General features: G+C 49.3%; 6 protein-coding genes and 3 long non-coding RNA genes across 21 annotated transcripts in view; 5 read left to right on the plus strand and 4 right to left on the minus strand.

Moving 5' to 3' along the window:
* The first annotated feature begins 2,225 nt into the window (after window positions 1–2,225).
* On the plus strand, window positions 2,226–24,950 carry rapgefl1 (Rap guanine nucleotide exchange factor (GEF)-like 1). The gene is made up of 15 exons (XM_088623148.1): window positions 2,226–3,545; window positions 10,628–10,706; window positions 11,595–11,745; window positions 12,530–12,627; window positions 13,232–13,344; window positions 14,242–14,409; window positions 14,511–14,608; window positions 15,367–15,489; window positions 16,070–16,248; window positions 16,608–16,698; window positions 18,176–18,226; window positions 18,829–18,916; window positions 20,006–20,070; window positions 21,193–21,247; window positions 23,746–24,950. Exons 1-15 carry the CDS (start codon window positions 3,161–3,163, stop codon window positions 23,868–23,870), a joined length of 1,869 nt encoding a protein of 622 aa, XP_088479274.1. The 5' UTR covers window positions 2,226–3,160; the 3' UTR covers window positions 23,871–24,950.
* LOC148638840 (uncharacterized) lies at window positions 21,848–23,156 on the minus strand. The gene is made up of 2 exons (XR_015931009.1): window positions 22,340–23,156; window positions 21,848–22,077 (listed from the first exon to the last, which is right to left on the minus strand). It is a non-coding gene; the product is annotated as an uncharacterized LOC148638840 (long non-coding RNA).
* Window positions 24,951–29,037: 4,087 nt separating the features above from the next.
* On the plus strand, window positions 29,038–48,759 carry wipf2b (WAS/WASL interacting protein family, member 2b). Of its 7 annotated transcripts, none has more exons than XM_088623162.1 (8): window positions 29,038–29,556; window positions 39,328–39,466; window positions 40,025–40,157; window positions 41,188–41,310; window positions 41,433–42,140; window positions 43,255–43,470; window positions 44,143–44,244; window positions 45,597–48,759. In XM_088623162.1, exons 2-8 carry the CDS (start codon window positions 39,401–39,403, stop codon window positions 45,635–45,637), a joined length of 1,389 nt encoding a protein of 462 aa, XP_088479288.1. In that variant the 5' UTR covers window positions 29,038–29,556; window positions 39,328–39,400; the 3' UTR covers window positions 45,638–48,759. The 7 variants fall into 7 exon arrangements, with proteins under 7 accessions (XP_088479288.1, XP_088479293.1, XP_088479294.1 ...); XM_088623167.1 differs by having other exon boundaries at window positions 41,197–41,310; XM_088623168.1 differs by having other exon boundaries at window positions 41,200–41,310.
* Window positions 48,760–50,079: 1,320 nt separating this feature from the next.
* On the plus strand, window positions 50,080–59,024 carry cdc6 (cell division cycle 6 homolog (S. cerevisiae)). Its single transcript, XM_088623154.1, has 12 exons — window positions 50,080–50,215; window positions 51,646–51,796; window positions 54,149–54,496; window positions 54,579–54,778; window positions 55,174–55,343; window positions 55,424–55,530; window positions 55,622–55,761; window positions 55,844–55,944; window positions 56,257–56,315; window positions 56,859–57,028; window positions 58,224–58,364; window positions 58,461–59,024. Exons 2-12 carry the CDS (start codon window positions 51,646–51,648, stop codon window positions 58,548–58,550), a joined length of 1,677 nt encoding a protein of 558 aa, XP_088479280.1. The 5' UTR covers window positions 50,080–50,215; the 3' UTR covers window positions 58,551–59,024.
* Window positions 58,814–69,633, minus strand: LOC148638843 (uncharacterized). Its single transcript, XR_015931008.1, has 3 exons — window positions 68,883–69,633; window positions 61,572–61,763; window positions 58,814–60,727 (listed from the first exon to the last, which is right to left on the minus strand). It is a non-coding gene; the product is annotated as an uncharacterized LOC148638843 (long non-coding RNA).
* On the plus strand, window positions 65,805–81,185 carry LOC148638844 (retinol dehydrogenase 8-like). Of its 2 annotated transcripts, XR_015931007.1 has the most exons (7): window positions 65,805–66,065; window positions 71,647–71,808; window positions 73,891–74,070; window positions 74,895–74,988; window positions 75,219–75,402; window positions 79,652–79,945; window positions 81,038–81,185. XR_015931007.1 is itself a non-coding variant. In XM_088623169.1 (6 exons), the coding sequence occupies exons 1-6, from the start codon at window positions 65,939–65,941 to the stop codon at window positions 79,889–79,891; spliced, it is 987 nt and encodes a 328-aa protein (XP_088479295.1). In that variant the 5' UTR covers window positions 65,805–65,938; the 3' UTR covers window positions 79,892–81,185. The 2 variants fall into 2 exon arrangements, 1 of the variants encoding a protein (XP_088479295.1); XM_088623169.1 differs by having other exon boundaries at window positions 79,652–81,185.
* Window positions 81,186–95,927: 14,742 nt separating this feature from the next.
* On the minus strand, window positions 95,928–138,526 carry LOC148638845 (zinc finger protein Aiolos-like). 6 transcript variants are annotated; one of them, XM_088623157.1, is made up of 8 exons: window positions 138,382–138,526; window positions 131,866–131,934; window positions 130,059–130,193; window positions 120,790–121,044; window positions 120,016–120,183; window positions 115,071–115,187; window positions 109,788–109,904; window positions 95,928–100,781 (listed from the first exon to the last, which is right to left on the minus strand). In XM_088623157.1, exons 1-8 carry the CDS (start codon window positions 138,386–138,388, stop codon window positions 100,036–100,038), a joined length of 1,614 nt encoding a protein of 537 aa, XP_088479283.1. In that variant the 5' UTR covers window positions 138,389–138,526; the 3' UTR covers window positions 95,928–100,035. The 6 variants fall into 6 exon arrangements, with proteins under 6 accessions (XP_088479283.1, XP_088479284.1, XP_088479282.1 ...); XM_088623158.1 differs by having other exon boundaries at window positions 130,059–130,190; window positions 138,382–138,525; XM_088623156.1 differs by lacking the exon at window positions 138,382–138,526 and adding an exon at window positions 137,881–138,107 and having other exon boundaries at window positions 130,059–130,190.
* LOC148638846 (uncharacterized) lies at window positions 124,816–130,991 on the plus strand. The gene is made up of 2 exons (XR_015931011.1): window positions 124,816–125,559; window positions 130,422–130,991. It is a non-coding gene; the product is annotated as an uncharacterized LOC148638846 (long non-coding RNA).
* Window positions 138,527–139,423: 897 nt separating the features above from the next.
* LOC148638847 (brorin) overlaps window positions 139,424–140,861 on the minus strand; it is a 7,405-nt gene continuing 5,967 nt past the window's right edge. The window contains exon 3 of the mRNA XM_088623170.1: window positions 139,424–140,861. This exon is cut by the window's right edge and continues 1,421 nt beyond it. The gene's annotated coding sequence lies outside the window, so the exon portion shown is untranslated.

The raw sequence follows: 140,861 nt of genomic DNA on the forward strand, positions 1-140,861 counted from the left end.
CACACTCCCACTCCATTCTCAATTCATAGCGCTCCCCTCAGGAAGAAGGTACAGGGGACTGGATTCAAATAAAAACATCTATAACAAGTCCCCTCTGCAATAAAACTACTCAATGAGGGTATGTAAATATAGTGCCCTGCTATCTACTTATTTACCCATTTATGTATTTCAGGTGATTTTATGTGACTCTTATGTTTTCCTCCTGCGTTTTGTTCTTCTGTGGGAGAAGCCAAAGACAAATTTCCACAGCAGTGGACAATAAAGTGTCTGTCTCTCTAACCTGAGCGTTTCTGACGCCAACCCCTCGCTGCACCGTGCCAGCAGGGAGGGGGAAACTGAGTATTTTTGGGGGGTGGGGGGGTGGGGGGCTGTACCTGCCCCTCCTTCTCTCGTTTCAAAGAGAGCGACAAACACCTGCGGGACCAGAGCTCTCCGGACCGCTGTGCGGTCAGTCGGTGCCACCCCAAGTCTTCTGCGGGGGACTCGGCAGGGGATCAGATTCTTTAAGGTCAGGCAGGCGAACTGCGGAGGAAAGGAGAGAGACCGGGGTGTTGGAGGGGTGATGAGGTGGGGGTGAAAACGCTGCTGACGTCTGTGCAGGAGCTGGAGGGACAGTTCTGGCTGTGGGGCTGGGCTGGTCAGTCATGTGTGTCTCACAGGACCGGCCTTCTCCCCATGACGCCACGCAGGCCTCCTCCTACCACGTGTGTGTGTGTGTGTGTGTGTGTGTGTGTGTGTGTGTGAGTGTGTGTGTGTGTGGGGAGTCCCCACCGTGACCACAGCCGCACTTGTGACTGCAGGGGATGCAGTTTCAGAAGGAAGTGTTTAAAAAAAGGACCAGAAAGAAAATCGAAGCCACAGAGCAGCGCGGGCCCCAGCTGTGAGAGAGGATTCACACGCGTGTGTGCGTGTGTGCGTGCCTGTGTGCCTGTGTTTGTGTGCAGCCTGGCTGTGGTCTGGCCGTTGTACAGGAGACAGTCAGATTAAGGGTGTGGACAGCACGTTATCTTAGTCCAGCTGTTTGTTGCTGGTTTAGAGAGTTACTTTTCACAGCGAAGCCCCTGAGCTCTGCACAGTTGTGCTGGGTGTGTGGTGGGGGTGGGGACAGCGTTTAGCCCCTTGCTCCTGAATCCACTAATCCATCCAGCATCCGGAGGCCAGTTACTCCAGGGTGAAGGCTGGAGAAACCCAGGTCCGAACCCGGAGGTCTAAGACATGAAGACAACGACGGAGTCAGTTAACCCATTAAGGGAGCAGAGTGATCACAGCAGGCCCTGTGGGTTTGTGCAGGGGCTGAATGGGGTCGCGAGAGACAGGGAGAATTCTGAGCAGCAGCTTTTCAAACGTCACACCTGGACACAAGCGGGTTAACGCCCTTGGCCAGCCCGGATGCCAGCGAGCAACCCAACTCCCAAAGGCAGTCTTGTTATTGTTTTGAAAGTGCCCCGCGACCGCAGATCGGCACGGGCGACAGGTACGGAGGCTCGTTGGGGTCAAAGTCCGCCCAACCCGCCGATAAGCAAAGCCGGTTCCGGGAGTGGAGTGTGCAGGCGGGGGCTGGCCTCTCCCCGAAACTGCCATCTGCGGACCGGGATGTCAGCGTTTCTAGTGAATCCGCCATGAGGTCATCCCTCATGGGCTCATTCCTGAATTCGTAGTAAACGAGGAGGGGTATGCTTTGGAAATGTGTTATACACAGGATGACACAGGAAATCGATTGCCTCAATAAACAAAACATACGTAACTGCGGCCCATTCGAATACTATTACACATACTATATGTGGGGAGCCTGTGAGCTGTAAAACATGACGACATCTTTCTACGTGATTCAAATATTTCGGGATGTTTGGGCTCTAACACTGTGAAATTCCCATGGCACTGTATTTGCCGTAACATCTGTCGTGTGTTCAGATTTATTTCCCTTTATACTAACGACTGAGCATTGCTGTGATCTAACGTCTACCAACTGCTACATTTTTTCGCCAATGTGCCAGCAGAGTTACTCTAAAGCCGTAAAACAAGCGAGCTCCGCGTATAATAAACGAAATTAACCCGCGACCCGATTAAATTAACTAATTCAAAGGCAGCAGGAGACCGTGCTAGTGTAATATGTTGATTTTTGTTTTAAAGACCAGCCTCCCGAGCGCAGCGCCTTCCAGGCAGTAGCGCAATGGTTAACCTGCCACGCGCACACGTGTTTTTTTTTTTGCCTCTCTCTCTCTCCGTCTCTCCTTTTTTTTTTAATAGCTGTGGGAACGAGCAGCTGCAGTCGGAGCTGTTGTACTGTACTGGCAGCAGGCAGCACCGCGCAGCTGCTGGGCCGGGGGAAAAAAGCGCTGCATCCCCACTGCACTCCAGTCGCGCAGGCGGAGGGAGAGGCGGGGAGCGGGCGAGCCCTTCGCCGCCGAGCCGGAGGGGAGGCGCCTGCCCGGGGTTCCGCTCCGCAGACACGACGATCCTCAGAGCCATTGCACTAGCGCGGAGCCAGAGAGCGCGGCGCCCGTCCACCTGGGCAGCGGCGCTATCCTCGGAAGAGAACCTGCGTTGTTTACAATCTGCCTCAGCCTGTTTCGTCTCGGTTTGCCCCCTCCCGTCACATTATTTCGGTTCCTGGGGGGGGGGGTGTTTATTGAAGACTTGATTGTCACCAACAGCAGTAATCGGCGCTATTGACCAGGCTCGTGGAGATCCAGACTTGGTTTGAAAAGCAGAGAGACGACTCCTGATCCTGCCGCACGGCGCAGGTCCCTGTGAAGACGGTCTGCGCCCGAGGCGCTCGGAGAGGCGCTGGGCAGGGAGACGTCAGGAAGCGGGGCTGTTCAGCAGGTTTTCTCTGCTGCTCTATCCAGCAACGTCCAGACCCGTGTGAGAGAGGAGGAGAGGATCTGCCGCCGCGGTGCCACCACACAACTGCCTGCCCTCTTTTTTTTTTTGTTTCAGGACTGATCTTTTTAACCCGCTCAGAATCGGACAGATGGCTCTTGAACCGCGGTGGCCGTGAAAGCTGGTGCAAACTCGAAATATTTCCGAGACTCCTGTTTGTTTTAATCAACACCCATCATTTCTCATCATCACATCGTTTAAAAAGGAGGTTCTGTTTTCTTCCTTTCCGGATATTTGTACTTTTTACGTTATTTTTTTTCCCAACACCCCCCCCAAAATGCCGGCTGGCATGAAGCCGCTGGAAAAGTTTTTGAAGAAGCAGACCACCGCGCTGACCCGGGCCGGAGGGTTCGGGGACAAAGCGGGCGGCAACGGCGCCTCCCGCAGGCGGGCCAGCCTCTCCCGCGTCGTGCCTTTCTTCCGGGAGACCTCGCCGGAGAGCGGCCCGGCTCGGGAGGTCTTCAGCCCGGACTCGGAAGAGCCCCCGTGCTGGCCCCCGGCGGCCGCCGACTTCAGGAGCCCGTCCCTGTCCAGCGACGAGCAGAGCTCGGAGGGCAGCCTGGAGGCGGCCTGGACGCCGCTGCCCGCGGACACACCTGAGAAGCTGGTGCTGACGCTGCTGGACAGTGTGGCGGGCGGCCGCCGGCAGGGCAGCAGCCCAGGTAAGAGGGGTCCTAACCTCATTCTGTCAGCCGGCCGCCGCGTCCACCTGAGTGCGCACCGACGTGCGCCTGGTTTCCACGAGTCTTGAGCAAAAACGTGTCCTTTACTTTGTGCATCATGTATTTCTGTGGAGAACCTGCTCGATCCACTGCACGCCAACGCTTATTTCTGAAGAAAAAAAGGCCTATCACCTATTTCGGAAAAACAAAATAGACTCTTTCGTGGTTTTAGCAAACGTGCATCGGTTGTTCTTCCTATAATTCGGATTTTAAAAGCGGTGCACTATGCGGGACACAGCTGTTTCTCCCAGACAGGTTTTAATTTCGCAAAACGCTATAGAATCCGGGAATCGGGCATGGAAAGGCGATTGGAAATAACAACTGCGGAGGTAGTCGCAGGTAGTGGCAGTAACGTGGGGGGTGTTTCATGTCGTTCCGGGCAATTAGGAAGCGCTTCTGTTTTCGCAGGAAAACAACTTTGACAGCGCGCTAGAAAGCGGCTGTACGGGAATATTCCAGCCGTGCGCTGTAGTTTTCACATGAATTATTTTACGGTTATATTTTGCCCCAGATATTACGGTTATATACAGTTGCTGGCAGAGAATGCTATAGAATTCGCTGTTACATAACAGGTTTTAACCGTGCACTGCGGGGTTAGTCCGGTCGCGATCTTTCCGGGCTGCGGGACACAGCGCCCGGACCCTCCGGAGCGCCACAGAGCGAGACCTGCGCAGAGGGTGTTTTTTGCAGCATCAGCTACGTGTCCCGTCTGTAAAGCGACCTGACATGTCATGCCAGGGCCCGTTTTATTTTATTTTATTTTATTTTTTCCCTGACACAACTCGATACCCCTTCAAACAGCAGCCAGTCCGCATCTGTCCGGCGTGCTCACCTGAGGTCTCGTCTTTCCTTCGCTGGCAAGCGACGCTCTGTATTTACCCCGCGCCAAGCGGGAACTAGAGACTTTCCTTTCGGACGTGTGAATTCATGAATTGGAAATTAGGTCACACCTCGCGTTTGTAAACCCGCTACTGCGCTGCATTGGCAAGATACTGCTGCTGGCTCTGGGGAATGCTGTGAGGAAAACCAGGCCATGTTGTCTTTTCCAGAGTTGTATCCCTCAGAGGTGTGAAACTGCAGCGATGAGAGACCGAGGCTGATCTCTGAAGGAGCTGAGCCTGGCTGTGTTGATTGCTTGTGTGGCCTAGATTGCTTTGTAAATCCCTTATTAGTAAAACAAAAAATAGCACATTGGCCCCCAGAAATGTGGCTTTCAGGAGCTACAACTAGGAGGTGTGACTTTTGCATCAAATGGATGCAGGAGTAGTGTAATTCGCAGTGGTGCCCTGTGTGTCCAGTAGGGAGTGGGGTAACGGCAGTGTTTGGGAGTCCCTGGCTGCTGGGAGGCCTTTGGAGAGTGTTGAACTGGTCCTGGAGATGACAAATCGGGCTGCGTGTCTTAAGGAGTCTTAAGACGAGTCTCTCCCTCCTCTGCAAAGCCTAATGCAGCTCCCTAAGAGAGCAGATCACTTTATTGGCCATTTCAATAAAATACCATTTCTTGCATTAGGAATTTGTCTTTTCGCATACCCCAGCTTGCTCTCCATGAGACACACAGACAGGGAGAGAAGCTGGGGGTCAGAGCGCAGGGTCAGCCATTTATACGGCGCCCCTGGAGCAGTTGGGGTTAAGGGCCTTGCTCAGGGGCCCAACGGAGTAGGATTCCTCTGCCGGCCGCAGTATTCGAACCAGCAACCTTCCAGCCACAGGCGCAGATCCTGAGCCACCGCTCTGCGTCAGACATAGGGGGAGGGGGCCAGTGTCTCCCCCCTCCCCCCAACGCGTAGTGAAGTCTGGTTCTGGACGGGCTCAGTTCTGGAGCCCAGCTGGTGCTGTTGTAATTACTGCGTGTCGGAGGAGTGTTAAAAAAACCCCAGAACTGGTCCGTAGGTACCAAAAGGTTTTTGCTCCTGATTAAGCTGCAGGAGGACAGCCGGCTCGGGACCTACAGGTGGGAGCCCTCCCCAGCCACAGGGAGCTGGGCTTCTTGTGCCAAACGAGCAGTCAGCTGCCTAATGGAGTCAAGCCCTGGCTTAATGAGGGTTAAACCCACAAGTCTGTACAGGTGCGCCTCTCTGTTGCGGGGCTACAGAGCCACAGAGCCAGCCTGCACAAACACGGGCCAGGAAATCGAAAACAGGAGGGTTCTGGCAGCTGGAGCTTAAGGCGGTTTTAGTAAACCAAAGGAGAAGAGCCAGAGAGAAAAACACAGCCATCGCACGCCTCCTGTCCAGGTGCATTATGGGACGGTCTGGTGTTTTGGAAAAACAACCCCGGGCACGCCCACTCTGCGGGAACCTCCCCTCGTCCTGCCCCGTCCTGCCCCGTCCTGCCCCGTCCTGTCCCGTCCTGCCCCGTCCATAGTGCCGGGAGAGGGACATTGCCGAACCTCGCGGTGACCTCGCTGCGGTTGTCAAGTGTTCAGAGATGGGGGGCGGGGGCGTCATGGCCGCCTTCCCGACTGTGGCCCCACGCTCTGTAGCCGAGGCAACCAGCTGAACCAGTGTTTAAAATCCCACTGATGACTGGAGAGTGTCCGACAGCTCGGGATTTGTTTTCTGAAGGGATCCTGGATGGTTCCCCTAAAAATAACCATCCATCTGGAGGAATAGAAACTGACCCCACGGTAAGGCACTGTATGAGGGAGCCCCCCAGCAGAATTAAGAGGGGGGGGAGGGTGTTTCTGGGCTGTGTGGTGGTGGCACTCCTGAAACAGGCGTGGACAGGTGCCAGAGGGAACCAGGGGCTGAGTGTGACTGCGTCCCGCCCCAGCGCGTCGGCCTTCCAGGAAAGTTCCCCCCCCCCAGCAGGAAACCCCCCGCTGGGAAGCACGCTCCGGAGACAGTTGGGGAATCTCGGAGTTTCCAGCTGCAGCTCCGGCAGGGAGCTCGGGAGTCAGTTTCCCTGCACGCTTCGGGGTGCGTGGGAACCGCAGTCGCTGTGCGCCCCTCCCACTCCGGCCCCGGAGAAATTCCCCTTTTCCTCCGTGGCTTTCCATGGTGGGTGTGGCTGTGCGGCACCTGCCCCGGGGCGCTATAGGAAGGGCCAGGACCCTCAGGGCCCGGCAGAGCCCGCGTCGGACAGCACCAGTCCCCTCTCTGTCCCTGCTTTCGGCTCATGTGCTCTGTGGAACCCGAGTGACACCAGAGTAGGGTAGACATCGTTCTGCTAGGCTCTGCCCACTGAATTAAGAAGGGTGGGGGGGCAGCTGTCTTCTCTCCGACGCGAGGAGGTGTGGACGCGACCTGGAGCCGAACCGGGGATGTGCGTGTCCGGTGTGCTCTGGAGCACAGCCGCTCAGCTCAGTCCAGCGGGTGCAGGCCAGCCCGGCTCGCTCAGGTGCCACAGGTGGGCAGAGGCTGACCGCACCGCTGGCGGGGGGGGGGGGGGCTTACCCGTCAAGGGAGGAAGGGGCTCGGCTCGGGCGAGGTCAGCCACAGCCTTCTGTCTGGGCCACCTGGTGCTTCGAGTGAGGAGCGGGAGGGGGCCGGTATTTCAAAATGGATAAATGAAAACAGGCCCGTCAATAATTCCGTGACACCCTCCAGCTGTTTGTCTTGAGCTGCGGTGCGCGCCCTCCGTGGGGCCGGGCTGAACCGTCAACCTGCGGCCGTCGCCACGGGTGAAAAAGAGCCGAGAGGGAAAAGAAAAGGGAGAGACGCCGCGAGCGCCGCGTGGGAGGATGAGGCCATTGTTCTCCGCGGTCCGCGGGGCTGGAAGTGGCGCGGCGCGGGGCACGGGTGACCGCGTTGACCCCACCCGCGCTCGTCCCCCTCTCCAGCGCTCCCACGCCGCCGCCCACGCGCGCGCCTGCCGGGACCGGACCCACTCCGGGCCCCCGCCGCTCGGTGAATCACTGCCGCTGTCGGCGGAGCGAGAGAGCCGGGAACAGCGCAGGTTCACATGGTAACCGCTCTCCGAGGGCGGGGGGGAGGCAGAGAGCCAGTGGCCATATGAAAGCGTTTAGCTACTATGCTAAATGTTGTTTTTTTTTCCCCGTAATTTATTTAATCGTTATGTAAGACATTTGCTGCTAAATGGCTGGCAGACCTGCTCCGCATCTACTGTGCCAAAGCGGACAGGCAGCTCGCACCGGGCGCTCGTGTGTGAGCGTGTGTAAACGGATAACTGCTGTAAAACCGGAGCAATTGCAATCGTATAAGTTAGCATTATATTTCCGAAAGCTGGTGCACGAGGCCAGTCGGCCGCAGTGCTTCCTCACTCCGCTGGACCTGAGGAAGAGGAGGGCTGCTGCTCAAGCCCCTCGCCGCCCGGAGCAGGTCCCCAGGAGGGTGAAGGCTGCGCTGCTGGGGGGGCGGCTGCAGGCTGCAGGGGCTTCAGCTCCTCTCCCTGCCAGGAGGCCTGTGTGTGTGGGAGGGCTTTCTGAAGCGCTGGGCATCTGTGTGTGTGTGTTTGGGATTGCGCGTGTGTGGGTGCAGAAGCCTTCTCAATGCTTTCTGCATTTCTGTGCAGGTGTGCGTGTGTTTGTGTGTGTGTGCAGATGTGGAATGCATGTGTGTGTGCAGGTGTGGTTGTGTGTGTGCAGGTGTGCTTGTGTGTGTGTGTGTTGCGGATGTGTGTGTGTGCAGGTGTGCTTGTGTGTGTGTGTGTTGCGGATGTGTGTGTGTGCAGGTGTGGTTGTGTGTGTGTGTTGTGGATGTGTGTGTGCAGGTGTGGTTGTGTGTGGGTGTGGTTGTGTGTGCAGATGTGGAATGTATGTGTGTGTAGGTGCGTGTGAGCAAGTCCCATGTTCCCTGTGGAGTGGAGGTGTGTGGGTGTATGGGTGTGTATAAGAATGCATGCGTGTGCATGTGTATATAGGAGTGTGTGTGTGTACATGGCAGTTGGGATTGTGTGTATGTGCAGGAGTGTGTGAGTGAATAAGCAGAGGCTGGTGGGGGGAGGAGCTGAGTGATTCCACACACACGTGAACAATGATCCGAGACAACACAGGGAGTGGGAGAGAGACACACACACGCAGCTACAGGGCCTGATCTCGGAGCCCATGGAGCCTGTGATGCAATCCGATTGCACTGCACACGGGCTCTGGGCTCTGTGTGCTGAACTCTGCAGAAAGGGTGGAAACAGAGCAAAGACCGAGGTAGATAAGGGTCAAAAGAACAGCTCCCACGTGTCCCAAACACCTGAGGATGTGTCACAGCTCTGGAGTCCCGGGTTTGATTCCAGCTCAGGGCGTTCCTTTCTGAGTGGGTGTTCATGGTCTCTCCATTTTCACCCGGGGATTCTCTGGGGGGGGTTGGCTGCTCGATGTAGCGATGTCGTCCCCACTCTGTCCTAGCGCTGTGACTGTGGCCCGCGCCTCCGGTGTGTCTCGGATCCGGGATCCTGTAGGGAGCAGAGCTGGGGTGCAGGAATCCAGCCATAACAGGGCAAGGCCAGGGACAGGAGGAGTCCGGGTGCCTCCTGAATGCAGCCTTGCTGCGTGTTGGAACTGAAAAGAATGTCTGGGGGAAAAAAAAGAGAGAGAGAGATCAGCCTTCTGTGTTTCAGCGTTGTTCCTCCTGGCTGTGTTGTGTCTGATCGGTGTCTTTATCGCGTGCGCTGATGCCTGCGAGACAGGAGAGGGAACACAGCGTTACACAAACAGACGGGTCCCCTGGCTCCAGGGGGCGGTCCCGGGGGTGAGGGTGCGAGGGTGAGGGCAGGATTGGCGCCCACAAACGAGGGGGGTGACGTGCCCCCTAGAAAGCTAATTGTTTGGATGGAAGTGTTGCTGGACCCCTGGGTGCTTCTGCTGGAGTTGGGGTGGGTGGGGGAGATGAAGTGGGGGATGGGCAGGGACCCCATTTCGGTGATGCCCCGTAGGTATGGACGACTCCCTGCGGTTTTTAAAACCTGGGAAACGCTGTTGTCTGTCCGTCTGAGCCGGCCTCCTCCTCCTGTGTGCTCGGCCCTGGCACCCAGACCCCCTCCCTCCAGACCTCCCCCCCTCTGTCGAGGACCCCTGTGAAAGCTTAACCCAGACAGGTCTCACCCCATTTCTAGCGTCTTTTCCTCTCTTACCAGAGGAAGCCGCTTGTAAGACTGAAAGCCAAAAGGCACGTCTTTACACAAAGAGTGGTGGGTGTCTGCAACCAAAGACGAATTCTAATACGGCCACTTTAAAATTTCAGCTTTCTCCCTTTTAAAGAGCGTTAGTGCAGAAACACCCTGCCTGTGGAACCGGGAGAGCGAAGCTCAGGTAACCCCCGCCACCCAGCTGGCGCCTCACTCAGGATTCTTCTAAGCTTCAGCAGGAGACACTGCTCCGCTCTGGAAACAAGGCAGAAACAGGACAGGGTTCGGCACGAAGGAGAGGTTCCAGAAAGATTTGCTCGTGCCTGGATCTGCTGGATCAGCGAAGCCAAGCGGTTCAGAACAAGGAGAGAGGGTCAATCGGCCTGTGCTCCAGAACCGTGGGGCTCAGCCCCTGTGCTAAGGAGCAGCTGGGCCCCCAGTGTGCAGTTACCTCATTGACCTGAGCGTTAGCTCCGGAGGCCCTGTTTCAGAATCACCCGCGGGGGACTGGGAGAGCTGTCAGACTGGCGTGACAGGAGCCGGCCTGCAGGAACTCCGAGCTCTGGGAGCCGCTCGGAATGGGGAAGTGGAGCAGCCGAAACTGGCTGAGTACTGAGTGGGGAATGACATCGGAGTTTGGAATTCCGGGCTGGTGCTGCAATTCTGGCCTCGCTTTTGCCAGGAAAGGAGGATCGTTATGATAATTAAGCAGGTCTTTTCCCGAGCTCTATTGATTAGCGCTTTGATTGATTGTTATTTATTGATCGTGATAAGGAATGAGTAATTCTTCATTTCTTCGCATTGCTAAAGTGCCCTGATGATCTCAGGAGGCGGGGCTGCAGGAAGGGCTGAGAGAGGCTTCACCTGGGTGAATATCCTGTCCCAGGCAGGAATCTTGTGTGTCTGGGTGCTGCAGCGCCTTGCGGGTGTCTCTGTGTGTTCTGTCGGCCTGTGGCGCAGGTCCAGGCCTGCCCCAGTGACGCTGCTGCACTCTTGTCTTTCAGAGACCCTGCTGGATGACTTCATGCTCACTCATCCCATCTTCCTCCCTGCGGACAAGTTGCAGCAAGTCCTCCTAGAACAGTATCCTTCCCAGAATGCCACACCCAGGCACCGCTGCCAGAGCATCAGAGTGTGTCGCGGGGGGGGGGGGGGGGTAGTATTTTTCAGGTTGTACATCAGAGCGTTTTATCTGGGAGTGTTGCGTGGTGTTGGTGTGTTTGTGTTAATTGTCCTGGCAAGAGATCCTTTCACAATTTTCCCTCTCCTCCGTTTAATCCAAGATAATTAAACCTTCTGTTGTGGAAACGTGTTCGCTTCCTGCTAGGAATGAAAACAAAGCTACAGCCTCCCCTCCACCACCCTGACAAAAATTCCCCTCTTTACAGCACAGCCTCCTCCTCCTCCCCCTGGCCTGGCACGCGGAGATGCAGAGCTGGAGGGAGTCCAGGTCAGGGCGGCTACCCGCGCTGGCTGTGAGGGGGGGCTGAGTGCCCCCTTTGGGTATCTACAGGTTCAGGGGGTGAGGGTGGGGGTGGGGGTGGTTGGGGGTGGAGATCAGGGCTGGCCTGGGGACCCCAGCACCAGTGTGCTGAGCAGCTGTGTCCATGGCATCCCAGCATTCATGGGAAACCGTCTCAGTGTTTGCTTCCCTTGTCCAGAGGGTGTCGACTGTGCTCCTGCAGGGCCAAGCACACCCTGGCATCTTCGCTCCTCCAGCAGGTTAGCGTTCCCGTACGAGTTCACTCATTCGGCTGCGCGGGCTGGCGAATAACGTTGCCTCAAAGGAAGAGCCCCCCTCTCACCCGAAACTTTCCGTGCACAACAGCGAGCATCTGGTCGTGTCATTACGGCCAAGTGTCTGGTTTTCCCCTTCTGCACTGAGCACTCTGCTTGTGCGTGCGTGCGTGTCTGGAGCGCGTCTGTGAGTTCTCAGCTGCTGCCGGGCTCTCCTTGACCTCCTGACCCCAGGTTCCGCGCCGACAGGAAGCCGAGCGAGGGCTGGCAGGGCTGGGACGGGGCGGACCGGAAGCAGGCGGTCCTGAGCGTGGCGTTCCGCTACCTGGACACCTACCGCGAGCTCCTGCAGGAGGAGGGCGAGCGCTCCCACTGCTTCCCCAAGGTACCGCAGGGCCACGCCGGCCCCTCTCGCCCCCACTAGCCATCGGGGCAGAGGGATTGTCCAGAGGCAGAAGCGTCCAGCAGGTGGCAGACTTCCCTCCTGCGGCTGCCTGCGGGGCATGAGACGGGCTGCGTGTTGAATTTCGTGTTGGCCTTGCCCTTGCGCTAAATAGAATCAGTCATGATACAAGAATTGCAGCTGCAGGCTGGAGAGGTCACGTGAAAAGGCGTGCAGGTGTCTCTGGCCTCTACCGGGCAGAGTGCACCTGCCCTCAGACACATCTTCTTGAACACTTCCCAAGGGGCGCACATCAGGAAGAGGGCTGTCACAAGCTGTGGTGTGTTTCTGCAGCTCTGCTCTGACTTCTGCCCCTCCACTTCACATCAGGGTTATTTTGTTTGGCTCATGCAGCAGCGTGCAGGAGTATTTGATCGAGTTACATACAGTAGGTGTCGTAGTATTGGGCCTGTGGATAATTCCAAGCACTGCTGACCTTGACTGCAGTGTATTAAAAAAACGATTTACAAGGTATTGATGCTCGGCAGACTGTTTATCATCTCCCCTGCATCTGGTCGTAATTGTTGTTTCTGGCAAAGAAAAATGACGTCTTTTAATGAAGGAACTGACTCAGCTGGCTCTTATCTGCAGCCACTGGAAACACTCTGCTTGCTTTTCAAACACAGTTTTCCTTTTCCTTTGACGTACCAGGTGCAAAGCTCACGACAGTGGCTTTCTGAACAAACTCTCTTCCCCTCACCCCACTCTTTCCACTCGGTCCACCCAGGAGCTGTACTTGTGTGCTGCCCAGGAGCTGAGTCGGTACCCTGAGCTGGTGGAGGATGTTCTCAAGTTGCAACGCTGGACTGAGATCCTCCAGAGCCAGTGAGTGACCATGCCAAACACCAGGCACACTGCATACACTGACCACACTAAACACACTGTAGACACTGCACACACTGAGCACACTGCACACAATGAACACACTACACGCACCAACCACGTTGCACACAATGAAGACAATGCACACTGAACACAATGACCACACTGCACACACTACACACACTGCAGACACTGCACACACTGCACAAACCATACACCCTGAAAATCCTGGTCTCACTGCACACACCACATACACTGATCTCACTGCACACACTGCCTAAACTCCACACACACACACTGGTCTCACTGCAAACACTGCACACAAACACTGGTCTCACTGCACTCACTGCACACACACACACTGGTCTCACTGCAAACACTGCACACAAACACTGGTCTCACTGCACTCACTGCACACACACACAGGTCTCAGTGCATACACACTGCACTCACTGCACACACGCAGACACACACACACACACACACACACACACACACACACACACACACACACACAGACACAGGTCTCCCTGCACACACTGGTCTCACCACACACACACACTGCTGCAGGAGGCTGAACTGAGCCCTCTGTTTCTCGCGCGAGCAGGGTGGAGGAGGAGAAAGACAGCAAGAAGAAACAGGTCCGCCCTCTCTTTCGACACTTCCGCCGCATCGACGCCTGCCTGCAGCCCCGGGAAGCGTTCCGCGGCTCGGACGAGAGTGAGTGACCCCCGACCCCCGACCCCCGACCTGCTGCCCCTCAGCACTCGAAATTTGATGCCCCCAAAATTTCTCGAATGGTTATTGAAGACTTAATTAAATAACTCATTGAGTGCTTCTATATAATCCCAAAGGCTGGCAAGGCACTTTACAAACACAATGAGCTGTAACAGTCAGTACACTTGTCTTTAAAAGAGAAGATAATGGACACAGCTGAATCAGGCAGATTGTCTATGCCAGCAGCCTGCAACTCTCAACTGACAACCCACTGGAGCTCAGCAGGTGTGAGCCTGGTCCTGGGAAAAACTAAGGTAGCTGCTGGAAGAGGTGTTAGTAGGACCAGTAGGGGGTGATCACGCTGCAGTCTGTGTGGGACCTAATGCCCCAGTATAGCGATGGGGACACTATACTGTAAAAATGAGCCGTCCTTCCGATGAGACGGAAAACCGAGGTCCTGACTCTCTGTGGTCATTAAAAATCCCAGGGCGTTTCTCAAAAACAGTAGGGGTGTTACCCCAGTGTCCTGGCCAAATTTCCCCCTGGCCTTTACCCATCATGGCCTCCTAATTATCTGGCTTCATCACTCTGCTCTCCTCCCCACTGAGAGCTGGTGTGTGGGGAGAGGACTGGCTCATCATCCAGGTGGGGCTGCACACTGGTGGTGGTGGAGGGGATCCCCATGACCTGTAAATCCCTTTGAGTGGAGTGTCCAGAAAAGCGCTATATAGAATTATTATTGAGATATTGGAAATAAGGCTGCTTTATGGACAGCTCGTGCCCAGAATACTTGTGCAGTAACTGCAGTCTCACAGAGAGGGACCATGGAGAGCGCCGTGTTCGCTGTCCCGCCTGAAGACACTCTGTAACTGACCGCGTGCCTCTCTGCCCCGTGTCCAGTCTTCTGCCGGGTGTACACGCCTGACCACTCGTACGTGACGATCCGCAGCCGCCTGTCCTGCAGCGTGGGGGAGATCCTGTCCCTGGTGCGGGAGAAGCTGCAGTACAGCGAGGAGCAGCCCCCCAGGCAGGGGGCGCTGGTGCTGGTGGCCGTCACGTCCTCTGGGGGTAAGATCGCCGGCCCGCTGCGCCGCGGGGCGGGGGGGGGTTGGCCGCTGCCGCCGCACGAGCCCGCCACTGACTGCGTGCCCCTGTGTCCGTCCGTGCAGAGAAGGCAGTGTTCCGGCCCAGCGACGAGGCGGTCTTCACCACCCTGGGGGTCAACACTCACCTGTTCGCCTGCGAGCCCCACGAGCTGGACGCGCTGGTGAGAGCTGCTGGGAAGACTGGGGTTGGGTGGGTGGGTGGGCGTCTCGGGAAGGGGGAAGCCAGACTGGAGAAGTGCAGAATTCTCCAACGTTTCGATTTCCGTCTTCCGCCGTGGCGATTGGAGGTCCTCGGGGGACAGAGAAAAAACTGGGATGCTCTGTGTGGGCGAATTCACACTGCTGGGATTGCCACCAGCTCTGTCACCCTGCAGCTCCCAGCTGGCAGCCCCCTGGAGCTAAGCAGGTGTGAGCCTGGTCAGTACCTGGATGGGAGACTCCTGGGAAAGCTGAGGTTGCTGCTGGAGGAGGTGTTAGTGGGGCCAGCAGGGGGCACTCACCCTGCAGTCTGTGTGGGTCCTAATGCCCCAGTATAGTGATGGGGACACTAGACTGTAAACAGAGGGTCCTGACTCTCTGTGGTCATTAAACATTCCAGGGCGTTTCTCAAAAAGAGCAGGGGTGTAACCCTGGCGTCCTGACCAAATTTTCCTCACATCGCCTCCTAATAATCCCCATCTCTGAACTGGCTTCATCACTCAGTTCTCCTCCCCACTGAGAGTTGGTATGTGGTGAGCATACTGGTAGGGCTACACACTAGTGGTGATGGAGGGGAGTCCCCATTATCTGTAGAGTGCTTTGAGTGGAGTATTGGAGTGTCTAGAAAAGCACTATATAAGTACAAGGAATTATTGTTATTACTGGGGAGCCCTGATATCAGTCTGCCCCACACCCACACCTCTGCTCTTCCCCCTCTCAGCTGCCCCTGCCTGAAGAAATCCACTGGACACCTGGCGACAGCAAACTCCATGATATGAGCGCGGAGGAGGTGGCCAACCAACTGGTAGCATTCGACTGGGAGCTCTTCAGCTGCGTGCATGAGGTCAGAGCTGGCTGGAGGGGATGGGTTATTGCATGTGTTGGGATTACTGGACACACAGGGCCTGGTTTGTAACAGGTTCCAGTCTGGGACAGTCTTATGGATGTACATACCCCGGCATCCTGGCCAAATTTCCCCATCTGCCTTTATCAATCATGGCCTCCTAACAATCCCCCTCTGTGAATTGGCTTCATTACTCTGCTCTCCTCCCCACTGATACCTGATGTGTGGTGAGCGTTCTGGCGCACTATGGCTGCCGTCGCATCATCCAGGTGGGGCTGCACATTGGTGGTGGGATCCCCATTACCTGTACAGCGCTTTGAGTGGAGTGTCCAGAAAAGCGCTATATAAGTGTAAGCAATTATTAATTATTATTACATATAAAAAAATATAATGCCAGTACTCAGAAGGAGGCGGGGTTTATGCAGAGCGGGAGGAGCTTATGAAACTGAGTGGGAGGGGTTTAAGGAACCGTCAAACTGCAGGCATGGGAGGAGCTTCCACTGCAGAGGAACAGACGCTGATGAGATCTAATTTGCATCATGCTGACCTGCAGTGCTGTGCTGTGCTCTGTCGGCCACAGGTGGAGTTTGTGTGCTACGTGTTTCATGGAGAGCAGGCTCGCTGGCGCCCCCTGAACCTGGAGCTGGTATTGCAGCGGTGCAGCGAGGTGCAGCACTGGGTTGCCACGGAGATCCTACAATGCCAGTCTCTGCCCAAGCGGGTGCAGTTGCTCCGCAAATTCATCAAGATAGCGGCACTGTGAGTAACGCGTATTTATACCTGGTGTGATCCAGGTGTGTTTCTGTCTTGTGTTACAGGGGTATTTATACCTGGTGTGATCCAGGTGTGTTTCTGTCTTGTGTTACAGGTGTATTTATACCTGGTGTGATACAGGTGTGTTTCTGTCTTGTGTTACAGGTGTATTTATACCTGGTGTGATCCAGGTGTGTTTCTGTCTTGTGTTACAGGGGTATTTATACCTGGTGTGATCCAGGTGTGTTTCTGTCTTGTGTTACAGGTGTATTTATACCTGGTGTGATCCAGGTGTGTTTCTGTCTTGTGTTACAGGTGTATTTATACCTGGTGTGATACAGGTGTGTATCTGTCTTGTGTTACAGGTGTAAGCAGCAGCAGGACCTGCTGTCCTTCCTGGCTTTAGTGCTCGGTCTGGACAATCCTGCGGTCAGCCGGCTGCGACTTACCTGGGAGGTACGAGTGGCTGAGACAGCCTGAATCATCGCACCTTGTCTCACTACACCACTCGCCACAGAATCACACCACAGAACCACCACTCACCACAGAATCACAGCCCAGAACCACCACTCACCACAGAATCACACCGCAGAACACCACTCACCAAAGAATCACACCGCAGAGCCACCACTCACCACAGAATCACAGCCCAGAACCACCACTCACCACAGAATCACACCGCAGAACACCACTCACCACAGAATCACACCGCAGAGCCACCACTCACCACAGAATCACAGCCCAGAACCACCACTCACCACAGAATCACACCGCAGAGCCACCACTCACCACAGAATCACACCGCAGAACCACCACTCACCACAGAATCACAGCCCAGAACCACCACTCACCACAGAATCACACCGCAGAACCACCACTCACCACAGAATCACAGCCCAGAACCACCACTCACCACAGAATCACACCGCAGAACCACCACTCACCACAGAATCACACCACAGAGCCACCACTCACCACAGAATCACACCACAGAACCACCACTCACCACAGAATCACACCACACCACACCACAGAATCACACCGCAGAACCACCACTCACCACAGAATCACACTGCAGAGCCACCACTCACCACAGAATCACAGCCCAGAACCACCACTCACCACAGAATCACACCGCAGAACCACCACTCACCACAGAATCACAGCCCAGAACCACCACTCACCACAGAATCACACCGCAGAGCCACCACTCACCACAGAATCACACCACAGAACCACCACTCACCACAGAATCACACCGCAGAACCACCACTCACCACAGAATCACACTGCAGAACCACCACTCACCACAGAATCACAGCCCAGAACCACCACTCACCACAGAATCACACCGCAGAACACCACTCACCACAGAATCACACCGCAGAACACCACTCACCACAGAATCACAGCCCAGAACCACCACTCACCACAGAATCACACCGCAGAACACCACTCACCACAGAATCACACCACAGAACCACCACTCACCACAGAATCACACCACAGAACCACCACTCACCACAGAACCACCACTCACCACAGAATCACACCGCAGAACCACCACTCACCACAGAATCACACCGCAGAACCACCACTCACCACAGAACCACCACTCACCACAGAATCACACCACAGAACCACCACTCACCACAGAATCACACCACAGAGCCACCACTCACCAGAGACCCCACTTCGATGGACAGTGGCCCCAGTGAAGTAATCCAACACATTGCACTCTGAACATGCCTAATGTCTGGGCAAGAGGAGCAGATCCACAGACTGAGACGCCCCCTCCACCTGACCCCCCTCATCTCAGAGCTCCCCACTGTCAGACGATTGCGAGACACCCCTCAAATCCCCCTGGCCCCCCCAGTAAAGCTGCATCCCCACCCTCGCCGTGCTAACCTGCCTGTGTCGTGCTGTGCTGCAGGGCCTGCCGGGGAAGTTCAAGAAGCAGTTCAAGGAGTTCGAGAGCCTGGCGGTGAGTCAACCCCTCGGCCCCGACCCGAAGCCCGCAGGGGCTGCTCTGCGGCTCACTGGACGTCCCCTCGGCCGCGGCATCCTGACATCGTTGTCATAACGACAAGTCAGGACCTGCTTGTCCCTTCCTCTTCTCTTCCGAATCCTTCCGATCAGCTGTCTGATCCACTCCAGGTTTTCCGAGTTGCGGGAATCTGTATTCAGCCGTGCGGAGAGAGTCGTTGTGGCGTCATCAGACCAGGATCAGGCTGACGCACAGGGGCTGTACTGTTACTGTCGCCCCCGGGGGTAACAGGGCTCTATTGTTCTGGTTTTCTCTCCAGTTCCCTGTCTGGAGATGAGAACGTGTCGGATAATAAAAAATACTGGGAAAAGGGGCCATTTCCTGGCTATCAGAGGAGGATCTGTGAAAGAGTCAGGTGCCTGGCGGACGTGCACCAGTGAGAGCTGACAGCCTGCATTTGCAGCCCTGGTGCACAGCCCTGCACCCCTCACCCCCTGCTCCTGCAAGACCATCCTCTCTGTGGGCCGAGCCAGGGAAAGCAGGGCAGACTGGCAAAGCTGTTCTAGCCCTCCCACTGACCCACTTTTGTCTCTCTGCAGGATCCCTCCAGGAACCACAAGTCGTACCGCGACCTCCTCTCCAGTCTCCGCCCCCCCCTCATCCCCTTCACCCCACTGCTGCTGAAAGGTGAGCTGTCAATCACCGGCAGGCCCCTCCCACTGGGGGGAGGTGCTTCCGAGCGCCAGACTGTGAGAATTAAATTGAAGCAGCTTGAGAGGCAAGGGGCCAAGGAGGGGTAGACGGGAGAGCTGCTGCAGTGTTTCTGAAGGCCAGTTTCTTGCTAAGAGCGTCTCTGTCCTGCAGAGGTTTCCTTGCACTGCTGGCATCCAGATGTGCTTCAGAAAACACATTTTTCAAAAATACTCCCCCAGATACCACTGATGTTTTCCAGTCCAGCTGTGAGGCCGGCGGAGTGTCTTTATTAGAGACCTGTGTTAAACCCTTCTGCAATTAACACTCTCCCTTAATCGGCCCAGCCTGTCTGCCACCACCCCCCCCCTCACCAAGCTGCTCTTTAATCTGGAGGCTCGGGCACTGAGATCTGACGAGGCACAGCCTCTCCTGCTGCTCTGGGCAGAGCGACACTCGGGACTGGAGGGTAGGCTGCTCATCTGTCCACTGAAAAGTGTTTCTGGAGGGCTGTGATCTCTCTCGTCGGGGCATGCCAACTGCGTTTTTAGCTCCAGATCAGGGTGAGGGTTATGCTGAGTGAGAAAGACCATGTGGTAGAGGAGAGAGTAGAGTAGTTTACTGCCAATGCTGATCCATCATCAGGTTTCATGTTATAAAGTGCCTTTTCATGCTGGAGACATGCTTAACCAGTCAGTACTAATACAGCAGGGCCCAGGAGAGAGACGTGTGTTTTAACTGGTGTTCACACCCAGCCAGTTGTGCGCCGGTCACCTGGGGAACCAAGTCACACACAACTAGGGACTTCCGTGACCTCACTCAATCCGTCAGTGACCGGAGCTGTCGGAATCCGAGTCTGTAGCAGTTAAGGAACTTAAGTTCTCCATCACACCTGAGGCCCTCAGTCACCTAATCAATACTTCAGTAATCAATCAATAATCGACACTTCGGCTCAGGAGTCAGCCAAACACACGTGACTAACAATAACAGATGCTGGGGCAGCAGGCCTGGGGCTGTCCAGCTGGCCGCAGTGTCTCTCTGACCCCTCGGGGCTCCTCTCTCACCTCCCCCTCTCTCAACCCGCAGACCTGACGTTCCTGCACGAGAGCTGCAAGACTTTCCATGGCAACCTGGTGAATTTTGAGAAAATGGTGAGTGTCCTGTCCTGTCCTGTCCTGCCCCGTGCCGTGCGTCCCCTGCTGGTGAATTTCAGATGACCAGATTCCCAGATCCGCTGTCCTCACTGTCCGGGACTCCGAGACCGTGTCGGCGGGCACGTGTTTTCCAAACTGCAGGAAAGAACAGACTGTTCTCTCTCCGTCTCGGGGCGCAGTCACAACCTCGTCCCCCCTCCCCCCCCGGCTGTTGCCACGCCCAGGCGGGCTGTCGTCATGGCAGCGCTGCGGTTCTGGCACCGGCCCGCCCTGCTGGCAGGCGCCCAGTGGGGAGAGCTCGCCCAGTGCCAGGACTTGGCTTCGGGGGGCACATTGCCAAGACAGTTTCCCCTTCGGGAGCCCCTGCTGTGCCACTGGGTGGGTTATTGGGGGGTGGGGTGAAGAGGGGTGCCTGTCTCCCTAAAGGATGCAGGAGGGATGAGCCCCGTATGAGAACATTGACTTTAATGGAACTCGAGACCCCAAATACTCTGTGGCTCCATCCAAGTGTTTATTAAGGTTCAACACCTCTTGTGACAGAAACAGTTTTATTACCATCACAACACTGCCCCCTACTGCCTGGGTTATGACTCGGAAAAGCCTTCATCTCTTTTTGTTGCTGGTATTTTCAGTTTCTGCTAAATGACTAACCCTTTAGACTGAGCTGCTCAGCACAAGGCAGCAGTGGTGGACAGCGCTGGGGTCCTGGGTTCAATTCCGGACCTGGGGTCCTGTCTGTGTGGAGTTTGTATGTTCTCCCCTGTTTTCACATGGGTTTCCTCCCACAGTCCAAAGACATACTGGTACAGTAGGTTAACTGGTTTCTGGGAAACCTGGCCCTGTTAGTGTGTGTGTGTCCTGTGAGACACTAGCGTCCTGTCCAGGGTGTACCCAGCCGTGCCCCAGTTGCTTGCTGGGATAGGCTCCAGCTGTCCCCCGACAGAAGAAGTGGTCCAAAAAACGGAGACTTGTTCAGCAGGATCAGGATTTGGGAAAGCTTCTGGACAATAAACCGACGGCCAGCTGGGCCAGACCTCGGCCGTGAGATTGACTGGGGCCTTGGCGGGCGCGAGAGGGCACGGGCAGGGCAACGCTGACTCTCGTTCTTTCCCCCCGCAGCACAAAGTGGCGGAGATGGTGCGGACCATCCGGCGGTTCCGGAGCGCGCCCCTGGGTGAGCACACCGCGGGGGGCTCCCCTCGAGCCCCTGTCTGTCTGTTTCGGGGCCGTTTCCCGAGCGGCCGGGGGGAATCTCTGTGTCGCGCGTCTGTGTCTCGGACACGTCGCTCGCTAGAATCTCTTCGCCATGTGCTAGGGAGCAGGGCTGCAGTAAACACAGACGAGCCACAGTAGACACCTTGATTATACACTTAACCCCTCAGTAAACGACCTTATATCACACGCCGAGGTGCGCACTCCTAATATCATTTGCTGTGTGCTGCCGGAAAGTAGCCTCTGCCACAGAGCACGTTACTGTGCCCTTGGCTCTGCAGCAGCAGCACGAGAGTGGATGTACTGCCCAACATGCAAACTCTTTTTCTGCCACTTGCCAGCAGACGCAGACCGCAGCGAGGACAGTGGGCACGCAAGGCTGCACACCGGCAGCACAACACTTACAGTGAGGTGTTGGAGCAGTGGTACTCAACCCTTTTATCAAAATTCATCAATTAATCACTGCTAGGCCTGCCTTATCTGCGTGCATAATAGATATTAGAATATTATTAATAATATATGATTTTGTGTATTAATAGTAATATAATAATAGCTATTAACCATGTGTATAAGATCACTTTATTGGCCATATACAATTACAATGAGACACACAGACAGGGAGAGAAGCTGGGGGTCAGAGCGCAGGGTCAGACATTTATACGGCGCCCCTGGAGCAGCTGGGGTCAAGGGCCTTGCTCAGGGGCCCAACGGAGTAGGATTCCTCTGCCGGCCGCGGGATTTGAACTGGCAACCTTCCAGCCACAGGCACAGCTCCGTAGCCACCTCTCCGCACTACACGTATGTACATAGAAAGAGAGATTGGAAAAGTTCTGGTGTAGTACACAAGGTTTGCTGAGAACCAGGACATTTCGGACAGAAGTCCTTCATCAGCTGTGCAACTTCAGAAGCACTTTGCTTGCACAGCTGATGAAGGACTTCCGTTCGAACCTCTACATTGACTACTGAAGTACACTGCAGTTACTTCCTGGATTTTCTTATATATATAGTATAGTTATATAAACTTAACATTCTTAACTCTGACAGTATAGTTCACATTCACACTCCGTATTCACACATCTGACCCAAATGCAAAGCTGAGCCACATCCCCGATATATGCAGATTCCTCTGCAGCGGAACTCGGAGCAGGAGCAGCGCCTCCTTTAGTCTTTAGCTGTGCTGTCAAATTCTCAGACACTTCTGCAGTTCGTCGAGTGGCTGTGTCATTGCTGGGCTATACGCTTTTTTTACCCTGCGAATTACCTCGCTCTTGGGTCTCAAGTCCTCAAAGAGACATTGTGATTCAAGCAAACAGCTCTTTTCCAGTGCGCCGTCACTGAATGCTTTGCCGTGTTGAGCTCGCGTGATTATCTGCGCGGCGATAGTAGGTTTTTTTTTCGAGATTTATTTATCTTGAGAGACCTGTCCCTTGAACCAGGTGGGGATTGGTTGTCGAGATTCCTGTGAGTAGTATCAAAATGTCTTTTTTTTTTACACTGTACGCTTTGCAAGCGCCAATAATGTGACTACAAAGCAAACAGAAAGGGGGCCCATCTCTGTCAATCGCGGCACATTTGCTCCTCCGGTCTTCCAGAACTTTCCCACCCTCATCGCTGATGCGCTGACTCTGTTTGCACGTTTCCTCGCCTGCGTTTGTTTCCTTGACATTTTCTTGTTTCGCCCCCTTAAAACAAACTTATTCGTTTTTCTTTTTTTTGTTATACGAACGAGCAGGCTGCTAGGCTAGGCAGCCCTGCCGTGAACGGGCTGGTCTTTGCGCTCAGACGATATGAACGTGTGTTCTAGTGACGCGCGTTATAGCCTACGTGCAGCACTTTAATGAAATTAAAGATGGATGAAAATTAATCTGATCACCAGCGAATCTATTCAGAAACGGTTTTACGCGACTAGAAGACACGCTTAGTGGGGCTGCGAGTTCTACCTATTTTTTAATCGCAGGAATCGACTGCAAACAAATGTAATTGATTAAAAAAAGGTGTCGGACTTTGCGGGCCGCAGGTGCAGCACACAGCCGAGCCTTGTGTTTTACCGAGCTGTCTCACAGTGCAGAAATAACGCGCAGCGCACAAGCCCATAATCACTTACCCTCTCGGTTTCCATAGAAACCCCAGGGGAGAGTGGCTGTCTTGGGTGAATCATGCAGAACCCTGAAAGACGGGTCTAAAGCACCATCTAGTGGCCGGCTCCCGCCACTGCACCTCAGCTCCTGTTAATTACGGGCTGGCTGGATCGATTTCATTATTAGTTACCCTGCTGAGTAATGATAGTAATAGAGGTGTAAGACTGTAGAAAGATGTGGAATTCTGGACGTATTGAATTGTTTAAGCCGTAGAGGCACAGTGGGCATCATAGAGTTATATTCCGAGAGGGTGCTGTGTTTTCTGGGCTTCACCTTTGTGTGAAGAAATGGTTCTGACGCTGTCCCTCCTCTCCCTCTCCAGCCCTGGACTCGGAGCCGTCTCCCTCCCACCTGCAGACCAAGGCCTACGTCCGGCAGCTGCAGGTCATCGACAATCAGAACCTCCTGTTCACCATGTCCTGCAAACTGGAGCCCAGGGATGTTTGAGGCCGCCCTGCACCCCACCCTCACCCTGTGACCCCACAGTAGCCCAGCTGCCCAGGCCTGGTCACTGCCCTCTCCCCGGTGTCTCTCTGTATAGGTCAGAGGTCAGAGGTCAGAGGTCAGGCTCCTACCCTGTTCATTGACACTGGGGAAGACGGTCAGAGCAGCTCTAATCACAGATTGGGGATGGGGGTGACGATGTAAATAATGAATAGATTCCCGACAGTGACAGAGCCATGGAACCGAACTGTCAGTCTCCTACTGCTGTGCAAGCTAGGCACAGATCTAATTGAATTATCCTCCTGGAGCACAGAAGTTGCAGGGCCAGTATCTCCTGCGACTACAGCTCCCGGTACTGTGCTGTGCAGGCTGAGCCCACCCCGGCAGCCCAAACGCTGAACCGAGCTGGCTGACTGTCGCCCTCTGCTGCACAGGCACTGCAGTGCTGAGAGGGGCATCTGCTCCAACACTGCACTGTCAGTGCTGGCCAGGGTGACGTAGGGTGGGGGAGTATTCTTCTCCAGAGAGATGCAAAGATCCCAGATCCCAGCTACCTTTTCCTAATTTGAATCAGGCACTTACAATGGACAGCTAATGCGGTAGCCATCAGGGGTCCTAAATCGGGAAGCCTCGTATTCGTCCTGTGATGATCTGTGCACACACACTTCCTGGTGCAACCCCTCTGGCTACCGCGTGCTTTGTATCATAGCAACTGTAAATATGTACATAGCAACAGAGATGGAATCTTTATTTTATGTATGAGCAGAGATGGTATATAAAAGAGATTTTTTTTGTACATGTGGCTTTTGATAAAGTCAGAAATGCTAATGGTTTGTACATTAATATCGTAAAAGCAAGGTGTAGAAATTGAAGACTGTATATCATACAAAAAACTTTTTCTCCTTTTTTTGTAAAGAAGTCAGTGTTTACAATCTTCCCTTTAAGCTCAGTGGTGTAAAACACAGGTAAACATGGAGAAGCTGGCAGATTGTCTTCATGTATAAAACGATGATGACCAAAAACCTGACGGTCTTGAGTGTCTGACACTTCGCTCTGAATAAACTGCGTGTGGCGCATCACAAAGATTGGCTTCTGGCCTTTTTCTGGTTCCCATTTAATTCCTAAACTCTCTGACAGCTGCTAGGGTGCTTTTTATTACAGTGATTTTCAAAGCAGTGTGAGACAGAAGCCACTACAGGTTGAGGCTGTCTGGTCTTGCGCTGAGTAGGTCTGTGTCAGGGATGAGACTGAGGCTACAGGAGCAGCACAGTCAGGGACAGACTGAGGCTACAGCAGCAGCACAGTCAGGGACAGACTGAGGCGACACCAGCAGCACAGTCAGGGACAGACTGAGGCTACACCAGCTTCACAGTCAGGGACAGACTGAGGCTACACCAGCTTCACAGTCAGGGACAGACTGAGGCGACACCTGCAGCACAGTCAGGGACAGACTGAGGCTACACCAGCAGCACAGTCAGGGACAGACTGAGGCTACACCAGCAGCACAGTCAGGGACAGACTGAGGCTACACCAGCAGCACAGTCAGGGACAGACTGAGGTGACACCAGCAGCACAGTCAGGGACAGACTGAGGCGACACCAGCAGCACAGTCAGGGACAGACTGAGGCGACACCAGCAGCACAGTCAGAGACAGACTGAGGTGACACCTGCAGCACAGTCAGAGACAGACTGAGGCTACAGCAGCAGCACAGTCAGAGACAGACTGAGGCGACACCTGCAGCACTGTCAGGGACAGACTGAGGCGACACCTGCAGCACTGTCAGGGACAGACTGAGGCGACACCTGCAGCACTGTCAGGGACAGACTGAGGCGACACCTGCAGCACAGTCAGGGACAGACTGAGGCGACACCTGCAGCACAGTCAGGGACAGACTGAGGCGACACCTGCAGCACAGTCAGGGACAGACTGAGGCGACACCTGCAGCACTGTCAGGGACAGACTGAGGCGACACCTGCAGCACAGTCAGGGACAGACTGAGGCGACACCTGCAGCACAGTCAGGGACAGACTGAGGCGACACCTGCAGCACTGTCAGGGACAGACTGAGGCTACAGCAGCAGCACAGTCAGGGACAGACTGAGGCTACAGCAGCAGCACAGTCAGGGACAGACTGAGGCGACACCTGCAGCACAGTCAGGGACAGACTGAGGCTACAGCAGCAGCACAGTCAGGGACAGACTGAGGCGACACCTGCAGCACAGTCAGAGACAGACTGAGGCTACAGTAGCAGGCTCTGATGGCTGAATGCAAATATCATCTAGCATGAATAAGATCTAAAGTAATGTGAGGGTTGTGAATTTGCATGGGACTGAGGTAACCATTCATTTTTTATTCCCAGTGTGATGTGTAAAATAAACAATCTGTGGCATTGTGATGTCTTATCTTCTGTGCACAGAAAGGAAGACAAAGCTCTGTCTATGCTCGTTATACTTTGGCACATAACTGCATAGATCTGTAGAAGAGTCTTACCAATCACCACTGCACGGGTTTGCATGGATTCACAATCTCTCACCTTTACAAACCTGGTTACTCAAATCAGAAAGCTTTTTGTCCCAAAGGATCCGAAATTGCTTAACACACAGGAGGGGACCCACTTCACCCCAAGACAGAAACCCACTGGTCCCAAAACATCTCTCACAGCAGCGACTTCAGATTACCTTAGAAGTCTCCAATCCAAAGAGAGACCAGGCCCAGCCTTGCTTAGCCTTCTGAGATCTCCAGGTGGGACTCAGCTGACAATGAGGCTGGAGAGTCTCCAGCAGGCTTGTTAGTTGAGTAAACAGAACAGCACCACGGAACAAAGAGCTGCCCTTTCAGCTGGTTTTGCATGGTATGGAAATTCACACAGACAGCTGAAATGCAAGGCGGACCACAGCCCAGTCAGAGTGAAGGACAGGGGGAGTCAGGGAAGAAGAAAGAGAGCAGGAGGGAAATAGGAAGAGAGATATAGCACTGCTAGAGCACCACAACTCAGACCCAACCACTTCACAGCACAGATCAAACAGTAGGCAGTGGGTGGCTCTGTGGCTCAGGATCTGCACCTGTAGCTCGAAGGTTGCTGGTTCGTATCCCGCAGCCGGCAGAGGAATCCTACTCTGTTGGGCCCCTGAGCAAGGCCCTTAACCCCAACTGCTCCAGGGGTGCTGTATAAATGGCTGACCCTGTGCTCTGACCCCCAGCTTCTCTCCCTGTCTGTGTGTCTCATGGAGAGCAAGCTGGGGTCTGCGAAAAGACAAATTCCTAATGCAAGAAATTGTATATGGTCAATAAAGTTATCTTATATCTCACACACTGGGACACAAACACAACACAAACTGGAATTCTACAGAACCCTAAATAGACAATACACACTAGCCAAACATTTAACCAGGATAAATAACAGCAAACAGAAACACACCCTGACGGAGTACAGATTCAGTGACCACAGCCTGGCCATATAAGGACCAGACCTGGCTGCCCAGAGAGGACAGGCTGTGCTCCCACTGCCAGCGGGGAGAAATAGAGACAGAGGTGCACTTCCTACTGCACTGTGACAGATACTCTAGGAGTAGAGAAACATTCTTCCCCAAATTGACACATCTTATCCCAGAATTCCCACACCTCCATTGAACTGGCAGCCCAGTATGTGATCTCCTGTCCCAGCCTGAGGAACAGTGAGCCTGTCTCCCGATAATGCTCCATATGTTTATATGTAAATATCTTATGATTGTGGCTTTATTGTAAATGTCTGTAGGTTTTGGTTTTTGTTAATTTTATTTGTTTTGCTTTGGCAACACTGAGTGTACTCATCAGTCATGCCAATAAAGTACCTTGAATTGAACTGAATTATTGACTGTGTCTGCTGAGGCAACCCTGTAAATTTACCGGTCGTGCCAATAAAGCTGTTTGAATTTGCACGGGGTGGGGCAGGGAAGAAAAGGAAAATGGAAGGAATGAGGGAGGAGAGAGGAACAGGATATGCAGCCGTATCACCCTGCAACTCACAACTGGCAGCCCACTGAAGCTAAGTATGAGCCTGGTCAGTACCTGGATGGGAGACCTGGGAAAAACTAAGGTTGCTGCTGGAAGCGGTGTTAGTGGGGCCAGCAGGGGGCGCTCACCCCGCAGTCTGTGTGGGTCCTAATGCCCCAGAATAGTGACGGGGACTCTATACTGTAAACAGGCACCGTCCTTCGGGTGAGATGTAAAACCGAGGTCCTGACTCTCTGTGGTCATTAAAAATTCCAGGGCGTTTCTTGAAAAGAGTAGGGGTGTAACCCCGGCGTCCTGGCCAAATTTCCCATTGGCCCTTACCAATCATGGCCTCCTAATAATCCCCATCTCTGAACTGGCTTCATCACTCTGCTCTCCTCCCCACTGAGAGCTGGTGTGTGGTGAGCGTTCTGGTGCACTATGGCTGCCGTCGCATCATCCAGGTGGGGCTGCACACTGGTGGTGATGGAGGGGATCCCCATTACCTGTAAAGTGCTTTGAGTGGAGTGTCCAGAAAAGTGCTATATAAGTGTAAGCAGTTATTATTATAACAGGAGGAAGAAGTAAAACAGAGAAGGAGATGCAAGAGGGAGAGAAGGAGACTATGAAGGCGACAGAGTGCGGCACAGAGCCTGACAGTGTCCAGTGGGGGACACTGAGGTGATATAAACCAAAGATCACAACCTCACCTACTGGGAAAAACTGGGCCTCTGCTGGCTTAAAAAATGACAGAACACACTGGCCAAGTGTCTGACCAGTGTCAGAGACAACAAGCAGAAACAGACACTGATGAGTGACCACAGCCCAGACATAGCCTGCCCTGTCTGCCTGTCTCGCTCAGTTCCTGTGCTCCCAGTGCCAGCATGAAGGAACAGCGAGCCAAACACACATTCGGCCGTATTTCAAGATTTCCTCCTGGACTGGAAACACATTATGCTTCAAAACAGCAACTGTACAGAAATGAATGTTATATTTGTAACCATTACATGAATAAAACCAGGATGAAACAAAACCTTCGAGTGACAAAATAATGCAAAATAAAAGAAACCGCTGTCGTTATCGTAAACGCGTGTGTTGTGACCTCACCAACATGGCTGCAGCCCCTCCCCATATGGGCTCGTGTTTTTGCCGTCATCACCGCCCCGCGCAGGCGCTCTCGGCCGCGCCCGGCGTTCGGCGACTCTCGTCAACCTTCGGCTCTCGCCGGGACGGTTCGGTCCCCCCCTCCACCTCCACATATTTATTTGAAATCAGCTCCCTTCCTCCATTTTGTTATGCAGGAGATTCCATTTCCGGGTTTTCCACCGGAGGAGCGACACAGTGTGCGGGAGAGGAGACCGACGGGGCCGCGAAACGCAGGAACGGAGCAGAGGAAGAAAACAGGGCCCGTTGTGAACCGAGCGAGGGGGCAGGGAAACCGGGGACCGACGGCGAGTCACTGAGGCCGCGGCGACCAGCGGCTCCGCAGGCTCAGCTCGGCTCAGCCAGCCCGCGGTCCAGACTCTCAGGCCGAGTGCGGCTCCCCAACCTCACCGGGCCTCCAGCGCGGGGGAGCAGGTGAAATCTTCCCCCCCAGCCCCGGGGCACAATGCCCCTGTGTTAGCCTGCGGGTCTGCGGGCCTCCCGGCGCCCCCCCCTGTCGGTGTGCTTGCGGACAGCGGACGGGAGAGACTCCGCCGCCGAAGCCGCAGGAGAGGTAAGGGAGGCGGGCAGCCGCCGCCGGACTGGGAGGGGGGCAGGCACGGAGGTGCGTGAATCTCCTACCCACGCGTGTGCGAGACACACGGGGGGCGGGTCGCCGTGTCTGTTATACCTGTTCTTGAAGCAGCTCAGGTGGGCAGCTGCGTCAGCATGCGTAGGCTGCAGAGGAGCAAGTCCTAGGTTTATTCCCACCCGAAGAAGGCTCCACGGCCGAAACGTTGTGTTTTCTTTCTTCTTTTATCAGCGTGGAATAAACCTGTTACTTGTTCCTGTACCTGTTTTCTGTTGTTTCCTTGTTCTCTGGGCCACTGCCAGAGCCCAGCCAGCCCCGCTCCCTCTGATGATCAATAAGAGCTGATTGTGAGTAACAGGGTGATCGATACCGGCCACGGCAGGTGTGGCGGCGTGGGTGTTTTTTTTTCCCCCAAAGGAGACGTGAGAAAGCGGGGTCGGTTCGGCCCGGCTCCGGTTCGGCCGGTTCCCCGGGTGTCGGGTCGCTGTTTTTGTGACTACAGCTGCTCGCATTCCTGCTTGTGCAACATCCCGGTGCGTGACTGCAGGCTGAGTCGCGGTAACATATTTCCCTTTTACCTATTTTAATTATCGCTCAGGTGTGAGCAACCAGCCCCCCTTTTCGCTGATCGTGGGTGGTGGGGACCCCCGTGTCACCTCCACTCCGTGTTGGCTTCGCCGTGGGTTTCTGTCCCCGCAGTTATTTCCGTGGTTCAGTAACACGCCAAAGTGCTTTTGCTAAAAAGCTCTCATTTTAATTTGCCTCCGCGGCTATGAACTCCGAGTAGGGGGTTTGGGGGTCCTGCGCTAGAGGAGGAGGGGTGATGGGTAAGTGAACAAGGTGACAGGTTTTGTTACTTCGTGATCGCGGGTGGCCGGGGGCAGTCCGGTTGAGTCACACTCATCAGAGCGCACTGCCCAGCAGGAGGGAGATACTGTCCAAATGAATGTGCCGAGGAGCACAGCGCAGACAGGTGTGTTCGCTGTCATCAGGGTAGGGGACTTGGGGAGAGGCTTGCGTAGGTGGACTGAGGCACACTGAGCACAGATGGCTCCTCGCAGGTGAACAGACAGGGTGACCATATCTCCCCACGACCACTAGGGCACTGAGACGGGATCAGTTTGTTGTTTTTTTTTTACCTGGAAGATTCGATCTGGTTAATAGCCTGTTTGCTGGGGGAGTTTTGGATCTTTCATTGCGGTGTGTGACAAACGGGGAACGCGCTTAATCATGAGGAAGACCTGTGGAAAGGCTGAAAGTCGGAGAGAGGTCATTCTGGACCTCTGAAGTGTTTGGCGGCCTGAAGTTCGTTGAGTCCCAGGGTCTTTTGAGCAACAGCTGGATGAGAACCGGTCCAAGAACAGCTGGGCAGCTTGATCCGCCCCCCCCTGGGTGTACAGTAGAGCCTCCTGTGCTGACTGGAGGATTTCACCCAGCTGTGTCTGGAGAGAAGCCAGTGTATCGGCTTCAACAACACTAACAATCAGCATGTTCCCCGCTCCCACCACCCTCTGCGTAAAGAGCCTCCTGCTCCCTCCCGAGACTGCGGGCTCGTGTTTTGGTGCCGGTGAAGAAGGGCAGAGGGCCGACTTTGGGAGCTTAAGCGCTTTTTCCTGCTGACGATCAGTTTCCCCTGTGACGAGATGCAGAACTGAAACCGCGTTTTAATTCTCGGAAGAAAAATGTTGGTTTCAGCATTCGGGACTGCAGAATGAATCTGTTATCTGTGGTTCCGTGACTGTCACAGTGGCGTCATAGTCTGCTTCTTACCTTCTGGTGGCTGGGGAAATGCGTCACTGGCAGCTTCTCCCCCAGTTGGATGGGATGGAGGGACGAGCTGCCATTCACTGAGAGGCATGCAAAACGCCTTTGTCGCACCACACTGAGGCCTCCAGATTTCGTACAAGTGTGTCACAGTTGAAAGTCTGTCAGTGTGGGGAGCAGGGTGAGGATTGGCGGAGTGTCGTGGTCGCCCTACGCAGAGATGTTCTGTGACGCTCCCAGAATACGTCTCGACTGGTGCCAGGAAAATTGCCCTTCCCTGAGCCACACTGCTGTCCTGCGACGTGCCGGCCTGGTGAGTCTCTAATCTCCTGTGCACCGGTGACGGCCGGCTCTGAGCGAGAACAGATCGAGGCAGCTGTGTTATGTTGTGCCAGGCAGCGGAGAGTGGAATCGTAGATGCCCGATTTTATGTAGGTTTCGGTTATCTCTGCAGGCACAACAAGGCCAAAGGTACCCTCTTCCCCGCAGGGCTCTCTACGGCCATTCCTGCCTTGGTGCTCCCTTTGCTCTCCATTGGGATCAACTGGACTGTCGTTAAAAAAAAGTTTGGCATGATTTGTGTGTACACAATACACAAAAATACACATCCCCTCTGTCCTTGGCGGTTGTGCTTAAAATGTAGTGACTTGACGGTAGGGGTCCTTGCCTCAGGATGCTGAGCGACACTTCGGCCCAGCCTGCGCTGGTTCCGTGGGGCCAGGGTCTATGGAAACGGGATCTGTCTGCGAACACCTGTTTTATGTCTCAAGTGCAACTGCATGCCCTGCGGAAACTGCTGCAGGTCTACTGAAACACCCGCAGTACTATCTGAAAGCACTCCCAAAACAGGCAGCTCCCTTCACAGCTGAGCTCTCTTCCACCCGATAACGAGGAGTGTGACGGACGGTGTCGGGATCGTCCAGGGCTGCTTCCTGCATTAAAATATGGGAACCGATTGCCCTGTTGTATTTCAGTGTCGTGATAGAGCAGCTGGTGTCGTGTGTGGGGCTTTGACTCTCCGGCTGTGCGTGAGTGCTGTTACTGTGGGGAAACAGCAGAGGCTGGAATTTTCCAGGCAGCGTCTTCTCGGAGCGGTCCGGAGACCTCTTGGATGGTATCGGGAGCGCTCGCTGGCACCCTCTTGCTTCTCTCCATCAGCCCTGTTTTCACCCGGGACTTGGTCTCCCTCCCCTCCGGGAGCAGAGAGCAGGGGCCGGCCCACAGGGATGGCGGGGGCTTCGGCAGCCGGCGCCGGTGCTGGAGTTGTCCGCGGGTCGTCGTGCGAGCCCCGCTGCGCCGCCGCGGGACTCTGGGGTCGCTCGCGGGGCGCGGGCAGGGGGCTGAGCTGTAGCTCCTCCGAGGGCCTGGAGAGGGTGGGGCTGCGATCGGGGCCGCGGAGGGGAGACGGGCCCTGTGCCCGCAGGGGGTTCCAGCGCTCCTTGCGCTCCCTGTGGGAAGAGTGGCTCGGATCACAGAATGGGAGAGGCTGGGAGGGAAGGCCTTCTGGAAGAGTATGGGGTTTGGAGGGGGATCTGGCACAGATGACTGGGACTAGTAACTTGGACAGGCATAGTAACTCTCAAGCCCAGGTCCCAGCCCCAGTGCTGCAGGATTTATATCTTACCTCCAAATAATCCATTTCTGGAGGTTTGGAACAATTTAACAGTGATTAATTAAACTGATGGAGTTCTAAGCTTACAGATCATCTGAGACAAAAGAGGATCCTTTCCTGAAGCATTACCCACAGAATCGGTCAGCTGCAGCACCGCAGTGTTGCGCCTCTTTCAATTACAGGTGGTTCAGGGTATCAGGAGAATAACCGGACTGGGATTGGAGACCCCTGCTCGGGGGGGGGGGGGGTCTGCTGAAGAGCGAGGCAGTGGACTCTGTCCCGGGACCCCTGCTCCTGGTCGGCTGCTGTAACTCTTGAGGTGTTATGGGTGGGGTGAAACAGGTGAGAATGGAGGCAGAGTGAGCACACGGGGGGCCTGTCTGTCCAGCCAGGAGCACTGAGCAGAAGTGAAGTGTGTGAGTCTTGGAGAAGACACTGGCAACTCGCAGTGAGCCTTCTGTACAGATTTACTCAAATGTCCAGATGCAGATTACGTCACCTGTGTGTGGATGTTGGTATATTCATTCGTTTATCTGTCAGTATAACACCGATAGGAAAAAATCTCACTCTGGAGGTAATGTGATGCCTTATTTTAAGTTGTGAGAGGCCTGCTGTGGTTTTGTGCTTGTATTGTATTTTTTCTGGGGGTGTTAATCCCTGGACTTTAAGAGTGGACAACTGGAAATCAGAAGTGTGCAGGATGGGGGATGGGGGGGTGTCTGAGTACAGAAGGAGTGATGGAGAGTGACAGGAGAAGAAGCTGTTCTTCCAGTTTCGTTTGTTTGGTTGCAAGGAAGTTAACGAGCTGAAAGGCTACTGTAAACCACCTGTTTGTTGAAACAGCCCCAGAGATCTGCTTCAGCAGCTCGGCTGTGTAGTTTGTCCCAGACTCCCTCAGCTCTGTGGGTTAGCACCTGATATGTTCAGTCCTAAACCCGTGCCCTCGGTTTTTCCCGTGTGCTCCTGGGTCCACATGTCCGTTTTAACTCCGACGTCACCCGCTGCACCTTCTTCGGAAATGTTTCATTATTCGGAGTCTGTGAATAAATCGGTCACTCACTAAGACAAGTCATTTAAAAAAAAATGCAGTTGGAAAGCTTGAGGCTTAGACTTTGTCACTTTGTCATGGCCTGGCAGAGACAGGTGCACTGATGGCCTGAGCCCTGAGACCGACCTGCCAAACTAGTGTATCGGACAGCCTGGGAACAGGCAAGGGAGCAGGACTGCATTCCTAAAATGTGAACCTTACGCGACCTAGCAGAGCAGTGTCCTGGCTAGCTCCCGGATCCTGCCTCTGCCTGAACATGAGAAACATCGCTTGGGGTCCGAGCCTACCGCCTTCTGCGACGAGCGGTCTCTTGGGTGTGCAGAGCCGTCTGGGTTCTGGTCTTGTTGCAGTTGGACCTGGACTGATGGCCAGAGGCAGATGGCCGGCCGGCCGGCGCAGAGGAAGGCTTTTCTATTGTAGCGGAGGGGCTTCCCAAGAGTGTTCTGACTCGCATGGGGGCATAGTGTGCTGAGGTTCTCCTTCCGTTTTCAGTTTTCACAGAGAAATATCACATTGTCGTTGACTCTTTCGAGTGGGGTCGTTTTTTGGGGGATGGTTGTGTTCATGGGGGGGCTTGACACCGGTTCTGCCAGTCTGGAGCCAGCAGAGCAGAGGGCATCTAGACCTCTTCTCTGTGCGCTGGTGCTGTCGCACTGGGCACCCACCCCTGAGGGGAGAGAAGGAAACGTTATTTAACGTGTGAGGGTTTCAATTTCATAAAGGTCAAGAAAATCGCCCCTGGATTTTTGGGGTCCCCCAGTGCCCCTGCAAGCTCTCGGATCGCGTGCAGTGTTTCCAAGACGGCCCCTCAGTTTAACCCCTCTTCTTCTGGAGGTGGCATGGGCCTCTCTGGTGCCCTTTGAACTTGCGACGTGTGTCGCCCGGTCTCGCAGGCTCTCTCTCAGTGGGGGAGCGCTGAGAGGCTCTCGGGTTACACCCTGTAGGGAGAAGCTGGTTCGTATTAAAGTTCTAGGTTTCAGTTTGCGAATGCTCTTTCTTTTCAATCTTTATTATTCCTTTCCCCTGATTCTGATCTCCTGAAGACGAGTATGTCCCGACTGCTCTCTCTCTGGCTGCCTAGCAGGGTGGGTGCTGTCCTGCTGGCTCTCACCTGGGAGTCTCTCTTCCTGGCCACAGCCCTGAGAACTGGGCTCTTGTATCAGCTTGCGTGCAGAGTCCCCAGTCTGACACTGGTCTCCCTTTCACACCAGGAATGAGAGAACCGATTCATTTGCTGATGCTTGCTGTCCTGTTCTGTGGCCAGGAAGAAGAGGGGGGTGGGGGGGAGTGGCGCAGGGGTGTTGGGCTGCTCGCAGTGAGACACTTCATCCTGCATCACGGACCCGAGGGTTCAGCCAGGCTGAGCTCCGGCGCGGGATCTTCGTCTGGGCTGCGAGGGTGACGGACTGCGCTGGGTCCCCACCTCCCCACCTTCTCCAAATGTAGACGGGCGAAAAGACGTTTTCAGTCCCTGCGCTTTCCCAGAAAGAGCCTAGATTCCAGCGTGATCCCAGTTATGTCACCTGCTTTGACGCAGTATTGACATTGCTAGGCACAAACGGAGGATATTCGCTCTATTTTTTGTGCTTGTAGGAACTGGGAGATTTGTGGCATAGCACTGTCTTCTTCTTTAGTTATTTCCTCTTATTCAGTAAGGGCAGTGCCAGTTGTCTTGGATACTAATGAGTAATAAAATGGGCAGAGAGGCCTGCCGCCTGTACTGGGAGAGTACAGCAAGGTGAGCTCAGCTTCGGTTATGTTTCCAGTTTTCACCTGTCTCTGCATGAGAAAATTTAACTTATGACCTTTGGAAGAGTTAGGAACTCTAGTGTACAAGGGCATGGCAGTAAAATTGACGTTTATTGGTGCTGTGTCTTACAACAAAGCCTCTGGAGTCTGTTGACAGCTCAGTAGAAACCTTTCTGTAGCCAGATAGAACAGTTCTTTCTTGTATGTAGAGTGGACATGAGTTTTCATTAAGTTTATGGTGTTTGATAACTTCGCAGTGCTGTGTCAGACATGGTAAAATTCCAGTATAAGTTTCAGTTGTCATTAATCTGCAGGCGTGCTGGGAAGTTGTGGTTACCAGTAGATTATGCTTTTTGCTGTCTCCTGACACGTGAGGATGGAGCCTCTCTCTGCAGGGAGTACCTGTCCAGACTGCAGCAAGCCCACCTTGTACAAGTGTGCTTCTTCCTGCTTACAAACACGCTACAGGCTTTCTCCTTCAGCACACGTAACTTCCTAATTCTCTTGCATGGTCCATGGCAGTAATCAACACAGAACTTTTAAAATGAGTGCCTAAAACAGGTCTGAAGTTCTCTCAACATAACAGTTCAGATTGTGAACAAAAAATACGGCAAGGTGCTGGTACCCACCTGTCAGCGAGCAGACATCTGCGTGGGTGTCACGTGTCAATCAGAACACTGTTACTTTTTAAAGACTAATTGATCCAGAACATGGACCAGTGAATGTGAATCTGATGGTTGTGGGTGCAGGCTTCATTTTAAAACTGCATTCGCCGCAGATGCCAGTGCTGAGGTGTCATTGCAACCACGTCTGCTGGAGGCGCAAGAGCAGATTGAGCTGGCGGGGGGGGGAGGAGGAGCGACCAGATGCAGGGAGGGGGGTGTTCTGCTGCCAGCGGGGTGAATATTTGAGCTAGCCTCTACATGCACACAGCACACCCACTGCTTGAAGAGGAGTAACACATGGCCTGCGTATGGAGTGAATATAGTTAAGCTCGTTGTGGCTATCTGTAAACCCTGTTTTAACCTGACTCTTCCCCTCCTCCAAAAAGTATAACTCACTGCAACAGATGACCAGAGCTCAGTCCCTGCCGTCGGGCCAGGAGGAGCCAGTGTCCCCTGGCTCCCCGCGGCCTGACCTTGACAGGCACACAGGACTTCCCTGTTGGCAGTGTCTTCTGGTTTTCGTTCCAGCGAAGCTCTCAATTTCTTTATTAAACTCATCTCTTAATTGAACTAACAACGCCGCTTTCATTCAGTCAGCCTCAGCCTGCGACAGCTGCGTGTGCCCTGACTGGTAAATGATGGTGCTTGCAGCTCACCTGGCACTGGGACAGAGAGGAAGCGATGGGGAAAGGAGGGAGATTGGAAGAGTGGAAGTGGGCAGGGGTCGAGCAGGAGCGCAGGAGAGGGGCGTGGCCCGTGAGCGCTTGCGTCTCTGGGCTGTGCTACAGGGAAGTGTCGTCTGGTTACTGGCAGCCAGCAAACAAGATCTCCTCAGCTGATTGCGAGAGGTGAGCTGATTCACAGGCGCTTCAGGGTGTGACCGGACAGGAGGGGGTTATTCTGGCAACATCGCAGGTTGCCCCTTGTGGGTGAATCCAGCCCCACAGGTGTGCAGCGTTGGGCAGGTAACAATCTCGGGTCCAATACTGGAGCTCATCTCCCTCACAGAGTTTATTTACGACTTTCTTTTTTTATGTTGTTTGCAGCAGCCTCAGGCTTGGGCCATGGTAGATCTCCAGACAGGTTCTGCTGCGTTTCCACTCTTGTTCTGGACTCGCTGTGCTGCACTCGTCAGTCCGTTCTGCTCTTGTTTTATACTGGCATGATATCGCAGGGGAATAGCGTCACTTAAAGACGTGCAGATCATAACCTTGGCGTTTAAGGCTCCTGATCAGTAAATGAGAGCTTAACTGGGAGGGAGAACTCAGGCACTGAGCTCTTTCTTACTGCGGGGCCGGTATGGAGGGTGTAAGGGGAGAAAGTGTATAATCTGCTGTGTCGGTGAGCATTAGTGCCGATGGTGATGCCCTGTAGGCGGAGAGAGGGAATGGGGCTGTGGAGAGAAGACTCTGCTTCCTCGGGTTACTGTCAATATCCTGTGTGATCTGGGGCTCTGTGGACATGAGCAGCATCAAAGGCCTCGCTCCCCCTCCCTGCTTCCAGCAGAGCCCAGGAGCTGGGGCTGAGTGTTGTAACAGGCAGCGTGCAGGGCAGAGCTGCAGGGATCGGCAGTTCAAGAGCCAGGTTTCTGTTTGCTAGGAGGAGTTTTCAGAGAATTAAGTTGGGAGTTACGCGTTAATAATAATTGCTTACACTTATATAGTGCTTTTTCTGGACACACCACTCAAAGCGCTTTACAGGTAATGGGGATCCCCTCCACCCCCACCAGTGTGCAGCCCCACCTGGATGATGCGCCGGCAGCCATAGTGCGCCAGAACGCTCCCCACACACCAGCTATTAGTGGGGAGGAGAGCAGAGTGATGGAGCCAGTTCAGAGATGGGGGGTTATTAGGAGGCCATGATGGGTAAGGGCCAATGGGAAATTTGGCCAGGATGCTGGGGTGATATTTGGCAGGACGAGTTGATATTCCTTTGTGTATATTGAGGAATATGGACGCATCTGGTAGTGGTCATTGTGGGGTCCTCATCCCTGTTATTTCTTTCACAAGTTTCTTGAACATTGATAATCTAGTTCTTAAGATGAGTGCACTCTCAAAATAGGCCTTAAATGAGTAATTTTTTTCCAAAGGTTTTGCCTGAAGGTCTCCGTCAGATCAATTGGCTCAGATCCATCATGGTTCAAGTTAATCGGTTGTAGCTGATATACAGACCAGTGCATGGGAAAAATGAGCAGTTTCAGGGCTATTTTGCAGGTGCAGTTTTCCTTGCAGTTGGTCTGTTTATGAAGTTTGTTTGCGATTAATCTCCCTGTTTCCTCACTCTTTCTGTGACTGGGGCACCTCCGCCAACGAGCAGCCTACGTGCTGAAGCGTCAGGAGACGCTCTGAGATCTGTCCCCGGTGGCCTGAACATTTTGCGTTTGACTTGGCGTTCTTGCCTGCTTACATTCCGCTCAGTTTTGGAAGCCTTTTGAAGAGGAGACGGGTCCTGTGAGTGCTGGGGGCAGGAGAAGCGAGCCCTGCTGCAGGCCCACCTCTGTCAGTCTGGAGCTCGGCTGTGCCCTGGGGTAGCAGCACTAACAGGCTGATCACGCCCAGCCACCCCTGGGGCTGTCGGTCAGCGATCAGTAGGGTTTTACTCATTGCCTCTTATTTATTTCGTATCGCCTTTCAGCAGGCAGATAACCTTAGTAGGAAGGGATGGGTGGTAGCTGGGAATTTCTTGTTTCTCTGTGGTGAATCTTTATTTGAAAAAAAGGAGCGCACTTTGTATTAATTTCTGAGCCGCGGGGGCTGTGTGAGCAGGGCTGCGAGTCTCCTGTGCCGATCGCTGTCTCTTCACTGAGCCGGGGGAGTGGCTGGGTGCTGGGCTGGGGAGGGGGGGGGCAGAGGTCAGCTGCCAGGACGTGGCCCATGCTGACGGGCCGCCTTTCTCCCTCTCGTGCCGTTTCGCAGGTGCCCGAGGGCGCAGGAGTGTGCGGGCTGCGCACGGGGACGCTGAGAAGGACTGCGCTCGGAGAGGGCCAGGATGCCGATTCCCCCCCCTCCACCCCCGCCCCCCGCGGGACCCCCGCCGCCCCCGACCTTCAGCCAGGTGAGCGGGACCCGCTGGGGACCATGGCAACGCCCCGCCCCTTGCCACGTCACTTCCTGCAGCCAGGAGCCGTGTCACTTCCTCTTTGTCAAGGAGGAGAAGAGCCATGCTCTTCTGTTTCTGCCAGTAGGAGGGAGAGGAATTCAGAGAGAGCTGGAAACTCTTTACTCCCCACACTTGCCGCAGGTCTGTCCAGCAGCAGACATGCTTTGATCCCCTGTGCCTTGAATGTCTAAATGCGTGTGCAACTGGGTGAATGTGAATAAAGGTAAAAGCTACGTATGGTAAAGAAAACAGTGGGAATTAGTGAACCAGAGGAGCTCATCCACAGCTATGACAGTCCATGATGAAAAGAGAGGAAAAGAAACACAACGTTTCAACTGTGGAGCCTTCTTCAGGTGACTTCACACCCGTAGAAGGCTACGAAGCCAAAACATTGTTTCCTTTCCTCTCTTGTCAGCAGGAGTAAAGCTTTTCTTGTCCCTTTGCAACCTGCGCATGCTGACGCAGCTGCCTACCCGAATCGCTGTTAATTGACATTTTTTACCGCCTGGCCAGGCCAACGCCACCCCGCCCAAGCTGAAGCGCGACGAGCAGAAGGGGAGGGGGGCGCTGCTGTCTGACATCTGCAGGGGGGCGCGGCTGAAGAAGGTGGCCGTGGTGAACGACAGGAGCGCGCCCGTCATAGAGAGTAAGGCCACCGCGAGCTCGGCGCCCCGATACAGGGCCCCCCCCACACTCCCCACCACGCTCCCACACTCCACGCTCTCCCCTGAGGGGGTCCCAGCGTCCCGCTGCAGGGTTGACAGGGGGCGCCGGCGTCTTTTCTTGTGTCTTCTGGCTCGGGACTTGCACACCCTGAGGAGCCCAGAGCGTTATTATAATAATAATAATTGCTTACACTTATATAGCGCTTTTCTGGACACTCCACTCAAAGCACTTTACAGGTAATGGGGATCCCCTCCACCACCACCAGTGTGCAGCCCCACCTGGATGATGTGACAGCAGCCATAGTGCGCCAGAACGCTCACCACACATCAGCTCTCAGTAGGGAGGAGAGCAGAGTGATGAAGCCAATTCATAGATGGGGATTATTAGGAGGCCATGATTGGTAAGGGCCAATGGGAAATTTGGCCAGGACACCAGGGTTATACCCCTACTCTTTTCGAGAAACGCCCTGGGATTTTTAATGACAACAGAGAGTCAGGACCTCGGTTTTACGTCTCATCCAGAGGACGGCGCCTGTTTACAGTCTAATGTCCCCGTCACTATACTGGGGCATCAGGACCCACATGGACCTCAGGGTGAGCGCCCCCTGCTGGCTCCACTAACACCTTACCAGTAGCAACCTTAGTTTTTCCCAGGAGTCTCCCATCCAGGTACTGACCAGGCTCAGTGGGCTGCCAGCTGGGAGCTGCAGGCTGACATGGCTGCTGGCTGACCCTGTTCTCTCTCACTCCGGGGTCCCAGTAGCCATGACGACGGGCATCTTTCGTTCTGCCCAGGTCTCTGATTTAGCTCGTTAACGTGTAGCTTGTCAACGTGATGCTGAACTCAAATGGATCTCGCAAGCATCATCTAACAGGAGCTGCATGATCTGAGCCCTGTGTGTGTTGTCCTTTTCCCATTAGGGATGAGGTGAGCTGTCTGAGCCTGTGTCTCGGTGCTGAGGAATCGTGGGAGTGGCTGTGAGGTTGTGTGTTCTGTGTCCTTCTACTCAGAGCCCAAAGGAGGAGGAGGGGGAGGAGGAGGAGGCGGAGGTGGGTTTGGAGGCGGATCAGGGGCTCTCCAGCCGATGGGAGGACTGTTCCAGGGGGGTGTGCCCAAACTCAGGCCAGTCGGAGGTAAGGGCAGCGCGTGTGTGCGGTTGCCGTGGTGTCCCCCCGCCGCAGGACTCGCTGTCCAGCTCGGTTAACAACGAGTCTCCGGTTAATCCTGACGGAGCCGCTCCGGCCTTGTTTTGCAGACGGATCTGTGGGCCGGTCAGCGCTGAACCCTCCCGGCTCCCGGCCCGCCGCTCCCCGGCCCCCCGTGACCCTGGGCCCCGGCCGCAGCGAGGTGGACGCGGCCAGCCAGCGCGCGTCTCCCCCCGAGCCGCCGCGCGCCCACCGGCCCTCCCTCCCGGACCTGTCGCGCCCCAGCACGGCCGGCGGCGGCACCGGGGGCATGAAGCACAGCTCCTCGGCCCCCCCGCCGCCGCCGCCCCTCTCCCGGCACGGCAGCAACGCGCCCCCCACCCCGCAGCAGAAGGGGGGCCACTCCTACAACCGGGAGAAACCCCTGCCGCCCACGCCTGGCCAGAGGGGCTCCCACGGTGCCTCCCGGGATGCAGCCCCACCACCTCCGGTGAAGCCACCCCCTTCCCCGCTCAACACGCCCCGACCGGGCCCGGGGGGGGGCGGCCACAGCGGCTCCTCGCTGGCCCCCCCTCCCCCGCCATACCGCCAGCCGCCGGGGGTCCCCAACGGCCCCTCCAGCCCGGTGAACGAGGCGGCCCCCGAGCTCCCCCAGAGGCACAACTCCCTGCACAAGAAGGTCCCCACCCCCGGTGCGCCCCCTCCCACCCGGGGCCACGCGCCGCCCCCTCCCCCCTCCCTCTCCCCGTCCCCCTCCCCCTCCCCACAGGGCAGCCGACCCCCGCCGCCGGCGCGGAACCCCCCCAGCCGGGGGCCAGGTGAGAGCCCGCGCGCCGCTCGCGTCTGTGCTCGCTCGCTCGCGGGCGCCGCGCCCACCCCGCGCGGGGCAGAACAGAGAGGCGTCTGTTGCAGGGCCGGTGTCGTAACAGGCTTATCCGGGCTCCCTGCCAGGGGCCTTCCGGCTTTTCAGCATTCCTGCAGAGCTGCTCTCTGCTCGGTGACCTGACTGACCAGCTCGGCGCCCTGCTCTCTCCGGGGGCGCCTGCCCCGTGGGGCTCTTCTCGTTTGTACACGGGCGTCATCGGCTCGCTCTGGCCCTTTAAATTCAAAGGGCTGTTTGATTTACATAATCTCCCGCGGTTCGCTATACAAACATTGCAGTGATGTGGACACAGGCCCAGCGCTGAGAAAACGGAGACAGGTCTTTTTCTGGGCATTCTCGGCGACGGAGGGAAATGCCAGTGGTGTTTACCAGGGAGCCAGTCCCTGGCTCATCCCCTCTGTGTAACAGGCAGGTGAGGATGGGCTCCAGGCCTGTGAGACAGGGGCTCCGGCACACACAGGGTGTCACTTTCAGGGGAGGCAGAGTTCAGAGTGCAGCAGGCAGGACCCCTCTACCCCTGGGGTTCTCCTGGCTTTCATACGGAGGCGCAGAAACTAGCCTAACCGAGACAATGGAGGCCAAGGGTACGAACGAGATGAGCCATTCGGCCCGTCCAGCCCATCGGGAAGTTAGAAGCTTCTCGATGAGGATCTCATCCTGCTGTTATGCAGGAAATCAGGTTATTGGCTCCAACAGCATGGCTGGGCAGCTTGTTCCATAACAGGCATCCGTTGTTCCAGTTATCAGAGCGCCTCTCTGTAGATTCCACTTGTCTTCTGGTTCATGTTCATTTTGCAGAGCCGGTCTTGCCAGATTTTGAAGGCTTTTAGCAGATCCCCTCACAAACAGAGGAGACCTGGGCTGTGAAGGTCCTGTCAGTGTGGAACATGCCTGTAAACCTCAGGATCTGCTCTTCCTAGGACAAGGGTTGCCTGATTTTAACATGTACCAAATGTAGAATTTAAATTCTTGTCTTTTAACTCTGTTTACTCTACTCCAGCTCTATGTGTGTCTCTGCTGACCCCCTGTGTGTGTGTGTGTCTCTCCAGCGCCGCCCGTGCCGCCTCCGATGCGCAATGGGGGCCGCGACGCCCCGCCGCCCCCTCCGCCGTACCGGGTGCACAGCAGCTTGTCGCACGCGCCCCCGGAGCACGCCAGCCGGGGCAAGCCCCCGCCGCCCCCCCCCTCCCGGACGCCCGTGGCGCCCCCGCCCCCCCCGCCGCCCATCCGCAACGGACACACCGCGCTCTCCAAGCCCTTCATAGGTGAGTGGGCCTCGGCCCTCCCCGCCGCTGTCCCCTGGCCTGACAGCGGTGAGCTCCCTGGCCGCCTCTGTCCACACCTGTTCCGAATTCGGGGGCCCTTCTCAGTTAAATGGGCTCCATTTCCCCAAGGGGGGTGGCTGTTCAGGAATAGAGCTGACCTGTTCCTGCTCTTTCCTTTTAATGGCAAGAAAGTGAATCGGTTGATGTTTTTCTAAATTGGAAGTCTGGGGTACAGTTTTTTTTTCTCATTGCCACCGTGTTTCTAAAATGGGGTGTCTGTTCTTGGGGAGGGAGAAAATGGAGTTGCTGCCCTGGTGGTCTTTTCTAGGAGGGGGTTCTCCTCTCTCGGGTGTTTGGGGGGTTGTTCAGTGTTTTATATACGTGATTACTGAGAGCCTGTTAAAGAGCCGTGGACCCCAGCACGAGTGTTCAGTATAGCTCTCACCTGGAGATTGTGCATCAGATTGCTGACTTGAGCGTGTGGGATCCCCCACGAGTCTTAGCTCAGTTCTCCGTGGTGTCACCGTGGAGCTGCTGGAAGCTGACTGGGTTACATTCCTCAGCTGTGAGGGACTTCTGTGGAATGAGCAGGCGCTTTAAAAAACCTGCCAGTCGCTCTGGGCCCATGGCTGTGGTGTTGATCTTCAGATGTCCGTCTCCCTCTCTCCGCAGAAGACTTTGAGTCCAAGTACTCCTTCCACCCCATAGAGGACTTCCCACCCCCCGAGGAGTACAGGAATTTCACCAAGATCTACCCCAGCAAAACCAACAGAAGTAAGAGCCCTGCGACTGAAACTGGCGTGTTTGCGGTTGATATACCCATCTCTCCTGCTGGCCACAAAGTGTTCTGGGTTCTCCTCTCGTCAGGATACTTCAGATCTTGTTTGGCTTCTATCAGATCCCGTAAAAATGTGCTGCTGTTTGTTCTTAATATTGTCAAAGCCGGCAGCCTGGCTTCTCTCCGGAGGATAGGACCCTGGGATCCTGTAGCTGCCAGCAGCCGAACGAGCAGGAGAGAATGGCCTATACTTGTGTGGATGTTAACTGCAGGTTGTGTTTTAACTAATTCAGGTTTACAAAAGATGAAGACCCCCCCCGCTGGTTAAATTAGAAACCCGGTTTGTTCATTTGCTTTTCAGACCAGGAACCATTATTCACGACAGTGGATAATATTACTAGAGCTCCTTGCTGAACCAGAGGAGAAGTGGTGAAAGAGTTCTCAGCTACGGTGTATTCAGGATAAAATATTGCAGCAGCTGCATCATTCCAGCTTGAATTTTTACAGATTCTGCAGAACATCCAGAGTGCATAAGTTATAGGGAACAAGACATTAATATCATCCATAGTAGAGAATGTTGAACACTAGGACACTTGTGTGAGGACTCGCTGAGGCCCCCTGGTGGTGCCATTCACAATCTGAGGATGGTGATTTTGACCAGCAGTCTTCTAATTGGGCTGATCCTGAAACAACACTGGCTTTTTTTTTTATTGGTCCCAGTGACTTGACACACAGTATGCACCACTCTTTGCAAAAGAACAGTTGCTTTTTCCAACTTATTTTTACATAGACACTATTTTCACTATTTACATTAATATAATTATATAATTGTAAGGATTAGAGATAAAACAGGATTTCAAGACTAATAAATCAATTAGGTAAGCAGTGTTTATTGTGAGACAAAGACCAGAAGACTCTCTAGGGTTGTCGGGAACCAAGTCTGACACATCCGAATAAATATAATACATCTTACCTAAAAAGTGTAATTGATTGTGAAAATGAGCACTTTTCTTCAGTCTTGAAATCCTGTTTTATCTCAAATGAGCCTTGAATCACATTTATGTGAATTTTCTGCTTAGAGTGTGAAAAATATTGAATAAGCCCAGCAGAGCCAGTGCTTATATCTGTTACATTAGTTATGAGACCAGCTAGAATCCAGACTGGGAGACCTCAGGTTCGTCTTCCTTTGTCAAGGGTGTTTAGGGGCAAAACGCAGTCAAAGACTACAGTATCCCCTGAGCGTAGGGGAGGGTGTTGTGATCATAGCTAGAACATGCGTCGGCTCATGAATGTGCAGTCTGTGATGATCACTAGTCTGAAGTCTAACGGTTGTTTTTCCTTCTTCCAGTGGTAAGAGGGGCACCCCCACTCCCGCCTGTCAGCAGGTGAACACTGTGAGCCAGCCGGTCCTCGCTGGGCAGAAGACGGGGGTCACACACACACACACACACACACACACACACACACACACACACTCTCAGACACACACATGCAGACATGGACCAGCCCGGACAGCAGCACCAACCCGATGGCATTCTTCTCCTCCCCCCGAGCCCAGCACGACAGAACCGAGCCCGTTCTGGACCAGAGCTGTACCCCTGGGCCAGTCCCTCCCCCAGGCGCGGAGGGGTTTGCTGCTGGGGCAGGGGGGGCAGCAGCGAACGAGAACAATGAGAAAGAAACACTATGCATTCTACCGCCTAGTTTGACTTGACAACTAAAGAGTTGGGGAAAAAACCTGCTAAAACTTAGAGAACACTAACAACGGAAACACAGAGGAAGGCCAAGGGATTTTATTTTGCCACATTGTCATGCTAGAAGCCAAGGTCTGCACTTTTAGCCCAGTTGTGCTGCAGCACTTGGAAGCTCCTGCAAAGGGCGCCGTGGAGCCCGCCAGAAGCCCTCAGTGCTTGCAGGGTACGAGGGTGGGGGCACGTGACCTTCCTTCTTCCGTCGATCTCTCGACCTCTGGACACTTAAAAAATAGCCAGCTGTAGTAACTTTACTTGAGGTGTTGGGTTTCATTTTTTATTTTATTTTTTTATATCTATGGCCACTGTCTTTGCACACCCCTCCTCGCCACAGGCCATGATCGCCAGTGGGATCCCGACTGGTTTTTGACCCTGTTCTGTTGAGACCAACAGGCATCACCTGCCAGACTGGCAGGACTCTGCAAGGAACACTCTCGCTGCTGGAGATGTTATTTCACGACAGCAGGATCCGCGATCCTTGAGCTGGGAGCGTCTCGTGGTTCTTCAGCGTCCTGCGGACGGAAGGAGAGGTCCCCCTGGAGCTCCTCCAGAGAGCAGGGGGGCCTGTGGGCCGTGTGCGGTGCTGTGCTGGACCTGACCCGACTGGACCAGTCCCAGCTGGACCCTGCTGCGCCCCTGAGCTTCCACAGCCCGGCCGCACTCAGGAAGGGCGGAGAGACTCCTGCCCCACCCAGTGCCAACGCGCGCTCAGTGCTTCTGCATCCTGCGCCCAGATCTGCGCTGCTGCTTGGCGAACGGCCAGCCAGGTGGCATGTCTGCTTTCCAGTCTTATTCTGAAAGGCTCCCCGTGCAGAAACCTGACCCATCGGCCACTCTCTCTCTGTCTCCCCCCCCTGCTGAGGCAGTGAGAGAGCCCAGCTGGACTGAACAGAACACTCCGGGCCAACCCCGCAGTCTGCTCCGTTTTTCCTTCCCTTCTCCCAGAAGCGCCGGACACAGTTCGCCTAAGGGATGGATCGGCCTCGGTGGAGAGTGTGGAAGATTGGACTCTTTTCATGATGGGCGGCTGTGTGAATCAGTAGCGGTGTTGGATGAGACAAGCTTCAGGAAAAGTGCTTTTGCCTTTGTCAAGCTTGGCCACTTCTGCGTTTCGCTTGGCGGGGGGTGCGGGGCCAGGGCGGAGCTGGGGGTCCGGCTCTGCAGGCTGCCTGCGGAGGCGAGGGGTGGCTCTGGTGTGTCGGGGGGTTGGAAGGGCAGAGGCAGGTACTGGGGGTCTGGGGTACTGCCCGCTGCTTGGTGTGGTTTGACCTCTGTCAGAGTTCAGGCATATGCATTCATTCCGAGATGTTTTTGAAACGGTTTACCGCTCAGGTCTAAAGGTAAATTGTGAAGCTCTCCTTGATATCTAAGGACATCACTAATGGACTAAATTCTCTTAACAGTTTGCAGATTGAGGCTGGTTCTGCAGTCGGTCACTCCTGGGAGTTGTGCAGGCACCAGCCTTCAGCAGAAGTCATAGACCTTAAGGCTGGTCTTGCAGCAAGTGCATCATTACTGAATCATTATTGCAGTGTTAGTGTACCTTATAGGTGACTGTAGCCTTTCAAAAGGGTTGGTTTATCAGCTTCCCTGTGTCCGGACTGTCAGCATGCCAGTGTTCATCATACATCATACAGTAGGCCATTCTGTGCTGTAGGTTCTTGCTCCTGTCAGTGTCCTATAGCTGTGCAGACATGGTAGGGTGGATGTTTGCACAGCCACCTTTAATGTGCAGCCTCTCAGTTGCACAGATCAGTGCTGATTTGTTTAGGTACTTTAGTTGCAAAGGAGACACAAGTTGTCCATCCTGAGAGGGCACTGGAGCAGGTGAATGCATGTACTCTGGGACAGCTGGAGCGTAATGCATGGAAATGGGGTGTGCTTGAGGTACCCCAACTCGCCTCACCTCTGCAGGGTTGTGTGTGTTGGGGGTGGGGGGTCACTCATTCCTGGCTGTTGGCTGCTAGTTCTGCTTCCACGCCTGCTGCCCCAGGTAAACTGGTCATCTTCTCAAGAAACCCGCCGATCGCCCTCCCACGTGACCTGAACTCTCCAAGCTCGCGGCGCCCAGGGGCGGCGATGCGTCTTCCCGGACTGGATGCTATGCAATGGGGTGGGGGGGGGGGAATTGGGGTGGCTGGTGTCAGTGGGGTCTTGTTTCGGACACTAACCTGATGCATTGGAAGACTGTGCCAGTGATCCTGCTCTGCTCATGTTAACAGTGTTTTTCCATTCTCTTTTCCCTTGGTGTGGGGACTGGGAGTGTCCCTTTCCCTCTGCTGGCCTCCCCCTCTCTCTGCACACAGAGGACGCCTAGACTTCTCTCCTGCTCTTATTTTTAAAAGATTAATCTTAGTTGGTGTCTTGCCTTATACACTACTATTGTTTGTTGGTACAAGATTTATCAAAAATAAATGACGATAATAATGTATATTTACACTACGACTATGGGGAAATATGGTAATCATAGCTATTGATCTATTTTTTATGTTGTAAAAAGCTTGTAATATAGGAATAAAAAGGTGGGCTTGTACAAAGCCAGGGACCGATTATTAGCCAGTGTCTGTATCCGTTTCTGTCTATCGCTGTCCGCCTCACTCACACCGCAGCTGTTACTGGGGCTGCTTCGCTCGCAGTGAGGGGGGCTCCTGCCCGTGTTCAAACGAGCTTCTGTGTCTGTCCTTTCTTTCAGGGCCATTTCATTGTACCTGTCTTGTCAGCCACGTTGTACCAGTTCAAATAAAATGAAGATAAAAACGAGTGTGTGGGTCACGCGTTCGTGTCCGCGTTGGCAGGGTCCGGCTGCAGGAGTCCAGCTGGGGTGTGCAAGCCCTTCACTCGAGGTTTCTGCAGCTCTGACCTGAGCTGGGTCTTACTATTGGAAACGGAAGAGCATAGAGTGATATCGGATTTTCGTTTCTTTTTCTTTAAGCTTCACCATGTTATGCTCGGAGTTAATGGGATGATATTTTGTGAAAGCAGTGTTTCCAGCTCCTTGCAGGACAAGTCTAGAAGTGGATTGGGAGAGTTGTGCGAGATGAAACGCTGCCGAACGACAAAAAAAATACTGCAGGAGTATCGGACAGTGTCTGTCTTGTATCTGATCATCGCTTCAGAGACGGGGAGAGCCACATGCTTCATCTAAATTGCAATATTCGTTTTGCTACACGTTGTGAATAAGTAGCGATTATTGCTGAAGGTAAGAAACGAGTGCGTGACAGTTAATATCACGCACCTAGGTTAAAGGTTAGGTTGTTTTAAGGGCTCATTGAAGCAAATTTCGGGAGACGGGTTTGTTGAGAGCCTTTTAAACGCAGCCGGCGTGCACCGCAGGATTGTAATCATGCGTCAGCATGCGTAGGCTGCCAAGGAAGAAGTAACAGGTTTATTCCAGGCTGAAAAGAGAAGAGAGAAAACACGTTTCGGCCGTAGAGCCTTCTTCAGCTGTGAGGCTGAGCCTCAGGTGTCAGGCTCACACCTGAAGAAGGCTCCACGGCTGAAACGTTGTTTTCTTTCTCTTTTCAGTATGGAATAAACCTGTTACTTGTTCCTTTGCATCCCTTCATTAATGCGACTTCCTTCATTGCCCAGTCAAAATGAAGTTTATGTTGCAGATACTGTATTTAAAAATATAACTGACAGTAATAAACATGCAGACCGGCAAACGCGCCTATCCTCTTATTTTTAACTTATTTTAAGTCATGCCGCGAAAATGACCCCTTTGACAAATCTCCCGCCACTGCCTGTACATCCAACAGCGCATCATAACAAGCGGTAGCCAATGGCAGGGCGTTGTGTAAACAGCCTGGGTTTTGTAGGCGGGTCGCCGATGCAGTCGACCAATCAAGCCTGCGGCGCTCCTTCAATCGCAGGACGTAACTGCCTCACTATCCAATCAGGCGAGGAGACGGGCTGCTCGGCGTGTTTTCCCGTGGGTCTCTGGGGAGACTCTCGTTGGTTCACAGTGGAAGGAGGGCGTGGTGCAGGGGGCGGTAGTTTACTGGATTCTCACCAATGAGAACTTGGAAAGTGCGGACAAAGCCTGAGGCTGCCCAATGAGGGCTGAGAGGAGGCGTTCCCGAGTCCAAAGCGGGAGGAGTTAGGAGGCTTTGGAAGCTTTTGGCGCTAATCGTTCCTGTATCTCAGAGTTTGCAACAGGACACAAGACAGTCCTTTAAAAGGGTTCCTAGGAGATTAAATTGACCGATATTTTAAGGTAAGTGGAAATTATAGTTCTACGTATATGTATGATCTCTTCGTCTTTTGTCTTTTCTTCGGGTCTTGCCTAATTCAAGGGTAAATGGTCATTTTGTAAGGCGCCAACTCTTAATTAGCAGCGATTACAGTTTCATACAGCATCACAGTGCCAATACAGACACTGATCCTGTCGTAACCTAACCTAAGTCCTAACCGTTCGCTTGGAAACTTGTTAGAAACGGGGCGCTGCGTAGCGATTAAAAACTGCAAGCGAGAATGTTTGTGAGTGCTGCTGGCCGTGGGCGCCAGTAACCGCGGGAGCCAGTCTTCGCTATTCTCCCAGAAGACAGGGTTGACAGAGAAAAGGAAGGTTGACTGAACTGACCTTCTCTGGAGTTATTACGGTTTTCTGCTCAGTATTTGTTCGGGTCACACGGGTTTTCTCCTGTAAACACACGTGGGCGCCGGGAGTCTCCAGGACTTGGCGCCACGACCGCAGGCCGGCCTGTGCGACTCCCGCGCCCGTCTGCACAAGGATCGCTCCCTGAAATCATTTACAAAGCATGGAATTTCCCCGTTTGCAGTCGGAATGGCCTTCAGTGGTGCAGTTTCAAGGCTGTAAAGCTCCACACTGCAATACCCGCGGTCCAGTTTGCGTGATAAGCTGCTGTTTGGATTGGGTATTGATGATCTAGCACATTCGACAGCAGCCGCGCAGATCCTCCGGTAACTCTGGGTTTGTTGGGGTCTAAAGTCTTCAGACGCGATTTCTAACGAGGTTAGAGCCTGTGTGTCGTCGATACTGTAGTCTGTTTGCGGCGATGCAGGGGCCGGACAAGGGCTAACGGGCCCTGGAGAGACTATGGCGAGAGTCGTGTCACTCGGGCGAGTGAAATTGAACTGTGAAACCAGTTTCTTCGTCTGTGAACGTAAGTTTCCCACGAGATTCAGGACCTTCAGCGAGGAAAAGGGAAGAATAAGGATTAAGTTTCTTAAAGATACCTCAGACGCGGGAACCTATTGTTGTAGGAGTAAGACGCGCCACTGTTACGCCGTGACCTGGCGTCGAGCATGAATGACGTCAGTGTTGAGCAGAGGTTCCTGGGCCCGGTGAACCCCCACACCTGCTGGTTCTGATCCAGCCGAGCCCCTTCACTGACGTACTACTAATAAGATTATTTTGCCCTTGGTTTTTTCCCCCAGCTCTTAAACATGCTGGTGATTTAACTGTTGTATTTTGTAAGTGAAGTAAAAACCCAAACTTGTGATTGGAAACAAAATGTAAATATTCAATTGAAGCAACATCTTAGCTCAAGTAAGGCATCAGTGATCTAATGAAAGCTTGCTGTAAAGGTGCTAGCTTGTCACTTCCTGTCCTGGTTCTGCTCTGAAGACTCAATCTCGCGCTGAAGGCTGCATCATCTCAGACCCGCTGTCTCTGTGTTCCAGATGCCCACCACCAGGTCTCGCAGCCAGCCCACGCTCCAGTACCCCCGCAGGAAGTCCTCCAGGGCAGCTGCGGCCAAGCCCCAGCCTGTCACCCGAGCCGAGCCCCCGCCCAGCGGGGCTGTGCTGCCACTCAGCCCGAGGAAACGCCTGGGTAAGGTCCCCTCGATCGCCGCGTCTCCCACTGTTGCCTGCGTGGGGCGCCAGGTCTCTGCTCTGCTCTGCGCTGCCCAGCTGCAGGCTTAGTCAGAATCGCTCAAAGGCTGGGTTCAGCAGCTGGTGGCGTCGCTGTTAGTTCTTGTTAAAATGGAGCATAATTTACTTGCAACACCTTGAGAACTGTAGCCCCCATATACAGTGCCTTGCGAAAGTATTCGGCCCCCTTGAACTTTTCAACCTTTTGCCACATTTCAGGCTTCAAACATAAAGATATAAATTTTTTATTTTATGTGAAGAATCACCAACAAGTGGGACACAATTGTGAAGTGGAACGAAATCTATTGGATTTTTGAAACTTTTTTAACTAATAAAAAAATGAAAAGTGGGGCGTGCAAAATTATTCGGCCCCCTTGCGTTAATACTTTGTAGAGCCACCTTTTGCTGCAATTACAGCTGCAAGTCGCTTGGGGTATGCCTCTATCAGTTTTGCACATCGAGAGACTGAAATTCTTGCCCATTCTTCCTTGCAAAACAGCTCGAGCTCAGTGAGGTTGGATGGAGAGCGTTTGTGAACAGCAGTTTTCAGCTCTTTCCACAGATTCTCGATTGGATTCAGGTCTGGACTTTGACTTGGCCATTCAAACACCTGGATACGTTTATTTGTGAACCATTCCTTTGTAGATTTTGCTGTATGTTTGGGATCATTGTCTTGTTGGAAGATAAATCTCCGTCCCAGTTTCAGGTCTTTTGCAGACTCCAACAGGTTTTCATCCAGAATGGTCCTGTATTTGGCTGCATCCATCTTCCCCTCAATTTTAACCATCTTCCCTGTCCCTGCTGAAGAAAAGCAGGCCCAAACCATGATGCTGCCACCACCATGTTTGACAGTGGGGATGGTGTGTTGAGGGTGATGAGCTGTGTTGCTTTTACGCCAAACATATCGTTTTGCATTGTGGCCAAAAAGTTCGATTTTGGTTTCATCTGACCAGAGCACCTTCTTCCACGTTTGGGGTGTCTCCCAGGTGGCTTGTGGCAAACTTTAGACGAGACTTTTTATGGATATCTTTGAGAAATGGCTTTCTTCTTGCCACTCTTCCATAAAGGCCAGATTTGTGCAGTGTAAGACTGATTGTTGTCCTATGGACAGACTCTCCCACCTCAGCTGTAGTTCTCTGCAGTTCATCCAGAGTGATCATGGGCCTCTTGGCTGCATCTCTGATCAGTCTTCTCCTTGTCTGAGCTGAAAGTTTAGAGGGACGGCCAGGTCTTGGTAGATTTGCAGTGGTCTGATACTCCTTCCATTTCAAGATGATCGCTTGCACAGTGCTCCTTGGGATGTTTGAAGCTTGGGAAATCTTTTTGTATCCAAATCCGGCTTTAAACTTCTCCACAACAGTATTACGGACCTGCCTGGTGTGTTCCTTGGTCTTCATGATGCTCTCTGCGCTTTCAACAGAACCTTGAGACTATCACAGAGCAGGTGCATTTATACAGAGACTTGATTACACACAGGTGGATTCTATTTATCACCATCAGTCATTTAGGACAACATTGGATCATTCAGAGATCCTCGCTGAACTTCTGGAGTGAGTTTGCTGCACTGAAAGTAAAGGGGCCGAATAATTTTGCACGCCCCACTTTTCATTTTTTTATTAGTTAAAAAAGTTTCAAAAATCCAATAGATTTCGTTCCACTTCACAATTGTGTCCCACTTGTTGGTGATTCTTCACATAAAATAAAAAAATTATATCTTTATGTTTGAAGCCTGAAATGTGGCAAAAGGTTGAAAAGTTCAAGGGGGCCGAATACTTTCGCAAGGCACTGTATATCTTGCATGAATTCTGATTCTTTAGGAGCATGGTGTTGCAGTGGTCAGCACTGTTGCCTTACAGCGCTGGAGTAAGCACCCCGAGTTCAGTTGTGGTCCTGGGCTGCTGTCTGTGTGGAGTTTGTATGTTCTCCCCAAGTTTGCTCAGGTTTCCTTCTCTTAGAGTCCAGAGACATGCTGGGGGGTTAACTGGCTCCTGGGAGAATGTGCCCTGGGGTGTCTGTGTGCGTGTCTGTCCTCCAACAGACTGGCTCCCCTGCCAGGGTGGGCCTTGTGCCTGTTGCTTTCTGGGACAGGCTCCGGCTGCCCTGGATTGGAATAGCAAATGGATGGATTGATAGAGTCTGTTGAAAGTGGTTCTTGTTTGTAGCTGAATCGTCAGATTGAAGCTGAGCGACGGGTATTTTCAAACTTATTTTCCGACGGCAGGTGTTGCTTTGCTGCCAGGTGGCCCACTAGTGGGAAGCCGAAGGGTTTGGGCGGGTGCTGATGCTTTCTTTGGGGGTCTTCCCTGTGCAGGAGCCGAAAATGGGTGCAACCTGCCCCCGGGGGTCCTGGGATCCCCCCCGAAGCAGAGCCGGCTGAAGGACCCCTCCCCCGTGCGCGGGTCGCGCAGGCTGAGCTTCGACGAGAACGTGCCGTGCCGGGACGCGCCCTCTCCGGTCAAGCCGGCTGCTCCCAGCTGCCCCGCTGAGGTGCCGAGCTCCCCGAAACTCGGGACCCCCCAGCGGGCCTGCACCACCCCGACAGCCAAGGGGTCCCCAGCGCGCTCCCCGTTCCGCTGCAGGCAGGAGACGCCGGGCAGCTCTCCCGCCGGAGCCCAGGGAGAGAGGCGCCCCCCCGTGGTGCGGCTCTTCGCCAACGACAGTGAGTTTCCTCCGCCCCCCCCTTTCCTCTCGCCGCCTCTCGGGGGTGCTGCCCGGGCTCACTGTCTGCCCCCCTCCTGCAGATTCCCGCTTCCAGCAGGTGAAGCAGGCTCTGCACACCTCCCTGCCGGAGAGGCTGCTGTCCCGGGACCGAGAGAGTGCCGTAATCCGCTCCTTCCTGTGCGAGAGGGTCAAAGGTCGGCGCCCGGGCAGCCTGTACATCTCCGGAGCTCCGGGCACAGGCAAGACGGCCTGCCTGACCCGCATCCTGCAGGACTGTCGGGTCAGTGGCTCGTGCTTCTCCTCCCCAGGGCTGGGTGGGGGGCTGAGGTCTTTCCTCTTCCTCCTTTTACTGCAGGGGTGTCAGACTCACTTCCTCCTCAGTGTCTCTGGTTTCTGTTCCAATCTGGGCCTGGATAACTGTTACTTGTGCCTTGGCTCAATTTTTTTTATTCTTTTAATCAGAGTCTTTGTTGAAGTGAGTAATTAACTGTGAAAGACCTTAAGCGGCATCCTGTTAATGTGTAAGAAAATAAAGAGGTTAACTGCTTACTTGGAAGCTCACTCTGGAGGAAGTGTCTGCTGGTTCCTGGCCCTTGGATCTAGATTTTCTCTGTTTCTCCATCGCCTGTTCCTCCGTCTGTGCTGACGGAGCTGTGAATCTCTCTCTCTCTGCAGGAGGAGCTGCAGGGCGCCCAGTGTGTTTTTATCAACTGCATGACTCTGCGCAGCTCTCAGGCCATCTTCGCCCTGGTGGCCGAGCGGCTGGGGGCCGCGGGGGGCCAATCCCAGCCCAAGGACTCGGACAGGCGGCTGGAGAAGCTCGTCACCCGCCCCGGGCCCATGGTGTGAGTGTCTGCCTGCCGGCGCGCGTACCTGCTGGCTGTGTGGGTGGCTGTGGTCCTGACCCTCCTCTGTCTCTCCCCAGCCTGCTCGTTCTGGACGAGATGGACCAGCTGGACAGCAAGGCCCAGGATGTCCTCTACACCATCTTCGAGTGGCCCTGGCTGGCCAGCTCGCGCCTCTGTCTCATCGGTGAGCCTCGCGCCGCAGAGCCGTCGGGAGCAAGGGGTGCCTCCCCCTCTTCCGGACGAAGCTCAATCCTTTCTCCTCGTCCTCCCTGCAGGTATTGCCAATGCCCTGGACCTGACGGATCGTATCCTACCCAGACTCCAGGCTCGGCCTCACTGCCGCCCCCTGCTGCTCAACTTCCCTCCCTACAGCCGCCAGGAGCTGACCGCCATCGTGCAGGACAGGCTGGCTCAGGTAAGGCGCACCTGCGCCCCTCTTCTTTCTTCTCCAGCGCCCCGCTTCTCTCTCCTTCATCCGCCCCCTCTCCCTCGCTCAGGTGTCCGGGGAGCCTGTCCTGGACGGAGTGGCGGTGCAGTTCTGTGCCCGGAAGGTGTCGGCGGTGTCGGGAGACGCTCGCAAGGCTCTGGACATCTGCAGGTGAGCAAGCGGGCTGCGTCCCCAGTCGATCTCACGGGTCAGGCTGTTCATACGGACCTGGAACATCTGAGGTGTGTTGTAAACAGTATACCCAGCAGTAACTCAAGCTTACTCAAGGGCTGTTCATTGTTCAGTGCGCAGTGTGTGTTTTTCATAGACACCCTGATGCTTCAGGTAACACTAGGTCCGTGTGTAGATAATCCACAGTATTCCTTGGCTGGGACTTGCTCTGGGTGCTCGTTGTTAACTATAACGGGCCCAGTCGAGCCCCTGTTCTGACCCCTGACCCCTGTCTCTGTCCCCCCCCCCCAGGAGAGCTGTGGAGATGGTGGAGTCGGACGTCCGAAGCCAGAAGGCGTCTGAATCGAAAGGTAGGATCAGAGCTGCCCCTCTGTCCTCAGGTTGGGCGTGGGTACATGGGATCGGGACAGCCTTGACCAGTTTGGGACAGGAGTGGTGGCTCAGGATCTGAGCCCGTGGCTGGAAGGCTGCCGGTTCGTATCCCACAGCCGGCAGAGAAATCCTACTCCGTTGGGCCCCTGAGCAAGGCCTTAACCCCAACTGCTCCAGGGGTGCCGTATAAATGGCTGACCCTGCGCTCTGACCCCCAGCTTCTCTCCCTGTCTGTGTCTCATGGAGAGCAAGTTGGGGTCTGTTAAAAGAGGAATTCCTAATACAAGAAATTGTATATGGCCAATTAAGTGACCTGATCTTCTCCTGAATGGAGAAATTCACTGTGGGAGCAGTACGAGATCATGGCGGGGCCTCAGACTCCCATTGCACAGCTGTCTGAGCCAGTCCAGGGTTTCCCTGCTGGTGAAGAGTTAATCAAGCGTCAATCTTGCGCCCTCCCTGGGCCTCAGACCTGCGCTGCGAGTGGGAGAGTGACGCGTGCTCGTGTGCGTCTCTTGCAGGCGCGCCGCGGGCCAGCCTGCCGCAGGTGTCCCGGGTGCTGTCGGAGGTGTACGGGGAGCGCATGGCGGGGGGCGAGGCGGAGTGCTTCCCCCTGCAGCAGAAGCTGCTGGTGTGTGCCCTGCTGCTGCAGAGCCAGCACGGCAAGAGCAGGGAGCTCCCGCTGGGCAAGGTGGGCACGGCCGGTCAATCCGAAACGACACGCACGGGACTGTTGCATGACTGTTTCATTTATTCATTTATACTTCAGCATTTCATACGAGTTAATACAGCATACTACTGGAACGGCTGTTGGGTTTGGACGTTAATGGGAAGCTTGTAAAACTGATCGCCCACAGCAGGTTCTTAGGAGCAGTGAAATTGTTTTAATACCCGAGTTCCCCCGGGCTGTGTTTTGTCACCTTTACCATTTTCTGCCTATACAAATGAAAAGAAAATGCAGGGGACTTCTGTTAATCTATTGCTCAGATGATAGGGCCCTCGTAAGTTAATTTCCTGGGGATGATGGCGAAGGGGTGGGACAGATGAGTAAACTGGGAAGGTGGTGTGAGTTGAGCTTCATATTAATGCAGATGACACCAAAGAACTGGATACTTGTGATAGTAAAATGTTAGATTTCAACCTCTCACTCTTATTAATCAGCCTGTGGAGGTTGATCAGTGTTTCAAGCACCTAGGAAAATTGATAGATGATCATTTAAACTTCACAGAGAATGCCAATGGCATTTTTAAGAAGGCTAGTTTTTGTCTGGGAGGTTAAGACGACTTGGAGGGAGGCTATACAGGAAGGGGAGCCAGGGCCACTGGAACACAAACTTTGTAAAAGATTTTACAGGATGTTGGTAGAAAGCATCCTCACATTTGGTATCGCGGTGTGGTCTGGTAGCCGGAGTATTAATAAAGGGAAACTGGCCAGAATTGTTCATATTGCCAGTAAAATAATTGGTTGACCACAGAAATGGCTTTAAGAGCTGTACTATACCGCAGTTCAAAAGAGAGCTCAGCTGGTCTTTGAAAGGGGAATGAAGAAGGTGGGAGGGGTTGTCAGACTGCTTCCTTCAGGGAAAAGGTTTAGAATTTCTATGCCTGTGTGGGGGAAAAAGTGTCTGTTTCCTGTATGAAGCTATCGGATTATGTAGTGTAATACAGGCAGAGTGAGATGTGTGTATATTGTTGCATGTCAGGGACTATTGTGTGTTTTGAGTGGTGTTTTTGTAGTTGTATATGGGGAGGCCAAAGACACATTTCCACCCATTCGGATGGACAGTGAAGTTAGATCTTAAACCAATAGCAGGACGAGCCCTGTGGCTGGCCTCGGCCCCAGGCCTGTGTGCCCACAGTAACGCCCCTCTCCCTCCCGCTCCGCAGCTCCACGAGGTGTACAGCCGCCTGTGCCGCCAGCGGCAGGTGAGCGCGGTGGCGTCCGGCGAGTGTCTGTCTCTCTGCACGCTGCTGGAGAGCCGGGGGGTGTTCGGGCTCAAGAAGGCCAAGGAGGCGCGGCTCACCAAGGTACTGCGGGCGCCGGGGGCGGGGGGGGGGCGAGGTCCGTCATCGCGCGTGTTCCAGCATCGTCCCAACCGCCTCGTCTCTGTCCTCCTCCTGCAGGTGAGCCTGAAGATGCAGGAGAAGGACGTGGAACACGCCCTGAAGGACAAGGCCCTCCTGGGCAGCATCCTGGCGGCCGGCCTGCCCTGAGGCGGCTCCTCATTTGCCTCCAAGGCCTCCATGTACGGGAACGTTTTTAAAACCAGACTTTTTGCTGGGGAGATTCCAGACGGGCTCCTTGTCCTCTGTGAGGGCTTCAGCAGTGGCGGGTCAGCTGCTCTGGGGGCTGGGAGGTCAGCCTCAGGCCCCTGGGAGTGTCGTCACTCCTGCAGGGTCCAGCACCTTAGCGTCTCCACCCGGTGAAGACAAAGGACCGATCACCTGGTTTTTAATCCACAGAACTCTGCGCAGTATTTATCTTTTTAAATCTTTTATTGTGTTTTAAGTTTTTATGCAGCACTTAGTGAGAAGTGCAAAAGTTGTATAGGCATGGTCTTGTAGCTTTTAGAACTCGTTTATTTTTTAAAAAGTCTTCTGAATGCTACAGTATGCACCCGTTAAGGGTTTTCCATGTTGATGGCTTTATTTTTTTTAAATAAATGTACATTGTTCTTTTGACACCCAGCCTGTGTCCTTCTCCTTGAAGGGGTCAGTGTGTTTTAGAGCACAGCCTAGTAGGGCTGTATGGTAGATTATGAATTATGAATCAGATGGCAGCCAAAACATGAATAAATACTCATATTTTTATAGAGGTGCACAAATGTTCAGGATACCTTTTCTTTCCAAGTGTATCGGTCACCCAGGCCCCTGGGCTGTTTACTGGTTTGTGAGGGATGCCCCCCACCAAGAGCAAGCCCATACCATCGGACACCTCTCTTGCCTGCACAGACCCCCCCTCAACCCCCCACCAGCTCCGTTAATCGGTTCTCTCCCCCCTGCCTGGGGGTCCTGTGGTCCCGTCGCTGGCTCACAGCCAGAGGTTAAGACAAAGCAGCTTATGCCCGACTCCTCAGTAATGAATCTTCTTACTGGATGATTTTTCTATGAAGGGAGTTTACTTCCCATTATAGAAGAAAGTACCAAGTGTTTTTACTTGCATGCAAGATCTTTTGGAATATGTTCAAATGAATGTTACTTAAAGTGACACATTGGTATTTGAGTTAAATAAAACATTGAATGTTTTTCTAGTTTGTATTAATTCAGCTGCACTCCAGCTGCTCAAAAGCATCTGTTTCATTTCTGTAAGTGCCTATCTGGTCCTGCAGATGATAAACTACTCCGCTACAAATTGTGCAAACAGCCACATGTAGGGGGGACAGAGGGACAAAGACCCAGCTGTGCAATGTTTAATGTCCTGGTGCCACCAGCCTTCAGCATCACTCTCTGTTACTCATTTTGGCCAGCAGGGGGCCAGTCCAAGATGTTCCAGGCTGCCAAGCACAACTCCTGTAGTCGGTAACCTTTTTATTTAATCCTTTATCTATCTCATGCGGGTTTCAACGGGAACCTTTCTCTCTTTTGTTGTCAGGATGTGAAGGAGCAGCTTTGCTCTCATCCTGTACAGTAATTCGTGTCAAGAAATAAAGGGCTTGATCGCTTTAAACAGCTTTGGCTCAGCCCCTGCGGTTATGGATGTATCCCAGTTCAAGGAACTGCCTGATATAAACAGCAAGAGACAAAGGGCTTTGAGTTATGTAACCGGCCTCTGGGTCTATGGGTCACTATGAAGGCCAAATCCAAACCTTTAAACTGAGTCTGTTCCTCTTGATCCGCAGACCTTTCCTCCCACGTTTGTTGAAGAAATCCAAAAAGGGTGAGTGGTTGGGTTTGAAGTTGAGTAGCACCTATGCCTACTTCTTGGACAGAAAGCACAGGTGGGCACAGAGGGTGCATACAGATCTGCAGCACGGGCTGGTGCCACTCTTCTTTGACCAGCTTGGGCACTGGCACCGCTGTCGCAGCAAGAGCCCAAAGCTGCGGCCCCACTAGATTAGGGCAAAGCTGTATGACCTGCAGACCCCTTGGTTAATGAATGCTGACAGTTTCTCACAATTCCATTATGGGATTTGCTTCTGGATTATTGCTTCTGTAATCCAGTCAATTTCCCAGCCGGAGACGCTGCAGGGTGGGTCTTCTCCGCCAAGGTCCCCTTGCTGGTCCGGGTGGTGTAGTGAAGCCCGAGACAGCATATCTCCACGCAGTCCTGCTCAAACAGGCAGAGCTCCCAGGGAGGAAGGATGAGCAAGGTCTGATCCAGTTCCCGATCCAGCCTGTGCCTTCTTCATGTTCCCTGATCTGGTGCACGAAGGGGGAACTCGCAAGAGGTTCTGAAAAATATGAATCATTTTATATCCTTGGTCACTAGGGAGCAGCATTTGCATTCTTTTGCATAGTGTGGCGTTGTGTTTCCCCAACACTGGTAGCTTTTTTCTGCATGCTGAACTGCAGCACTAATGCATTATTTGTGTGCAATTCAACTCTGGGTCCTAAATGAGTGATGCGGTATTAGAACTGGCTTTATCAGCACTGGCAGTGATATACAAGCTAGAGAACACAAATGGAAATGACGTGGAAGTGCTTTCAAAATGGAGAAAAGGAGACAAGGTTCTATGCTAAGAGCTGTGGGAGTGTGGAACTAGCTGCCGTGCCTGGCCCCCGTTTCTTTCAAGAAACAGCTTAATGAAATCATCGGACCAATTAGGGACCAACTAACAAAATGAGTTTGAGGGGACAAACGGCTCCACTCATTTGAAACTGTTCTCATGTCTTTATGGATGCACTGAAAACTCATAACTCCCAAATCACAGGCTGAGCTCTAGCACTGATGAGCTCTAGCACTGACGAGCAGACACCACTCCCAGAGCACAGCTGAGCTCTTGCACTGACGAGCAGATCCCAAGCACAGAGCACAGCTGAGCTCTTGCACTGAGATTTCCAAATGCTGCAGATATCTTGCTTGTTACCTTGGATGCAGAAAACACTATTTTCTTTTTTGCACCTTTTGTCCAACATACTCTTTGCTCCTAAAACCCATTATGGGCATTATTATAGCCGAACCGTTAAGCAGTGGAAAAACTGTTTCCTATCATATTGTGGGTATTACTTTTAAATTTGTATATTCAAAGCTTGGGTGAAGAAGATCCCTAATCCAAAACTGGAGACAGTACTTACCATAGCCTGCAGCAAGCAATGTAGCATGAGTATCCCTTTATGTGAAAAAGTAGGGTGCACATGATAAATAATTCCAACCTAAGAATGAAATCTATCATAGCAGTGCTACAGCAGCAGTGTATTAACCTCTGCCTGGGTGTTCCTCTTCCTGGGCCGGGGGCTTCAGTTGTTAAAAACCCCCATTACCACTTCCTGAAAACAAAACAAAAAACCTTTAGAGGTGTAAACAGCTTGAAGTTTAAAACACAACCCTAAGGCTAAAACAATACCTAACCCTATGAAAAATGTGGTTATATAATATTAAGTTTATTATATAATTTATTTGATTATTTAAATAATGATGTGGCCAGCACAGGGGTGCAGTTGTTAGCACTGCGGCCTCACAGCACTGGGGCCCTGGGTTCAGTTCCTGGGGTCCCTGTGTGGAGTTTGTGTTCTGCTTGTGTTCAAGTGGGTGTTCTCCCACAGCACAAAGACATGCTGGCAGGTTGACTGGCTCCTGGTTTGAGTGTGTCTCTGTGAGGAACTGGTGTCCCATCCAGGGTGTACCCCGCCTTGCACCCCTTTGCATGCTGGGACAGGCTCTGGCTCCTCCGTCACCCTGAATCGGGTAAAGCATTAGAAAATGGATGGATGATTTATAAAATCAGCTGAATGGTCTGTGCAGCTCTCATCAATGCTTTTTTTAAGGTCTGAAAACCTACAAATAAACCTTGAGAAATGACAATAATTATAGTAATATTACTTTTAGTTACAAATTCACAAAACCTTCATAAATGAGCAGAAAACTCATCGACAGAATTAAATTAATCATAAGGACAGCTGGGCTTTCGGGTGCTGCTGTGGTATTGTCCCTGTTAGAGCGCGCGCTTCATTTAAACTGACAATGAAACATGTACTCGGCCCCCCTGCTTTAAGTTGATAAAAACTGTCCAGGAAATGTCAAAGAAATCTGTGTCTGTGAAGAGGCACGATGCACACAGACTCAGAAAGCCACAGACGGCTTCCTGCTGTGAGGCAGTTGAGCCCCTTTGCCGAGAACAGGTGATGTAATCAGGGGAAAACGACAGGCCGCAGCCCCTGTGCCCAGCTCTCCTGCAGCCCGGCACCGCACTCTCTGAGGCTGGGGTCTGCGCCAGGAGGGCAGCTGTGCAGTGTTTTACAGCCAGAGCCGCTCTCCGGGCAGAAGAGCAGCAGAGACAAGCAGGGGCAGCGCTCTCCCTCGCCGGGGCCAGCCCTGAACCAGCCCAGTAGCCATGTACATAACATGGAGGAAAAGACATTTCAATAGGGGAAAAATATAAAACAACAGAACTCCTGCTTCCTCTTAATACTGTTATCCTACATAACAGCCCCTTGTTGTTCTAGTTCTTTGGAAAGGGTGCTGTATTAGTGCCCAGCTGTTCTGTTTTATCACCAGGCTCAGGGCCTGGCCGGGGTCCGCCGGTGTGTGGGCAGTGGTCTGAAGACATGCCTGGGCCCAGCAGGGTGACCATGGGCGGGGGGAGTGGGGGGATAAGGATCTGTGTATCCCTCTCACAATAAGCTCCCTATATAGTCTCATAGAGATTAGGCATGTAAGTCAGACTGATCATACACGCTTGGGTGGGGGGGCTGTGTTTTAATTCATAATGACCCCATGGGTCAAACTCAGGCACGCCAAGACCATTAAGCAAAGGGGAGCTGGACTGTTTCGCAGAAGGTATTAATAGATGCGTCATGCCATTTTGTGCAAGGTATGCAATCCGTCCAGGGTGACGGTGGGGAGGGGGAGTCTGACCCTGTATTACTGTCCTCCAGCCAAGCAGCTGCACAGCTGTAATTGGATTGAGAGCAAAAGAAGATCAACTCAGAGGACACAGGGTGATCTCACACTGGTGGGACTGCTGCTGTTTTTAAGATCAACATCATGAAAGGATTAGCAGATGAAGAGCTGGACACAGACACATTTATTTGACGTGTCAAATAATAATATTTTTATAAGTACTTTATTTTCCATTCACAAACACGTATGAATAGCTTATCTTTTTTTTTAATTACTTGCTGTCAGTGCTCAGCCCAGCACTGTTCTCTCCACTCTCTTAGACTGCCCAGCTGAGCTGGCGTCACACAGAAATGGGGTCACACATCCTCCCTGTGCGCCCCCAAACAGAACCGCTCTGACTCATCGGCCTCTGGGGCATGGCTCCGACAGCAACCGGTTTCCCGGCTCACATTCACCATAGACTCCCCTGTCTTTTAAAAGACTCTCAACCTGTGCCCAAACCTCAGACCACATCCTACATCTGAACAGGTCACGCTCCACTGTGAAAATGACTGACAGCCGTGTAGGCGCTGGGTGCACAGTAATTTTCAAGGAAAGCTTTTACAATCTATGCCTCTGGTTGCAGCGCGACTATTTTCTGTGGTCCCCAATTGCTGAAGCTGGCACAGTTGGGCTCTGACCTCTGACCCCTGACCCCGGTGTGGGGAGTGCAGGCCTTGATCACATCCCCTGCTGTGACCCCGATCACCCCACAAGGAGCCCAAACATATACATTTTGAACCTTCTTAAAAACAGTGTACCAAACACATTTCAGCTTCCATCTTCCCCAATGTTAACATCACTGAAGACAAAAGGCTTTTATGTCAAGCGATTTCCTTTCAGTTTTGGGTTTCGTCATATTAAGACTCTGGTTCCCTTGTGTGAATGAGTCTGGGCTGGATCAGAGGAGGGTTCACTAACAGGCTCTTCCCCTGGGGCTGAAGCAGATGATAACATTGACTATATTACCTAATAAGTTTGGATGGTTTTCAAACACTTAAATGTAACAAATATAGTGGTATTTAAAATACCTGCTACATCAGCAGCAGATACAGTAGCTAATGTTCATACTTACAAAGCTCTGACTGAGCACACTATGGGCACGAGGAGCTGAATTCCCCATCCAGGTATCACTGTATTCATTAACTGCACCTCAGCATCACACTTCTCCACTAAAAAACAATTCATATCCACCCCAGACTGCAGGTCTTAAAAATTTGATAGTTTGCCTTCAACATTTATTTGGAGATGAAATCTACTTGTCTTTCACTGTGAACAACAGACTTGTACACGTGCTCAGCCTTGCTGCTCTGGGGGTCTGAAAGTCTTTGCATTTCCACTGACAGCAGTGCTCGGACGGACCAGCTCCACCGGATGAGCGAACCAAGGGCAGTGAGGGCTTCTGTTCGTGTCACTTAAATAACTGAGGTGAATATACGTGTGCAAACAGGCCACAAGAGGTGCTGCTGGCTGGTGATGTGCCTGGTGTTTCAAATAATAATAATAACTGCTTACACTTATATAGCGCTTTTCTGGACACTCCACTTAAAGCGCTTTACAGGTAATGGGGATCCCCTCCACCACCACCTGGATGATGTGATGGCAGCCATAGTGCGCCAGAACGCTCACCACACACCAGCTCTCAGTGGGGAGCACAGCAGAGTGATGGAGCCAGTTCAGAGATGGGGATTATTAGGAGGCCATGATTGGTAAGGGCCAATGGGAAATTTGGCCAGGACACCAGGGTTACACTCCTACTCTTTTCAAGAAACGCCCTGGGATTTTTAATGACCACAGAGAGTCAGGACCTCGGTTTTACATCTCACCAAAAGGACGGCGCCAGTTTACAGTATAGTGTCCCCATCACTATACTGGGGCATTAGGACCCACATGGACTGCAGGGTGAGCGCCCCCTGCTGGCCCCACTAACACCTCTTCCAGCAGCAACCTTAGTTTTTCCCAGGAGTCTCCCATCCAGGTACTGACCAGGCTCACACCTGCTGAGCTTCAGTGGGCTGCTGGCGATATCTGGCGAAATATTCTGCATTGCCACCAGAAATACGATGAAGACTGGAAGAGGAAGAAAGGCAGCCACTGCCTTTCTATTTCCACCTGTTCATTGGCTGGAGGAGAGCAACAATGTGCACGCAGGTAACCTGACTCGATTCAGCCTAACAGGGAGGGGAGGAGCTCAATATCTATCTCACTGCTCTTTTTCTATTTTTCACAGCATGAAACCACCCCCAGAGGGCACTTAAAAGAGGGCATCATAAGTAAAAAAACACAATATGATAAGCATGGACATTTTAAATTGACTGATTTTGGTCAAGTAGGCCATGTTTACCCAGCCTACAAAACTCTGGGTGACCAGTAGCAGTAGGCGTCTCTATTTCATTCACACTTCTGCTCTCCTACCATCTCTGGGAAGCACAGCGGTGTCAATGGTCACTCCTCCAAGATAAGCCAGAATCCAGGAAGCTAATCCCTGTCTGAAGCCTTTAAAACGCAGAGAGCAGGACAGGTGCGCTTTACAGCACAGCTTGCATCCCAGTCGAGTTCAGCTATGTACTCCCGGGCCCAAGACGCAGCAGAGATGGCCCAGAGCGTGGTTCTGATTACAGGCTGCTCCTCGGGGATCGGACTGGCCATGGCTGTCAAACTGGCCAAGGACCCCCAGCAACGTTTCAAAGGTAATTACTGACGCCTTGCTGTTACTTTATCTCAACTGAGTTCACAAATGTGAGACCAATGTTCTTCATTTTTACATACCTTTCCTGGACAATTTAATTCATAGTTTCTATTTTACACAAATTTATTTTTCAGTTTTTTGTGTTTTTTAGGTTTTCTGGGATATGTGTGTTTCTAATGCTTACTACACCACTGGTATTTCAGACCAGAAGATTCAGTCAAGAGTGCAGATCTCATTCAGTTCACAAGTCGGCATACAGACAACATACAGACAATACAGACATTAAGTACCAAACAGAAAACGGGGTGAATGGCCTCCTCTTATTTCTAACCTTCCTTATATTCTTATATTGAAATTATTCACGTACATCCATCCATGTGCAGAAACTGCTATATCCTTAGAAGATAGGATGTGAAATGTATTGCAGGGTATCAACGCAGGTAACAACTTTATTATAGACGACTGTAAACAAAGCATGTGAGGAAACAAAACTGTAAGGTGATGCTATAAATCCCAGCTTTGTTCAACATTTAGTGGTTTGGTCCTGTACTGCATTCTACTGTACACTGGATGCAAGACAGACGCCTACAGAAAGTCCAGCAGAGTGATTTTACAGTATGCTTTAGTTACTACAGCCACGCACACTGACAAGTTCTTCATTCATCATTATTCATTATTGTTGAGTCTTTATTTCTGAGCTCTGGATACTGAACTCTACCCAGACCACTGGCTCACACTGATTGCTGCTGCTGTTCTGTGTTTATGTTTTTGGTGATTCCTTTAATGTCTTTGTATTGGAGCGTACCTGCAAATAAGCATTTCACTGCAGGTGTGCATATGACAATAAACTGAAATGAACTGAGAATAAGGAACACATTCCTTAGGTCATGGTGAGAGCTGTTAGCCATGTGAGACAAAAAGCCCTACCAGTTTAAAACAAGCATGCAGACTTAAATATACAATATTTACAAGTGTTCATTTAAAATGTACGTACAGTGCCCCCCAAAAGTATTGGAACAAGAGTTCAAATTAGCTGTATACTCAGGACATTTGGAGTTAAAGTCACAAGATGAATATGAGACAAAAGCAGAGAATATCCCATTTTACCTATGGGTATTTTTATGCATAAATGTTTTACCATCATACAAAAACAGCACTTTTCTTGTTCAACACCCCACATTTTAGATGAGCATACGTATTGGGTCGAATGGGTTTACAGTTATTTCTAACTGCCCAGGTGTTACAAGTTGCATACATTTCACACACATAAAAGAGCTGTGGAGGTCTAGGCATGGTTGAGGTCTTTGGAACTGCTTCTGAAGTCTTTCCGTTGAAATACGAAGACCATGACAGAAAAGAAAGCCATTTTGAAAATGAGAGGAAAGAAAATGACGGGCATCAGAGAAATTGGTAAGGCACTGCAAAATCAACAATCTGGAATGTTCTTAAGAAAAAGGAAACAACTGGAGGAGACAAGAACAGGCAGAGAACAGGGCGTCCAAAAAAGACAAATGCAGTGGGTGGCAGAAAGATATTTGTGAGTGTAAAGAAGAACCCTAAAATTACTGTTAGTGAAATCCAAAATAATCTCCAGTGTGGGGGTGCAAATCTCGAGTACCACAGTCCGCAGAAGATTTCACCAAGAAAAATTCAGGGGCTGTACTGCAATGTGTGAGCCCCTCAACAGCAGCAAGAACAGAAGAGCTCAACTGGAACTTGAAAAAAATACCAAGATGAGCAACAAGAGTTCTGCAACTAGGTTTTAAGTGACCGAAATGATCACCTATCAAAGTGATAGAAAGGCGAAAGTGTGGAGAAAAACTGGACAATGACCATAAGCATCCCCCTTCTTCAGTGAAGCATAGTGGAGGGAGTATCATGGCTCGGACATGTGTGGCCACTTCCGGACCAGGCTCAATAGTCTTTACTGATGACTTAACTCAGTGGTTCTCAAACTTTTTGGACCAATAATCAAACTGAAGCATCCAAGTACCACCTACAAGTCATCTTCTCATAGGAACTCCAGAAGATCTCAATGACCAACATGAGGGCGCGTGCACGCACACACTCACATACACATATAATAAATATGATGATAATAAACTGTATTTGATATAGCGCCTTTAAAAAGGGGGCTTCTCAAAGCGCTTTACAGACAACAGGAACAACAACAATTAAAAATAAACAATAAAAAAGCACCATTTCAGTGAGAGGGGTGAGCCTGTTTAGTCGAGCAAAGCAGATGTGAATTCACTGGTCGAGCCTTGATACAATTCACAACAGAGTCGAACAGATTTTTAATCGTCAGGCACCAAGGCATCGTGGTGGATGCTGCAGGGCGTCCGCTTCATATCTGGAGCAACCTCTCTAATTCGTGCAACTACACCGCTGTGTCGGCTTGTCATCGCTCTAGCACCGTCGGTACAAACTCCGACCCGTTTTATCCCGTCGATGCCATTCTCTTCGATACATTCATTCAGAAGCTGAAGTATGTGCTCTCCTGTTGGTAGCGGGTTACAGAACAGAAAGTCCTCATGGGACGTGCCCTCAAACTCTTATCTAACGTAAACGAGCAAACCGGCCAAATCAAAGGCATCTACAGACTCATCTAATTGCTGTGAAAAGCATCTGCTCATCTTAACGCGCTATATCAGCGTACTTTTGACATCATCCAACATATCAATAATTCTACGAGTGACTGTGTGTTTCGGAGGGGGCAGCAGGTCGAGCTGTTTAGCAGCCTTTACTCCACACATAATACGTGTCAGCTCTTTTGCCAACGGTAAACAAAGTTCTTTAAAAATAGTGTGGGGCTTACCTGCTTTAGCAATCCGCAAGCTTGCATTTTTCCCCGTTTCCGTTTCCGGAGTCCGTCTCAGAAGTTAAAATAAGTTGTTTTTTCATGCGCATGGGAAACACAGAGACGCTCGGTGTATTTTTCTCAAATTAACGTAGAACACAGTTCTTAAATATTTTTCTGTTAGCTATCACGCTTTCCTATGCTCACAAGATTACCAGCGCTCGCAGAACGCATTTCTATGCTTTCCTGTGTTTACAACATTGACATTGTTCCAAAATCACGCACATTCTCCTACCTCAGTATTTGCTGGAGAGAACTTTTTTCAAATTCAATTGGTCACTTGCGTGTGTAGCACGCATTCCTATAGAATGGTATAGAATTACATTGTAGCTCTGTGTCGTAGTACATAGGCTGCGCATTCGACACAAGCTAATTTAATTGAAATAAAAAATATGAAAACCCGTCCCAATTTTTCAGTGCACACAACAAAGTTCCAGGGTCATATGGCGCACCGCCTGGCGGCGCTCCGTAGTTTGAGAACCACTGAAGATGGAAGCAGTAGGATGAATTCAGATACAAACAGATCTTGTCAGCAAATATAAGGGAAAAAACGCACCAGACTTATTGGGAGCTCATTAAGCAGCAGGCCAATGTCCCGAAACATACTGTACACTAAACACAGGAGTTCATCAGACAGAAAAAGTTAAACATTTCCAAGTCAATCACCAGATCTGAATCCTATTGAGCATGCATTTCATTTGTTCAATATTGACTGAACACAACAAATGCTTTGGTTGAAAAATGATTAATCCAGTTTGCAAAATATATCCTAAAAATAAAAGGTGACCTTCCGAACTCAGAAATTATCAGAATAATTTGTTTAATGTGCGCCAATATTAAGGTTTTTGTCGCAATACTTTTAGAGGGCACTGTTCAGTTTGTCAGTTTTGATTGGTGATTAAATCTACTGTTAATTATGTCCCCCCTCCTTGATGCACCCCTGTCGATGAATCATATTACGGCAACATTGGATTCGGGATTCAGGTGAGTATGTTTTTTGTGTGTGTGTCTTGTTAGAGAGCAGGACAGGTGTGCTTTACAGGTGTCGAGTTCAGCTGTGTGCTCCTGGGCCCAAGACTCAGAACCTAGACTCAGCAGAAGGTACTTGTGACTCGTTGTACTGCACTCAGTACCTTTCAGATTCTCACGCATGAAGGAGACAGGCCCAAGTCTTCATTGTCACCACACAGGAGCCACATACTGTACATGCTGTAAGAAAAAAAAAGATGAGCTGTAACTCATTTCTCATCAACATTACATCACAGAGTGCAGTCTGATGCACTGCGATCAGTGAAAACCATTAAAAAGCATCGTAGAAACACACTCCCTTCTCTTTTGCCTTTTCAGAGCAGTGAAAGGGACCTTTGATCTTGCCTTGGCACGTGAAAGAACGTGCTGATGATACAAACTGCATGATAGTTGTCACACATGCCTATGCACAGTTTCGGCCTGTTTAAACGTCAGCCTCTTGCCATCCGAGCGTATGCGTCAGGCCCTGCACGGTGCTCGGGGGTGACGGCTGGGATGCACATGAGAGCTGCTTCGCTGCGGGGCGCTGTGCTGAGCAAGCAGAATCTGTGTCGGAGCTGCTCAATTTTAAATGGCAGGGCGGTGTGACGAAACACCTTCGGTGAGTGTGTGTGCAGCGGAGAGAACAACTAGCAGCTTGACACAGAGAGGGCAGCACCGCGTTCTGTGTCAGGGAAAGGAAGTCAAGAGTCTGACACATTCTGACCACACAGCACAGCACTCAGCCTTCGCATTTATCGCAGAACATGGAAATGATAAATTGACAGTCATCTCAAAAGAAAAAGACCTCTGTCTGTACTCTTATCTTTGAATTATGAATGCAAAATGTACATGGACTTGCTGACTCAAACCCCTCCTCTTTGCTCACTCTGTGGTTTGTGGTGTTCCCTTACCTTGTGTGCTCCGTGTCTGAACGGCCTCCCTTGCTTCGTGTCCTGCATGTGTCCTGCGTGTGTCCTGCTCGTGTGAACTGTGGGTGTCCTGCTCGTGTCCTGCGTGTGAACTGTGGGTGTCCTGCTCGTGTCCTGCGTGTGAACTGTGGGTGTCCTGCGTGTGTCCTGCTCGTGTCCTGCGTGTGTCCTGCTCGTGTCCTGTGTGTGAACTGTGGGTGTCCTGTGTGTGTCCTGCTTGTGTCCTGCGTGTGAACTGTGGGTGTCCTGCGTGTGTCCTGCTCGTGTCCTGCGTGTGTCCTGCTCGTGTCCTGTGTGTGAACTGTGGGTGTCCTGCGTGTGTCCTGCTCGTGTCCTGTGTGTGAACTGTGGGTGTCCTGCGTGTGTCCTGCTTGTGTCCTGCGTGTGAACTGTGGGTGTCCTGCGTGTGTCCTGCTCGTGTCCTGCGTGTGTCCTGCTCGTGTCCTGTGTGTGAACTGTGGGTGTCCTGCGTGTGTCCTGCTCGTGTCCTGTGTGTGAACTGTGGGTGTCCTGCGTGTGTCCTGCTCGTATCCTGCATGTGAACTGTGGGTGTCCTGCGTGTGTCCTGCTCGTGTCCTGCGTGTGATTTGTGGGTGTCCTGCTCGTGTCCTGCGTGTGAACTGTGGGTGTCCTGTGTGTGTCCTGCTCGTGTCCTGCGTGTGAACTGTGGGTGTCCTGGGGGTGCCCTGCTTGTGTCGTGCATGTGTCCTGCTTGTGTCCTGCGTGTTGACTGTGGGTGTCCTGCATGTGACCTGTGGGTGTCCTGTGTGTGCGGAGCACAGTCGTCGCCACCATGCGGAACCTGGAGAGGCGCGGACCTCTGGAGGAGGCGGCGGGGGAGGAGCTGGGCCGAACGCTGGAGATCAAGCAGCTGGATGTGTGCGACGCGGCCTCCATCCACGCCTGTGTGGAGAGCCTGCCCGACCGGCACATCGACGTCGTGGGTGAGCTGCTGGCACGCGCGCCGGAACCAACACGGGCACCATCCTCCCCAGACTGGGCCTGGGGGCCACAGGTCGCGTTAGAACTCCTTCGCACAGAGGTTTCATCCGGCAAACGCAGAACAGCTGCAGCAACACGGTGCTCAGCAAGAGCTGCCAGATCTGCTGCCGTTTATATCATGACAGTTCCAGTAAGACGCACAGCTGCTGTTGTGCCAGATCATCCCAGATAATCCCACTATACAATAAATTGGAGACTTCATCTGATTTTGATTTTCAATTTGTTTTAAAAAGTAAGAAATCAGAGTGTTGAGTGGGATCGACTGCTGTGCTTATTGTGTAGTAAAATTACAGTTTCAGCACAGACGAGCCATAAATCACTGACTCGATTACAAATTCTACACGTACAGCCATAATTGATCCCAGGCCTGATGCCAACACACATAACATCGCCCACACACTCATCAGAGTAGCAGCTCTCCCTGGTACAGTATCTTTACATCGTATTACCACAGAAGAACAGCATGGACTTCTTCAGCCTTGCTGTGCTACTTGGGCCTACACTGAACAAGCACCTCTGAAAACAGAAGGCGGGAACAAGACCAACACTGCTTTGTATAGTCTGCTTCTGAACACCTCTCTTCTAATTTTGGCTCTGAATTCCAAAGGAAAGGCTGTTTCACACACAATCCATTAATGTGGCGCAGGAGCAGAGCTGGGGAAGCACTTCAAGTGTCACAACTGGGCTGAAGACCACTGTGCAACACTAATTTACCTCCCTACCACCTTTCATGTCAGTGAGCTCTGAGAAGGATCCTCCTGTTTAAAACAAGTCTTGGCAAAGGCAACACAAAGCGAAGAGAGCAATAAGGGCTCTCGTTAGACAGCAGCGAATTGCAAGAGATTATTCCCTCCTTTAATCTGATTTTAACACAGCAGGTAATAATTAAAACTATACTGGAACGGTGATAGTGTTAATTCCACAATTACATTTTCCTCCCTTTCCCTTTACTTTCAATCTCCATTGTTTCTGCAGCAGAAAAACAGAGAAAAGCACATTCCAGCGATCTGAAACCCAGCAGGCAGAGAAGGCTGTCAGCACTGGTTTGCACCCAATGTGTTTTTAATAGCTGGGCTGTGCTGGCTGATACAGTTTCACTGTGGCAGGAAACATGCACCTGACAGAAGTGAAATGAATAAAGTACCACATGTAAACTATTAGCAAAGAAATTAACTTATTTCCAAGCTGCCAGGTTGTCAACTCAGACAGTCCAGCTCAGAATAATTTAGCTGGTCTTTCCACCATCATCTCTTCCTTGAAAGAATATGCAGAGTGAGAATTGAGGAGTTAACACTGTTCCTGTGTCGTTTTAACGGTTACTGAACTTGTTGTGCTAAGACGTGTCTAAAGGGGAGAACAATCAAAATTCACCATAAATTAGCCCCTGCCTCCTAGGGAGGGAAACAGAGCTCAGATACCTGCACTGGGAAGACAAAAGTGCGTGGAAAACCATACATGCACATCTGATGATTATCCAGGGGTTAAGACATACAGAGACTGACAGAGCCAGATCTGTCACATTTCAATGCTTTATCATAAACTGCTTGTGCCTGAGAGCTCATGCAATTATATATTTAATTAGCTGGTTGTGTGCAGCAGCAGCAGGCAGCAGGTGGCGCTGTTGACAGTGACAGAGACAAGACGCAGGAGAGACTTCTCTGAGAGCAGCTTGCACAGTACTGCACGCAATACTTTTCAGATACTCACACATGAACGAGACAGGCCCAAGTCTTCATTGTCACCACGCAGGAGTCACACACTGTAGTGCTGTAAGAAAAAACAGATGAGCTGTAACTCATTTCTCATCAGTCTGATGCACTCCGATCAGTGACAACCATTAAAATGCAGTGTCGTAACACTCTCCTCTCTTTTTACTTTTCAAAGCAGTGATTTTTGATCTTGCCTGGGCACGTGAAAGAACATGTGCTAGTGATACAAGCTGCATGACAGCGATGACGATAACAATGGCTCAGCACAGGCCCTTCCCTCACAACGCCGATCCTCCCCCCCCCCTGCCTTCGCAGTCAACAACGCTGGAGTCGGCATGATCGGGCCCATCGAGTGCCAGAGCATCGAGGAGATGAAGGCCGTGTTCGACACCAACTTCTTCGGGGCGGTGCGGGTGATCAAGGAGGTGTACCCCGACATGAAGAAGAGGCGCAGTGGGCACATCGTGGTCATCAGCAGCGTGATGGGGCTGCAGGGTGAGGGAGGTCCAGGCGGTCAGTCAGTCGGGGCTCAGGGCTTGTCGAACTCCAGCTCTGCGACTGGTCCACTGACCCCACAGCACTTACAGGAGCTGCTCCCTGTGCTCCTTACACCCTGGGGGGGTCTGGGGGCTGGGACCACTGAAGTCTCTTCGGTTTTAAAGTATCAGATGAATTACCAGTTTACTAGGTGACTTAAGAATATTCTCTGCTTTACATTAGCTGTAAAATGTTCACATGCTCTCACCTACTTTAAAAATCTGAGATACATTAATGTTTCAGATAGTTCCAACCCTGGGCTGTTAGCTGGGGCTACACACTGCAACTGGAAATCTTTACACTGACACAATGCTCAAAAATGAGGTTTACGGCTCTGACCTGGGGAAAAAAAAACAGATTTTTGCTGTAATGTCTCTAAAGGTGCCAATTTCAAATGTGAAGAAAGGAAAGACAATTTTTCGGCTGTGGAGCCTGCTTTGGTTGTGAGAAAGACAGGGAGGCACCTGAAGAAGGCTCCACAGCAGAAACGTGTTTCTTTTCTTCTCTTTTCAGCAGGAATAAACCTTTGTTCCTTTGCAGTCGACGCATGCTGACGCAGCTACCTACTTGAACTAATTTCAAATGTGTTAGGTTTTACCATATGTACAAGACTTTGCATGTTTATAAAGGCCACAAGCTATCAGCCACATGGATACTTTGTTAAGTGGCAGCGTCCCAGGAAGAAAGATCACAGTTGTTCACTCAGTATTTAGAAAACGTTGTATAGTCTCTTGCATCTTGGATTTTGACTCACAGTATTTATTTTGTCTCCCTCACTGCAGGCATCATGTTTAATGACGTCTACACTGCCTCTAAATTCGCCATTGAAGGCTTCTGTGAAAGCCTGGTTATTCAGGCGCTCAAATTCAATGTCTTGTAAGTTTTCTTCCTTTTGTATTTTGTGTGTATTTTGTATGCGTTTTAAAACCAGGTGAGGCCTCCTGCCAGCCCAGTGCTGTGCTTGTCTGTGCTACACCCTAATGCATAACGTGCTGTTGCTTTTCTCCCTGTGATACACTGCTCTGTACTGCTTTGCCCTGTGGGCATGAGTGAGCAGAGAAGCGCTGTGACCTGTTTATCTGCCCATCCCCCTGTCTCGTCACCAGCATCAGCCTGATCGAGCCGGGCCCCGTGGTGACGGAGTTCGAGGCCAAGCTGTACGAGGACGCCGAGCACGGCGACTACTCCAGCACCGACCCCGACACGGCCGAGATGTTCACCAACATGTACCTCAACAACTCCAAGGTCATCTTCAACAGCATCGGGCAGAGCCCAGAGGAAATTGCAGAGGTACGTCAGGGCGCGAGGCCGCAGGCGCGTCACGGAGTCATCGCTCTGTCCGTACAGCTTCAAGCACGAAGCCACAGAGCAGAGGCCTCCTGCCACAGAGTGCAATAATGTTCGCGTCAAGCCAACTCTCATTTACTTCATCCGAAAAACGGCTCGCTCAATTAACCCAGACAAAGAGATTAAACATGAGCAAAAAATAGAGTGACTAAACTAAAAAGCAACTTGCATATGCAGAGTTGAATCAGCTGATTTTTTTAATTAAATGGAAGTGGCTTTGGATATGGATATGGCCAAATTTCCCATTGGCCCTTACCAATCATGGCCTCCTAATAATCCCCATGTCTGAAATGGCTTCATCACTCTGCTCTCCTCCCCACTGATAGCTGGTGTATGGTGAGCGTTCTGGTGCACTATGGCTGCCGTTGCATCACCCAGGTGGGGCTGCACATTAGTGGTGGTGGAGGGGATTCCCATTACCTGTAAAGCGCTTTGAGTGGAATGTCCAGAAAAGCGCTGTATAAGTGTAAGCAATTAATGAATTAATGAATGAATGAATGAATGAATTAATTAAATGCAGTAAAAGGATAAGAAGCCCAGCACTTTCATTTTTAGGTCTGTAGGCGCAGGGCTGATTGGCTCTTGGCCCGGCCAGAGAGCCCAAGTCCCCTGGAGGTCACGGGTCTCTGTAGGAGCTGCTGTGGCTCTGGGCTTCACCTGCGGAGCCTGGCACTGCCAGGGACCGAGTGCGATAAAATGTTGCGGTAAAGGTGCAGGTGCAGGAACAGGGCAGCAGGGTAAATAAAGCATGGCGTGAAGTGTCAGAAACTAAGGCTGACTAAGCAAAAAGTACAGCCTGAAAGGGAACAAGCATGGTAAGCTTGGTAAGGGGAAACCAGCAAAAATAACACACACATAAACCTTCATGAGGGCGGCCAGGCACAGCTATGGAAGGCAGAGCGAGCGCTGCACTGCCGAGTGGCAACAGCCTGAGCTGGAAAGTCTGACACCGAAAGCTTTCTTCTGGCTTTCACTCCACCCAAGCTCACTTCACCACACCGTCACGAACCCGGATGTTGGCTCAACTGATTGCTTTGACTCGGATCCGGCTGCTTCTAAACGGGTGCAGGTCTCAGAACCTCCCGCCAGGACGCGGCCGGAAAACTGTCCAAAACCGCTGGCGGTTGGTCTAGAAGCGAGGCTGTTGGGTTTGATGTGTTCTGGTCGTCTCCTGCCAGCATCGACCGGCCTTGCCCTCTCTTCTCTGAAATGACATCACTGATTCTCTCTCATACTGTCTTTAAACACCAGGGCACTGAAGAGAAACCACAGTGCAGCAGCCCTGCTAGAGCACAGCCTGGCGTTCAGATTTCAGTGGCTGAATAATTTCCTGTGTGCTTATTCCGAAAGAGTTATATCTTACAAATGAAAACAAAATCACATAGCATTACATCTATTAAAATTCTGTAAAGATCTTCAAAAATATTGACAAAGTCACTGCAATGGACCTTTTCAGAATCAACAGTGAAACACAGACCAAAGGACACAAGTATAAACTGCGTAAAAGTGCATCTAAAACTGAGAACAGGAGGCATCTTTTTACCCGGACTGTTGAGGGGATTCTGGAACAAGATACTCAGCTATGTTGTAGAAGCCGATACCCTGGATTCTCGCAAGAAACGTCTGGAGGAGATCTTTAAAGCAATTAGCTGCTAATGACCAATAGGCCTCATCTCCCGTAATCTTTCTTACATTTTCATGTAAGTACACAGCAGCATATGCTGTGCTGGTTAAATCTGGGGCTGGTTGCAGGCATGAATAATCCACCATGTCCATGTGATCTGACAGAATAAATAGTTCTCCTCCTTCAAGCTGACTTTCTGTAGGGGCTTGGATTTGTAGAATTGACAAATTGATCCTCTTGATCCCTTTAATCCATTGGACATGTTTCCTTGAGCCCTGGTATCTAGGATTTGATCTAGAGATCATCATTTATCCATCTTACAGACAATAAGCCACCTTAGCACAGATTCCTCCAATTGCCTTGTTAATCCGAGACGTCCTTCTCCCTGGGCTCTCAGACCATCAGTTCTCTGTGTGGCTGAAGCTACTTCAACACATCTGTACTGTTAAACCACATAACAGTACATTTTTATTGCAGTTTGCCATCAGAGCTCAAGGATGTCAATCTGGTTTCTTTAAGCAAACTGCAGATTTTCTCCTTCATTACAAAATTCAGATACAGACTCTTCAGTGTCTTGTCATGTCATGTCATTTGCCAAACCGCTTTATACCATACGGTGTCGTGGGAAGCCGGAGCCTACCCAGCAAGCAACGAGCGCAAGGCAGGGTACAGCCTGGACAGGACACCAGTCCATCACAGGGCAAGTGCAAGTGCAAGCCATACATGGGGACAATGGAGGCCATGGTAAAGGCCGAGGGGGAAAGTTTGGCCTGGACACCGGGATAACTCCCTACTCTTATTGAGAAATGCCCTTGGTTTAACATCTGATCCGAAAGACAGCACCCGTCTTATAGTCTTATAGTGTCCCCGCCACTATACCAAGGCATTAGGACCCACACAGACCACAGGGTGGGCCCCCCATGCTGGTCCCATCTAGGTACTGACCAGGCTCAACCCTGCTTAGCTTCAGGGGGTAGCCAGTTAAGAACTGCAGGGTGATATGGCTTCTGGCGCTCTTTAGTGATTTTTATATTGTTCAAAACCTCTAATTATGAACACATTCACCAACATTTCTGGGTAGATCCCCCCAGAAATCTATATTTGCCCCTCCATGGTGACCCCTTGACCTTTACAAGAGTATATCCAGCCTTCCGGCAAGCCCACATGGTGAGAGTCAACAGCACACAGGCCAAGGCAGAGTACAACTCTCCCGCATAATAACATCTGTCCCTGCAGAAAGGAGCCGAGAAAAACAACATTTTCTGACAACAGCAGCACTGATACCACCATGTGGTTCACTTATCATTTAACTCAGTGAACATCTGACTCACCGATTTAAGATTGTTTTTCTTTGCAGCTGCTCCAGATATCTCCATCAGCCCCCCATCGTGCTCTCTCACGGATACCTTTCCACCTAAAACGACGGTACAGCGCAAACAGATTTTTCATCAATCATATTCAGCTTCTGAACAGGCGCAGATTTTGGGATCCTTACGATGCCTAAAGAGACTCCAAGGCAAGACTGGCTCTAAGGTGGGAGGTGGACACCAACTCAGACGCGTCTCTCGCTGAACACCCCCTGTCTGTCGTGCATCAGGCACCCTCTCATCAAGATACTGAATGCCTCCTCAACTTGACAATTTGGATGAGTGAGAAAACCTTGCATTTTTGGAGGTGGGCAGATTTGTCTGCTTACTATCCTCTGTGAAGGCCACATCTGCAAAAGAATATCCTGGCTACACCTGCTTGGAAACGTCCAGAGACACTGGGTGTATCAAGAGAGAGCCCAGCAGCTCTGCCCTGAAAACTCTATTTATCCTCCTTTTCCTCTCAGAAAACATGACCCTGCCACCCTGCCAGTGACAGCCTGCGAGTTTTCTTTTAAGATGTAACACGAAACCACTTAGCGAGTGAAATGACTGTGTGGCCATGACCTTTAGAGGCAGTGGGAGAGGTTTCATCGAAATCTGATCCATTGTATCTCGAGAACAGATTTGCGTGATTTGCGATTTACAGAAGATTCTCACGCTGGGCGACAAAGCAGCCCTGCTCCTTCCTCACCCTTCGGCTCCCTCGCTGCACTCTCACTCTCGGGCTGGTAAACGGGTGCAAAAAGCAAACCATCTCCCCATCTTTAAAGAAAAAACAAGGAGACACACTGAAAACGTGAAAATCCTTCTAACAAAGACACCATTTTTCCGTTTTCCATAGTTTTGGGAAATTTGCTTGGTTTTGTTCCAAAATACTGAGCTGCAAAGGCCCTGGTTGTAGAAACTGCCTTTACTACATCCACACAAGACATCCTTGTCTTGAGGTCTTGTACATGAGGTGAGCAGTACAGCAGGAACCTGCCTGCAAGTGTGAGCTGCTCTTCATCACAAGTCTCTCTCATGGCAGGTTCACAATAAGCAGGGATGTTGGTCTGTGTTTTGCAGGTTTGCCACTTGAAGCTTTAACCTTTCCTCCTCTTCCCTTCTCTCTCCTCCTCTCCCACACTCTCCTCATATTGTCTCTGCCCCCCATCCTGCTGTCTTCTCTCTCTGTGTCCCTGTACCACCCTGTCTGCAGCACCTCCTGAAGGTTCTGACGGCGGAGTTGCCCCCATTCCGTCACCAGACCAACGCCATGTACACCCCCCTGACCGCGCTCAAGCACATCGACCCCACGGGGAACATGGCCACTGACGCCTTCTACAAGATGGTCTTCCAGTACGACCGCGTCATGAAGGCCAGCCTCATGTGCCTCAAGATGCTGAGATGGAAGGCGCAGAAACTGAACAACGGCATGAAGATGCTCGGGCTCAAGTGAGAGGTTCTCTCTCTGCGTCTTCCCGGACCCCCTCCTCCCTCGGGCCACCCCCAGGTAACCAGCAAACACCCAGCAGTGGGACGACACAGCCCACAGCGCTCGTCTCAGCCGCTGCCGAGAGGTTACAGATGAACCTGCTGTCACTGTGTTGATACAACAACAACAACAACAACAACAACAAAAAACATGATTTTATTTTGTTGTGCCGTTTTTGTAAGTTTTTCTTATACTCCTGATGCGGAACCTGGCTGCCAGCACTGACTTTACCAGTTCAGTCTCTCTCATGCTGCTCCGCCTCAGTTTCTCCTATTTTGTTTAACTGACTCAGTAATGCCTCTCCCCTCCGTCTTAACACCCCATTGCGAGAGTAGGACTGCAGTCACCTACTCTCTGTAAAGCTCTTTCCATTCTCACGGGTTGGAAAACACAAAATAAAGTCACAGAAGAGACTGCTAGCATCCTGCACCTCCAGTGTTATTCGCTAAACTCCAGACAAAACAGTGGTGGCACTCTATTAGTCTTAACAAAGTCATGAACAGCTTTGTTAGAGATGGACGATGGCAATATACGTGCCTGAAACTGAAACCAGATCGTTGTTGCTGTGGTTAATAATACCTGTGACTCAGCAGGACCCTGGGTCCAAAGGCTGGTGCTGTCTTTGGTCTTTCTGCTCTTGAACAGGCCTATGTACAGTACATGAAAAGCTTTGCATATGCAACATTAATAATTGAAAGTCTTATTTTTTTTTTATCTTCCAGGTACAACATTGTTGTCGTACATTAAGCATAATGGAACTCAAAAAGGCCCCTTCAGTGGGACGTAGTATTTTATAGCTGTATAATTAATAATAATTGCTTACACTTATATAGCGCTTTTCTGGACACTCCACTCAAAGCGCTTTTACAGGTAATGGGGACTCCCCTCCACCACCACCAATGTGCAGCCCCACCTGGATGATGCGATGGCAGCCATAGTGCGCCAGAACGCTCCCCACACACCAGCTCTCAGTGGGGAGGAGAGCAGAATAACGAAACCAATTCATAGATGGATGTATGGATTCATGTTCATGATCCTGTTTGGCAGAAACTTGTCTCTAAATAGATATTTAGTGTGTGTTGCTGTTTTTTCTCAAATTTGCAAATGCAGGGAGAGCTCCTATCCTGCACTGAAATGTGTGCCCCTGTTACGCCAGGCTTCAGTCTCAAGGCAAAAGGTTTCAGTGCAACTGTGTTCTTGCAAATGCCCTCCACCTTGTCAAGTTCATGTGAGTAACAATAAATGGTGAAGATTTAAACACTGGGCTGGGTCTGTCTCTTTGATCTCTTACAGAGCCGGTCAGGAAAATTAACAATAGAGCGTTAACGTCCAAGAGCTTCGCTAGGAGAGAGCTGGTAACAGGTTTCCACATGCCTTTCTGACCTATTGATATCGTATTAATTCAAGGTATAATTACTGTCATCATTTTCACATTTACTGTTACTGTATGTGATACAGCAGCACTGTGTGTTCAGGACATTTCCAGTTAATGAGTAACAAAACACATACTGGAAACTGGGAGGAAGATCTGGTCTGTAATCAGAAAAGGTGTGAAGCAGGCAAAACGATCAGCTGACAAAGGCTGACGCAGCGCATTAATCTGCTTCCTGGTGTCTTTTCATTTGAAGCTGCTGTTTATTATTTGCATCGTGAAGGGCCTCACGCGGGCGGAGCATGGGGGGGGGGGGGGGCGAGGACGATGTGCTCCGCCTGGGGAACTGGTGCCACTGTGAAAACGCACAAGCACGCCGTCTGGTACAGGGGTCGCCGGCACAGGGTGAGATGGGAAAACCTGGCTAACCATCTGACCCCAGCAGCACATGGCCAATTCAAGGTCCACTGCTTGGACAATCCCAGTCACAGAGGGCCAATGAAAGGAGCCCAGGTTCGAACGGCTGAAATCTGGAGCATGTGGCTCAACTTAAACAGCACCCTGACTGCTTGAGCCACTTGTGGGCTCCTGGTGCGTAAGAATCTGAGAAACAGCGACAGATAATCACTCTTGTGACACCAAGGCGAAGTGCTTCTTTACAGGTGTGAGAGTGCAGAGTCTTCATACATCCACATGTCCGTTCTCTAGAAACCAGACTGGCCGTTACCGTGTTGCGGCACAAAATATTGATTAAAATGAAAAATTTCCTTCAGAGATGGGCAGTGTCCCAAAGCCCTTCCTCCAAGTCCGCACTTCTGTGATGCAGAGCACGTGAGGACTTCAAGTGCACGGGCGTTCGACGGTGCACCGTTATAAAAAGAGTAATGGGACCCCCTCGTGTGACAGCACTCACTGGTCACAAGGCTCAGGGTCACAATGCTGTCTGTTGATGCTGCTCTTTCACTGGCTAAGTCCATGACTGCAGAGAATTTTCTAAAGACATTTTCCATTCTCTGCTCACAATTTGAACAAATCAAATGTCATCTCATCTGTCCCTGCACAAAAGTAGTGACATATCGTATTCGCTCTTGTAGAGCAGTCTGGACCCAGGCGGAGTAAACTAAGGAAAACTTGGCAATACCACTCTCTGTTTATTGTACTATTAAATACATTTCTCCTCGTCTGTCTGGGGTACACAACTCATTCATTCATGCTGAACAGGATTGATTCAAAGCGGTCAAAGTAAATAAGGTGAACTCAAAGTTTACCTCAAAGCTTTGTAGTATTAAATACTTTGTCTTTCCGTGAACAAAATACTCCAGAAGTAAACGAATATTCATCAGTTGAAACGGGGTGACGAAATAAGAGCTTTATGTCAACACTTTGTACCTAGAATACATACAGTATGAATCTAAAGTTGCCTAATGAAATTTTATTTTTACATAAAATATTATGAATTTTAAAACTGTGAAAAAATATTTTTTTTAAAAAGAGAATATTTTGTATTCCATGGCAACTTCCCTCTGCTTCGATAAGTTAGAACTTGAAGCACCACCATTTTGCAAGGAATTGTGGGAAATTCCCATCAACAATATCCGCTCCGATGCGGACTTCAGAGAAGGGTGCATTGGGGGAGCTCGTGGGCACCCTTGTGAAACACAAATTAGAAATGAGACACCTGAGCCCATGCAGACTTGAGTGAGAACGCGCAAATGAAGGACACAAGACCACAAGTGTGCATACTGGGACACGGCTGTCGTTGGAGGACGAAAATCGAAACGAATTGATAATTGCACATTTGAAACAAAATGCTGATAGCCAACCTGTGCTCATTTTGCTGTGCCCTTTTAGTATGGAGCCATTGCCCTTATACTGTACATGTCACCAGTATGTGTTACAGTGGTCCAGCAGTAATGTCAGACCATTCTGCACTGAGGAAGCTGGTGGAAGCACTGCTGAATGTTATTGACACAGTTCTGTCTCCTTTGTAATATTGCACAACAAGCGGCGAAGCTGGTCGCATTCTTCGTCAGAGGCCAGAGTTAGCAGCATTACTCAAAGCTCTACCCGCCCAGCCACTCCGAAACTCAACAGTCACCGTTTCACGTGGAGGAGGAGACACTGAAAACCTCCAGGCTGTCTTCTTTCAGCATCTTACCTTCTAAGAGCAAATTCCCATGGTAAATTTGCGTGCTGATTTTACCATTGTTTTCCTTTCACCATTTTAATGTTCCTTGATACGACGGTCAAGTGAAATTTCCCAGTCAGGTGCGCCGTGCTTCCCCACACCTCCCATGCTTGCGCTGTTCTGACCTGGATGAGCTGGAGACACGTGTCAATGCGTCAACATGTGACTGTAGGATACTTGCCCTTCTCCGCAGCACATCATGGTTTTATCTGTGTCTAACGTAGCTAGAGTACAGCAATATTTTTCTAAAGCCAAACATAAAGAATATTTCATCCATTCATTTTCTAACCGCTTTATCCAATTCAGGGTTGCGGGGGAGCTAGAGCCTATCCTGGCAAAGAACAGGTGCGAGGCAGGGTACGCCCTGGACAGGACTCCAGTTATCCACAGGACACGGACACACTCCAGACAAATTTGACTAGAAACCAATTAACCTACTAGTATGTCTTTGGACTGTGGGAGGAAACCGGAATACATGGACATGAACTCACATGAACATAAGGAGAACATGCAAACTCCGTGCTGATAGCACCCCAGGAACTGAAAAACAAAGGATATTCTAAAATCTAAATAACATAAAAGATACAGATCCAACCTCCAGGTGTACCAGAGCAAACAAACATGGTGTTGTGACAGTTCTCTCATGGTTTTATGACCACTATAACACGGATCTGCTTTCCCATGCTTTGTACCAGTAAGTGATTTCACCATGATTGACTGTGCTCGACTCCGCTCATACTGTGCTGTGCTGCAGCAGAGCTTTGGAAAGGACTGCACACAAAGTGCAGAGCTGGCCATGTTAGCCTTTGGACTTGTCCTGTTTTCAAGTCTGCTTTTGGAAAGATGGAGAAGAGGGCAGCACACCCACAGCGTTCAACCGTGGTTAAACCAAATGGCTCAAGCCTGACATACCCCTGATATAGGAGCTAAAAGCAGGGACTGTGGTCAGCGTGGACACCCCAGCGCTCTGTGGTGGAGCTCAGCACCGCAGCACGTGAGCACCTGCCACAGCACCAGTATCTACAGCTGTGGCACAGGCGGTACAAACAAGTCACATGCTGATGCTCTGCATGGAAAAGATTTGAGTTTTTTTCTCCATAAGCGGCACTATTTTAAAGTGGAGTTTTTCAGTTGTTTTCTTCCGGCTTTCTCTTTTTGAAATGGCCCTCAAGAAAAAAAAGGTCTCAAGGCATTTCTGACCTTGCACTGCAGCAGGTTGACAATCTGGACAGACCCCTGCTGCAAGTAAGCGCAGTAATTAAGTACAAGAACGAAAACCCAGATGACATTGTTGCCTTCCAGTATAGACTTGCATAGCAATGTAATGGATAATGTTGGGACCTGGGTGTATTTGTTCCCCAAATTCCTTTAAAGCAAGTGATGGAATTCGCTGTAAATACAGTCTAACATCTGATGCTGCTTTGTGCTCAACTCCGCTAATATCAGAAATGTGTCACTTAACACTATAGTACACTGCCCAAAGTGCTTCAGGCTAAAACAGCTCCTTTATCACTTAGTATTATAGTATATTACAGTATCTGGGCTTATGGAAGGCGCTCAGACTAAACTTCACCTGCAATTAAACTGTGGTTAATCCACCTACTCGCTGTGGCAAAAGCCATCTAGACAGACTGGGGCAGCAAAACCCACTGAATGAAAATATATTTTTTTTAAAAGTAGGCGAGTGTTTTGCAGTTCCTTACGAAGGGGCACACCACGGTAAAAACACAGTTAAGAGTAGAGCGGCCAAGTGGAATCATGGCTGAGGAACAGATACAGCATGGTACAAACTGGGGGGTAACACATGGCTGAGCACAGTAATAGCTTGGTAGGCAGAAGCACAGGAAGGCCCTGGGGAAAACTGAGGATGCTGTGCAAATTCAGCATGACAAACTTTCACAAAGGCGAAAGGCCCCTGTCCTCCACCCTGTCCGAGACGAGACCCCTCTTTCACACCCCAAGTTTCACCCAGGGCCGAGGAGGCCGATGGGACAGCTCGACACAGGGAGCCCAAGACGCCCCAGTGGAATTTCCAGAAATAACGCAGAGAAGATCGCTGGCTGTGATTTGAATAACAGGCCACTAAAAATAGCTGCTGACAACAGATGTTTACTCACAAACACCCAGAGGAAGGCGGACAGGAGGGAGGGATTGCTCGGCGGTGCGAGGCGAGTTTCGACCGCCCGGTGCGTTCTCTGCAGGACGCTAGGGTCGCCGACCGTGTCGAGAAAAATAAAGTTTCACTTCGCATTCCACTTTCAAAAGACGCAAGCGGGAGCCCTATTTTTAACCGGCAGCGTGTGTATTTTTCACATGTGATGAACTGAAATAAGTCTGGATTTCCTCTCAGGGTGCAGACAGCATGACCCCCAATCTGGATATGAAAGCATCTGGTACAAACAGATAAGAGGACAACTCCAGCCAGACATGCAGCGCCCGATGGGGTGCAGAGAAGTTAGGGCGCTTTCCCTGACGCTTGATGCTTCCTAACAACAACACGCCCTCGATGAAAGTTTCGCCGCAGTAAATTTGCATGGCCGTTTTAGTGTTTCTGTCTTATTGTTTGGCCAATATTACACAGTCCCACGCATTTACTATACAGGGCTTTGCCACGCTTTTGGCCCACCTAGGTGTTTTGGTTGCTAGTTGCCAAATTATTTGTGGAGCTCATCCTTCTGTTTCTTGAGTGAAGTCAGTGTATCTTCCTCAACAGTATAGCTTGTTAGCTTCTTCCAGACCAGCTGCAAGCCTATATGTAAAGAAGGGTCTGCTGTTCTTAGTTTTAAATGCACTTCTTCATAGTTTCCACTTGTCCTTTGGTTGGTGTTTCTTGGTTGATTCTGATGAAGTCCTATTGTGTTGACTTGTTTTAAGTTCCCTGCTATAATCATGAGTACTAACAATACCAGAATCTACTGCAAATCATTCATTTCAATCAGGAAGAGCAAGTGGTCTAAATACAGATTCTTGCGGTATTCCACCAATTCTAACATCCCAATTTGTGCATTCACCCCCTAACTGTCTACAATCCATTGACTAATTCTCATTCCAAATAAATGTTACCTTATATGCCTACCGACTGTAATTTGAGAAACAACTTTTTAACAACTCAAAATTATTCTCATGAACCATATTGTATGCTATTTTTGTATCAATTACAAATGCTTGTTCAAGGAACCCTAACGAGTTCGTTAAGCAAGACTAACCTTTTCTAAATCCATGCTATTCTATTGCTGTAAAGATCACCTTCTGGTTTTAATTATTACACTTTGCATCATATCTCTTATACTGTACTGCACGTTACCATGTGTTTGCTGCAGTGTGGCTCGTACTTTTAATGGACGCTGCAACCCCACACACTACGGACCAGCTGCACCCTTGAAGCTGCTGGTCAGCAACTGACTGCAGAAAGTGTGAAACCCATCCATTTGAACAATGATTTTTAAGTAAACACTAGAGAACAGGTGTGATGAAAACTGTAAAATGCTGCAAAGAAGTACTCAGCTTTCTAACCACAGCTGCTCTTAGTAATTTTCCAGTCACTTGAACATGCTCTGAAAAGGACACGTAGCTTCGGACTACACAATCCTCTCCCTTTCCCACAGCCAGTACTATTGCCTCTGTCCTCTGGGATGGTGTGTGTGTTTTCACAAAGCATTTTACATCAATCAAGTTCAAAACTGGTTTACCTGTGAAAGAACTATTGGACTGAGCAGAAGACAGTAAGGAACCATCAGGCTGGAATTTAAGTCCTGGAGAGACCCCGGACTCAGGGAAATACAGTACATTGACAGCTCCTCAGATGTCGCTCTGCGTCTTTATTGGATAAACTTGTTTCCCTAAAGCTCGGTGCATCCTCACAACAACATGCACTCAGTGAAAGTCTCACCGCAGTAAATTTGCATGGCCTAGCATGAGCTAGGAATTGTTTAAAAATATATATGTCCCTTGGTCTTGAGGTTAAAATTTACACAGCAGTTCCTCAGTACCATGTCTGCAAATTTCTGAAGTTAATAAAGAGGAAAAAAAAACCAAAATGCTCTAAATGCTCAGAAATGGAACATCAGTCCAGCTTTGCTGTTCTTTTCTTTGAGACAGGGGGCTGAAGAACCCAGAAAAAACGATGGCTGGAGTTCTGCCATTGTTGGAGAAAGGTGCCGGCCAGTCGCTCTCTGCAGTTGTGCAGGTAACTGGCTGTGCCAAAGCTGAAAGCCAGGGGTCAGAGGTCAGCTGGCACCTGTGTCACGCCCCACACTCTCCCTCGCAAACGGCATTGCATTCCCAAAACCACTGCTTCACAATCTCATTCCTAATTGAACCCATCACATTCCCACATGCACTAGATTCCACAAATTCTCACTCCCTAACCAATTATCCAACCACATCCCTTTCCTTTCAGTATTTAAACTCCCCTCACTCCCCTGTGTGTGTTTCTAAGCCTTTTGACTGATCTCCTGTTACTAAATCTTTGCTCCCGCGTTTTGACCATGCCTTCTGGATTTTGTCTTTTGGATTTTCCCTTTGCCTCACTAATCGACCAAGCCCTTTGATTGTCCCTTTGCTACTCTGCGTTCTGTGGGATTCACGGTCACGCATAAGGATCCTCCTATTCTACCAATAGGTTCCCTGACAACCTGCTGCCTTTGCTATTTGACATGATCCTGTTAGAGAGGCTCAGCCATTTTCACACCTCTGTCCCCTTACTGTGTGACTTAAGAGGCTCTCTTTGACAAGGTAAAACCAGCTTAGCTCAAAGTAGTAAAACAAGCTCTGGGTGACTGCTCACTGGACTGGTCTAACCTTGCCAAGAGTACAGCTTCCTCTGCTGCACAGCCATGTCACATGTCAAAGCCGAATAGCTGAATTCTCCCATCATTCTTTAGCGTTTGCATGGTGCCCTGAGGGTTTGCAGTCATGTGACCAAGTGAGTTATGTCGGCCATTTTGTCAGTCCAACACTGCCAGTCACACCTTACCACCAATGAGGCGGCCACGTGCGATAAACATGTGCTTGAAGTCTGAGGATCTTGTTATCGCCACTGTGCAATTTCTGTGTGAGATGCCCGAGCACACTGCACGGTGCCTCAGCTGGTTACTGCGCAGCTGAAAAAGAAAATGCCATGTTTGTTGTGTGCGAGGCTGCGAGAGCTGGTATATGAGCACCAGCAGCTTGAGGCATTTCAGAGCCAGCTGGGCAACCAGCCCCATGGTGTGGCACCTGCATGCCCAAAAGATGTTCTTATTGCCAGTGTAAGTGTCATCACCTTTTAAACCTATGCTAATGTACAGATTGCACTCAGTTGTGGAGCTAGTGTCCTATAATATTTAATGACATCAGTTTATTTAATGACATTTACTACCATAAAACGGTGCTTTTTAAATTGTTTCCATTTGGCCAGTGCAATCACGTGGTGTTTTAATAGTATCACGTTCTGCACGTTGCTCTTCAGACTCAACACTGCTGCTCAAAATCAGCCTGCAGCACCCCAGCTGAAGACAAACCCAAGTTCTATTTGGATTTTCATCCCCTGAAAAAAGCACTTATAGCTAAAGGCTATGAACGCCAATCACTGGAAAGGCAGAATGGCGGACATGGGTGCTGTTGCATGTTAACCTGTTGTGTTGGTGTCTGCTCTGTTTCGTGTTTGGGTGTTGTACTGCATGCTTACTGCATGCCACAGTGGTTCATTTTAATCTGGGCAGGATACTATGCTCCTACAGCTGCAAGTGTGAGTAACTGCTACTGCAGCTGCCACATTGCAAAAACTTTTAGAACTTAGGGATGTGCTTTGTAACTGCTTTCTTTCAGTTGGGGCCTGCATGTAACTTTCACTTTCCACACATATTGTATATGTTTCGTTTTCATATGTTTTATTTTATTTGAAATGATTGGATGTGTCAGCATTTGTTTTCTACCTCAAATGAAATTCAATTCCTCCCCTGTTCATCACAATGGTGTGAAGATAAATATAATGAATTGGCATACATATAACAATTTACAAATCCACACTTGTATAGAAGTGTTTTTTTAAGTGTTAAATTATTCACTGCACAAGCTGTCAGTTTGAAACAGAACTGGTTACAGGGTTTTCTGTCTTAAAATTGAACTGCAGAATAGAGGAAGTGGGCTTAATGGGACAGATGTCTGGAGCTTCCTGGACAGGAGGAGGGGCTGAGGGCAAGAGCTGGACGCGCAGATATTTTTTTCTTGTGATTTGCCACCATGGTCTGACACACAGGTATGCCATGTGAGGATAAGGCCAGCACTGCCTATCAATGACCTCCACCTACCGGTCAGCATCCTCGCGTGAAGGAAATGAAAACATGGATCATCTCCTGTTTATTGGACTGATCAAAAGGCAAAAGGCTTGATCAAAACTCCTCTCCTAATGTTATAAAAGAAGAAGTAAGCATTTTTGACAGTGCAAAGCAGGGGTGTCCCATCCTGTCCTGTCCAGTCAGTCTTGAAGCTCACCTGTTTCTAAAGATGGGCAACACCAGTGAGTTACTGATGTGTCAAGCAAGTGAACAGTTCAAATAAGAGACCCCTGACATTTAAGGGCTGGAGAGTACTTAGACTGGGGTCCCTTATAATCTGTAATTGACTTAATTTAAGAAACCAGCTACTTAATTGTTCACAAATTGTTCCAAAATTTAAGATACTGTTGATTTAATGGTGACCTACAAAGTCTCCACAGAATAGTGTCCTGTAACATTTTGCAGTTTAAAAACCAGGCAGCCATGGAATGTTTAGAGTCCTGTATATCATTAGCTTTAATAAATTAGAAGAAAATCATTTTGAACCAAAACCCTGTGCTACATTTCTTTAGTCTCATGCAAAATGTCCTGTTTTTGTTTTGAAATGTGCCGATTACTTCATCATACTTTCTATTGAGCTCTGCCACTCTATGTAGAAAATGATCCCATTGTGAGCCCAGTCGCTGCGTATAAGCTCTATAAAACACAGGTAGGCTGTCTGATGGATATGGCACACCTCCTTGGGAATTTCCCGCATTCCGCCTGGGACAAGTGCTCTGAAATGCGGGATTAATTCCATTTTTTTTTATATGGATTACACCTGATTATCTACATGTAGCTCCGGAGACACAGGACTAACCCAGCACTGAGCACTGTGGTGTGGGTTCGAAAGGCAGCAGGAGCCGTGCATGAGGTTGCAATAAGCTGAAGGAAAGGAAAAACAACAAACAAACGAGAGAGGGTGGGTGTGTTTTTCCGAAAGACAAAAACACCTTTGCCGCTCTGACCTGGCCCCGCCCAGCCGGCTCCGCCCCCCGCCTCTCTTAGTGCAGAGGCTGAGGCGAGCAGGAAGGTGTGCCAGGGCCCTGGGGGGGCGACCCCGGGCTGTCCTGCCGCGGGCCGAAGGCTGCTCTTCGCAGAGGAAATGCAGCAAGGTACAAAGACGTCTTGCTGTTTCCATTATAGTACATGTGCTTGCTATCCTTCTCGAGTGAGTGAATGAGTGTGTGTGTGTGCACATGAGAGAGTACATTAAATACACAAATTTCAAGCTTAGTGCTGCTGGTTTTGCCCCTTTCCAAGAAAGGAGAAGCAAAATAATATCACTGCGGTGAACATATTTAAAATCCTCATTTCAGATTCCTGTGAAGTGGGTCATGTGAATCTATCTGGTCAAAAAAATAATTATATATATACAGTCACACACACAGGCTCCTGTCAGCACATATGTGTCAAAGCATGCTTTCTGAAGTGTTAAATCCAGTGCAAAGCTTTACACCGCACTTTTCTAAAGGAGGATTAAAAGCATAAAATAAAACGGTTATGAGTGAGAAAGAGCATTTGTGCACCAAACGATAGATTAACCAGATCTCTGCATGAAAGTGAAACTCACACCCTGTTTTCAGAAGGTAGTTGTAAAAGGGCAAGCTTCAAGGCGAGCGGATTTTGCAAGGCACCTTCTGCCCTTCTGCTGAGTTCTCTGCCTTCAGCACTGGAGCTGCAGATGGGGTTGCTCTGTCCACAAGGGGAGAGGAGTTTTCATCGCAGGGCTGGCGTTAGCTTTATCCTGCTTTCCTGTGGCAGAACAGAAGAGGAATGAAAGGACTGACTACTCCTCACTTGACTTTTTGGAGGAATCCTGTTTTTCAAAGCTGCATGCAGAGATTTTCAGAAATCAAAAGGATTCAGAGGCTGACATGAAAAAGGAGATCCTGGGTTTTATTACCATGACAGCTGCCAAATCTGGTGATGGAAATGCTGTTCTGGGGTGGAGGGATGTAGTGTGTGCTCTGGCCTTGATGCTGGACAGGGTAAGGGGACACCAGCAATGCCCAGCACCAGGACTGCAGCTTGGCCTGAGAACAGACACACCATGCACAAGTCTCACAAGCCTTTAGGTTGTCTTCAATCAGGTCATTCCAGAAAATACCTGACACTTGTACAGCACCTGGTTTCACAATCTGCACCCACCAAAGCACTCACACATACTGAAGCCCCCCGCTGTATAAGCCATCCCACAAAACCGAAAGGACACCTTCGCTTAACAGAGGGTTGGGACCTGGGTTAGGAAACAGAATTGAACCCGGGGGGGACTTCAAGAGAGCCAGGATTTCTCAGCTGTTACACAGTTCTTAGAGATTCCTCCAATTACCACCCTCTCCTCAGAAACACTGGGCCATGTGGGATACTGGTATCCATTTCCTCAGTGTTTCTTTACCACAAGGTGTAAAAGCACTCCGTCATCTACAATCAAACAGCACACATGTCCAAGACTCATGGTGGTCTCTGCACTCACTCGTGTTTTCAAGAAATGGCTTGAGAAGCTTATTGAATAGATGAAGCACTAACCCAATCAGATTAAGGGTAATTAATGACCTAAAATAATATTTCAGCACCATCTGGGGTGGAGCGGTGGCTCTGTGGCTCAGGATCTGTACCTGTGGCTGAAAGGTTGCCGGTTCAAAACCAAATCCTAATGCAAGAAACTGTATAGGGCTAATAAAGTGATGTTATATCATTTCCAAAGAAAGAGGTCTCCAGGCTGTGCGGAGAACACCTTTTCTCTTTGTTTAGGGAAGGAGGGGGGGGGGACAGTTCATACTGCTGTGAAAAAGAGACCTCAGTGACTGAACCAGGTAAGTAATTTAGAAAACAGAAGAAGAGAAAGGCAGCTGTACACAGAAATCAAGCTTTGACTTCAGAAAGAGAAATGACCACCAGTGTGAGAAAGAGAAACTCGAGCAAGACTAGTGCCTTCTTGTGTGGTTTATTCTTCTGTGATAACAAGCGATACGGAGCTGCGAATTTTCAGTTTATGGGTGGTAAAGTTGGTTTCCGATATAAAGGTGTCATTTTTTCCTCCCTGAGACATCAGGCCAAGTAATTAAAGGAGCAGTTTTAAAGAACCCAGGAGGCAATCTCTTGTATAAATTATTCACCTGGCGTTTCTACTTCCTTTCCAACCCTAAAGAACAGTTGTGTTTCAAAGGGAACACCCCAACAACCACACTGGGAGCTTGACATCCTGGACAGCCCCAATGCCCAGCTTCAGCAAATGAAGGCTAACAGCAGCCCTCATACTACAGAAGGGGCTTCAGGCCTGGGGAGCACCTGCCCCTCACAGTAAGCCTGGGACCAGGTCTCACTGCCTTTCGTGTCACTAGTGTGAGAAGCTACATGTACTATCAGAACGAGGCCTTTATCTCCCACTTGCAGCTCATCCAGTCTGAGCACAGCATCAGTGGGCTCTGCTCTCTGCTTCTACCACAAGCAGAACCTAAATACCGCTGAAAAAAAAAACGAAATTGAAGAAGATAATACAATTAAAAATAAATGCCAACCACAATTTTCCGCTTGTTGCATGATGAGTCGGAGCTGAATGGACGATGCTTGTCTTTTTTTAAGTAAAAGATTTTTTTCAGTGCTATATCTATGAAAAATTAGATGTGGTTCTTGCACTTCAAACTTATTTTCAAACAATCACTCTGATCAGGAGACAGCTAGTGCGCCTGCATGGACACTTTGGTTTTTAATAATACATCTCTGATAAGAAAGACAGAAGACCCCAACTCATAATTACAATTGACAAAAATACATCGACATAGCCACCAGACGCATCTTGGAGCTCGAATTTAAAGATACCTATCAGCACTGGAGATCTCTAGCTAGCCTTACAAAGGGGAGGCGGTCGTTTGAAACCATTTTCTGCTCCCCAGTTTTTAAAAATGTATCGAAGAAAAGTTTTAATGTTTGAGAACAAAGAAAGATACGCCATTGGTTTCAAAAAGACAAATGTTTGTCTTACATGACCATCATGGAATAGCAGCTGAAATGAACCTGGAGTTAAAAAAACTGAAATAAATCTGACAACAGAAATAAGAACCTCCATTTCACATTTAATTTTTTTTTTTGCTACTTCATTGCCTCCTTAAGCATTAAAGAAATACTGATGTCCCAGAAGTCTGGCACTGCAGGTCCTGTACACCAAGGGGCTTGACCGAACATGCCTTTCCCCACATTAGGACTTTCTGTCCAGGTCTTCAGCAGGGTAAACAGCAAAGCCCACTGGCCTGCAGCCTTTGCTGTCTGTAGTTTCCCTGGAAGGGCTGTGCTTGAGCATTAGGAAGTATAATTTGAGCTTCATTTTCTCAGGCTTCACAGGGTCATTCTGTCCGTGACCCACACTCTTTCAAGGTCTGATCACAATGTAGATCCACCGTCAACCATCAAAATCATAATCAGCAGTAAATTAGCAGGACCCTCATAACTAAGAATGTAAGGGGCTGAACCATGGCCAACATTGGCTGTTTCACACTCCCTCACAACAGGTGGGTTGTATTGCGTGCTCAGAGGACGGAGTACAAGGAGGGTAGAAACAGAGCAGTTTAGGGACATAGCCAGGGTTTGAACTGGGTACCTTCTAATCACATCTTCACTCTGAAACACAGGACAGCGTAGTCCCCTGTGTCCCATGGTGAAGTGGGGAAAAGAGGACACGTGAGTATAAGAAGGGTCAGAGGTCACCTACCTGGATGTCAAGGATTTTAGCAGCTTGACGATCCCAAAAGTCTACCCAGGCAGCCTCTTATTCACAGTCCTGATTGTCTGTACCACTTAACTTCCCTTCACACTCCTCCACTTCTCTGCTGCAAGTTTGGAGACAAAGGTCTGAGCTGACATTATTAATAACCATAAACCCATAACTGGAGACCCATTCCCTTCAACAGGGGACATGTCTCAAAGTACCATTGCAAAGAGCACAAATGCACATGCAGGGACATTTTGAAGTTATTAGAAGACTATGCCACTTTTCTGTTTCCTTCATTTTACCAGTCACAACAAACACAAGACCAGGAATTTGACTGGGATTTGAACCCACAACCTCCAGGTCTGGACTCCAGAGTCCTCACCACTGCACTAGCAGCTACTGACTAGCAGCTACTACCTGCTGATGAAGAATTTCAATTTGTGTAATACTTCAGATGATACGATATAAAACAATGCATGACTCTTTACACATTCTATCCACCACAGGTCATAAAACGCAAAAGCAGTTCCTTAATTTTTCAGAGGAAATAATTTAAACCCCACTTCAGTCTAATTTGTGCTGATGCAATTTCCCTTTCTTACATTGTGGTTTTGTTTAACTAAGTGTAAATGCCATGATGATCAAAATTAATAACTAGGCAACAAAGTGCTTCAAATATTTTTAGTTTTTTTTTCCAGTTCTTTAATATGATGCCAACAAATATATTTGAGTTGTCCTTACCGCCCATGACATAGTAAAAATATGTTAACTGACATGTCTACAGATCTTTGAAGGAAACTTCTTTTAAGAGAAATGAAGACTCACTATGCCCCATCATCTATGAACTCTGACACCTCTCCTCGGCAGTGTACCCCCTTCTATTACACTCTGGCTGTGCTGTATGTCAGTGTGCTGCACTATTTTACTTATTAAAATAAAAAAACCATAGGCATTGTCCCTCATCTTCAGGACTGCAAGTGAGTGTTTTCAGGCAGACTAGGGGACAGGTAAACTACGTCTACCCCCCCAAAAAAACAATGCCTGAATATTATAGAACGTACAAATGTTGCAAAACAACCACTAGACTGACCGGATGTTTAACTACAGAGCCAGAGGCTATGCAGAGTGGGGAGTCCATGTCTCTCATACACCAAATCGCCCATTTCGATACGGAAATGTTGAAAACTAAACAGCAAAAGAAAATGGATGTTCAATTTTTTTTTTTGAAGACTACAAGGAAGGAGGAAATTTGCAACACTGAAAATAGCACAGAGGTGTAGCTGTAGAGGCTGTTAATTGCTTGAAAACCACAAACTAAATATGATGCCCAGCAAAGTGACCTTTAAGATCTTAGAGGTGTCTTTTTCACATGTTCGAAATGGGATGTTTAAATGGTACTTCTTCCACAACAGAAAGACTGAACATGAGGCGAGAGGTTTTTGAAGTCGATAAAACATTTTATTTGGTTCCTCTGTACAGAATTACAGTGCACGCTTTGAAACTGCAACACAAACACTAAAACAGACTGTTCTTAACTCACAGCTCATAAACAGATTTTGCTACATTATCTAAAATGGTCTAAAACAGTCTTTCTTCCTTCTGCGGACAGAACGATTTACAATATCTCCTTTAACACATCGATGGGAAGCTGCAGTGCATTAGAAGCGAAACTCAGTTGCAAGAACGAACAGGACTCATTTTGAATTAAACAGAAAAGCACATCTCTATATAACATTTCTATATACAAATGAACATGAGAAGATGTAGAGAGAGGTGATGGGCAATTCCACATTTTTTTCATAAGCAACTGAAGAGAAAATTGTCAGAAACCAACAAAACATGAGGTGTCGTTTAAAATGGTCAATGGAGCTGCTGTATATGATCACAGGTGTTGGTGGAAATCCAAATGTCAAGTGCCCCTCTGCTGCAGTTAAGGCCAATTCCGACTAAACTCATCTTGGTCTACGACAGAGCAGCAGGGCTCTGCTTGTCAGAAAGCCCTAAAGAAAGCATGTGGTTTTTCTACACATCAATCCTTTAAAATAACTTCTTGATGACTGTTATTATTTTCTGCCTCACGCTGAGAGATTAATTTGCAACACTTGTCGATCCTTTTAATCTGTCTTTTTGTTTTTTCATCTGCAGTGTGGTCACATTTCTAAACTCACTCTTACAAGAAGCTTTTCAGCCTTTCAACAGTCAGAAAACAGTTGTCAGTCACACTACAAATAAATCCAGTAAATACTTTTAATCTCTTTTTTTATTGCCTTAATGTTAATGTAAAAAAACAGTTTACGTACATGTCAGAGGACATTCATACAAAGGGATGTTTTCGTTACTCCATTCACAGAACAAATGAAGGTTTACAATGGAATGTAGAATTCCGTTTTATAATAAGCACTTGATAGGAAAAGTGCAGATACCGAGATTTGCCGGCTTGAGTTTGAACTGAGCAGCTCGAAAGCAAAATGTTCCCCATTACCCTCGGTCTTCCAGAGTTCTGCTTCTAAAATCTGCAGCGATGAGAAATTGTCTAACACATTTGAATGTTGTTTTACTGAGCACGGTCTTTCAGGTTTAACTGTGTTTATCTGTTGCAGGGCTTTTCGGCTGCTTGTGTCACTGTGGGAATGAAGACAAGCAGAGGCACAGCTGTCTCATCTCAGGGCCGAAGAAGCCCCAGCAGTGTTTCTGCCCTGATGAAAGGTCCCCATGGTGAATTTATCATAGTACTTCTGTACAGTGTACTATGGTTTACTAAAGACTGAGCCTGCTCTCACTGTGCTTTACCATACTGGGCCATAGGAATACCAGTGCACCATGGTAAAATTCACTTAGAAAAATGTATGATCTTGTTATAAAGCCCAGTGAAGGCATGTTGAAGCAACAGGAACCCATGACTTCAGAAGACAGTTGATTTTCATAAGGTTAGACAGGGTTAGATACGTCAATAGTAGAAAGAGACTCTACCAATATTTTGGCTTTGACCATCTTTGTTTCTAGAGAGACATCCAGTATGGACAAGTAAGTCGGAACACCCTATAATTCCCCCTCCCCCACTTTAAGCCAAGAGGCTGCTGTGCTCGTTGTGGAGCTGGGGGGCAGTGCGATCACCACTGGAAAGCAGTGGTCTAGAGTTCTGAATTCAGATCTGGCGGATGGTGGAATTGGAACTTCTCCTCCTCTCTAACTTTCAAGATGAACTCCATACAACACCGCACCAGAGTCACTCGATCAGGGTAAAGGGTCTTTCCTTAGGGTCATGTCAGGACTCCCCGTGTCGCACTTTCTTTGATAAGGCAAAACACCAGACTAAAACAGAGTGGGATGTCTCCACTGTGTCCATTTATTAGTAAACTGCAGTCCAGTAAGGAGCAGTACAGGGTGGATCCTGTGTGTGCACACAAAGGAGACTACTATAGCCCACAGCTCTGTCAGACCCTTCTGTGAGTCAGCATGATAGCTGGTAGGTGGGCAAGTAATAGCCTCACATTATGTAACTTAAAACAAGAACGATTTTGTGTGGCAGTATTGTATGATCACACTTCCAGTGGTAGTTATACTGCAGTACCACAAAACTAAATAAGTGTCAAACATTTTCACAACCTCAATTTAGGAAACAGGACAGCTGCCGTTTCAGTTCATATAGCGCCTCACATGACTGCAATCTTAAAGCAGTTCAGAAAACCCAAAACAGGACTGATGAATCTCAACGCACAAAATAAAAAATGTATTTTGCACCAACGGAGTCAGTGTGTTTTTGCAGGAAACAGAACATCCTTACTCTTTGCTAAGGAATTTAAAAACCAGCAGCTACTGTCTGCTCCAAGGTGCATGAGCCCTGACAGTAAGGCATTGTTCCGAGAGTCAGGAACTTTATGACAATTACAGCAAAATCTGTCTGTAAGACAATCTTCTAGTAAATATGCACAACACGTTTGTTTAACAGGTGAAAAATGCAGAGGAATAAAAACATGTCAGATGAAGATAGGGTTTTTGCTGTGGATTTTGTTTATTGCACAAGTGTTCTCTAGAAATTATCAACAGAGCTTTCTTAAGGGCATGTGTGGATAACACTAGAACTTGATCTGCATGTCTTGACTGAGGCTTTAAAATAAAAAAAATAAATCAACTTTAAACTGCACAGAAAACCAAAACAGAAGACAAAAACAGAAACCATCCCAGTGAGAGGAGCATTGAGACATTAAGGTTACAAGCGAGAGAAGGCCATTCTCATTAACACAGCTGTGTTCATGGAAGATATTACACTTGTTTCAACACATTAAAAAAAATTACAAACAATGTAAATGAGGCTTGGAGTAGAACCCATAGAGAGCAACAACACAGAGTCCCACTCCACTCCAGTCCCTCTCTGAATGGGACTGTGTTTTATTTTTATTTTGCGATTTTTTCTCCTCCCCTTACTCCAAACTTTTTTAGGCTGGGACACTCCTCAGCTCGCCTCACATGTGTTGCTCAGATATTTCTATCACCTTTTCTTTTAAAGCATTTTCTAGCCGCAGAAAGCATATTTTATTTGTAATAAATGTGCAGGGCAGTGACAGCTGCTGGGTATATATACACACAAAAAATGAATTTATACAAACAAGTGCCTATTTAATGCACTCCTCCAGTGTACATTTTTGAACGCAAGATAAATAAATGCCCAGCATTCTGGAAATAGTGCAGTAAAAAGCAAGAGTAATACAGAGTAATATAATAGTGGCTGGGAGATTGACGGTCTACGCTTGTATCCCTTCATCTTCTTCTACAGAGGTATGAAAGTATACACCCAGTTCTATCCCAGTGTCTGGTGTGCTAGTGGAATATCTTTTCACTAACTTTGGTGAAATACAGTATCAAATTGAAATGGGGTTCTTACTCAGAACCCAACTCCCAGAAGGTCAATATACCAAGTACTCCCCCCTGGTATATCAAGGGGCTTTATCTAGAAAATGAAAATACCGGGGAGACCTCAGTCCTGAGTTAAGATATCTAGTAAGTGGGAACTATCAGTGTACCCCCAAAACAGCAAAGGCACTACAGAGCACCCTGGAATACTGCAAATGCAAGAGAAACAACGAAATCAGAGGAAATCATCATCTGAAATAGATTGAACATGGGCCGTCAACACAGACACAGGATTATACAAAGATAAAAAACACACTCCATATACATATAGGCATATTTAAAAAAAACAAACACAGCTCTTGGAAGCTTCTGCAGTGCTTGGCAGCAGTGACAGCAGTCCCGACCTTTCACCTTGCTCAAGGTGTCTTCACACACAGGCAGGGCGCTGGGCGATGTCCCGCGTCGCCGGCTCAGTGCCTAAAACCTGAGAGTTCCTGTGCGTCCCCGACACGTAGAGAGCGATGCACAACCGTGGCCAAGTAGCAGATCAGTTGTTTAATGCTACGCTACCTCCTGTAGCACTTCCAACCTCCAGTAAACGCGTGTATATGTATACCGTATATGTAAGGCACTCAAAAAGTATCTATATAGCTGTATGGACAAGCACATCTCTGCCAACGCTGCCGGGCTGCACTATTTGAGCAGGAGGCGGTGCTCGCCTCGGGCGATGTGCGAGGAGAACTCGTAGCGGTCCTGGCTGCGGTAGCCGCACACGTTGCACTCGAAGGGGTCCCGGAAGCCATGGCAGCCCATGTGGATGGTGAACATGACGTAGTCCAGGAAGAGCACCCGGCAGTGGTCGCAGCGGTACGCGCCCACCGCCTCGCCCTCCGCGTTCACCACCCTCACCACCTCCTGGAGCGACAGGCCGGCCGGCGGCTTCAGGGCCTCGTATGGCCGGGGCCCCAGGTCCTTCAGGCTGTGGGGCGGGTGGGGGTGCGGCGCGGGGGCGTGCAGCCCGTTGCGTGGCCGGGGGATCAGCAGGTGGCCCAGGTTGTACAGCGGGGGCCCGTGCCCGCTCCGCTCGTCCGGGTGGTTGCTGTCGGCGTCTGGGGACTCCTGCCCGCTGTGGCTGGGCGAGGGGCCGTGGTTGGACGGCTGCCGTTTGATTCGGGGGTGAGGCTGGTGGCCCCCGCTCTCTGACTCGTGGCCGTTGGCCATTTCCGCGCGGGTCAGAGGGATGGGGAAGGCACTGCTGATGACCTGGACCATGTCTGGAGGGGGTGGCCCGGAGGAGGGTGTCTGGATTAGGGGGTGCATGCCGTCCGCACCCAAGTACCCCATCGGCGGCTCCATCATGCCTCTTGCGATGAGCTCGCTGTCCTTGCTAAACATCATATTGCTGCTGTAGCTGATGTCTAGGCAGAGCCGTTTGTCACCTGGGCAGTGGCACACAACATACACAAAATTTGGAGGACAAAAAAAAAAAGAAAAAATTAACTTGCTGTCCACACAGGGGAGGCTTGACCCCCGATTCCCAAGGAGCGTCCTAAAGCTTGCGGCAGAAAGCGTCCTGGAGAAAGCGTCCTGGAGAGAGCACGGCAAAGTTGGGCGCGAAGAAGCAAGCCAGGTGCAAAGCAGCGTTGTTTTTCCATAAGCGGGGAAGAGAACGTAACACACGCGGACTGGAAACATGAGGCCTCCCGTCGAGAGCTGGAAGGCACGTGCAGGTTCTTACCGTAACAGATATTACTAAAAATCCGTCAGCTTTCTTGCTACAGAGCATGAGTCATGGAGAGGAGGCCCGAGAGTCCTTGGCAGCAGTTTCACCACAAGCTCAAGAGAGCAGCACCTGCTCACGTTTGCTTTACTCCCTTTTGTTTTCTTACGAGGGCTGTGGTTGAAAATATTACCTTTTTTAAGTGTTGTGGTTACCATATTGGAAGATTTCAGTTTATTTGGTACATGATAAGCTGCTTTGCAAAGCACGGTGCAAAACACACTGCAGTAGTTTTGTGCAAGAGGAACAAATGTGGAAGAACCAGTGATGCAGGTCATTTAGGAAATCTCTCTCGCGTGCAGGGCAGGACCGGGAAATCAAGAGTACATTCTTCTCCCTACAAGCCCTCCACAAACCTAGAAAGACGTACTGAAAACTTTTGACTTTGCAGGCGTTGGAGGATAGATCAACAGTCTGTCCGGTCCTAAAAGGAGCTTCCCAGCGCAGCTGAGAAGCCACACCATATTGCTTCAGAATCCATCGAGCATCTCAGACACTGTGTTTCCAGCCCATAGGATCCCACAGTGGTTATATACAGATTGTATGTCAGCTTGCCATTGTACACAAAGATAGAGCTTTTCCCCTGCTTAACTACACAGTAGTCCACACATCAGATGATCTTGAGCCTTCATGCAAAAGAACAGTTTCCATGTGTATGCACATACATATACAGTTGCTATATACACACTCAAGGATGCAAGTATGGACCTGGTGTCTGAAATAATAAGGTTGATCTCAAAGAAGGCACAATAAATACCGAGTAGCAAGTGGCAGCTGAGATATTTCAAGTAATTATTTTACTCCAGGATTGGCCCCGGGATCTCACCCGTCTTTGTGGAGAATCTGCCAAAGAAAATTAGGTCTTCATCGAGGAAAATCGGGAAAAGGATGCTCATCAATGGACATGCATGTGCGCATGTCAAGAAGTGTCTCTCTTGTACAGGTTGCTGCTCAGTTAAAAAATACTGTGTATTAAGGGGATGTGCATCGCAACCCACAAATGACCACATTATTGCCAAATTCCCTTCTTAAGTGAAGATGGCTTCTCCTTTTCTGCACAAAGTTCCCCTGAGGGACTAGCACCCCTTTTGCCCCAGTCTCTCCTCCCGACGTTGTGATTCCCACCCTCTGCTCTTTACAGTGAAATCGAATTCTGACCTACAGGCCACCAAGCCAGGCCCTGCGCCTCTCTCTCCCAGCTCTATTATTAGCTCGCTGTATTAAGGGGGTCATTGTTGAGTCGCGTGCACTGCTGCAGCATGCAGTGCACCCCAGAGCTCAGAGTAGGCAGGGACACGCTCATCGATCAGACCACAGACCCCACCACTTGAAAGGCTCTTTACTTAATGCATGCCTCGCCTGAAAAGTCAAGCTGGTTACATACTGCAGCCGGGGCCATCAGCTCCACTTCTGACAATCCAGCATGTGTAAGAAACCAGCCAACCAACAGTTTCCACTGCACCAGCACAGGCACAGGCAAACACTTCCTGACAATCTCAAACGTACAGGCTTGCAAAGATGGGCAGGAAAAAAATGAAGAGAAACCCTGATACATTCAGCAGCAAACCTGCTGGATGTTGCAGAGTAATGAGACAAAAAAACACTGCCCTTTTCCAACGTGAAGGTAACACAAGTTGCTGCTTTGCAAGCAGTGCAAACACTAGGATGGGTGATCAAATAAACCCTGAGCCCAATCTCAATGAAATAAAATACACTGCACATGCACAGTACAACACTGTAGACACCAAATCTACCATGGTCACATTCTTATAAAGGTAAGCCACTGGCTTTGGAAAACGGCACTTCATGTTCTGGCAGTTCAAAAAGCCAGTCATACTTAAATTCCTTCAACCTTTTAACTCAATTCGGCTTAGTGGAACTGACAAAGGGACTACAAGAAAAAAAAATTGACAATGAAATGTGTTGCTAACACTGTGGGTTTACTACAGTACTAATCAAGCCCCCCCTCCTTCTCACCATTTGCTTTCAAGCTTTGACACTGTGCAAAGAGCAGAACTGCGAGGTGCAGACTCAGCTCAAGAGCTGAAGACAGACGAACGCGAGTTCTCCGTTAACAGCGGCTATACAGTAGTGGCGTAATCCATTTTCAGACCTATAACATCGTAGAAGCCCTTTGCAAGCCTAGGCGGCAAGTAGATCAGAGTGTGTTCTGGTTTCTGGAGCGATACATGAATGAAACACTGTGCAGACTTCACCAAGTCTCTTGCCTCTCTCTACCAACAGCTGAACCCATCACAAGTCTGCTTGTGGCCAGTTTTCCTCACACCACGCTTCTCAAGAAGTGAGGTGAATTCTCCAACTTTATGGTCTTCAATCCTAGGACCTTTTCTCTCCCAATTAACCTGACTCTACCTTTGGGATGAACTAAAGTTTAAAATGTTGGTTGTGGCTTCAAAAAAGCTCTTTTTAACACTTCTTTTTTTAAAAAAAAGAGTATTAAACCCTGAGAGAGCAGGTCACATTATTTAGGTTTTATTTATTTTTCAAATATTAAATGTCTGCAAGGCAGAATAAAATGACAAAGAGGTGCCCAGCCCAGCAGGGGTACGAGGAGCAGGTAGCTGGCTTGACTGCTGAAAGTCACACACCTTCATTGCTTGTGCTTGGCTGAAGCACTGAGTTGACAAGCAAATTCTCACCTTTTGCCAGAGCAGCTATTTGAAGTTATTTTTGGGGCTGTACAGTACTATTGGAAATAACACCCTTGATAGTGGTTTAAAACAGAGAGATGGAACAAATTGTTCTTGTGTTTTCTCAAACTTATCTGAAGTGAGCATAGAGTCAGAGCCTGTGGTGTGAAAGGCTTGTTTGCACACTTTAATAAGAAAAAAATGCAGCGGTTTCATCCCAGCTTCCACTTTGCAGAAATGCCTGAGGGTTGAGTGCAATGAACACGTTTAAAGTACAGACTCTGACTTTCAGAGCTTCCATGCACATTGCAGTATTTTTATTTTAAAAACTCAACATCAACTATGGCATTGCATTTAAGATAAACAGTGTCCAGCGATGCACTATGAAAAGCTTTATGTTTTGTATTGCAAGTGAATACAATATCGTGTCACCCATTTGTTACCAGATATAACCTGATTCATCTGCTACAGGATTCAGCTTCCTACAAGACAGGTTCCTGCACCAGAGGGAGGAATCAGCCGGAACACAGAGGCACAGCGCCCTGCCAGCAGTGGCACCTATTCAAGTACTTTAAACTGCATACAGAGGTGCCTGTAAAGTTATTTATGACACATTTACTGTACAAGGTTTCGATGGTGTTCTAATTTTTTTTCCAAAACAAGTTCGAACTAGTTACTAATATGGACCACGGTCTGGCTGAAGAGCACATGGAATTAATCTAAGGGCTGAGAGAGACATCTCTTTACTCCCCAGGGGGGAGGAAGAAATCAGTATTTATGCAGAGATCACAGTTTCTGCTCATGTTGTATTGCACTAGTCAACTAAAAAGAGACACCACACCTCCAGGACAGATATTTACTTAAATGAAACATGACTATAGCCAGTGCCACAATATATGTTCAAAACTGCCTAAACCACGTGTCTACTAGATAGATGCAATTGAGTTATATTATAATTTCACAAATTCATTAATATTTCAAAAGCTGTGTAGCTATTTTGATATACACCCAAGTGTAACTGTTCTTACAAGATCAACAAAAGGGCATTTATGAACAAAAGTAAGACATATTTGTGTTCAAATGTTTAAAATATATTGTAACCTTTGGAAGGAATTCTCTAAGATTTAAAAAAGATTGTTAATTTTTTAAGCTACAAGTAAACTATTGTACTGTTTTTTAACTACAGGTTTGTAGGTTTTTCCTTAACGGATAAATAATTTTGTTTTGTTTGCTGAATTTAATATAATAACATTAAAAATAATAAAATGAAATAATAAAAATAATAAAAATGAAAAATGTCTAAATATATCTCATTTTTTTTATATACTCCCAAGGCAGCTAACACAAACTAAAAAGAAACAGCCCACACTTATATGAAAGTGGCTTCTTCACTTTTTTCTCTAAGAGGCAAACCTGTTTCTCACAGATTCTCATATTTTCTCATCATAAAAGTTATTAAAAATGTACTTCACTAACTCCTACAACAACTACATAGTTTTGCAAAAAAAGTGGTTATGACTCATGTTTTCACACAACCTAAAATACAAATCAAAAACATTTAGCAGAGAAACTGATAAATCACACTCATGATCAAACTTCCAGTATTTTTTATGTTTCACACATTTGCTGTACAGTATCTGAATGTTTTATCTTTACACACCAGAAAACGTGTCAATTAACTCCAAGTGCACACGGTCCTAAAATGTGAGTGACTGATGTCTAACTTTATAATTTGATATTGTCAGTTCTAATCTGCAGCAGCACAACACTGAACCCTGCTTAGAATGCTGATGCTTCTCTCAAAACCATTCTTCAATCACTACGATGAATTCTTAAAGGACAAAAGTTAAAAAGCCCTGACTTCATCATACATGAAGTGTATGGCCTGACAATGGATTGTCAAACAATAGGTGAGCTGGGATTTTTATAGATTTAACAGCAAAAGTACTCAAAACAGAGAAAGCGGTCGTGCTGCTTCTTTAGGGCACAAACTGCAGCCATCTGTCGCCAACTGGTGAGGAAAATGGCAGGCCAAGAACAATACCATTGCAACACACTGTACTGTACACACACAGGTACACCTGGACAGACTCAACCCAGCCCGGATCTATGTGGACAGCGGGAGAGAACCAGATCACTCACACTAAGCCCTTGTGAACCAAGCCAAGGTGCCCCAGCCTGGAACTGAACCCAGGATCCATATTGGCAGCACAAAACACCAGGACACAATTTACCCCCAATTTAACACTCAAAGCACAATGTCCTAGTGCACCAGTCAATACCTGGCAGCAGTGGGTACTGTATTAATCTGTGAAACAAAGTGGAAAACACTATAAAATGTTAATTAACATCATGGAGTGATTATGAAAAACTGTCCTTTCTCTGCAAAGGAAAGCAATTTAGATATTAAAAAAAAACAATTTCAGGCTGGCAGAAACAACTGACTAGGAAACAAGGTTCAACAGCAAAAACAAGAAAATCAATTTTTTGCTCAAAGCTCATGTCTTGGGTATCAAATTTTACAAGTCCCATCATAACAAAGAAGATACAACCATATTCCTTGGTGCCAGGCTTTTACATCCTGCAAGGCTGAAGAGATCAAACATTTTCTGAAATAACTAAGGATCACATGAGAAACAGTGCTAACTCAACTGTCTGGTACAATTTTGGAATAAATAAAAACATGCTTTTATTTTAAAACGGCATTGAAAATAATTCAACAGTATATTTGCTACTTAATATTACAAAAAATTGGGACTTCAAAAAAAAACGTATTTACAATTCTGTGTGACTGTCACCCGTACAGGCAGGTTCTATTATAATAGAACAGAAGGGAAAACACATTTTCTCTTTATCATATATGAAAAAGTGGAACTCAGTCCCGCAATAGGATTCCTAAAAATGTTTTTAGGAATTGCTGTCCTGTAGGGAGCTGCTGACAGATACAGGGACGATGGGGCCCTGAGTGTCCGAACTGATGAGGCGCATCGCTACTCGCTTACACACAGATGAAAGGTCACATGGCCATGTCAAGAAATAATCCCACATGAGTGAAAATAGCCCTGAATACATCAAACAAATGCACTGCACATGTGTGTTGCAGGCATGTACGCCAGTTAACTCACACGTACACAGAAGCACAATCACATGACGTGCACCCACTTCACTGCTTTCATGGCTACTTGAGGCCTCCTCGCTGGTTTTGAAACCCTGGGAAGCTCTTTTGCGTTTTCTAAAAAAACACGTCGACGATCCGTTTAAAAGCGCGTTCAAAACGAGTCATTAATCGCTGCCGTTCTAGCCAGCTGTCCCTTGGGTCCTCGCAGACGTTTAAAACGTGAGAGGAGGATGGGTGACCGGAGGGGCTCAAGGGGTGCGAACGCGCCGCTCAGACTGTTACCAGACTGAGAACAAGAGACAGTTTAATAAAAAGGCAAGCAATGTGTTTACCGGAACCATCGGTTCAGGCCCGTGCTCTCTCCCAGCGAGAAAGAGAAACTGCCACCTCGCTTTTTTCCTCTCGTGGAGCTCGGGCTGGTGTGTGGCAACAGTCACCAGGTCCCCACAGCGCGGCCCGGCGCCGGGGCACCGAGAGCACCACGGCATGAGCCGATCGGGCCCGGGGCTGGGGGGGGGGGGGTACTTCTGTAAAATCAAGAGTGAGCTGCCGCTGCCAGGAGCAAAGAAATGAATCACTGAGGTGTAGGAGCCGGTGTAAAGATCATGAGAAAAGCACGACATCCTTTTAAATCAAATCTTGTTGCTTTTCGGAGCATACACATACACAGAAAATCCTCGAGCCAGAGGAATTACATGAACATTGTGTTTATGAATAATCTCAGCTGGTACTGTCATAAAATAGCTGTCACTGTTCAGAAAGCCTCCTGTTGCTCCGAAGAAATATACAGTACGTGAGCACGCCGGTATTCAACAGAGAAAGCCACCTCACAAGACCAACCAGGAGAATAGGGCACAGAGTTACAGTTCTCCAGGGAAACAAAAGAGTGATGTTCTGAACAGCAGTTTAAAAACTAGCTTTCAAACACAAACCAAAACTAGAGAAGCCAAAATCTATCTTTTAGAAATATTATAATAAGTGTCACATATCTGTAAAATGATTAGATAGACCCAGGTAAATGATCAGACCACAGTGGATATTTTTTTACAATGGAAATTCCCCATGTTCTGTTAACTGCACTGAGCGATGGCAGCAGTCAGCCCATGAAGACACAGTGTGCCCGGCGTGTGATCTCATGTGCTCCCCGGGGGCTGTGAAGGACCTGAACACTGGGCTCAGCCTTCCCACAGGCCTGGGACAGAGTGGCTCTGCACAGGCCAAGGTGAAGTACAACGTTCGAACTCCGGGGCACGAGTCAGCTCTGGACTCGCTGAAAGCAAGGTGCCGACTGCAGGTGTGGAAGGGAGACCTCCTCATCCAACATGTTTCTTTTCACTTAATATCGATTTGAGATTTCGCTTCCAATTCTGCACTACGGCAAAAAAAAATACTGCTTACTGCAAAATGACAAATAGAATAGAGTGGAATAAAAGCAGAACCATCACGATCAACACCCAGCAAAAAAAAAAAGAAAAACGTTTTGAGATTGATCAATGCAAACACTGGGATAAAACCCATCTCTCCCGTGATGATCCCTGGCGAGACGCTCTATCAGCACCTCACATGATGTCAGAGTGAAAATCCCCTGCCCCACACGTGCTCACACATTTGCGTGGTTGTTCTGCCCATTTTCAAATTTCCCTTTCACACTAAGCCTGCTCTTTTCTCCCTCCTTCACCCTACAGGGGTCAAACGCCTGACGTTCACCTCTGGCGAAGAACTAGCTAGCCGGTCCATCATCTGAGAGCAGGAAAGCCCCATTTCACTGTGCACCCTCCACTAAAACAGCTCTAAGAAAATAACTCAAGACATATTCGCTGACAAATGTCTGCCAAAGATTCTAGTGTTCCATTCCATTTTAATTAAATATTTAACCATCCAGTCTTCAAATGCAAAATCTAAACTAAGCAAGAATTAAATATTCTAAACATTAAATGGAATAAAATCAAAGCTTAACTATTTGTTAAAAATCACACGGACGCACTTCATACCTGTTACTTTTTACAAAAGCTACATGGAAGAAATCCCAGCCTATTAACTAAGTTTTTATTTTCACATGAACTAGTTAATAGTTGAAAATTATTAACACCACTTTGAAAGTAACACAAGAGTTTTAGAAAGGCAGGATCTGTCCCTGACAGAAAGCTGTCTTGCTGTTTTCAAGACATCGTGTCTACAGAGTGCAGTTACAGCTGGGAGGCAGGGCACAGTCCTGGCACATACTTCCAGCAAGCGAGATGAAAGCGAACACTGAATCAATAATAAAACCTGCAATCTAAATTCTAGCAAAAAAAACAACATATCGTCATTTACCCCTTTGACTCAATTCCAAACAAGGCAAGCAGCATGACATGACACACAGTGAAAGCAAAAGGAATTAAAAGCATCACTTTGCAGCGTTAAATAACTTGCAGAAGCCTTCAAAAGATAACAGCGAAAAAAGAAATTCCAGTACCTGTGCTTTACATAGCGCCTTAATCATTTCTGAGTTTCTTCGTGTATTTTTTTCAGAATCACAAGCTTTTCTCAACAACCCTAAGTAGGTGCCTGCTTTATATGATGAAGCGTTACCACAAAGAATGACAAAGCAAGTGAAAGCCAGCCGTGACAGCAAGTGCCTGCGCTGAGGCTCGAGGGCTTTGATCAGCACGTTCGGCCGCCACAGTTCTTATTTATTCGAGAATGGAAACATCAGCTCTGCAGAAGCCGGCGGCGGGCTGGAGCCTGGCAGTTTCGGCGGGGCAAACGGGCCGAGCCGCGGGCCGCCTCTTCACTCCTGGCAAAGGTGCTCGCCATCGCTAACCCCCCTCACCACCTTCCACTGCTCCTCCTCCTCCTCCTCCGAATCCGGAAAGCTAACGACACTAAAACAGACAAAGAGCCATAAAAAACTTACCGATGAACTTCTGAGGCATGGAGCTCTTCCTCTTGGCCACATTGCTCGCCAGCCGGTCCAGTACTAGAGCTCTCTCTGTTCCCATCTGTGTTCTGGGAGCCTTGGTGTCTTCAGACTCTGTTTCAGACAATCTATATGTCAGTTACTTCTGCTGAGATATTTGGCGAATATGTCATTAATCTGACCACTTCTCAAGGCTGCAGAAATGCAACCGGATTTCTCTTTGCTTTTCCTTTTTTTTTAGGATTAACGGCTCCACGATAAGTGTGCTAGAAAAAAAAAACTGCTTGTTTCTGTAGCTAGGAGGAAGTTGATCGGCGACAACTGACGTAACTCCGAATTTTGCCAGTGGGTGAGAGGCACAGTTGTGGCCAGCGTGGAAGCAGAGAGTGAGCGAGAGAGACAGTGAGAGCAAGAGAGACAGAGAGAGAGAGAGACATCCTGTGGTACCTGGAGCCTCTGATGGGGGACCCAGCCAGTGCTGAGCCTGCTGTGTCTGCAGAGGAGGAACTCGCAGAGCAAGACAGGCTCTGGATGGTTGTGTGCAGAGGCAGCAGGCTGACACCCTGCCTGGCAGCACTTATAGCAGCCCCACTGACACCTAATACAAATTCTACTGTGGTGTACCATACACAAAAGAAAAGAGAGAAGAGTAGTAACACACAAAAGAGCCTTGTGTGCTTAAGCTTAAGAGAGGAGCAAACTGTGGAAAAATAAGATGAATGCATGTCGAAATGAAACTGCAGAACACAGCGAACTGTACAAAAGGCCAGATCTGGGGAACAAGATCTGTGTCCAGCTCAGTAAATATTTCAACAACACCGGACCCCAGTACTGAAAAATAAATACTCCCAATATTCTTCATTTTGAAAACTTTCCTGCTCTGTGTACACCTGCACTTCCTCACTTCTGGTCTAAAAATCAAGCTTCTGCATGCAGGTCTGCATCGGTCACAAGGTCTGCAAGGCAGTGCTGCCTCTCCCACACTGCTGTGTCCCTCTCATCCTGCCTGTGCTCCAAGGCCCCTGGGCCTCTCCATAACCTCTAGTCAAGCACACAGCTGTGAACGAAACAGGCCATGCCGATACACCGATCTACTGACCCCAATGTGCAAACCCTCCTTCCGGTCCCCAGCTGCCTCGTCTATCCTGCTTGCGAAGTGAAAAGGACTCTAGAGATGCCCCTCTGCCCCACCCAAGCGAAAAAATAAAGCCAGTTATTCCCCAGGTTTCCAGCCTTCCTCCACAGTGACAGAGCCATGTTACTGAACATTCTGTCCCTCTTCTCTAACTTCTCTAACCCAGACTGGAACTGGACTTAGATGTCATAAGGTACAAGATAAATGAAAGTAAAACAAAACAGAAAACTTTAAATAAGCCTTCTTTGATTAGCAAATTACTGGAGAAGGAAACCACAAGCAGACCATAGCCGCAGTATGTGCAGGTCTCTCCACACAAGAATTCTTATTTACTTTAACCTTATTTTTTACGTTTAAAAATAAAAACCAACCAAAAACCAGACCTGCATCCTGACCAGCGTTCTCCCAGCACGCCGCTGTGCGGAATATACTCCCACAGGGATGGTGGAGTGAGCAACATCCTGGACTTTGCAAGCGTTCAAAAGATGCCATAAGGAATTAACTCTTTTAAATGCGCAAATAAAACGTTATTAAAGTCAATCTCAGACAGTACTTCTTTTAGTTATTATGTATAACCTTTTATATATAACTCCTTTTATGTATAGCTCCTTTCTGCAATTGTTTCTGCTTTTCTTCAGTACACTCTTCTCTTTTACACCAGACTCTCCGCGCGACGCGACCTCACTGTCAATCTGCCTTGCAGGCTGTGTGGAGGCAGCTGGCACTGTTGTGAGTGAGGCAGCTCTGATCGTGTGACCCTCTCCTCCTGAGAAAAACAGTCACATACTGAATTTTGTTGTAATACTTGCAATGAAGACTTCCTTGAGCTTCCTGTGTCCTCCAGGTCAAGAGTTTGGGAATCTGTTTGGAAGGTGTTTACCATGGTAGATTGCTGCATCAAGTAAAAGAAAAACTGACTGACTGATCTTGGGGGGAGGACTGGAGAAGACATGCAGGTTCTTTTTCCCCTTGAGTGAAGCATGACAAACCCACTGAAAAAGGAAGTGTCTGCATTCTCTGCGTTCTTACCGAACACAGCGAGCCTAATGAAAATGAGCAACGGATGATGAGGTGGCGAAGGGCGTGGGGAAGGGGGGGGATTGGGAAGGTCAATTTAGATGAAACCACAGTTGCTGAGTATAAAGAACAGAAAAGAGGCAATGCTTCCTGTGTCAGCTCTCATGTGGTTGAAAAGGGATGGAGCGAGGAGCGCGGAGGTGAGGTGTTGTGCAACTGGAGAGCTTTATCTGATAGAGCGATCCGAAGCTTGGGGACTTCTGTCAGCCGCCCTGCACATTAGAAGCCTGCGCCCGGAGACTGGGAGACTGCAGTGCTCAAGTGCTGCTTCCTTTAAGAACCCTCTATAAGTGTTTATTGATGCCCGCAAGATAACAAAGGAGACCATTTGACATCACTTCCTGGCACATTGCATCACCTCAGCACCACTAGTTCCAGAGCACAATGAACAGGCAAATACAGGCTTTGTTCCTCAAGCTGAGCATCCCTCTGTAAAGACGCTCAACACCCCTGTCTGCTCGGACTGTTTGTGCTAGTGAGGCATACGTAACATTAAACTACTCAAAACATACAACATCCGGAGCAACAGTTTTCTGCCCAACTCTCCCAACACCAAAATCATGACCTACATTAAATCAAACAAGGCTTTCAGTTACATACGAGGCCGTGCCCATGGCCTACATCAAACACAGCTCCCCAATACTACACAGATCAAGCAACACCCTCAATGAAGCATAGAGATCTGACCCCATTGCACACAGGTGAGGGCCCCTCCAGAGCCTGACATTTGGAAAACCTGGAATGATCAGTACGTCCTGCATTGGCAACGTAGGAAACCAGTGCTTTCCAACACTGTTATCAAATCCCTGAACGGCTGCAACAGACATCTCCCTCTATCACAAAAATCTCTGAGGACCAAGAGCTGTCACTGCTAACCTGAGCTTGGAAGGTAACTACTACTGAGTTACTGTACCTGCCAGACATGGCCACTCCGTTCCATGAACTAAGCATACTGTATGTATCCAGCACACTTCCAGAAGACTTGGGAAATGTTCCAATATTAGTAAATAAATACTCTCTACACTTTCTGTTTCCCCCAAAAAACCCAGAAAACATTCATTATTTAATCATATATACCGTATATATTGTTTTACCTTTTGTAGCTACAGTGATGCCTTACATCCCATATATATCTGAATGTATAATGTTAGTAATCTTCATTTTGTTCTACTATCTACATGCAGAACATCTCAAAACACCCAGATAGAAAAGAAAAAACAAACCGACAGAAGTGTAACACAGCTGCAAATAAACACTGCTCAAGATAAAAACAAACAGTACAATACATCAAACCAAACCTCGATGAAGCAGCAAGATATGAAAATGAGTTTTACAGTTGTTGTTTAAAAACATCCCAATTTAGACATTTCAGTGCCTGTGGAAAAGAGTGTGCTCCAATGAAATGTAACTACATACACAGAAGCAATAATCTGTACAGTTCATAGCTTCAGTCACAGACAGTATTGGCATTGTCCATCTCCAGCAAAGGTATTCATTATTATTAGTAAAAATGACCTTAATCTCTTCTATGTTTATGCTTGGGGCACTATCTGATTTCCGAGAAGGTGGTAATTAAGATGCTTATTAAGGTGTATATTATAAGATGCAGGGTGTTATGTACAAATAGAGGGGTTATGAATATAGAAATAATAAATATCTTGAAACGGGTCTGCTGCTCTGAAATCAGTATCTATTGAGGACCTGCATTTGTGTTTTGTTTTTTTAAAAACCACAGCTTAAGCTTTAAAACACAAAGCATCAAGTAAAAGCAAAGGTCTGCTTCTGAGTGCCAGTGTTGCATGTCGTAATCTTTGCAAAAGAGAAAGGCTTTTCGCTCGTTTTTTTCCACTGTCTTAACATGGTTTCATAAAGTTCGCTGGAATTGATTTGGAGCACAAATAAATAGCGGAGACCCACACAGCTTCCTTGCAAGCCCCCTTTCCCAGAGCACCATCTGTGAAAACTAGTGCTCAGACAACCACCGCAGAAGGGCCGAAACTTCATTCAGCCTCGGACCACTCTCTGCCGGGCTTGAGCCCGCTGAAGCTAGAGCACTGTGTTGGTGTTATAAACCAATGCAAAGGGCCATCATAGCTCCTGTGGAAAAAAAGGTAAAGACTGGGGTCCAAGACATAAACTCGAAACACTCTGCAGTTGCACAAGCCTCCTGCCACAGATTGTAGATGGGATAGTGTTGTTCAATGTGTCCCTGACACTACGCAGCTCAATTTAGTGTTTTTCGGAAACTGAATTTCATACCACGTGCCTGCCTGAGACTTTTCCACTGATCAGAACTTACGAAACCAGTAAACGTCCTCCTAAACATGAGCCTTCTGCAGAAAGAAAGCTCACAAACCTCTGAATTTCACAGCAGTTGGCAAAATAGGTCAAACAGACAAAATGCGAGTTCTGAACACAGGGTGATAGGAATTGAGTGAAGTCAACTGCCTATTATGCATATAATCTGTACGAAGCGGTTATCTATAGATTTGATGACATGAATTTGCCATCCCACAGTCTATAACAAGGCGTTGAGTGGTTTTTACTAACATACTTTACAATGTAAAATTCTGCTGTTCTATAGTTTCTTCGTCTGGAGAAGACATGCACCTGTATTAGGAGAATCATGCATGCAAGCAAAGTATTTATCAATCTTTTTTCTGAGCATATTTTGTAACACAGCCTCGCCCCCAAAAAACTCCGTATTAAGTTTAAAGACCCTTCAGCTGTAGTCAATATTTTCCACTACTCTTAGGCCTAAGGCACATTATTATAATAGGAAAAACACTTGCCAAAAAAAACAAAAGGGGAGTGAAATGTTTCCTGACTCTTAACAGCAGTTTAAATCTTTGAAGGCCGGTCTTTAAGGATGCTTCCATCCTTGTTCTGGGCTCAAAACCTATAGCCCTGCCAGCGGCTCACTGGGCACCGCCCTGAGAGGGGCAGGCCCAGCTCGTGACCCTGCTTGCGCTTTGTCCTTGGGGTGAGACGCAGGCTGTACGGCGACGGACTCGCCCTCTTTGGAAGCAAAACGGGCAGAGTGACGGGCGCGCGGTCAGTGGCCGTACCTCCTTCGCTGTGGCCCTTGCTCTGGATGTACACGTGGCACCTCTCCTTGTGCTCCTCCAGGGAGCTGCGCTGCTTGTAGCTCCTCCCACAGTAGTTGCACTTGTACGGCTTCTCCACTGCAAAACCAATCCAACAACCAACCAGACAAGTTAATAATCCCACACTGAAAACACAGAAAGTGACAGTAATTCACAGCGCCTGCTGTTATATACGTAGACCATCTGTCTTGAATACATCTGTTAAGAAAAACACAGCTGTTATATCATAATTTGAATGAACTGGTCAGCAACACTACAGTTCGATGTTCTTTCTTTGGAAAGGATGTGCCTAAGACCTATTCAAAGTATCACATACAGTACCATATTGTACTATTTAATGACTATTACCAGTCAAATCCCTGCCATGGACTTTCTGCTGTGTAAAAAGGTTTTAATCCAGGACAGGTCTGACTAAGCAGAGCTTTCCTGCTTCCTACTAGTCTGACTCAAGATAGTCCTTATGTGAAGATTCGTTGCGATTTGTACAAACTGGCTAACATCAGTCGATTTCATCAGTTTTGTCTTTTTGTAGCAGTGTATTGCAACACTTGTTTTCTTTTTTGCACTTTCACAATGTGAATCATTTGATTGGCACATTATGGAAAACAACATGCTGTTAGTAAAAACATTAATCAACTCCCCAGCCTTTGTAAGATATATACATGGTATAGATTTTCTTCTTTCCAATTTCCACTTGAGCCTGGTTTGGCTCTTTAAAATACAATAAGCTGTAGGTGTTAAAAAGTGCCAGACTTCACACTCAGGTAAGGATAAAAAGTACAAGGGTACATGTTCCTTTACTTTACATGATATTTTCAAAATCCTGATTATATTACATTTTTCTCAAATGATTTATTTTAAACATTATAAGGGCATATCTTACTCTTAAAAACAAAATGTATTCTTAAAACTTTGAGAGAAAATGGAAAACTTGGGTGGGATAGACATTGAATTCAAAATGCGGCTGAAACACAGGGTTCGACAAAATATATTCGTTAAAAACAAAAAAATAAAGAGAGCTGAAGATGAGTAAGACTCCACCCTTAGGAGAGCTAAGGGCATGGCTTTCCCTCCAATGCTGGAGATAATGACGATGCACTTAAAAAAGCTGTTTGTATTGTAACGTGTGATGTATAATCTGACTTGTGATAAGTCAAGTTTGCCGTACCTGCCCCCTCTGCTCACAGATGAGTCACCGAGTCAGGTTATGTGGTGTGAAAAGATGTGGTTCTCTGTGACATAACGACACCAGACAGCAATCACTGCGACCATGCTGCCGCTGTCCACACACGAGAGGGCAGGTGAGTGGCTAACAGGAGTCCTCTCCAGCTTCGGCCGGGCCGGGGGCTAGGGGTGCCAGCCGCACCACTCACCGATTCACACTTACAGGCACACTTGCACCGGTGAGCACGTTTCACACCGTAGTCACAGGTTTCTCATTGACGAGCGCGATCACAAGTACTGATACCGGCAAGTTTCTTGCATCGGGAATAAAAAAAAAATAAGTATCACTTCTCTGAAATGATACAAATGCTGATGGATCTGAGATAAGAAGAGAATGAAATGCTCCAAAAAAATCAGCTGAGGTTTTAACTGGATTACCATTGAAGTTTTGAAATGAATACGTCTCGGTCATGGAGTCATGCATCAGAGTCTTGAAACAAACGTGTGTTGGCAAGAGCTGATGCCTCACTGCTCCAGGATCCTGAGCTCTGCTCTGGCCTCAGGCGTCTGTCTCTCTCACACGTTTTCCCCATGATCACATGGGTTTTCACCAGGTGCTCTGGTTTCATCCCACCTTCGCTCGCCTATGCTGTTCGTCACTTCCGTCCCGCTGTGGACTGGCCTCCCGTCAAGGGCGAGAGCCACCCTCTGCTCTCTGGCCCAGTTCACACCTTGTGCTTCCAGGAGACAAGATGCTGTAACCCTGAACAGTGGAAGCACAGCTTTCAGGTACCACATGGATGGACCTGCTCCTGCTAGACATGGTCCTTCAAAGCAATGCTGAGTTCTCAAGTACCCATAGACAAGGTTTAATCACATTGCACAGATGGCATCTTTAAAGTTAGGAGATCTGCTGGATCAGTTTTAGAACTAGCTTTTGGGAAAGCATTTCAGGTTTTTTACCAAGATTAACATGCTTTGCTCCACAATTCTTTTTTAATTATTTCCATTTCAACCACTGCTTCTCTAGGACAAGTGTGGGTGGTGGCAACGTTACCACTGGGCACAAGACTGGCCCACCCTGGTCATGGGAGAGAGGTGGTCAGCAGCACATACTGCCTCATAGATCCAGGGTCCAGTGCCACGTTCTGGGGTGGGGCGCCATGCTCTTCCTATGTTTGCTTGGGTTTTCACCAGGCATTCCCCCCTCCTCTCAAAAACATTCCATTTCGTGTTGACTAGCTACTCTGATATTTTCCTTTCTACTGGTGGTGGGGTTCAGATATTTCATGTTTGGTGTCCTGTGTCTCTAACTGGAAGTCTGTTCCCAGTACTACCAGTCAGAGGGGGGCACAGCCTAGGCGATAAGATGCACAAGTTGCACAGATTTCTCTCCTCTGCAGCCCTTCTGATTCCTCTGATGCTCAGCAGTAGGTCTCCTCCCACATGGGGAAAATTAGATTACTCTGCCAGTCTGGTCAACAGAGACCCAGGCTGAGCTCAGTAGAAAAATGCTGACAGACACCATTGTGCTGCTGGTGGAACTCTCCTTGCTCCAGAAGGTGATTCTGCACATGAGCAGAAAGCAAGTCAAGATAATGTTTAAAGAATGGAGCAACATAAAGCAGAGAAAGATACTGCTACGAATACTGCACCATCATGGACAGTACTGAGACAGGTTGTTGAAGGCAGATCCCAGTAATAACCCCAAGAAAATGGATTGAATGTATAATTGGTAGTTGCATCAATAAATTGGGTTGAAAATTTCATCCATTTTCTTTTCCTATATTATATGTGTTGCCTCCAAGTACTCAGGACTCCCTACTGTTGCAGGACCTTTGCAAACCTCTTGTTTTCTTCACTCCCCCTTCCTCCTCTCCCCTCCTCGGTCACTCGTGTGGGTGAATCTCAGAATCTGAGTCTATTACCGGCAGCCAGTCTTCACAGATAAAAAAACAACACCTAAAGCTGGTGAAGCCCAACTTCATCTTGTGTTTTTGGCCATTCGAGGGCACATCAGATGGAACCACACTTGCAGAATCAGACAAACAACACACCAGCTACACCAGTGTTGGGTTTTGGTCCTTGTTTTTGCGATCAGCGTTCGTTGAACCACGAAGTGCATAGCGAAACCTGAGACATTAGTGAAGGGGAAATGTTGCTTTAAGAACAATAAAAACAGAACTTTTAGCTATATTGTAACTTTCTGTTTTTAAAGGAAGCCTGTTTTATGACATCAGCTATGTGTCATAGTCCATAGATGAAAATGAATGAAATACAGGAACAAGATGAAAGAAAATTCTATACTTTTATCTTAAGGAAAGAAAGCTCAGAATATGACTACCCGGTAGAAGAGACTATCTTTTTTTCTTAACTGATTACAAATGCATGATAAAATCTTGCGATAAAAATGTCTTCAGCACTGCAACTCATACTGAAAATATTGGTGGAATCACAGTTCTCTGCAGATACATGTAGATGGGGATAGAAGTACTAGCAGCCACCCAAGAAAGGAGTAAAAAGATCAAAGCCATGATTTTTAAAAGCACTGTCTGATATTATGTAAGTCAACCACTAAGACTACACTAACACAGTTTCCAGCCACACAGCAAAAAACATCTTCTGACCTGACTCTGAGCAGAGATGGCTAACTGAATTTTGAGATACAATCTGCATACACACCTTTGTCTAGACAGGTACATTTCATAAACACTTTCCTGGTATTTTCTCTTACTTTTATGCTTTCCAAAGATTAACTGTTATGTTTTTATTGTGTTCCAGGCAAAAGCCTATATTGGTACAAAGGAGATCTTAACTTAAAAAATAAGACCTGCACACTTCTTAACTGATGGGAAGTTGATGGACAAAGAGAAGTCAATACATGTCTTCAACATAAAACTTCCGAGAAAAGCTGCTACCATTCTTCTGCTTTTATGAACTCTCTCCTTAAGTGTCAGAGAAGGACAGCTGCAAGATCGTATCTGCAACAAAAGAGTGATAGTTTTATCATCTGCTACTGTAGCTACAGTAGATATTATACTTTAAGCCTCTCACTGCAGCTTCTCAAAGATAATCATCAAAATTTGACTGGTCAAGTTCTCAAGATTCTGCAGGTTCTTGAAGTCGAGAGGCCTGTGTGGTAATACAAGTTCATTCTTTATTTGTTAGCAGTTGGACATGTATTATCAACTCTCCCTCTAACCTCACAGCAGAAAAACTGTCCGTTAAACAAAGACCATGTGGACTGTGACTTTTACAATAAACTGCGATTTTAACTTCAATAATAAGCAGAAGACACAGCGGCACCAAACCACAGCGCAATGCAAAATCACATTTTCACATTTTTTAAATAACTTATCTGAGGTAACTTGCAACATACAATTAGGGCTCTGAAGAACCTGAAACCAGAATTCACTCATGTAAAACTCTATTCATGATTGAACCTGCAAATGTTTTAAAGAAACTCTTTCTGAAAGTATCAATGCAATCAACAAATGGATATACATGACGTCTGAGTCCCAGAAAGCAAACAGGAAAATGAGTGGTGGGCTGAAAGGAGAAGGAGAAGGAGAAGGACGCTCATGCACACCTGGAGAGGCACCACAGCTACAGCCCTGGGTGTTTCTGAGTCGCACACTGATGTAGGGGCCTGCCAGGGGGCGGCGGACCGGGCCCAGCCGAGCGGGCCCCGGGCGTGTGCGGGTGGAGGTGTCGGGCGCGCGGGGCGGCGGGGGAGGGTTACCTGAGTGCGTGCGGAGGTGCCCGCTCAAGGCGTCCCGCCGACGGCAGGCGTAGCTGCACATGTGACACTTGAAGGGCTTCTCCCCGGAGTGCAGCTTGATGTGGCGCAGCAGGTTCCCCTTCTGCGTGAAGGAGGCGCCGCACTGCGTGCAGTGGAACGGGCGCTCCCCTGAAACGCCAGACACGGGACGCGGGTCAGCCGCGGCGGTGCGTGCTGGGCGCTCGAGCACCGCGCTGGCGCTTCTTTAGTCTTACAGGGTGCCCGATCCCTGTTTTCACATCCTTGCAAATGTTCACCATAGCAAATTTATGAAACAAAATATTCTATTCACATCATTGTTTACCCTGTTTCTGCAAATGGATGCCCATGTTTTTAAAGCTTACAGTAAATCAGTAAAAAACAGTAAATCATGGTACAGTAAATCATTCCTTAGAGACATCTGCTCTGGTAGATCATGGTGTTCCTAGGTGCTACAGACGGTAAAGCAAACCACGGTGAAAGGAGATCCATAGTAAACGATGGAGTGAACTAAGAGACTCCAGTCTGGTTCAAGCACTACGGAGAAGCTGCGCCTCCTCCACTGTTACTGTGAGTAGGGGCTCTGTACAGCGGAGGAGCTGAGGGTCAGAAGCAGTCTGCTCTGTGGAGACAAGCTGAGCTCACAGAACACTGCGGAGGAAAGCAGCCCTGGGGTTCACTCTTGCGCTCGGACAGGGGGGAGGCAAGCAGGGCCAGAGAGCCGCCGCAGACAGGGACGACTGCTCGGGCGCTTACCAGTGTGACTGCGCTTGTGCACCAGCAGCACGTTGAGGCTGACGCAGGCCAGGCCGCAGATGTCGCAGCTCAGCTTCCCGCTGCCGGCCCGCGAGCCCAGGTAGGAGCCGGCCGAACCGTCCGCGGGCGAGTTCTCGTACCGCGCGTAATCCAGGGGGGAGAGATACTGGTCCGCGTCCGCCTCCTCGCGGCACTCCCCCCCTTCCTCGCTCCTGACGTACTCCTCCTCCCGCTCGTTCTTCACCTGGACCTCAGCTGGGGAGGGGGCAAACGACAACAACACAAGGACACATGAAAAGAGGAAGCGAGAAGGAGGAAAACACACACACACACACACACACACACACACACAGCAGTTACGCCCTGGCACTTTCCAGGAGGTACAGGGAGTTGCATTCCCTGCCGAGAGCCGAGGGGACCAGCGGCACGGGCCCACCGCGCCTCTGGCGGTTACAGGCACCGTGTCGGGGACAGGGCCGGCCCCGGGAGGTGTGAACGCAACCAGAAGCGGCTGCTCGGCGTCTCTACAGGGCCGTGACAACCGCAGCGGCTGGCCAGAAACCGTCGCACTTCAACCTCTCTGTTGCTTACTCTGCAACACCTCGGAGTCGCAAGTGTGAGAAAAGCTTTCCGCGCAGCTTTAATGGAAAATTAGTCAGGGGACCACATTGATATAGTGCTTTGTCATCCCCAGCAAGAACTCCTGGGTGTTTCATTAATTTCTGCTTCTGGCTGTTTTCTCTCTCCTGCCCTCAGCGGCGCTGCGCCTCGAGGCATGTGCTGCAGGAGGCGTTCCTGCCCTGCGCACACACCCGTCCGCACGCGCGGGACACAGCCCTCACCGCACTGCTTCTGCTCTTGCCTGACACGCCCTGGCACACACACGGCAATTAGAAAGACTGTTACTGAGACAAGAAAAAAAACGGCCAGGGATTTTTTTCTTTTGGCTTTGTCTTTTTTTTATAGCTCGCAGACTTGAATGCAGAGATATCAACGCAGACCGCACAGACCCGGTGGTTTCAAGGAGGTGTCAACTGAGTCGCTAACAAAGAAAATGGGCACGTTCTGCACATGGAGCTTCACTGCACTGGTGTCACAGCTGTTGTCTTGGCCAATAGACAGCCATTAGGAACACTATACAAATATATAGACATCAAAAATGTGAATACAATACATGTATACGTAACACATACACGGCTGGGGACACGAACGTCCACAAGACAATTAATTCCAAATGTCCTACTGAAAGATGTAATTTATATCTGTTCAGTTTTATAATAAAACAAATTGCTGCTATGGCTTTCTTTTAACCAAAATTAAAAATAAAACTTGGTTACATTTTTCAACAATCTCTATTTGCACTCCTCTATGTGTGGAGTCTCTCTCATTCAGTGTGCTTCACTGCCCTGGGCGCTTTCACTAACTCAGTTCTGCTGCGTACCCAAGACGGAGGGAAAATAGCTTACACATGAGGTCAACACACACACACACACACACACACACACACACACACACACACACACACACACACACACACACTCTCAATGAGAACAAGAAGTTTAATTTGATTTTTAACCTTTGGATACTGGTACCCACGCAAGAGTTGCTAAACCAGTGATGTCTACCCAGCCTGTAGCGAGCCTGTGCGCTCAACATGCCTTCGTTTCAGAAAGTAATACAGAGTTCCAATACAGCGGATAACTCCTTCAGCATTTTCAGGACTGCAGGAAGCCCCTGAATCCGTGACGTAAAAGTGTAACCACTGCTGTTGCAAATACTGTACAGGACCATGCAGAGGCGCACTCCGGGCTGAGAAGCAGAAAGAAGGAGAAGGACGCTCACGCGTCACCTGAAGAGGCTCCACAGCTGAAACTCTGGGCGTTTCTTTCAGCCACACACTTATGTGGCTGGAGCATCAGTCTCTTCACAACTGTATTCTACCTATGGGTTGCTGTGAATACAATTATCTGTACTGCAATAAGTAAGCTGCTTGCGCATTTAGTTTAAATCTGCAAGTTATAAGATTTTGGTAGGATTTCTGACAGTTAAAAGCATTTAATACACAAGCAGTAATTTACATTGTACCATGTACATGATGTAAATGGGGTCTGAACACCAGTAATAACAATACTGTTAATGTAAGCTTTCTATTCCTCGTATTTTTCTACTTGTGGATTGTGTATAAATACAAGTGTGACTAATAGCTGAAGACACCATTTTGACGGTTTTATCGCAGATGAATAAAATGAAAACCTGTACAAGTGTGGGCAATAAACGCACATTCAGCCATTATTAAAAAAGGCAATTATTCTGGGCAAGAGCCACAGTGAGCTTATTCCCAAAGCATAAAAACAAATTATGGGATACACTCCACTGCACCCCACACACGGACAGTTTAGAGATGCTAATTAACCAATTAAAGGTGGGAGGACACTGGAGGATCCTGGGGAGTCATGGAAGTGTGGAACAGGAAGCTTGGGTGAGGGGAGCAAGTCACGCCCAGCAGAACCGTCCCCTGTTCACCTCACAAGAAAGCTGCTGTAACCCTAGCAGCATGGGGACAGGTGTTGTCCTGCTGGGGTGTTGAAACATCAGGACTGAAGGACAGGAAGCAGGAGAGCGGACAGGACTGGACTGATGTAGCACCAGGGAGGCAGGCTGCCAGCAATCACTACCAGTGGAGTTCTATAGCAACCAGATAATCCCGCCCAGACAATCACAGTAGAATTGACTTCGAAGACCCAGGGTTTGGGCATACACACACCACATATTAAGATGTACTCTCCGTCTTCTTGTTCTTATCAATTCTAAAACTAAAAAAAAAAATACTTTGCAAAATATTTCTTATACAATACATGTGTGCTCCAAGACCGTGAGAGAGTAAGAAAAATAAAAGCACCCCAAAACACCTAAAGAAAGCTACAGAGAGAAGGAGCTTCTGCAGGGCCAAAGAGAAAATGCAGATGGATATATAAACAGCTGCAGCTTGTCCAATTTGTCTACAGCCAGATTTTCATAAGAAACTAGAATAAAAAAATTGCTCAACAAACCCAAAATATCTGAGAAGGGGGGCTCCTTCCTGAGTTGTGCTAGGTCTTCCAAAGCAGCTCGCCCACCCCTATGAGAATTCACGACTCAGCGTCACCCCAGCACCACCATCTCCACCGCAAACCCCGAAACCCCAGAAATGCACAGGCAATAAGAGCTAAACAGCCCCCCTGGCCCCTCCAGGAGCCCCCCGTGCTCCCCGGATCTCATCCTCACACAGAGTGCCGCGACAAACCACGCAGACTGCAAGCTGTCTGTCTCTATAATCATTTTATTGTTTTATTCTGCGTCTGGTTTGAGGTTTTTCTTTTACCTTGGCCTGATAAAGGTCAAAGATATGAGCATAACATTGTGAAACAGGGCTGGAGGAGTGGGCTGCAGCTGAAGACAAACCTTCTGCACATTACTACACAGATACACAGACACGCATGTGCAGAGGTCACACATCTGCAACGCGATCAAGCGTGGCAAACAGCAGACACGGAATGGGTATGATGCATGAAAACCCCTGGACAATTGGTTTACGACTGTGTTACAAATTTGTTCTTGCAGATATCCTGAGGTTATGGTAGTATGTGCATCTGTACTTCAGCTTTCCCAGAGTTCGTCATTAAGAATGATCATTTTCATGTGCAGAATTGACTTCAAAGAGCCTGGCTTCGAGACTACACACTTCACACAATACGCTGTGTTCTCCGTCTTCTTGCTCTTGTTAATTCTAAAACTAAAACTTTGAACAATACTGAATTACTCATCAGTAGATTTTTCTTACAAATGGATTGTGAAAAAATAAATGGAAAGTTCTGAATCATGTAACAAGGCTTTCAGTTTCACATTTCGTATATGGTGACTGATGGTGACTGATTGACTCGTAGAGGTTTAATTTGAGGGGTGAGCACAGGCAAAGCATTTACATCTGACTACACTGACACAAAACACAGGCGTGTTTTTGTTGAAATAAGAACAAGACAAAGGTACTGCATGCTCCTGAACTGGAATAATGACTTCAACCATGAACTGCATGATTCTAGGGATAATTCCCCACTTTACACTTGTAAGTGGCTACGCTGAATTGGAAAGCAGAAGGTTTAAACAGAAGTCAGTGCAATTATTTAGCAAAGCCAGAGAGAACAGGAACAAGTCAGTCAATAAAATCAGCTAACTGGAATTCAATGAACCCAGAAAGGCCAAAATAAACACAAGATAAACAGTTATTCTTTCGGCTGTTTGTGTGCATGATGTCATTTGACAGGTATCGTGCAGAGACAGACGCCAACAACAAAATGTGCTTCTCAGTCTTTGAGTGTTTTCATCTGGATGGCTTCAAAACCCCGGCGGGGGGCCTGCAGCAGGGGATTCTGAGTGCTCAGACAAGACCCCCTGCCCTCCAGGTGAGGGTTCGTCCGCCTTGCGATATGAAAAGAAGAACAACAAAGGCAAAGAGCACAGCCGAGGCGCGAGCGGCGCTCCTCTAACGGAAACTGCAGCCGGGGGGCTCAAAGGCTGCCAAAGGAAGAGGGCGCTCGTCAGAGAGCCCCTCGCGGAGCTATCGTGCCGTCATCTGGCCTGCGGGGGGAGAGGGTTAGGGGCTGCACACCTGCAGACACACCTGCGGGGACAGAGCAGGAGGACATCTCCCCAGCCTCCCAGGCTCTCCCTGCTGCCTCTCTCTCTCACCTTCGGCACTGTTTGACGCCTTCAATGGCCTTCGCTACGCCAGAGGTAATATTTCTATTTCATTTTTTCTGCTGTTTACAACACACGGGCCTAGATGCTTTAAATAGGATTCCTTTAGCTGAATTATTTCTTGTCATTTGTTTGAAGTCATCTGTTGCAGCTAGTCACATTTTTGTGTGTTCTTTGCAATGGTAAACCTTGGGTATCAGCTCCTCCCCTATGCCACCTAAAACTCTAAGACTCCAAAGATGATCCAGCTCAATTGCAGCACCCCGGGATAACGCTTCCCCTTTGTGTTTTGAGCAGAGAGGAGATTAAGAGCCTTTGCCCCGTACTCAGAGACCGAATGCAGCAGCAGGACACTGCGGCTCGGAAAACAGAACCATAAACCAGTTTCAACTACAGCACCTCATTTCACTTTCCATGGCAGAATCCGAAGCAACATTTTCAAAATGCAAAAGCACCCCATAAAACCGGAAGGGTCACTCATGAGGGTCCGCAGTCCGAAGGAAACTGCATGCAAGAAGATTTCCTCGCGAGTGCCACTGCAGTACTGATGAAAAGTCTGAAAGGCCTACCCCCTGTAAGAGCTTCAATCGGCCACCTCGCCATGTCCGTGGGATTGGGGAGACTATGGAAAACGGGACCTGATCTGGGCTGCTAAGGCACTGGCCCCAGCAGGCTGGGGGTTAATGAGCGGCACTCTGCTGATGCAAGACAGCATCCTCCCCACCAAGAGATGGGGTTAGCTCTGGGCTCGGGAGATGCGAGGCTCTGATAAAGGCGCACTTCCTTTCGAGGCACGAAACAGCGCGAGCTGTGAGCAGTGCCGCTGGAACCTCAGCTAGCACCATGGCAGGGCTTCAGCACTCCCATTGCACTCCAGCCCGAAACACACACAGCCCCCCTTCCTCCCCCCTCCCCAGCACCCCCACCGACCCTCCCCCGGCGCGCGAGCTTCTCAACACCATCCAGAAACCACAGCGTGGTTAGAAAACGCGTGAAGAGCTGCAAAAACAACTTGTGCGCGCACACACACACACACGAAGAGAGAGAGCTGAAGTGTGATGGAAACTGTAACAAAAAGCATCAGAAGTCCCTTTTAAATATAGTCCAGGGCCACAATGCCCCCATTTACAAGAATGACTCGCGCCATCTCTAGAGCTGCACCCTCGGTCCCGCGGATTTCTGATCGACTGTGCCTGCGGGCCCTGCAAATGTTCCGCGGGTTTAAGTAGAAAAACTGGGTTTTTTTTTTTCAGAGCGATCCTGTTTCCACCACCATGGTTTGAATATAATAGTAATCATTGAAAGGTGTTAACCTACAGAAGTGACTATTGTGGCCAGGGCAATTAATTTTTTACCTGCCTCTTCAGAAAGGTCGCTGGGGGAGTTCAGTTCATGTCGAGGAAAGGTCGCACCTGTGTCAAAAGATGTGAAAGCCATCCCAAAAAAACAGCCTGACAGAAACAAAGGGATTTTCCACGACTAAAAGTGGTCTGTTTGCAGGTCGCTGGGTCTGGCTGAGCAGAACGAAAATGAAAAGGGTATTTATTGATTCATTTTTATTCACTCGTGTGTGTTAATTTTCATCATATAATCTTCACCTTCTGGGAAATCATAAATACACCGCTCATGCGTGAACACCTTGTGCTAGAGAAACCCCTTCACTGAGCTAAGACAGAGGTGTGCTGAACAGAGATAGCGTGTAAGATGTGGGTGAAGTATGACTGGAACTGTAGCATTTACTGCTTTTGAAATGGTAAAAAAAATACACACACTTAAGATATTTATAAAGTCAGACAGAATAGCTTGTCTGCTAAGTTTCCTTCTTTCGTCAATCCGTTTTCCGTTTTTCTTGCTCTCAAGGGGAACTTCTAGCAAAAATTATTCTGATATTCGCTACCTTGTGTGGTTAACCTTAAAATACCAATTCAAGTGGGTGGGCAATTATTTTGTTTACAGGGGTTAGATTGAATTCATATGTTTTAAGAACGCATCGATGTTACACAAATAAAGAAAGGATATGACAAAACAGAAGGAGATGAAGGACAAGAAAAGGGCACCCCAGCAGTACCTTCTGTACAGTGTTATGCCTAAATGCTCAGTAAATGCTCAGAGTGCATCCCCAAGGAGAGACAGAGAGGCCGTGTTTACCCGAGACAGACATCACCCTGTAGTGTCTGCAATGGTTTTGGAAACTTTATCAATGAATTCAACAGCTCGCTCAAATCTAACTTTATATCAAGAAGAACTGACTTAATGCAATCACACAGGGCACTCTTCTTGATCCTGTTCTTTTGCGTTTCCTTGTGTCACTACTGTATGAAATACTTCTATGGTAACAGTTAGGTATGGTATCGGTTTCTATTATTTATGCTGATGACACCCAGATTTATGTTTGCACGAAACCGGACATTAATCAAACACTATCTGCCTTGTCAAACCGCTTATATTACATTATGTGAAAAACTGGATGCAAAATATTTTTTTAAGTCTCAGCTCTAGCAGGACCAATGTTATGCTGATTGGCTATCACCTCTGCAACTGTGCAAATTTTGTTTTGATGGTGTAGGAATCATTTTAAGCAAGCAGGAATATATATTTGCAGCATTGCAAAGATGTATGTTTTTATTGTCAGAACATTGCTCATATCTCATCGAGTGCGAGCCAGCCTGATAAGTAGAAGTTGATTTTCTAGGCTTCATTACAGTAATGTTGTTCTTGCAAGTACATACAGTACAAACATCTTCTTAAGTTGCAGTACAATATGTTCAGAACTGCTTGGAGCTAAACTGAAATATAAAAGCATGAGCACACTGTCTCCCTGTTGATTTCCCAATAAAATTCAAAACACTGCTGCTCACCTTTAAAGGCTTGAACAGCCTGGCACCAGACTACATCAGTGATCTGCTAACACTTGCCCTGGCTCTTGGACTCTTCAGACTTCTTTTGGTTTCCTGTATGAGGCACCGAACCCCTGGGGGACCATGTTCTGCTGCTCCAGGACTATAGGTTGATCTCCCACCCCCAGAGCAGATCTTGCAAATCAGTCTGCATTTTTAAAATTCAATTTAACACACTTCTTATTAATTTGGCTCAGTTTATTGTACTAGATGTTTCTAATGTTTTTGCTATTTCTTCCTTTTATAAGTATATATATTTTATAAGTGCTTTCAGAGATGATGCATTTTGAAAGGCGCTCTATAAAATAAAGGATTACCAAGTTGTCTGCACTGTGTCACATAATGATCCTTTAATCATGTGTGAGACTGAATAGATCAATCACAGCAGCTAAGGATTCTGCAGTGAAAGAAAAGATCAATCACAGCGCCCTGTAATCAGACATCCCCTCTTGGGGAGCTGCTGCCTCGACAGTCTGCTGCAGAGCAGGCTGGGAGCAGGCCCTGGCTCCCAGCCTGCAGTCTCAGCACCAACCCACAGGAAGCATGAGAGACAGCGAAAGGAAACCCTGGGACTAGTGTGAAAAATAAGTGTTTTTTTGTCATTTTCCCATCCGGCTGTGCTGTGATCATGAGCCTGTGGAGGCACGCTGCTGCAGGTATTTTTGAACATGGCTGCGGAAACCAGCTCAGAGTGCACACAGACCCCATTAAAAGCAGGCCATCTGCACTGATCCAGCCCGAGCTGCCCCAGTACCCCCACCAGACACTCCAGTGAACAGGACTCTGAATGCCTAGCAGGCTGGTCCAGTTCCATGTTTTGCGGGAAGCTTTAGTCTTTTATTTAAGACCGTCCACTACAAGGTAAATGGTTCTCATCAGCTCCGTTAGTTTTGCACAAACAAAGCAAACGTGACTATTTAACACACTGCTGTTGTGCTTCACCAGCACTGTTTGCTATTTGTCAGGGCTCATGGTTCATGATGCCTGGAAAGAGTCAAATCGCTGTGCAATGGGAAAACTCAGTACTGCAGAAAAGTACAGCGGCGAGATAGCAAGGGGTCCTGTATTTCACCCAGAAGAGTGGTCGGTGCCCTGGTGAATGTGACCTAAGACATTCCAGAGGGGTCCTTACCTGCCAATTATCCAATTTTACAGACCAACTGTAGCAGCCAATGCACTAGAGGTGCACCAGAGGTGCTTTAGGAGACTGAACACGGTTTATTGCTAGCCTTTGTTTAGGGTAATAAATTAAACATCAATGACTCAGCATACATCCACAAATTTCTTTTGTGGCAAAGAACCTTTCTTTGATTTAGAAAATAATTGCTTTTTTCATTTAAGACAGAACAATCAGTAAGTCGATTCATCTCTCACAATCTGTTGTGAAGGGATGACTTTTTTTTTTTCTGCGCCCAGGTGTGCAAGAGGTGTCTTCACCAGCAACTGTGAACACTACGTATTCCACAGAGCGTTTTTCAGAGGTCTTTTATTTTCATATCAGAAGAGTCTGCATGACTTGCCCCAACTGATAACACAGCTGTGACAGGATTATTATCTGCTCAGGAATCCCCCAGAGACTCCGGGGAGCAGGTTTGTGCTGAGAGCCTGCGTGTCTGCACACCGCTTTAGGTACCACACCTGGGTCAGCGTCTGCATCAGTGGCTGAGGGGTCAGCGCAGTCGCCCTCCGTCTCTTGCTCTGAGGTCTCGCCCTCCTCGTGCTCCTCTTGGGTGCGCTGGATAGACAAATCTGTGCCAACTGTCGGACTGTCTGCTGGAACATGAACCACAATTAGCTTTATCCATCCGCCAAATGGGAAAAAGAAAGCCAAATGGTCAAACCACAGTGGTATTTTAAAATGGTGCTGCTGATAGTGCACTGGAATGTAGTTAAGAGGAGTCACTAATGTTTCTTACCAATACTATTCCGTTTGAGGTCTTATGATATTTAATGTGTGTTGCACACAGTTAATTAACCAACTTTGTGAACTCTGGTCTGCAGTCTCGTTGGAAGATCAGTGAGCCATGCTGCTGCACAGATACAGGGATACAGGGAGATGAAGAGTGGGTTTGCTGCTTGGATCTACACTGGTGCTGATGAGGAAGGTTAGTAGACCGCGGCCAAGATGCCCTCCTAGAGTACTTACAATGAAGAGGACACATTAAAAGAGCTTGCAGAAACACTCTAAACTATGAAATCTGACTGGGTACCTGAGAGAATATCTGAACGCCTCCAGACATTCCTCTCAGTTGTGAAGTCATTGTAGCTACCCGTGCAGGTCAAATAAGGGTGCTCCAATGAGATGAGATCAGTTTAAATATAGAACAAATGTATTGAAAGAAAGAAGGGTGAAAGGCTATACAGCTCCCATTTTAAATGTCACTGTGGTTTAGCTTGGCTAACACAGAGCAGAAGGCAAGAAAGATTAAAAGAAATCATAGTAAGACCCAACACAAGCCAGGGTAAAAAAACAGAAAACTTTGAACTGAGCAGAGAAAACTTCCTTCAGGAAATGTTACTATATTAAACCCAAGGTATAAGTTAATAAATTAGTTTTGTAGTGTGAAGAAAGCATGTGGTTATCGTGTTTTGTATGTAGAATTTCTCCTACTCTGCTCCGCATTCAATTGTGGGCATTTGTATTATTTCAGACATCAACAGGAGGTACCTAGAAATGGTTGTTTTGGAGATTCCCATGTAAAAATCTACAATCCAGTATGGTCGGACTGCGATTTTAAAAAATCTTATTAATGTGAAAAAGACAGGTTTAAGCAACAGTTAACTTTAATTAAATTACACTATAATTTAAATACTTAAGCTAGTTATTTTATATTTTATACAAAGGTATAGAAGTAAAAGTCCTGATATTGAATTGCAAAAACAACCTTTCATTTTAATGTGTGCATTTAAGGATCAAACAATTGATTTCTCTGGGATGCAAAGACTTCAATTATAGTTCATTTTGCACTGGGGACTGACAGGGTCAAAGAATTGAACCTTTTAGTCCTGAACAGAGAATTCAGAATCAACAGTGAAAAGCAAACCGATGGACCCCAGTGCACACTAAAGAAAAGTACAAAACTACTTCTTTATGCAAAGAATTCTGGGGTCTAGAACAGACTTTCCAGCCAAGTTACCGGTTTCCTTGGATCAATTCAATCAATACTAGAAGCCAAATTAACGAAAGAGGGCTAATGGGCTCCTCCCATCTGTCACCTATGTAAAAACAAGAGCCTGTTTAGGACTCACGACAAGGCCCTGGGGCTCCAGCTCCCCCGCGCCCCTGAGCTGGAAGAAGCAGGCAGGAAATGGAGGGCTGCACCAAGGCCCCCCCACTTACGCCACGTTGTCTGTGGCCAGTGAGGCCGAGCCACCCAGAAGAGCAGGTGACCCGGTCTCTTACGCAGACAGAGGGAAATCACACCGGCGAATCGCGCGGACGTACCTGCCACAGGCGCCTGCTCCTGTGATTCGCCCGATTCCATGTTCACGGAGGCCGTGGTGGAGTTCTCTTCTAGGACACAAACACAAAAGCAGGAGACTCGTGAGATGAACGGATGACAGACCCTCGGCAATAATAAACGAGCACCCCGTCTTCCTCACCCAGACCCTCGGTACCTCTAAAACAGATTTCCTGGCACCCCATGGGGTAAACACCAGCCAGGGTCAGGCCCTGCTTCTCCCACTAGGCCAAGGAGAGTCTAACTGCCCAGTGTTCCTCTGCGCCGCGAGACACCCCTCTCGACACACCCACACGTTCGGATACAGGAGGAAATCCAGAAAGACGGGACATTTGAATGACTGTAACGCTCTTCTAAATCAATTCCATCTTATGTGCACTGCAAAAACTTTCTTCTCTTTTTCAAACTACTATTTACAATACAATTTGTTTAGAACTATTTAATTATGAGGAAAACACAGAAGGCCGAAAATACAGAAAATCCGAGGAAGAAAACAAGAACCTTCACAGGAATAAACAAACCTCTTAACGGCAGTCTCTAGGTACGTGAATATGCACACGCACACTGCTAACTCGTCTTCCACGATGTACTACAGACACCGATGTCCAAGTGCTGGCAGTTCAGGGCCACATTTCCAGGGCAGAAAAGATGCACAACTGGGGAGGAGGTGTGTGTTGCCAGCTTTCAGCTGTCTTTGAACACACAATCTCACTTTCTGCTAAGTTTTGTTCTTCAGCACCTGTACTGAAATGGTTGGGCGACATCCTCAGATCCATTAGCTACTAATTACCCAACAGCACAGACAGGCCAAAAGGTCTCCTCTTGAGTGTAATCTTTCTTGTGTTGTTATGTTGTAGAGCAGTGCTTCCCAGTTCTGGTCCTGGTGAACCACTCGCCTGTTGGCTTTTGTTCCAGCTGAGCCTCCAGTCACATAAACAAACCCTTCATTGACTTACTGATTATGAGATCAATCTGAACTGTTTGTTCCCAGCTCTTAAACATGCTGGAGCTTTATTTATTTCATTACAAAATGACTTATTTGGTAAGTGAATTAAAATCCCAGACTTGTGACTGGAAACAAAATGTATATATTCAATTGAAGCAACTTCTTAGCTCAAGCAAGGACTCAGTGATCTAATGAAGGCGGGTTGGAATGCAGTAGGTGTGTGGGGCACCAGGTACAGGACTTGAAACCCCTGCTTGTAGAGAATGAAAATATCATTCTCTCTCCAAGCCTCTGTCTAGGTTGTGCTTCCAAATCTTCCAATAAGCTTACACCCAAAGAAGGCTCAACAGCCGAAACGTTGTTTTCTTTCTTCTCTTTTCAGCATGGAATAAACCTATTACTTGTTCCAAATATATACAGTATAGACTTATACACATATGAACACTGAACACACAAAGACACACAAAAGTATAAACATACGTATCTACACTTTACTATATAGTAACCCTATATAGGTTTCCTGATGATTGCTCCTTCCACACCATCTATTAAATAAATCCCTTATGAGAAATACAGACCTTGAGAGAAGTGATACAGGAGTGATACCTGAGCAAACAAAATCTACTGCTGCTGCTGCTATCGACAAAACAACAAACATGCTCCCGGCACCCAACTCAAAATCCTATCTTCATTAAAAAAATGCAAAGAAATACACCAGTTCACAGCTCTTAGTCACCTCTTTTGAACTTTCGTGCATCAAAGGCAAGGAAAAAACCAATCCTAAAAAGTATTCGGTGCTGAAGCAATGGTATAAATTGTCGGGCCCTATGGTGTGTAGGAGGCAGCCGCTAACCACTACTTGTGCTTCGCCAGGATTACTTAACCTCAGTAAATAAGTTGAGCTTTTTTCCCTCAACAGAACTGTGGAAACAAAGAGCTGTGATCTCATCTTACTGCTCTGGCACAATTGCACAATGCTTCTGACAGATGACTCTGTTTGAACGTGAGTCTCGGCCTTTTAAGTAGGTTATATCAAAAGCAGGTCACACTTGAAACCGTATTGTCACGGTCATACGAACTGGCACCCTCCAAATGAGGGAGGGAAAGTTTTCGAAAGTGTACTTATTGACAATGAGGTTTCTTCCACCTTTACTGAAAATCCCTGGTTTTGGTGGAGTTATAACATTGTAGATATAAACTGCACTCTTTAATCAGAGAACTGCAAATCCTAATTACCACTTGCTTAAGTAAATGGGTATTCAATAATCTAACTTCAGCCTATCACTATCAAATAAGTGCTGGAAGATGCTATGCATTAAAGTCAGCCAGTTATAAGCACTGCCTTCTAGTTCCTTCACCAGCAACGAGGTACACAACACACTGTAAGAGAGAAATCAGCTGTATAGGCTTGGGAGCTGCTTTGGAATAATGAGGTTTTAAATCTACTAAATTCAAGATTTGTTTCACTCAGGGGACACCTGTTGTGCAAAAAGAACACAAACTAAACTATAAATGGCTATAAAAAAGACGCAGAAGCATTCAAAAGGGTTTCAACTGGGCAGGAAAATCGGTCTGTAAAAAACAAAACAGTCATACTGCCAAAATCAATTTGGAACAATGAACAGTACGGCCCTTTCAGAAGTTTAACAGAGCTACCGGGTCGAGCGAGGCATGGAGAGACCCCACTCTCCACTGCCGCCAGCAGCACTAGGAATGTGCTGCAGTGTTGATTTGAGTCAGGTTTTCCTGAAACCCTGAAGGCGCAGCAGTGCCTACTGCGAAACAGACCTTCAAACACGAGTGGAAACCACGAGCAGAAAAACAAATTTAGGACGGGAAACAGGAGGCACTTCATTACAACAGGGGTCATGGGATAAATCGCACAGCTGCGCTGCTGAAACTAGCCACTGGGATCCATGCAGAAACAGGTGGACCAGACGGAGGAGCGACAAATCGAGCACGAGGAACCGACTGGAGCCCTGCTCATCTCTTACGACCCTCCCTGCAACAGTAACAGAACCATCGCTCTTTTTCCGTTTTTTTTTTTCTCTCTGCTTTTCGGACATTCACATGTGCTCAGAACGTTCGGGCTGGAAAAAACAGGTGGGAACTCCAAACACTAACACGCCAACCTGCAGTTCAGATTTAACCCTGTGATGGCATAAACCACCCACGCACAAACTAATTACAGTGCATCTGGAAAATCAGTGTAAACTCCAGAAAGAATAGGAGTGTAAGTGTCACAGGGGGGCTGTGCTGCCTCTCACAGTTTTGCCCACTCTTTCCCCACACACAGAGACTTTCAAGAGCACTGTATTTCGGTTAGAAAGTGGGAGTGTGGTCACCAGTCTTCTCATGCAGAGAGTTCTAACTGCCTGGGAGTTGTTAGCATGTGCACACACAACCATGAAGAGCAGCGATTCACACATCATGTTCACGAGAATTCACACCCCCCTTCACACGAGAAAACTTTGCCACCTTTTCCATGAAGTACTGAACGCCACTTAGCAGGCCAGAGGGCAATGCACTGCACCGAGCTACAGCACAGAGCATCAACCTGGCTCGACAGCTGATTTACTTGCATATTATGCATGCATATTATATCAACATACTTCACTATATATATATACACACACACGCAGGCACAAAATGCTTCAAAATGCTCTCTGCAAGATATTCCAGGAGCCTTAACAGTGCAAAACAAGATTTCAAAGACAGAAATCTCAAACTCGGATGACACTGCTCCCCAACTATTGGATTGGATAGAAAAACAAACACAGGAAATCATTATGGGACTGAAGAGGTTCATCAACATAAGAATGACATAAACTGTCACTGTGAACGGGTTTAGTACATCCGAAGACTCCGGAGCATTCCTTCTCAGCGCGGGCTGCACACATGAAAATAACCAGCGGCCTGCACTCAGAACTGGGACTCGAGGTTATTTTTTAAGGGCAGTTCCGGCCACAGCACATAGCGCAGACCCTCCCTTCACAGTTGACATGCACGTCTTGCAGGTCACTCCCATCACCAGCCCTTCCGGCCGGTTCGTTCACTTGCACTGCGCGACTCCCCCCGTCTTTTCTGCTGCTGCCGCGGCTGGAGCTGTGTGGGACTGCAATGGCTGCCCTCTCAGAGGCGCGAGTGTAGCCCGGGGCCTGAACGCCTCCGGCAGTAACGGGGCAGAACTACTTTCCGCCGTGGGCTGGCGCGATGCTGGGGGAGGCGGTAGGTGGAGGCCCGGGAGCCCGCGGCCGCTGGCTGCAGCCTGTGCCGTTTTCACGCAGTGTACCTGCGGGCCGGGACGAGCTATAAATACCGCGCATCAGAAACACCGACGGCTCCCGCAGCGCCCACTCGGAACCGCGCGCCCACCGGAGCGGGCCGGGGCTCCACGGGCGCGTGCTGGAAATTACTCGCAATGCGCACGCGCTGAAAACCCGAAGAAACACCGCACGCCGAGCTGTGAAAAAGCCTCGACTGTCAAGCCTCCACACACATACACGCACACCAGAGCTTCGCAGGGCGCCCCGCACACGCTTTGTCGTTCTTTAACAAGCGAGCAGACACGCGCGCGTCCTGATGTGCTCCAGCACAGCCCCGACAGCGCGCGGCCAGCCTCCCGGCACTGGGCACAAACCGGACGTGTCGGGCACAGGCCGCCGAAGGTCTCGGTGCTCCAGACCCGACAAGGGCGAATAGGGCTGTCGTGGGGACGCCACGGGGCCGGGACTGGACTTGTCATTCTGCGATTGCACAATTCCGTTGCCTTGTGTGTTTAACCCAAGAGGTTATTCACAGTGCATGCAAGATGACACGAAAGGTCTAAAAACCGGGGGAACCGGCAAATAAGCAACACGTCTGCCCCCGTATGCTTTCAGACTTTGTCAAGAGGTTTTTTTTTAGTTGCAGAAAACCAATGAAAGGCCTTTCCCTCACACCCGGGCTGGACAGGACACACACGCGTCTCCCCAGCTCAGAATTCACCGTGTTCACGGGAAACAAAGCTTTAGGTTTTTTTTAGCTTCAGGTTAAAACGTTGCTGGACAATGAAAACTGCGGTGCACTGCGATTTCAGAACAAGTTTCACCTGCGGCTCGACAGAAGTGATACTGTAAAGTGCCGCACCGGCTGACCCGAAGGCCGGTGAGCACAGTCGAGCCGGACCGGAACCCGACCCAGAGAGTCCACAGCCTCCAGGCAGAAAAGTTCAATCCTTCCTTCTCAGCAGCCAGTTTCTCTACCTGCTGTGTCAAATAAATCCAGGTGCCGCTTAATCGAGATGCCCTGCCCGCTTTCTCGTTCGGATCACCCCACACACCTCTGCAGATGTATTTTTGTGAGAACGTTTCAACAGTTGTACAAGAACTGCGGCAGGCGAAACCCCGCATCAGCTGGAACAGACGACCGGTGAACCGACTGCCCGACTCGCTCATGTTCACTGCAGCTGCGGCCGGGTACAACGGACTTCTCTCCGTCAGCTGCGTATTATTCCGACTTGACCCTCCCGGGACGTCCCGTGGGCTGAGGGCTCTCTCCGACCCCCGTCCCGCTGGGACGCGGAGAGCTTCCTGATCAGAGCGATCGCCTATCGATACGTGCGTCACATGCTTGCATTAACAGACACTTATTAGCCATCTTCCCTGTTGGGTTTCACATGTGCCACAGAGTCTAGGTGCAGAAACAGTAATTTACGATCAAAGTCTGAGTAATTTACAGTAAAATCATTCCAACCTCTAAAAAAAAAATGCAAATTAAACATCAAACCCCATAACTCACACCCTCCTTCCCCTTTATCATCTTGACTTCATGAGAAAGAAGACTCCTGTGCTTTTTTCGGGATGACTAACCACTTTCTGATACACTTGATCTGACACACTGGCGGCTATCACAGAAGCACAAAGCCGAGTCTTCGCCGACTTTAGATGTAAGGGAAGGGTGATCCTCTCCAGTGAGCAAGATCCAGGTGGTCGCATTAAAATAAAATAAAAACACGGCAGGGATGAAAATCGAAGAAGTTGCCGAACGCAAGCTACCCGTCCAATGCGCACACCTGTTCTTTTCGCGATCAAACACAATCCACCTGTCGCGCCATCCCTCGCCAGCAAACCGGCTGACATCCAGTCTCTCAAGACTCTCCTACCCGCACCGGGAAATTGTAACACAATCTAATGTCATCAGAATTTTGTTTTATTTAAAAAGGGGGGATCAATAAGGGTTTTCTAACCTTTTGCCCCCCAAGTACTACTCAATTCCCAAGAAATATCAGCGTCTAACATTCAAAAATAAAACACCGGACCTCTGTTTCCTGCCCTAGTGTGCCCAGCTGTCGTGTAAATTGATTATTTAAGCGCAGTCCGCCGGGGCTCCACACTCGGTACGAGGGATGCGGCGCCCCCGGGACCAGAGGCAGGGGTCCGCCACCCCGTACCTCACTTTCTTCCCATCTCCGCCCGTCGCTCTCACACCCGCTCCCTTGTCCAATTCTACCCCTCGCAGTTTACAGAGTTTTTCCGCTCAGAAAGTACGGCTCCTCTCCCGCTCCGTGTCCTACCTGCCATCGCCGCGGTGTCCTCGCGCCGCGCCGCGCTCTCGGGAGCCGTTTGAAATTGCCTCGCTCGCCTCGAGACTCCGCAGGGGACAGCCGCGAGATTCCCTCTTCCCCGCCTGGAGCTCGCTGGGGCTTGGATACGGCGCTGCTGACGTCACACGCTATCCCTTGGAGACGGGCGTCTTAAAGGCGCAGCGCACTAAAGACAGGCGCGGCGGCTCTCGGTGGAGGAGAGATTCTTTTCGACTTTCCATCTCATTTTGTATTGTGTCTTTAACCTTTTAATGAAAGTTTGTTTTCAAATTGGATGGATATTTATGGAGTTTAGCTCCGCGATTGTAAACCCTGCCAAAACGCAGTCGTGAATTTCCAGGTCTACCACGCTAAAAGCAGTTTTAACAGATCAACAGATTTGAGTTTCCAAAGTACTGTACTGTAGAGGTGGTGCCTTTAAACGTTCTTCATATACAAACCATGCATTTGTAATATTTAAGACAATGCCCACATATATCTAGTTTTTTATTGAGGGATACAGGTGAAGTACTAAGACATCTCTCGGAAAATACATCTGGAAGGAGAGACGCTGTGCTCATCTCGAGCCCACCGCTTCCACACCTGCTCAGACCCAGTGGACTCGCAGCGGCGCATTGCGCCCCCTAGTGGCCACTGGTGAACACTGCGGTTACAAACGCAGAGGCAGAAGCCGTAACATCACAAGCAAACCACAAAGGCTTTTCGGTAAACGAACACATATTTTAATTATATCCACTAGAAGGCGGATCAGCGCAGGCCATCACTGACGCCACCTGCGGTCCATTACCTCGGGGGAAAAAATGCTTATTCCAAAGTAAATGCTGTGGTCAGCTGGGAAATGTAGTTTATTTTTTTCCTTTTTTGGAACTACAGTACATATTTTATTTGATGAAAGTTATAGAGAATAAAGTCTATAGTTTGTGGGAAATCCCGGACTCTTAAGGACAACCTCTGCCCTTATCCTAGATTGTCACTATTTAATTCATATATATAAAGAAATGTTAACAGTTCATGCAAGTTCAAGGTCTTTATTATTCGGCGTTAGTACAAACTCATTCACTGCTGTATTTACATATGGGGTCATTCATATTGTTGCACTATTGCACAGTAGTGTAGTGTGCTCTGGGTTTAACAGTGCTGTCAGTTGGACTCCCAGTGCAGAGCAGTTTGATCCATTCCAGGTGTGACAGTGCTGTCAGTCACTCCCAGTGCGCAGCAGTCTGATCTGCTCCAGGTGTGACAGTGCTCCCAGTCAGACTCCCAGTGCGCAGCAGTCTGATCCGCTCCAGGTGTGACGGTGCTCCCAGTCAGACTCCCAGTGCGCAGCAGTCTGATCCGCTCCAGGTGTGACAGTGCTGTCAGACTCCTAGTGCGCAGCAGTCTGATCCGCTCCAGGTGTGACAGCGCTGTCAGTCACTCCCAGTGCGCAGCAGTCTGATCTGCTCCGCTCCAGGTGTGACAGTGCTCCCAGTCAGACTCCCAGTGCGTAGCAGTCTGATCCGCTCCAGGTGTGACAGTGCTGTCAGTCACTCCCAGTGCACAGCAGTCTGATCCACTCCAGGTGTGACAGTGCTCCCAGTCAGACTCCCAGTGCGCAGCAGTCTGATCCACTCCAGGTGTGACAGTGCTGTCAGTCAGACTCCCAGTGCGCAGCAGTCTGATCCACTCCAGGTGTGACAGTGCTGTCAGACTCCCAGTGCGCAGCAGTCTGATCCGCTCCAGGTGTGACAGTGCTGTCAGACTCCTAGTGCGCAGCAGTCTGATCCGCTCCAGGTGTGACAGCGCTGTCAGTCACTCCCAGTGCGCAGCAGTCTGATCTGCTCCGCTCCAGGTGTGACAGTGCTCCCAGTCAGACTCCCAGTGCGTAGCAGTCTGATCCGCTTTAGGTGTGACAGTGCTGTCAGTCACTCCCAGTGCGCAGCAGTCTGATCCGCTCCAGGTGTGACAGTGCTCCCAGTCAGACTCCCAGTGCGTAGCAGTCTGATCCGCTCCAGGTGTGACAGTGCTGTCAGTCACTTCCAGTGCACAGCAGTCTCATCCACTCCAGGTGTGACAGTGCTGTCAGTCAGACTCCCAGTGCGCAGAAGTCTGATCCACTCCAGGTGTGACAGTGCTGTCAGACTCCCAGTGCGCAGCAGTCTGATCTGCTCCAGGTGTGACAGTGCTCCCAGTCAGACTCCCAGTGCGCAGTAGTCTGATCCGCTCCAGGTGTGACAGTGCTGTCAGACTCCTAGTGCGCAGCAGTCTGATCCGCTCCAGGTGTGACAGCACTGTCAGTCACTCCCAGTGCGCAGCAGTCTGATCTGCTCCGCTCCAGGTGTGACAGTGCTCCCAGTCAGACTCCCAGTGCGTAGCAGTCTGATCCGCTCCAGGTGTGACAGTGCTGTCAGTCACTTCCAGTGCACAGCAGTCTCATCCGCTCCAGGTGTGACAGTGCTGTCAGTCACTCC

Source organism: Lepisosteus platostomus, chromosome 28 (assembly GCF_059453375.1).
Source record: "Lepisosteus platostomus isolate fLepPlt1 chromosome 28, fLepPlt1.hap1, whole genome shotgun sequence".
Lineage (NCBI taxonomy): Eukaryota > Metazoa > Chordata > Actinopteri > Semionotiformes > Lepisosteidae > Lepisosteus > Lepisosteus platostomus.

Bases quoted from the DNA above. Each gene is read 5' to 3' on its own strand.
- rapgefl1 (XM_088623148.1), top strand. From the start codon at position 3,161: ATGCCGGCTGGCATGAAGCCGCTGGAAAAGTTTTTGAAGAAGCAGACC. The intron at 16,699-18,175 runs GTACGAGTGGCT...GCTGTGCTGCAG, and splicing joins GGCTGCGACTTACCTGGGAG to GGCCTGCCGGGGAAGTTCAA. The intron at 18,917-20,005 runs GTGAGCTGTCAA...CTCAACCCGCAG, and splicing joins CACCCCACTGCTGCTGAAAG to ACCTGACGTTCCTGCACGAG.
- wipf2b (XM_088623162.1), top strand. From the start codon at position 39,401: ATGCCGATTCCCCCCCCTCCACCCCCGCCCCCCGCGGGACCCCCGCCG. The intron at 41,311-41,432 runs GTAAGGGCAGCG...CTTGTTTTGCAG, and splicing joins CAAACTCAGGCCAGTCGGAG to ACGGATCTGTGGGCCGGTCA. The intron at 42,141-43,254 runs GTGAGAGCCCGC...GTGTCTCTCCAG, and splicing joins CCCCCCCAGCCGGGGGCCAG to CGCCGCCCGTGCCGCCTCCG.
- cdc6 (XM_088623154.1), top strand. From the start codon at position 51,646: ATGCCCACCACCAGGTCTCGCAGCCAGCCCACGCTCCAGTACCCCCGC. The intron at 55,945-56,256 runs GTGAGCAAGCGG...CCCCCCCCCCAG, and splicing joins AAGGCTCTGGACATCTGCAG to GAGAGCTGTGGAGATGGTGG. The intron at 57,029-58,223 runs GTGGGCACGGCC...CCCGCTCCGCAG, and splicing joins GGGAGCTCCCGCTGGGCAAG to CTCCACGAGGTGTACAGCCG.
- LOC148638844 (XM_088623169.1), top strand. From the start codon at position 65,939: ATGTACTCCCGGGCCCAAGACGCAGCAGAGATGGCCCAGAGCGTGGTT. The intron at 66,066-71,646 runs GTAATTACTGAC...TGCGGAGCACAG, and splicing joins CCCCCAGCAACGTTTCAAAG to TCGTCGCCACCATGCGGAAC. The intron at 74,989-75,218 runs GTAAGTTTTCTT...TCTCGTCACCAG, and splicing joins GCGCTCAAATTCAATGTCTT to CATCAGCCTGATCGAGCCGG.
- LOC148638845 (XM_088623155.1), bottom strand. From the start codon at position 137,947: ATGTCAGCCGGTTTGCTGGCGAGGGATGGCGCGACAGGTGGATTGTGT. The intron at 115,188-120,015 runs GTAACCCTCCCC...TTGGTTTTGCAG, and splicing joins GCACCTCCGCACGCACTCAG to TGGAGAAGCCGTACAAGTGC. The intron at 109,905-115,070 runs GTACGGCCACTG...TGTCTGAAACAG, and splicing joins CAAGGGCCACAGCGAAGGAG to AGTCTGAAGACACCAAGGCT.